The sequence below is a fragment of the Solanum lycopersicum genome, chromosome 7, assembly GCF_036512215.1.
Source record: "Solanum lycopersicum chromosome 7, SLM_r2.1".
In the NCBI taxonomy this organism is placed as follows: domain Eukaryota; kingdom Viridiplantae; phylum Streptophyta; class Magnoliopsida; order Solanales; family Solanaceae; genus Solanum; species Solanum lycopersicum.
The window spans coordinates 1,904,148-2,048,326 of record NC_090806.1 but is presented as its reverse complement, the minus strand read 5'-3'; the positions used below and the strand labels follow the sequence as shown (position 1 = coordinate 2,048,326).

Below are 144,179 nucleotides of genomic sequence, written 5' to 3'. Positions count from 1 at the left end.
TAGACAAGGTCTTGACGGACGTCCACGAAGAATTTTGGCATTTTTGACGTCGGAATCCGGATCACCCAAAAATGGTGTGCTATAGCACAAGAAAATCGTCGAAATGAGGCGCATGCTCGCTTCGGGGCTCGTTTGACCCCCCAAATGTGTCGGACAAGCCGTGATGTCCAACCGTATGCATAGACAAGGTCTTGACGGACGTCCACGAAAAAAATTTGCATTTTTGACGTCGGACTCCGGATCACCCAAAAAATGGTGTGCTATAGCACACCAAAATCGTCGAAATGAGGCGTATGCTCGTTTGACCCTGCAAATGGGTCGGACAAGCCGTGATGGCCAACCGTATGCATAGACAAGGTCTTGACGGACGTCCACAAAAAATTTGGCATTTTTGACGTCGGAATCCGGATCACCCAAAAAATAGTGTGCCATAGCACACGAAAAATCATCGAAATGAGGCGTATGCTCGCTTCGGGGCTCGTTTGACCATCCAAATGGGTCGGATAAGCCGTGATGGCCAACCGTATGCATAGACAAGGTCTTGACGGACGTCCACAAAAAATTTGGCATTTTTGACGTCGTAATCTGGATCACCCAAAAAATGGTGTGCTATAGCACACAAAAATCGTCGAAATGAGGCGTATGCTGGCTTCGGGGCTCGTTTGACCCTCCAAATGGGTTGGACAAGCCGTGATGGTCAACTGTATGCATAGACAATGTATTGACGGACGTCCACGAAAAAATTTGGCATTTTTGACGTCGGAATTCGTATCACCCAAAAAAAAGTGTGCCATAGCATATGAAAATCGTCGAAATGAGGCGTATGCTCGCTTCGGAGCTCGTTTGACCCTCCAAATGGGCAGGACAAGCCGTGATGGCCAACCGTATGCATAGACAAGGTATTTACGGACGTCCATGAAAAAATTTGGCATTTTTGATATCGGAATCCGGATCACCCAAAAAATGGTGTGCTATAGAATACGAAAATCGTCGAAATGAGGCGTATGCTCGCTTCGGGGCTCGTTTGACCCTCCAAATGGACCGGACAAGCCGTGATGGACAACCATATGCATAGACAAGGTATTGACGGACGTCCACGAAAATATTTGGCATTTTTGACGTTGAAATCCGGATCACCCAAAAAATGGTGTGCTATAGCACACGAAAATCGTCGAAATGAGGCGTATGCTCGCTTCGGGGCTCGTTTGACCCTACAAATGGGTCGGACAAGCCGTGATGGACAACCGTATGCATAGACAAGGTCTTGACAGACGTCCACCAAAAATTTGGCATTTTTGACGTCGGAATCCGGATCACCCAAAAAATGGTGTGCTATAGCACACGAAAAATCATCGAAATGAGGCGTATGCTCGCTTCGGGGCTCGTTTGACCCTCCAAATGGTTCAGACAAGCCATGATGGCCAACCGTATGCATAGACAAGGTCTTGACGGAGGTCCACGAAAAATTTTGGCTTTTTTGACGTCTTAATCCGGATCACCCAAAATATGGTGTGCTATAGCACACCAAAATCGTCGAAATGAGGCGTATGCTCGCTTCGGGGCTTGTTTGACCCTCCAAATTGGTCGGACAAGCCGTGACGGCCAACCGTATGCATAGACAAGGTCTTGACGGACGTCCACGAAAAAATATGGCATTTTTGACGTCGGAATCCGGATCACCCAAAAAATGGTGTGCTATAGCACACGAAAATCGTCAAAATGAGGCGTATGCTCGCTTCGGGGCTCGTTTGACCCTCCAAATGGGCCGTACAAGCCGTGATGGCCAACCGTATGCATATACAAGGTCTTGACGGACGTCCACAAAAAATTTGGCATTTTTGACGTCGGACTCCGGATCACCCAAAAAATGGTGTGCTACAGCACACCAAAATCGTCGAAATGAGGCGTATGCTCGTTTGACCCTACAAATGGGTCGGACAAGCCGTGATGGCCAACCGTATGCATAGACAAGGTCTTGACGGACGTCCACAAAAAATTTGGCATTTTTGACGTCGGAATCCGGATCACCCAAAAAATAGTGTGCCATAGCACACGAAAATCGTCGAAATGAGGCGTATGCTCGCTTCGGGGCTCGTTTGACCCTCCAAATGGGTCGGACAAGCCATTATGGCCAATTGTATGCATAGAAAAGGTCTTGACGGATGTCCACGAAAAAGTTTGGCATTTTTGACGTCGGAATCCGGATCACCCAAAAAATGGTGTGCTATAGCACACGAAAATCGTCGAAATGAGGCATATGCTCGCTTCGGGGCTCGTTTGACCCTCCAAATGGGCTGGACAAGCCGTGATGGCCAACCGTATGCATAGACAAGGTCTTGACGGATGTCCATGAAAAAATTTGGCATTTTTGACATCGGAATCTGGATCACCCAAAAAATAGTGTGCTATAGCACACGAAAATCGTCGAAATGAGGCGTATGCTTGCTTCGGGGCTCGTTTGACCCTCCAAATGGGCCGGACAAGCCGTGATGGCCAACCGTATACAAAGACAAGGTCTTGACGAAAGTCCACGAAAAAATTTGGCATTTTTGACGTTGGAATCCGGATCACCCAAAAAATGGTGTGTTATAGCACACGAAAATCGTCGAAATGAGGCGTATGCTCACTTCGAGGCTCGTTTGACCCTTCAAATGGGCCGGACAAGCCGTGATGGCCAACCGTATGCATAGACAAGGTCTTGACGGACGTCCACGAAAAAATTTGGCATTTTTGACGTCGGAATCCGGATCACCCAAAAAATGGTGTGCTATAGCACACAAAAATCGTCGAAATGAGGCGTATGCTCGCTTCGGGGCTCGTTTGACCCTCCAAATGGGCCGGACAAGCCATGATGGCCAACCGTATACATAGACAAGGTCTTGACGGACGTCCACGAAAAAATTTGGCATTTTTGACGTTGGAATCCGGATCACCCAAAAAATGGTGTGTTATAGCACACGAAAATCGTCGAAATGAGGCGTATGCTCGCTTCGGGGCTCGTTTGACCCTCCAAATGAGTCGGACAAGCCGTGATGGCCAACCGTATGCATAGACAAGGTCTTCACGGACGTCCACGAAAAAATTTGGCATTTTTGACGTTGGAATCTGGATCACCCAAAAAATGGTGTGCTATAGCATACGAAAATCGTCGAAATGAGGCGTATGCTCGCTTCGGAGCTCGTTTGACCCTCCAAATGGGCCGGATAAGCCGTGTTGGCCAACCGTATGTATAGACAAGGTCTTGACGGACGTCCACGAAAAAATTTTGCATTTTTGACGTCGGAATCCGGATCACCCGAAAAATGGTGTGCTATACACACGAAAATCGTCGAAATGAGGCGTATGCTCGCTTCGGGGCTCGTTTGACCCTCCAAATGGGTCAGACAAGCTGTGATTGCCAACCGTATGCATATACAAGGTCTTGACGGATGTCCACGAAAAAATTTGGCATTTTTGACGTCGGAATCCAGATCACCCAAAAAATGGTGTGCTATAGCACACGAAAATCGTCGAAATGAGGCGTATGCTCGCTTCGGGGCTCGTTTGACCCTACAAATGGGCTGGACAAGCCGTGATGGCCAACAGTATGCATAGACAAAGTCTTGACGGACGTCCACGAAAAAATTTGGCATTTTTGACGTCGGAATCTGGATCACCCAAAAAATGGTGTGCTATAGCACACGAAAATCGTCGAAATGAGGCGTATGCTCGCTTCGGGGCTCGTTTGACCCTTCAAATGGGCCAGACAAGCCGTGATGGCAAACCGTATGCATAGACAAGGTCTTGACGGACGTCCACAAAAAAGTTTTGCATTTTTGACGTCGGAATCCAGATCACCCAAATAATGGTGTGCTATAGCACACGAAAATCGTTGAAATGAGGCGTATGCTCGCTTCGGAGCTCGTTTGACCCTCCAAATGGGCCGAACAAGCTGTGATGGACAACCGTATGCATAGACAAGGTCATCACGGATGTCCATGAAAAAATATGGCATTTTTGACGTCGGAATCTGGATCACCCAAAAAATGGTGTGCTATAGCACACGAAAATCGTCGAAATGAGGCATATGCTCGCTTCGGGGCTCGTTTGAGCCTCCAAATGGGCTGGACAAGCCGTGATGGCCAACCGTATACATAGACAAGGTCTTGACGGATGTCCATGAAAAAATTTGGCTTTTTTGACATCGGAATCCGGATCACCCAAAAAATGGTGTGCCATAGCACACGAAAATCGTCGAAATGAGGCGTATGCTCGCTTCGGGGCTCGTTTGACCCTCCAAATGGGTCGTACAAGCCGTGATGGCCATCCGTATGCATAGACAAGGTCTTGACGGACTTCCACGAAAAAATTTTGCATTTTTGACGTTGGAATCCGGATCACCCAAAAATGGTGTGCTACAGCACACGAAAATCGTCGAAATGAGGCGTATGCTCGCTTCGGGGCTCGTTTGACCCTCCAAATGGGTCAGACAAGCTGTGATTGCCAACTGTATGCATATACAAGGTCTTGACGGATGTCCACGAAAAAAATTGGCATTTTTGACGTTGGAATCCGGATCACCCAAAAAATGGTGTGTTATAGGACACGAAAATCGTCAAAATGAGGCGTATGCTTGCTTCGGGGCTCGTTTGACCCTCCAAATGAGTCGGACAAGCCGTGATGGCCAACCGTATGCATAGACAAGGTCTTGACGAACGTCCACGAAAAAATTTGGCATTTTTGACGTCGGAATCAGGATCACCCAAAAAATGGTGTTCTATAGCACACGAAAATCGTCAAAATGAGGCGTATGCTCGCTTCGGGGCTCGTTTTACCCTCCAAATGGGTCGTACAAGCCGTGATGGCCAACCGTATGCATAGAAAAGGTCTTGACGGACGTCCACAAAAAAATTTGGCATTTTTGACGTTGGAATCCGGATAACCCAAAAAATGGTGTGCTATAGCACACGAAAATCGTCGAAATGAGGCGTATGCTCGCTTCGGGGCTTGTTTGACCCTCAAAATGGGCCGGACAAGCCGTGATGGCCAACAGTATGCATAGACAAAGTCTTGACGGACGTCCACGAAAAAATTTGGCATTTTTGACGTCGGAATCAGGATCACCCAAAAAATGGTGTTCTATAGCACATGAAAATCGTCAAAATGAGGCGTATGCTCGCTTCGGGGCTCGTTTTACCCTCCAAATGGGTCGTACAAGCCGTGATGGCCAACCGTATGCATAGAAAAGGTCTTGACGGACGTCCACAAAAAAATTTGGCATTTTTGACGTTGGAATCCGGATCACCCAAAAAATGGTGTGCTATAGCACACGAAAATCGTCGAAATGAGGCGTATGCTCGCTTCGGGGCTTGTTTGACCCTCAAAATGGGCCGGACAAGCCGTGATGGCCAACCGTATGCATAGAAAAGGTCTTGACGGACGTCCACGAAAAAATTTGGACTTTTTGACGTCGGAATCCGGATCACCTAAAAAATGGTGTGCTATAGCACACGAAAATCGTCGAAATGAGGCGTATGCTCGCTTCGGGGCTCGTTTGACCCTCCAAATGGGTCGTACAAGCCGTGATGGCCATCCGTATGCATAGACAAGGTCTTGACGGACTTCCACGAAAAAATTTTGCATTTTTGACGTTGGAATCCGGATCACCCAAAAATGGTGTGCTACAACACACGAAAATCGTCGAAATGAGGCGTATGCTCGCTTTGGGGCTCGTTTGACCCTCCAAATGGGTCAGACAAGCCGTGATGGCCAACCGTATGCATAGACAAGGTCTTGACGGACGTCCACGAAAAAATTTGGCATTTTTGACGTCGTAATCCGGATCACCCAAAAAATGATGTGCTATAGAATACGAAAATCGTCGAAATGAGGCGTATGCTCGCTTCGGGGCTCGTTTGACCCTCCAAATGGACCGGACAAGCCGTGATGGACAACCATATGCATAGACAAGGTATTGACGGACGTCCACGAAAAAATTTGGCATTTTTGACGTTGAAATCCGGATCACCCAAAAAATGGTGTGCTATAGAATACGAAAATCGTCGAAATGAGGCGTATGCTCGCTTCGGGGCTCGTTTGACCCTCCAAATGGACCGGACAAGCCGTGATGGACAACCATATGCATAGACAAGGTATTGACGGACGTCCACGAAAAAATTTGGCATTTTTGACGTTGAAATCCGGATCACCCAAAAAATGGTGTGCTATAGCACACGAAAATCGTCGAAATGAGGCGTATGCTCGCTTCGGGGCTCGTTTGACCCTACAAATGGGTCGTACAAGCCGTGATGGCCATCCGTATGCATAGACAAGGTCTTGACGGACGTCCACGAAAAAATTTGGCATTTTTGACGTCCGAATCCGGATCACCCAAAAGATGGTGTGCTATAGCACACGAAATGACGCGTATGCTCGCTTCGGGGCGCGTTTGACCCTCCTAATGGTCCGGACAAGCCGTGATGGCCAACCGTATGCATAGACAAGGTCATTACGGACATCCACGAAAAAATTTGGCATTTTTGACGTCGGAATCCGGATCATTCAAAAAATGGTGTGCTAGAGCACACGAAAATCGTCGAAATGAGGTGTATGCTCGCTTCGGGGCTCGTTTGACCCTCTAAATGGGTCGGACAAGCCAAGATGGCCAACCGTATGCATAGACATGGTCTTGACGGACGTCCACGAAAAAATTGGCATTTTTGACGTCGGAATCCGGATCACCCAAAAATTGGTGTGCTATAGCACACGAAAATCGTCGAAATGAGGCGTATGCTCGCTTCGGAGCTCGTTTGACACTCAAAATGGGCCAGAAAAGCCGTGATGGCCAACTGTATGCATAGACAAGGTCTTGACGGACGTCCACGAAAAAATTTGGCATTTTTGACGTCGGAATCCGGATCACCCAAAAAATGTTGTGCTATAGCACACGAAAATCGTCGAAATGAGGCGTAATCTCGCTTCAGCGCTCGTTTGACCCTCCAAATGGGTCGGACAAGCCGTGATGGCCAACCGTATGCATAGACAAGGTCTTGACGGACGTCCACGAAAAAATTTGGAATTTTTGACGTCGGAATCCGGATCACCCAAAAAATGGTGTGCTATAGCACACAAAAATCGTCGAAATGAGGCGTATGCTCGCTTCGGGGCTCGTTTGACCCTCCAAATGGGCCGGACAAGCCGCGATGGCCAACCGTATACATAAACAAGGTCTTGAGGGACGTCCACGAAAAAATTTGGCATTTTTGACGTCGGAATCCGGATCACCCAAAAAATGGTGTGCTATAGCACACGAAAATCGTCGAAATGAGGCGTATGCTCGCTTCGGGGCTCGTTTGACCCTCCAAATGGGCCGGACAAGCCGTGATGGCCAACCGTATGCAAAGACAAGGTCTTGACGGACGTCAACAAAAAAATTTGGCATTTTTGACGTCGGAATCCGGATCACCCAAAAAATGGTGTGCTATAGCACACGAAAATCGTCGAAATGAGGCATATGCTCGCTTCAGGGCTCGTTTAACCCTCCAAATGGGCCGGACAAGCCGTGATGGCAAACCGTATGCGTAGACAAGGTATTGACGGACGTCCACGAAAAAATTTTGCATTTTTGACGTCGGAATCCGGATCACCCAAAAAATGGTGTGCTATAGCACACGAAAATCGTCGAAATGAGGCGTATGCTCGCTTCAGGGCTCGTTTGACCCTCCAATGGGCTGGACAAGCCGTGATGGCCAACCGTATGCATAGACAAAGTCTTGACGGACGTCCACAAAAAAATAAGGCATTTTTGACGTCGGAATCCGGATCACCCAAAAAATGTTGTTCTATAGCACACGAAAATCATCGAAATGAGGCGTATGCTCGCTTCGGAGCTCGTTTGACCCTCCAAATGGGCCGGACAAGCCGTGATGGCCAACCGTATGCATAGACAAGGTCTTGACAGACGTCAACGAAAAAATTTGGCATTTTGACGTCGGAATCCGGATCACCCAAAAAATGGTGTGCTATAGCACACGAAAATCATCGAAATGAGGCGTATGCTCGCTTCGGGGCTCGTTTGACCCTCCAAATGGGTTGGGCAAGCCGTGATGGCCAACCGTATGCATTGACAAGGTCTTGACGGACATACACGAAAAAAATTTGGCATTTTTGACGTAGGAATCCGGATCACCCAAAAAATGGTGTGCTATAGCACACGAAAATCGTCGAAATGAGGCGTATGCTCGCTTCGGAGCTCGTTTGACCCTCCAAATGGGCCGGACAAGTCGTGATGGCCAACCGTATGTATAGACAAGGTCTTGACGGACGTCCACGGAAAAATTTGGCATTTTTGACGTCGGAATTCGGATCACCCAAAAAATGGTTTGCTATAGCACACGAAAATCATCGAAATGAGCCGTATGCTCGCTTCGGGGCTCGTTTGACCCTCCAAATGGGTCGGACAAGCCCTGATGTCAAACCGTATGCATAGACAAGGTCTTGATGGACGTCCACGAAAAAATTTGGCATATTTGACGTCGGAATCTGGATCTCCCAAAAAATGGTGTTCTATAGCACACGAAAATCGTTGAAATGAGGCGTATGCTCGCTTCGGGGCTCGTTTGACCCTCCAAATGGGCCGGACTAGCCGTGATGGCCAACCGTATGCATAGACAAGGTCTTGACGGACGTCCACGAAAAAATTTGGCATTTTTGACGTCGTAATCTGGATCACCCAAAAAATGGTGTGCTATAGCACACGAAAATCGTCGAAATGAGGCGTATGCTCGCTTCGGGGCTCGTTTGACCCTCCAAATGGGCCGGACAAGCCGTGATGGCCAACCGTATGCATAGACAAGGTCTTGACGGACGTCCACGAAAAAATTTGGCATTTTTGACGTCGGAATCCGGATCACCCAAAAAATGGTGTGCTATAGCACACGAAAATCGTCGAAATGAGGCGTATGCTCGCTTCGGGGCTCGTTTGACCCTCCAAATGGGTCGGACAAGCCGTGATGGCCAGCCGTATGCATAGACAAGGTCTTGACGGACGTCCACGAAAATATTTGGCATTTTTTACGTCGGAATCTGGATCACCCAAAAAATGGTGTTCTATAGCACACGAAAATCGTCAAAATGAGGTGTATGCTCACTTCGGGGCACGTTTGAAAGTCCAAATGGGACGGACAAGCCGTGATGGCCAACCGTATGCATAAACAAGGTCTTGACGGACGTCCACGAAAAAATTTGGCATTTTTGACGTCGGAATTCGGATCACCCAAAAAATGGTGTACTATAGCACACGAAAATCGTTGAAATGAGGCGTATGCTCGCTTCGGGGCTCGTTTTACCCTCCAAATGGGTCGAACAAGCCGTGATGGCCAACCGTATGCATAGAAAAGGTCTTGACGGACGTCCACGAAAAAATTTGGCATTTTTGACGTCGGAATCCAGATCACCAAAAAAATGGTGTGCTATAGCACACGAAAATCGTCGAAATGAGGCGTATGCTCGCTTCGGGGCTCGTTTGACCCTCCAAATGGGTCGGACAAGCCGTGATGGCCATCCGTATGCATAGACAAGGTCTTGACGGACTTCCACGAAAAAGTTTTGCATTTTTGACGTTGGAATCCGGATCACCCAAAAATGGTGTGCTATAGCACACGAAAATAGTCGAAATAAGGCGTATGCTCGCTTCGGGGCTCGTTTGACCCTCCAAATGGGTCGGACAAGCCGTGATGGCCAACCGTATGCATAGAAAAGGTCTTGACGGACGTCCACGAAAAAATTTGGCATTTTTGGCGTCGGAATTCGGATCACCCAAAAAATGGTGTGCTATAGCACACTAAAATCATCGAAATGAGGCGTATGCTCGCTTCGGGGCTCGTTTGACCCTCCAAATGGGCCGGACAAGCCGTGATGGCCAACCGTATGCATAGAAAAGGTCTTAACGGATGTCCACGAAAAAATTTGGCATTTTTGACGTCGGAATCCGGATCACCCAAAAAATGGTGTGCTATAGCACACGAAATGACGCGTATGCTCGCTTCGGGGCGCGTTTGACCCTCCAAATGGTCCGGACAAGCCGTGATGGCCAACCGTATGCATAGACAAGGTCTTTACGGACGTCCACGAAAAATTTTTGCATTTTTGACGTCGGAATCCGGATCATTCAAAAAATGGTGTGCTAGAGCACACGAAAATCGTCGAAATGAGGTGTATGCTCGCTTCGGGGCTCGTTTGACCCTCTAAATGGGTCGGACAAGCCAAGATGGCCAACCGTATGCATAGACATGGTCTTGACGGACGTCCACGAAAAAATTTGGCATTTTTGACGTCGGAATCCGGATCACCCAAAAAATGGTGTGCTATAGCACACGAAAATCGTCGATATGAGGCGTATGCTCGCTTCGGGGATCGTTTGACCCTCCAAATGGGCTGGACAAGCCGTGATGGCCAACCGTATGCATAGACAAAGTCTTGACGGACGTCCACAAAAAAATTAGGCATTTTTGACGTCGGAATCCGGATCACCCAAAAAATAGTGTGCTATAGCACACGAAAATCATCGAAATGAGGCGGATGCTCGCTTCGGGGCTCGTTTGACCCTCCAAATGGGACGGACAAGCCGTGATGGCCAACTGTATGCATAGACAAGGTCTTGACGGACGTCCACGAAAAAATTTTGCATTTTTGACGTCGAAATCCGGATCACCCAAAAAATGGTGTGCTATAGCACACGAAAATCGTCGAAATGAGGCGTATGCTCGTTTCGGGGCTCGTTTGACCCTCCAAAAGGGACGGACAAGCCGCGATGGCCAACCGTATACATAAACAAGATCTTGACGGACGTCCACGAAAAGATTTGACATTTTTGACGTCGGAATCCGGATCACCCAAAAAATGGTGTGCTATAGCACACGAAAATCGTCGAAATGAGGCGTATGCTCGCTTCGGGCTCGTTTGACCCTCCAAATGGGCCGGACAAGCCGTGATGGCCAACCGTATGCATAGACAAGGTCTTGACGGACGTCCACAAAAAAATTTGGCATTTTTGACGTCGGAATCCGGATCACCCAAAAAATGGTGTGCTATAGCACACGAAAATCGTCGAAATGAGGCGTATGCTCGCTTCAGGGCTTGTTTGACCCTCCAAATGGGCCGGACAAGCCGTGATGGCAAACCGTATTCATAGACAAGGTATTGACGGACGTCCACGAAAAAATTTGGCATTTTTGACGTCGGAATCCGGATCACCCAAAAAATGGTGTGCTATAGCACACGAAAATCGTCGAAATGAGGCGTATGCTCGCTTCAGGGCTCGTTTGACCCTCCAATGGGCTGGACAAGCCGTGATGGCCAACCGTATGCATAGACAAAGTCTTGACGGACGTCCACAAAAAAATAAGGCATTTTTGACATCGGAATCCGGATCACCCAAAAAATGGTGTGCTATAGCACCCGAAAATCGTTGAAATGAGGTGTATGCTCGCTTCAGGGCTTGTTTGACCCTCCAAATGGGTCGGAAAAGCCGTGATGGCCAACCGTATGCATATACAAGGTCTTGACGGACGTCCACGAAAAAATTTGGCATTTTTGACGTCGGAATCCGGATCACCCAAAAAATGGTGTGCAATAGCACCTGAAAATCGTTGAAATGAGGTGTATGCTCGCTTCAGGGCTCGTTTGACCCTCCAAATGGGTCGGAAAAGCCGTGATGGCCAACCGTATGCTTATACAAGGTCTTGACGGACGTCCACGAAAAAATTTGGCATTTTTGACGTCGGAATCCGGATCACCCAAAAAATGGTGTGCTATAGCACACGAAAATCGTAGAAATGAGGCGTATGCTCGCTTCGGGGCTCGTTTGACCTTCCAAATGGGCCGGACAAGCCGTGAATGCCAACCGTATGCATAGACAAGGTCTTGACGGACGTCCACGAAAAATTTTGGCATTTTTGACGTCGGAATCCGGATCACCCAAAAAATGGTGTGCTATAGCACACGAAAATCGTCGAAATGAGGCGTATGCTCACTTCGGGGCTCGTTTGTCCCTCCAAATGGGCCGGACAAGCCGTGATGGCCAACCGTATGCATAGACAAGGTCTTGACTGACGTCCACAAAAAAATTTGGCATTTTTGACGTCGGAATCCGGATCACCCAAAAAATGGTGTGCAATAGCACACGAAAATCGTCGAAATGAGGCGTATGCTCGCTTCGGGGCTCGTTTGACCCTCCAAATGGGCCAGACAAGCCGTGATGGCCAACCGTATGCATAAACAAGGTCTTGACGGACGTCTATGAAAATATTTGAAATTTTTGACGTCGGAATTCGGATCACCCAAAAAATGGTGTGCTATATATAGCACACTAAAATCGTCGAAATGAGGCGTATGCTCGCTTCGGGGCTCGTTTGACCCTCCAAATGGGCCAGACAAGCCGTGATGGCCAACTGTATGCATAGACAAGGTCTTGACGGACGTCCACGAAAAAATTTGGAATTTTTGACGTCGGAATGCGGGATCACCCAAAAAATGGTGTGCTATAGCACACGAAAATCGTCGAAATGAGGCGTATGCTCGCTTCGGGGCTCGTTTGACCCTCCAAATGGGTCGGACAAGCCGTGATGGCCAGCCGTATGCATAGACAGAATCTTGACGGACGTCCACGAAAAAATTTGACATTTTTGACGTCGGAATCTGGATCACCCAAAAAATGGTGTGCTATAGCACACGAAAATCGTCAAAATGAGGCGTATGCTCGCTTCGGGGCACGTTTGACAGTCCAAATGGGACGGACAAGCCGTGATGGCCAACCTTATGCATAGACAAGGTCTTGACGTACGTCCACGAAAAAATTTGGCATTTTTGACGTCGGAATCCGGATCACCCAAAAAATGGTGTGCTATAGCACACGAAAATCGTCGAAATGAGGCGTATGCTCGCTTCGGGGCTCGTTTGACACTCCAAATGGGTCGGACAAGCCGTGATGGCCAACCATATGCATAGACAAGGTCTTGACGGACGTCCACGAAAAAATTTAGCATTTTTGACGTCGGAATCCGGATCACCCAAAAAATGGTGTGCTATAGCACACGAAAATCGTCGAAATGAGGCGTATGCTCGCTTCGGGGCTCGTTTGACCCTCCAAATGGGCCGGACAAGCCGTGATGGCCAACCGTATGCATAGACAAGGTCTTGACGGACGTCCACGAAAATATTTGGAATTTTTGACGTCGGAATTCAAATCACCCAAAAAATGGTGTGCTATAGCACACGAAAATCGTCGAAATGAGGCGTATGCTCGCTTCAGGGCTCGTTTGACCATCCAAATGGGTCGGACAAGACGTGATGGCCAACCGTATGTATAGACAAGGTCTTGACGAATGTCCACGAAAAAATTTGGCATTTTTGACGTCGGAATCCGGATCACCCAAAAAATGGTGCGCTATAGCACACGAAAATCATCGAAATGAGGAGTATGCTCGCTTCGGGGCTTGTTTGACCCTCCAAATGGGTCGGACAAGCCGTGATGGCCAACCGTATGTATAGACAAGGTCTTGACGGACGTACACGAAAAAATTTGGCATTTTTGACGTCAGAATCCGGATCACCCAAAAAATGGTGTGCTATAGCACACGAAAATCGTCGAACTTTGGCGTATGATTGCTTCGGAGCTCGTTTGACCCTCCAAATGGGCCGGAAAATCCGTGATGGCCAACCGTATGCATAGACAAGGTCTTGACGGACGTCCACAAAAATATTTGTAATTTTTGACGTCGGAATTCGGATCACCCAAAAAATGGTGTACTATAGCACACGAAAATCGTCGAAATGAGGCGTATGCTCGCTTCGGGGCTTGTTTGACCCTCCAAATGGGTCGGACAAGCCGTGATGGCCAACCGTATACATAGCCAAGGTCTTGACGGACGTACACGAAAAAATTTGGCATTTTTGACGTCGGAATCCGGATCACCCAAAAAATGGTGTGCTATAGCACACGAAAATCGTCGAAATGAGGCGTATGCTCGCTTCGGAGCTCGTTTGACCCTCCAAATGGGCCGGACAAGTTGTGATGGCCAACCGTATGTATAGACAAGGTCTTGACGGACGTCCACGAAAAAATTTGCCATGTTTGACGTCGAAATCCGGATCACCCAAAAAATGGTGTGCTATAGCACACGAAAATCATCGAAATAAGGCATATGCTCGCTTCGGGGCTCGTTTGACCCTCCAAATGGGTCGGACAAGCCTTAATGTCCAACCGTAGGCATAGACAAGGTCTTGACGGACGTCCACAAAAAAATTTGGCATTTTTGACGTCGGATTCCGGATCATCCAAAAAATGATGTGCTATAGCACACGAAAATCGTCGAAATGAGGCGTATGCTCGCTTCAGGGCTCGTTTGACCCTCCAAATGGGCCGGACAAGCCGTGATGGCCAACCGTATGCATAGACAAGGTCTTGACGGACGTCCACAAAAAAAATTGGAATTTTTGACGTCTGAATTCGGATCACCCAAAAAATGGTGTGCTATAGCACACGAAAATCGTCGAAATGAGGCGTATGCTCGCTTCGGGGCTCGTTTGACCCTCCAAATGGGCTGGACAAGCCGTGATGGCCAACCGTATGCATAGACAAGGTCTTGACGGACGTCCACGATAAAATTTGGCATTTTTGACGTCGGAATCCGGATCACCCAAAAAATGGTGTGCTATAGCACACGAAAATCGTTGAAATAAGGCGTATGCTCGCTTCAGGGCTCGTTTGACCCTCCAAATGGGCCGGACAAGTCGTGATGGCCAACCGTATGCATAGACAAGGTCTTGACGGACGTACACGAAAACATTTGGCATTTTTGACGTCGGATTCCGGATCACCCAAAAAATGGTGTGCTATAGCACACGAAAATCGTCGAAATGAGGCGTATGCTCGCTTCGGAGCTCGTTTGACCCTACAAATGGGCCGGACAAGTTGTGATGGTCAACCGTATGTATATAAAAGGTCTTGACGGATGTCCACGAATAAATTTGGCATTTTTGACGTCGGAATCCGGATCACCCAAAAAATGGTGTGCTATAGCACACGAAAATCATCGAAAAAAGGCGTATGCTCGCTTCGGGGCTCGTTTGACCCTCCAAATGGGTCGGACAAGCCGTGATGGCCAATCGTATGCATAGACAAGGTCTTGACGGACGTACACGAAAAAATTTGGCATTTTTGACATAAGAATCCGGATCACCCAAAAAATGGTGTGCTATAGCACACGAAAATCGTCGATATTTGGCGTATGCTCACTTCGGAGCTCGTTTGACCCTCCAAATGGGCCGGAAAATCCGTGATGACCAACCGTATGCATAGACAAGGTCTTGACGGACGTCCACAAAAAAATTTGGAATTTTTGACGTTGGAATTTGGATCACCCAAAAAATGGTGTACTATAGCACACGAAAATCGTTGAAATGAGGCGTATGGTCGCTTCGGGGCTCGTTTGACCCTCCAAATGGGTTGGACAAGCCGTGATTGCCAACCGTATGCATAGACAAGGTCTTGACGGACGTCCACAAAAAAATTTGGCATTTTTGACGTCGGAATCTGGATCTCCCAAAAAATGGTGTGCTATTGCACACGAAAATCGTTGAAATGAGGCGTATGCTCACTTCGGGGCTCGTTTGACCCTCCAAATAGATCGGACAAGCCGTGATGGCCAACCGTATGCATAGACAAGGTCTTGACGGACGACCACAAAAAAATTTGGCATTTTTGACGTCGGAATCCGGATCACCCAAAAAATGGTGTGCCATAGCACACGAAAATCGTCGAAATGAGGCGTATGCTCGCTTCGGGGCTCGTTTGACCCTTAAAATAGGTCGGACAAGCCGTGATGGCCAACCGTATGCATTGACAAGGTCTTGAAGGACGTCCACGAAAAAATTTGGCATTTTTGACGTCGGAATCCGGATCACCCAAAAAATGGTGTGCTATAGCACACGAAAATCGTCGAAATGAGGCGTATGCTCGCTTCGGGGCTCGTTTGACCCTCCAAATGGGCTGGACAAGCCGTGATGGCCAACCGTATGCATAGACAAAGTCTTGACGGACGTCCACAAAAAAATTAGGCATTTTTGACGTCGGAATCCGGATCACCCAAAAAATGGTGTGCTATAGCACACGAAAATCATCGAAATGAGGCGTATGCTCGCTTCGGAGCTCGTTTGACCCTCCAAATGGGACGAACAAGCCGTGATGGCTAACCGTATGCATAGACAAGGTCTTTACGGACGTCCACGAAAAAATTTGACATTTTTGACGTCGGAATCCGGATCACCCAAAAAATGGTGTGCTATAGCACACGAAAATCGTCGAAATGAGGCGTATGCTCGCTTCGGGGCTCGTTTGACCCTCCAAATTGGTCGGACAAGCCGTGATGGCCAACCGTATGCATAGACAAGGTCTTGACGGACGTCCACGAAAAAATTTGGCATTTTTGACGTCGGAATCTTGATCACCCAAAAAATGGTGTGCTATAGCACACGAAAATCGTCGAAATGAGGCGTATGCTCGCTTCGGGGCTCCTTTGACCCTCCGAATGGGCCGGACAAGCCGTGATGGCCAACCGTATGCATAGACAAGGTCTTGACGGACGTCCACGAAAATTTTTGGCATTTTTTACGTCGGAATTCGGATCACCCAAAAAATGGTGTGCTATAGCACACGAAAATCGTCGAAATGAGGCGTATGCTCACTTCGGGGCTCGTTTGTCCCTCAAAATGGGCCGGACAAGCCGTGATGGCCAACCGTATGCATAGACAAGGTCTGGACGGACGTCCACGAAAAAATTTGGCATTTTTGACGTCGGAATTCGGATCACCCAAAAAATGGTGTGCTATAGCACACGAAAATCATAGAAATGAAGCGTATGCTCGCTTCGGGGCTTGTTTGACCCTCCAAATGGGCCGGACAAGCCGTGATGGCCAACCGTATGCATAGACAAGGTCTTGACGGACATCCACGAAAATATTTGGCATTTTTTACGTCGTAATTCGGATCACCCAAAAAATGGTGTGCTCTAGCACACGAAAATCGTCGAAATGAGGCGTATGCTCGCTTCGGGGCTCGTTTGACCCTCCAAATGGGCTGGACAAGCCGTGATGGCCAACCGTATGCATAGACAAAGTCTTGACGGACGTCCACAAAAAAATTAGGCATTTTTGACGTCGGAATCCGGATCACCCAAAAAATGGTGTGCTATAGCACACGAAAATCATCGAAATGAGGCGTATGCTCGCTTCGGGGCTCGTTTGACCCTCCAAATGGGACGAACAAGCCGTGATGGCCAACCGTATGCATAGACAAGGTCTTGACGGACGTCCACGAAAAAATTTGACATTTTTGACGTCGGAATCCGGATCACCCAAAAAATGGTGTGCTATAGCACACGAAAATCGTCGAAATGAGTCATATGCTCGCTTCGGGGCTCGTTTGACCCTCCAAATGGGCCGGACAAGCCGTGATGGCCAACCGTATGCATAGACAAGGTCTTGACGGACGTCCACGAAAAAATTTGGCATTTTTGACGTCGGAATCCGGATCACCCAAAAAATGGTGTGCTATAGCACACGAAAATCGTCGAAATGAGGCGTATGCTCGCTTCGGGGCTCCTCTGACCCTCCAAATGGGCCGGACAAGCCGTGATGGCCAACCGTATGCATAGACAAGGTCTTGACGGACGTCCACGAAAATTTTTGGCATTTTTGACGTCGGAATTCGGATCACCCAAAAAATGGTGTGCTATAGCACACGAAAATCGTCGAAATGAGGCGTATGCTCACTTCGGGGCTCGTTTGTCCCTCCAAATGGGCCGGACAAGCCGTGATGGCCAACCGTATGCATAGACAAGGTCTGGACGGACGTCCACGAAAAAATTTGACATTTTTGACATCGGAATTCGGATCACCCAAAAAATGTGTGCTATAGCACACGAAAATCATCGAAATGAAGCGTATGCTCGCTTCGGGGCTTGTTTGACCCTCCAAATGGGCGGGACAAGCCGTGATGGCCAACCGTATGCATAGACAAGGTCTTGACGGACGTCCACGAAAATATTTGGCATTTTTTACGTCGAAATTCGGATCACCCAAAAAATGGTGTGCTTTAGCACACGAAAATCGTCGAAATGAGGCGTATGCTCGCTTCGGGGCTCGTTTGACCCTCCAAATGGGCCATACAAGCCGTGATGGCCAACCGTATGCATAGACAAGGTCTTGATGGACGTCCACGAAAAAATTTGGCATTTTTGACATCGGAATCCGGATCACCCAAAAAATGGTGTGCCATAGCACACGAAAATCGTCGAAATGAGGCGTATGCTCGCTTCGGGGCTCGTTTGACCCTTAAAATAGGTCGGACAAGCCGTGATGGCCAACCGTATGCATTGACAAGGTCTTGAAGGACGTCCACGAAAAAATTTGGCATTTTTGACATCGGAATCCGGATCACCCAAAAAATGGTGTGCTATAGCACACGAAAATCATCGAAATGAAGCGTATGCTCGCTTCGGGGCTTGTTTGACCCTCCAAATGGGCGGGACAAGCCGTGATGGCCAACCGTATGCATAGACAAGGTCTTGACGGACGTCCACGAAAATATTTGGCATTTTTTACGTCGAAATTCGGATCACCCAAAAAATGGTGTGCTTTAGCACACGAAAATCGTCGAAATGAGGCGTATGCTCGCTTCGGGGCTCGTTTGACCCTCCAAATGGGCCATACAAGCCGTGATGGCCAACCGTATGCATAGACAAGGTCTTGATGGACGTCCACGAAAAAATTTGGCATTTTTGACATCGGAATCCGACCCATTTAGAAGGTCAAACGAGCCCCGAAGCGAGCATACCCCTCATTCCGATGATTTTCGTGTGCTATAGCACACCATTTTTTGGGTGATCGGGATTCCGACGTCAAAAATGCCAAATTTTTTCGTGGACGTCCGTCAAGACCTTGTCTATGCATACGGTTGGCAATCACGGCTTGTCCGACCCATTTGGAAGGTCAAACGAGCCCTGAATAGAGCATACCCCTCATTTCGACGATTTTCGTGTGCTATAGTACACCATTTTTTGGGTGATCCGGATTCCGACATCAAAAATGCCAAATTTTTTCATGGACGTCCGTCAAGACCTTGCCTATATATACGGTTGGCCATCACGGCTTGTCCGACCCATTTGGAAGGTCAAACGAGCCCCGAAGCGAGCATACCCCTCATTTCGACGATTTTCGTGTGCTATAGCACACCATTTTTTGGGTGATATGGATTCCGACGTCAAAAATGCCAAATATTTTTGTGAACGTCCTTCAAGACCTTGTCTATGCATACGGTTGGCCATCACGGCTTGTCCGACCCATTTGGAAGGTCAAACGAGCCCCGAAGCGAGCATACCCCTCATTTCAATGATTTTCGTGTGCATAGCACACCATTTTTTGGGTGATCCGGATTCCGACGTCAAAAATACCAAATTTTTCGTGGACGTCCGTCAAGACCTTTTCTATGCATACGGTTGGCCATCACGGCTTGTCCGACCCATTTGGAAGGTCAAACGAGCCCCGAAGCGAGCATACCCCTCATTTCGATGATTTTCGTGTGCTATAGCACACCATTTTTAGGGTGATCCAAATTTCGACGTCAAAAATGCCAAATTTTTTCATGGACGTCCATAAAGACTTTGTCTATGCATACGGTTGGCAATCATGGCTTGTCCGACCCATTTGGAAGGTCAAACGAGCCCCGAAGCGAGCATACCCCTCATTTCGACGATTTTCGTGTGCTATAGCACACCATTTTTTGGGTGATCCGGATTCCGATGTCAAAAATGCAAAAAAAATTTGTGGATGTCCGTCAAGACCTTGTCTATGCATACGGTTGTCCATCACGGCTTGTCCGACCCATTTGGAAGGTCAAACGAGCCCCGAAGCGAGCATACCCCTCATTTCGATGATTTTCGTTTGCTATAGCACACCATTTTTTGGGTGATCCGAATTCCGACGTCAAAAATGCCAATTTTTTTCGTGGACGTCCGTCAAGACCCTGTCTATGCATACGGTTGGCCATCACGGCTTGTCCGACCCATTTTGAAGGTCAAACGAGCCCCGAAGCGAGCATACCCCTCATTTCGACGATTTTCGTGTGCTATAGCACACCATTTTTTGGGTGATCCGGATTTCGACGTCAAAAATGCCAAATTTTTTCGTGGACGTCCGTCAAGACCTTGTCTATGCATACAATTGGCCATCACGGCTTGTCCGACCCATTTGGAAGGTCAAACGAGCCCCGAATCGAGCATACCCCTCAAAACATGAAAATGCACAATTTTTCCCCACGGGATGAATATGTTCTATTTCTAAGGTCCTAATGGACGTCCAGTAAAGATTTCGGCCATTTTGTTTCAGAATTTTTGGAATAAAAAAATCGTGTGCTATAGCACACGATAATTAGTAAAATCTGTCTTTTCCTGCTTTGAGACTCGTTTGAACTTTGAAATGAACTATTTTTCCCCATGGAATGAATTTGTTCTATTTATAAGGTTTTAACGGACGTCCATGAAAATTTTAGGTCATTTTGTTTCGGGATTTTAGGATTTAAAAAATACATAGGCTATAGCGCATAAAAATTAGTAAAATTTGTCTTTGTTTGCTGTAAGCTCATTTGAACTTGAAAATGCACAATTTTTCTCTGCGGGACGAACTGCTTCTATTTCTAAGGTCTTAACGGACTTCCATGAAAAACTTCAGCCATTTTATTTTTGAATTTTTGATTCTAGAAAAATCCATATAATACATGAAAATTTGTAAAATGTGTATTTGCCTACTTTAGAGCTCGTTTAAACATGAAAATTTACCATTTTTCTCCACGGGTAAATTGATCTGGTCTTAATGGACATTCATAAAAAATTAGGTCATTTTATTTGAAATTTCCATATCAAAAAGAGTTCATGAGCTATAGCACACAAATACCGATAAAATGTGTCTTTGCCTGCTTTGACTCGTTTGAACTTGAAAATGCACAAGTTTTCCCCACAAAACGAATTGGTTCTATTTCTAAGGTATTAAAGGACGTCCATGAATAATTTCTTCCTTTTGGTTTCAAAATTTTCAGATTAAAAAAAATTCATGGGCTGTAATACGCGAAAATCGATTAAATCTGCTTTAGCCTGCTTTGACGCTCGTTTAAACATGAAAATGCACAATTTTCCATACTGGACAAAATTATTTCATTTCTAAAGTCTTTATGGTCGTCCATAAAAAAAAATTCGGTCATACTGTTTTAGGATTTCTGAATAAAAAAAATTCATGAGCTATAGCACATGAAAATCGATAAAATCTCTCTTTGCCTGCTTTGGAGCTCATTTGAACTTGAAAATGCACCATTTTTCCCCGTACATTGAACTATTTTCATTTTACGGTCTTAACGGACGTCCGTGGATAATTTAGGGCATTTTGTTTCGAGATTTTCGGATAAAAAAAATCATGGGCTATAGCACATGAAAGTTGGAAAAATCTGCTTTTGCCTACTTTGGGGTTCATCTGAACATGAAAATGCACCATTTATTCACGCGGGATGAACATGTTCTATTTCTAAGGTCCTAATGGATGTCCAGTAAAGATTTCGGCCATTTTGTTTCAGAATTTTTGGAATAAAAAAAACGTGTGCTATAGCACACGAAAATTAGCAAAATCTGTCTTTTTCTGCTTTGGGACTCGTTTGAACTTTGAAATGAACTATTTTTCCCTATGGAATGAATTTTTTCTATTTATAAGGTCTTAATAGACGTCAATGAAAATTTAGGTCATTTTATTTCGGGATTTTAGAATTTAAAAAATACATAGGCTATAGCGCTTAAAAATCAGTAAAATTTGTCTTTGTCTGCTGTGAGCTAATTTGAACTTAAAAATTCACAATGTTTCCCTGCGAGACGAACTGTTCCTATTTCTAAGGTCTTACCGGACGTCCATGAAAAACTTCGGCCATTTTGTTTTTGGATTATCGATTCTAAAAAATCCATGGACTATAACACATGAAAATTGGTAAAATGTGTCTTTGCCTACTTTAGAGCTCGTTTAAACATGAAAATGTACCATTTTTCTCCACGGGTAAATTGATCCAGGTCTTAATGGACTTTCATAAAAATTTAAGCCATTTTATTTTAAATTTCCATATCAAAAAGAATTCATGAGCTATAGCACACAAATACCGATAAAATGTGTCTTTGCCTGCTTTGACTCGTTTGAACTTGAAAATGCAAAAGTTTTTCCCACAAAACGAATTGGTTTCATTTCTAAGGTATTAAGGGACGTCCATGAATAATTTCTTCCTTTTGGTTTCAAAATTTTCAGATTAAAAAAAAATTCATGGGCTGTAACACGCGAAAATCGATTAAATCTGCTTTAGCCTGCTTTGACGCTCGTTTAAACATGAAAATGCACAATTTTTTCTTACTGGACAAAATTATTTCATTTCTAAGGTCCTTATGGTTGTCCATAAAAAAAATTCGGTCATACTGTTTTAGGATTTCTAAATGAAAAAATCCATGAGCTATAGCACACTAAAATCGATAAAATCTCTCTTTGCCTGCTTTGGGGCTCATTTGAACTTGAAAATGCACCATTTTTTCCCGTACGTTGAACTATTTTCATTTTACGGTCTTAACGGACGTCCGTGGAAAATTTTGGGCATTTTGTTTCAAGATTTTCGGATAAAAAAATTCATGGGCTATAGCACACAAAAGTTGGAAAAATCTGCTTTTGCCTACTTTGGGGCTCATCTGAACATGAAAATGCACAATTTTTCCACGCGGGACGAACATGTTCTATTTATAAGGTCCTAATGGATGTCCAGTAAAGATTTCGGCCATTTTGTTTCAGAATTTTTGGAATAAAAAAATTGTGTGCTATAGCACACGAAAATTAGTAAAATCTATCTTTTCCTGCTTTGGGACACGGTTGAACTTTGAAATGAACCATTTTTCCCTATGGAATGAATTTGTTCTATTTATAAGGTCTTAACAGACGTCAATGAAAATTTAGGTCATTTTATTTCGGGATTTTAGGATTTAAAAAATACATAGGCTATAGCGCATAAAAATCACTAAAATTTTTCTCTGTCTATTGTGAGCTAATTTGAACTTGAAAATTCACAATTTTTTCCTACAGGACGAACTGCTTCTATTTCTAAGGTCTTACCGGACGTCCATGAAAAACTTCGACCATTATATTTTTTGATTTTCGATTCTAAAAAAATCCATGGGCTATAACACATGAAAATTGGTAAAATGTGTCTTTGCCTACTTTAGAGCTCGTTTAAACATGAAAATGTACCATTTTCTCCACGGGTAAATTGATCCAGGTCTTAATGGACGTTCATAAAAATTTAGGCCATTTTATTTGAAATTTCCATATCAAAAAGAATTCATGAGCTATAGTACACAAATACCGATAAAATGTGTCTTTGCCTGCTTTGACTCATTTGAACTTGAAAATGCACAAATTTTTCCCACAAAACGAATTGGTTCCATTTCTATGGTATTAAGGGACGTTCATGAATAATTTCTTCCTTTTGGTTTCAAAATTTTCAGTTTAAAAAAAATGCATTGGCTACAACACGCGAAAATCGGTTAAATCTGCTTTAGCCTGCTTTGACGCTCGTTTAAACATGAAAATGCACAAATTTCCTAACTGGACAAAATTATTTCATTTCTAAGGTCCTTATGGTTGTCCATAAAAAAAATTCGGTCATACTGTTTTAGGATTTCTGAATGAAAAAATCCATGAGCTATAGCACACTAAAATCGATAAAACCTCTCATTGCCTGCTTTGGGGCTCATTTGAACTTGAAAATGCACCATTTTTTCCCGTACGTTGAACTATTTTCATTTTACGGTCTTAACGGACATCCGTGGAAAATTTTGGCTATTTTGTTTCAAGATTTTCGGATAAAAAAATTCATGGGCTATAGCACACGAAAGTTGGAAAAATCTGCATTTGCCTACTTTGGGGCTCATCTGAACATGAAAATGCACAATTTTTCCACGCGAGATGAACATGTTCTATTTCTAAGGTCCTAATGGACGTCCAGTAAAGATTTCGGCCATTTTGTTTTAGAATTTTTGAAATAAAAAAATTCTGTGCTATGCACACGAAAATTAGTAAAATCATTCTTTTCCTGCTTTGGGACTCGTTTGAACTTTGAAATGAACCATTTTCCCTACGGAATGAATTAGTTCTATTTATAAGGTCTTAACAAACGTCCATTCAAAATTTCAAACACTTTGTTTTGGGATTTTAGGATAAAACAAAATCATGAGCTATAGCATACGAAAATTAATAAAAAAAAATATTGTTGCCTGCTTTGGCAATCATTTGAATTCGAAAAAGCACCATTTTTCCCCACGGGATGAGCTGGTTCCATTTCTTAGGTCTTAACGAACGTCCACGAAAATTTTTGATCATTTTGTTTCAAAATTTTCGAATTTAAAAAATCAATAGGGTATAGCACACGAAAATTAGTAAAATCTAACTTTGTCTGCTTTAGGGCTCTTTCAAACTTGAAAATGCACCATTTTTTTCTGCGGAATGAACTGTTCCATTTCTAAGGTCTTAACAGACGTTTATTAAATTTTTTAGTCATTTTATATCGTTAATTTCGGATAAAAAAATTCATGTGCTATAGCACATCAAAATTGATAAAATGTGTCTTTGCCTGCTTTAGAGCTCGTTTGAACATAAAATGCACCATTCTTCCACGCGGAATGAATTGTTTTCATTTCTAAGGTCTTAACAGATATCTATGAAAATTTTTGCCCATTTTATTTTGGGATTTCCGGATAAAAAAAATTAATGGGTTATAACACATAAAAATCTATAAAAAAAAATATGCTTATGCCTGCTTCGGGGCTAGTTTGAAACTTGAAGATTCACCAGTATACCACGCAGGACGAACTGGTCCAAACCAAGGTCTTAATGGACGTCCATGAAAAATTTCGGCTATTTTATTTTGGGATTTGAAAATAGGTCATTTTGGTCGTCAGGGCCAACTGGCTCCATAGCTACTAACATCTTAATAAACGTCTATAAAAATTTGGATAAAAAAGACATCAAAATTTCAAATCACCATAAATTCATGGACTATAGCACACAAAAATTGTTTAAATGGGGTATACCTGCTTAGGAGCTCGTTCGACCTTTAAATTGGTTCGTTTTGACCGTCAGGACCAACTAGCTTCGTAACTAACATCTTAACAGATGTCCACGAAAAATTTGGGCAAACGAGACGTCAGAATTTCGAATCACCAAAAACCATGGACTATAGTACACGAAAGTCGATAAAATAGGAGATTTACTTGCTTCGAGGCTCGTTTGACCTTTAAAATGGCCCGTTTTGACCGTCAGCGCCAACTGGCTTCATAACTAACATCATAATGGACGTCTCCAAAAAATTTAGGCAAAAAACGTCGAAATTCTGGATCACTAAAAAATATAGTGAACTATAACACATGAAAATTGGCAAAATAAGAAATTTACCTGCTCCGGGGTTCGTTTGAGCTTCAAAATGGTCCATTTTGACCGTCAGGGCCAACTGACTCTATAGATAACGTCTTCACAGACGTCCACGAAAAATTTGAGAAAAAAGGATGTCGAAATTCTGAATTACCAAAAATCCAAGGATTATAGTACACATTAATTGGTAAAACGGGATATATCTGCTTCGAAGCTCGTGTGACCTTGAATATGAGATCGTTTTGGCTATGAGGGACATCTGACTCCATAATTAATGTCTTAACGAACATCCACAAAAAATTTGAGCAAAAAATACGTCGAAATAGCATATCATTAAAAATCTATGGACAATAGCACACGATAATCGATAAAATGAGGGGTTTAGGTTCTTTGAGGCTCGTTTGGCCTTCAAAATGGGTCATTTTAGCCATCAGGATAAATTAACTCCATAGTTAACGTCTTATCGGACGTCCACGAGAAATTTGACGGAAAAAGACATTGAAATTCTGGATCACCAAAGATTCATGGACTATAACACACGAAAATTGACAATATGGGGAGTATACCTGTTTTGGAGCTTGTTTGACCTTGAAAATGAGCCGTTTTGACCGTTAGGGCCAACTATCCCCCTAGCTAATATCTAAACGAAGGTCTATGAAAAATTTTGACAAAAAAGATGACGCAATTTCGTATCACCATAAATCCATAAACTATAGAACAAGAAAATCGACAAAATGGTGTATACCTGCTTCGGAACTCGTTTGACCTTGAAAATGAACCATTTTGACCGTCAGGATCAACTGGCTCCATAGCTAACGTCTTAACGGACGTCACAAAAAAATTGGACAAAGAAGACGTCTAAATTCTGGATCACCAAAATAGCCCATTTTCAAGGTCAAATGAGCCCCAGAGCAAGTAAACCTTCCATTTTGCCAAATTTTCGTGTGCTCCATGGATATTGATCATCTGAAATTTTGACGTCATTTTGCCTAAATTTTTCGTGAAAATCCCTTAAGAACTTAGCTATGGAGCCAATTGGTCACCACGGATAAAACATCTCATTTTCAAGGTCAAACGAGCCCAGAGCAAGTTAACTCCCTTCCCCCATTAGCTATGGAGCCAGTTGGTCACCACAGATAAAACATCTCATTTTTAAGGTCAAACGAGCCCAGAGCAAGTTAGCTCCCTTCCCCGATTTTGCCGTTTTTTGTGTGCTATAATTCATCGATTTTTAGTGATCCAAATTTTCGACGTCTATATATATATATATATATATATATATATATATATATATATATATATATATATATATATATATATATATAACTCACTTCCCCCATTTTGCCGTTTTTTGTGTGCTATAATTCATCGATTTCTGGTGATCCAAATTTTCAACGTCTATATATATATATATATATATATATATATATATATATATATAACTCACTTCCCCCATTTTGCCGTTTTTTGTGTGCTATAATTCATCGATTTCTGGTGATCCAAATTTTCGACGTCTATATATATATATAAAAGAATATTTATAATTGACAAATACTATAGGTTGATAAAAACTTTTCAATTCTGACACTAATTTTTTGTATATATAAATAAATAGCTGTGAATAAGAAGTGTTGAAATCAATAATAAGCAATTTACTTATGTTTAAAAAAAACTAACTAGAAAATATAATAAGGATAATATGGAAGTTTCTTTCTTTTCAAAGTTGACTTGAATTTACTAGCATCACATTTCCATATTCTTTCACAAAAAAATAGAATAATATGTCATTATTTGAATTGGATATAGCACTTAAGCTGGCAAAAAAAGAAAAGAATACTAAATTGAAGATGTTTACTGAAATTTGCTAAGTTTCAAGTCATATTTTAGCTCATTTTAATTGATTCAAATGATTAATTTTAATACTTAAATTTTTTTAAAGTGAGACCTTAATTAGTTAGTAGGAATTTCATATCATATAATACGCAAGTACTTATTTGATTTTACCTATCACATGTATACAAAACTTGAAAAAAAGTACAACAAATATTTTAAACTTCAAAAATTCTCAATCACTAAATAAATTAGCCTGCAATTGTCCTGTGAGTGATTTGGCTGTGTCAATATGTTCTGCCGTTCATGCATAAAATTAATTTTAGAATTCAATAAAAAAAATTATAAATGAAAGTTTATAAAATTAAAATCCTAACTTTGCCCCTGAGATAGCCAGAGTTGGGGCATATAATAAGATTCATGTTTGCTGGCCAGATAATTAAGTTAGAGGGAAACATGTACAGGATTAATTAGATAGTATAATCTCCATATTATAAGGCATAGTATTAGTAAAATAATCATATTGTAGCTTGATGATCTCATAATTGATTAAAATAATTAGATACTCCATTAAAGATCTGGACATACAAGATTTGTTTTTTAGAGAGCAAGAAAGAGGTGGTCTTTAAATATTTTTTTCCCCTCAAATATGATGATCTTATTACTCTTATCTATCACCTGATTTTTGAAGCTATAAGTTTAGAGAACTTATGCCCAAACTCCCGTATAAGCCTCAATTGTCAAGTAAGCACTCCAAATTTGAGAGAACAGGTCAATCTATACACTACTTGATCTCATATGACAACTGAACAACTCCAACTTCCATTGAGTATTGCGAACATCCAACAATGACATGGCACATAAATTTCAAAAGTATATAGATGATCATTTCATAAGTAGGAGAGTTCAACGAACACAATGGAGATAAATTGATGTGTTTAGATATGCATACTTCCAAGTTACTTGACAAGTAAACACACCAACTTTAAGAGTGCAAATCTAGACACTTCAACTTGGTCACAACTAACAACTAGACAACTCCAACTTATCCCATTGTGTCTCATAGACACTCACACTGATGTGACATATAAATTTTGAAAGTGTCTAAATGATCATTTTGTAAGTTGGAATGTTTAACTTGACACAATAAAGATAAGTTGAGGTGTCTACATGCATACACAAAGTGAAAAGTTTATACTTGTCAGCTAAGGCCTATTCGAGTGTATATGTCTATGCATTATGGCTTATATGTATGTTCTCCATTTGAGGTGTCTAAAAATGCATACACAAAATTTACCTTTTGTTGAAAGTCCATTTAACCTGATACAGTAAAGATACTTGCAACATCAATGCACAGAACAAAAAACTCAGATGAACAGTTCTAGTAGAGTCCTATACAATTGAGTAATGGCACAAAAGGCAACCTTCTGATGTAAATGACAATTGAGAAGAGCCTGCTGCCAATTCCAACAAAAGAGGACAAAGCCGATGTTCACCTTTTAACTCTAATGGATCTTTTCTTCTACTTCTTTTTTTTTAATTTTGGGATGAAGTCCGAAAAGATAGATCAGTCAGTTGACTGATACAAATATCATCCAGGCATAAGAGAGTATACAGAACCAGGTAAAAATCCTTAAGCCTGAATGAAACTGCTCATGATGTGACCAAGTTCTGCAAATGAGGGTATAGCAGCATTTCAGGTGAAAATGACGAAGGTAAAAAAAGTGTTAATTGATATTAACTATGTTGCTCGGACTCTTCAAAAACGTTGACGGGTGCAAGCCGGATCCTCTACCAATGGTGCATTTAGAGAGGATCTGACAGGGGTGCGGAAACATTTTTGGGGAGTCCGAGCAACATAGGATATTGAGTCATCTGAATGTCGTATTTGAGAACTGCTTAATTGGCAGTAGAACAATTCAATTTAGTCCCAGGCAAAATCAGAACATCCAACACGGAGAACCAAAACAATGTAGTCGAGAAAATTTAAAACAAATGATATATTGGCATCACATGAACGAGAGCGGAAAAAAAAAAAAAAGACCACTATAAGCTTCTCATCTTTTCTCCCCCTTTCCTCCCAAAAGAATGGGAGGGGGGGGGGGGGGGGGGGACTGCATTTCCAGTTAGTTTTTTCAACAAAAAAAGAGAGTTGATAAAAATATATGTAGAAACGCGATGTTGTCAAGAAAAGTATTTGCATAAAATATAGGACAGAAGCTCAATTATAGGAGGACAAATAGATATGAAAGCATACCTGTATGCACATATTCCCTGAATCCCAACTTGCGATGCTTAAGTGGAAAAGATAAACGAGAAAGTACATGTTGAACAACTCCCTCAGCCTTGATGAATGAGCACATCCTTTATCACATTCCTGGCTTCGCTACACAGCACATCTGAATCATTACCTTTCAAAGGCTTGTGGATGACAACTTTAACTGATCCTGGATATACTCTACCCTCCATCCCTGCTGGCATTATCCTGCCTGTTCCACTAATAGAAATTGGAACCACAGGCACTCCGGTTTTGGCAGCAACACTAAAGGCACCTTTCTGCACCACCAGCAAGAAAAAAAAAGGGCTAAACAGAAGACCAGTACACCTTTTACTAGGTTTATTTGCAATAAATTCATGTAATGAATGACCTGAAAAAAGGATTACCAGAATATGGTACCATGAGTAGATTATGGTCTTATGCTTAACAGCTAAGGCAAAAATTACTTGCGACATTAACTACAGGTCTATACTTGGTTGTATTCAAAAAATTTATTCGCCCACTATTACTTCTTGCAGTCTTCAAGTTGAAATTCCAACACGAACACACCAGAGGAAAAGGCATATCTGAAGATGATATTTCTATTCAAACAAGAAGCTACCTAGTGAATTGGAAACTTTCTGAAAGCTTATGCTGTTTTCTTCTATTTTAGGGGGTGGAGAATGGGGTTGAGGTTGGGATGTGGGAGTAGATGGATGAGAGAGGGGGAACATAAGTTGTTTGGACATAGACCTTACCTTGAAAGGGCCTAACTTTCCATCTTTACTCCGAGTACCCTCGGGGAAGAAAAAGACAGATGCCCCCTTCTTGACTAAATCCATGCAACGCTTGAGACATTCCTGAAATCATAAAAGCTAATAAGAAAATAGAAATATCAAACCTTGCAATCAGATCCAAACCCATTTAAAAAATGATTGAATAGTTGACATACAATTGTATAACTTAAGGATTCAGTATAGCTATGAGGATATTTGTCATTAATCACATCAAATAAAGAATACCAATTGACTTCTGCTGTCCATGCGCCTTAACGGAATTAGACCCATCAGATACATGGCCCATCCAATAATAGGAATTAGGAAAATTGCAGTCTTGCTGATGAACTTGAAGTTTCTCCCAAGAGTAAGTAATGTATATATGTCCAGAAAGCTCTGATGGTTGGACACATATACTGCAGGAGTATCTGGAGAAGGAAGATTCTCCAAGCCCTCAAACTCGACTCTATAAAATGGTGTAATGGTCAAGGTTGCCCATGTCCTGGCAACAAGATGGTGAGCCTTCCTATGGTATCGATCAAATAACAGTACAAAAGGATGTTGCACAAGCATGATCACGAACAAAAAGATGGCAGAGAAAGCACTGACAGCGTAAAAGCAAATTGCTCTTACTTTTGACCTCAACTCTAGTTCTGTAAAAGAGAAGATGTATCTCTGTAAAAGCGCGTCCAAGTGAAAAAAAGAGATGGAAAAACAATTTTGAAATGCACCTGACAGTGGATAAGCAGCACCGGCTGAGCTGGTATTAGCAAGTTCGGACCTTGCAATAATGTCTCTCAATGATCTATATTGTCTATAAAAGCTGTTATTTCCAAAAGCGCTATTATACTTCTTTTGTTGGGGGGAAGAGGGAAGGGAGACACATGCTTCCCTAATTGTGCCAAAAGTTGTACTGCCTGGAACGGCATCTGCAGGAACAATCAAAATCAATTAAGAGATCACTAGTTGTTCAACCTCCAGCTTGACTGATACAGATTAGCAAATAAAAACAAGGATAACTATCAAACATCAGATACAAAAATAGAAAAAAGAGTATGTGGAAAATCAGAAATCATTTAGAAAACCAATCAAGACGACAAAATCAGAGTCAGTTACTTCCAATGGTCTGAAAATAGAAGCGACCAAGCAAAAGAAAATTGATATCTGACCGACTATGTAACCCCAAATACTAGAACCAACTTTACTCTTCTTCTTTTTTCTGATTAATAACCATCCTTTTCTTCTCAAACCAAATAAGACAAAATATAGAGGTGTTATTTGTTTCTGTTACGTGAAATACTAAGTTTGGATTTCTTTCCAGTTTTTGCAAATACTATTTATCTGATGGATTTTTGCAAAAACAGGCAACCAAGTTTGGAAATCTACACACTCAGTTTCTTAAATCTTGGAAAATGTTCTGCAAATCTGAGTTTGGAAACTTCCAATATAATTTACCTATTATTGCAAAAACTCTCTCAAACAAATAAGTTTTGTAAAAAACGCTGAGAAAAGATAATTCCAAACCCAATAGATCCCTCTTTCCGAGCTTATAGAAAAAAAAAAGAAGCTGCTTTTTTGTCAGGATGACCAAGACATCCCCAAGGGCCAGTGACGCAAGGTTTGAAACTTGGCTGGTAACACCTCTACCTTTCTCCACTTAACTGCCAGGCTATTACCTACCTCATTCACTATGAACTCTTTTCTTCAATAGTATATAAAATTCTCCAGCATGTGTGGTTGAAGGGTTGGAACTGGCAGGACAGTCCAAGCTGTGGATGCAAGTACAGATCAGCAAATTCACATCAAAATGCAGATTATTAGTGAATCTGGTAGTTCATCCTTTTGGCTTGGCCGATCTCGTTTCCGTAAGATGACTCAGAGATCTCAAATTATTTCTGAACATCTTTTTTAATTAGCAGGGTCAGAAGCTTATCTGGGACCACTCTCCGTGAACTACAGAGTACAGAAGTTAGCTTCTTTTCTATGACATAAATACCAAAAGCAGGAGGGAACAATCTCAAATAAGACCCAATCAGGCATAGTAGTTCTAGCATTCCTAGGGGATGGAACATATATGAACCAAGAAATTCAATTATGAATCTTCACAAAGGGACTAGATGCTTCGTCTCGGAGTCACATAAAATGATGAGGGCACCAACTAGATCAAGTGGCCAAAAATAGCTTGCACGGTACTTATCTATTATGCACTTCTATTTGTTCATGCTGTAAAGTTACAATTTGAGATTCACTCTATCGGAAAACAATATCTGACTAAAAGATACTTACAAAATTTTGTATTTCTCCAAACTGATTGCCTTAAAGACGAGCAACAGGAGTAGTTTCCATGGCTAGAAGTCAATTGCTGAAATGAATTGTGTATAACAAATTCAATTAGAGCAGTAGAATAATATTCTCTAGATCATTTATAAAGTTGTACACCTATCTTGTACTGGCACATACAAATAAAACATGAGACTGAAGTTACGCACAGAAAAGATTTATCTAGCTTTTGAATGAAAACCAATTTTCAGTGACACTGTCAACTAGTGCAGTCATAGTAATTTTGGTCAATTGATTAATCCCTTCCCCTTTACAGAATCTACCCAGCTTTCTGAAGAGATGGCAGCTATGATCTCTTAGGCAGCTTTATCATTACATCACTGCACATGAGTGATGCAGTAAAATAAAAATGAGTAGCTAATATCACTGCACTCTCTCTTGTTTCACAAAGAATAAAAATCATTTGCAGAAAATGATTGGATCCACCATAAACAAATTATAGCCAGGGACAACAACAATGTGTATGCTAAACTTGGATATGAACACAAAGACATGACTTTCTCCTGAAACCACAGTTTCACACCTACTGGTGACGGGCATTGAACATATTTTCCCTCTATTCGAAATTAGCTTCTCTAGATTCCTTTTTTGTGTTGCCAAGTATCATCCCCTTGTTCATAATTAGATACATTTCAAACATGTTATTACCTAAAAAAAATAGAAGAACTAGAATGACACACTTCTACAAATAAATAAATTCTTCAAGAAGCTTCTCATAAGAAAAGTATGTGTATGCTTAACATACTGATTGCTGATCAGCAAAGAATGCAGCCATGCAGAACAAAATCATAATAGCATCACTTTGCTAGTAAGTGAAGCTTCGTTCAAGAAAGAGAATGAAATTCTAGTTTCCAACAGTTCCAATAGCATCCAAGAGAGCTATCATGGATTTGGGATCTTGCCAACATCCTTCAAGAGATTAAGGAACCTTAACACTTTGTTTGGATCATTGTTACCCATTGTTTCATAATGTATTGTATTGTATTGTACTCTATTGTATTGTATTGTATGGTAGATACAATGTTTGGCTAGATTGTATTGTTTGTTGTTGTTTAGTAACATTTTAATTGTTTGATTTGATTGTATCGTACTGTATTATAATTTATAAATTTAATTAAATTTCCTTAATTATTCTAGGGTAGGAGGTTTGACTAGATTTAAATAATTAAGGTAAAGGATAAAATAGTATTTTAAAATATTATGTAAAAATATAATTGAAAAAAGAAATTAAGTAACAATGGGAACACACCAAATTGGTTGTTCCATAAAATAGGGGTTTCCATTGTTACGTAACAACGAAATTTAACAATACAATACAATACATTTTAAGTAACAATCAAAACAAACATTTTAGGTATAGTAACAATACAATACATTTTCACTTAAGTGGAGTTGCAAAAGGAGGGGACCAAAGTCCTCACTAAGTGACTAAGAACAAGAAATAGTGAAGGCACAGACCTACTTTATTTGCATTTTCAGGCTAGAGTAAACTTTAAGGCTTCAGCTGATGATAAGTAAAATGACTCTTCTTTGATGTTCTACCAGCGGAGTTCCATGTATACTTCGTCAACCACTATTCAACTCCCCATACATAGTCCAATTGGCTGCTTAACATTCTGACCTTTTTCATCAATATAGTACTAGCTATCATCATGCCACTTTCTAGACCATGCTCATTTTACTTCCTTTTCACTGTAAACAATTCTTCCATCACAACAATTCCTATCAATATTGTGTGTGTCCCTAACCTCTACATTTATGATTTATCCAATGCGGGCTTGCCCAAGTGGCAACACTAAGCTGATTGTCCTTGAGGCATTAGGTCCTATGCTTTCGAAGTCTTTTATCCCTATTAGAGATTCATATGCAAGTAGACAATATGAAGAACTTCAAGTAGCCGACACAACTTGTTTGCGACTGAAGCGTTATTATTGTTGTATAAATTCTTTCCTTCCATGCATAACATTGCTAAAACATATATATTCATTGATTGAACCTTAGCATATATATTCATTGATTGAACCCATCGTCTATCTTCTCTCTCACACAAACACAGTCCTTTTCATGTATTTGGCTTACTTACCGAGTACCAATTCAACCTAGAACAGTGAAGAATCCAAATCGCCAACAGCAACACAGTTCAAAAATTCAAAAAAATATTAAACAAATTAAACTGATATCGGCAACACAACAGATGTTCGCAACCCTAAAGCAATGTTTTGTTCTTATTAATAATTCATTCAAAAGTCAAAACAACAGAATTTCAAAAACTAACTAAATTCACAAAATTATAAACAGAGAACACTGTCAAAAAGTAAGTCATTGCTCTATCAATAAGCTCAAACAAAAATTTAGACGGAATTAGAAATTTACTGGATGCAGAGATGGCGACAGCGACTGCGATAACTTTCCTTTCTTCTTCCCTAAAAAAAAGAATCAAAACACAATATGGATCAGAAGATGCTTCACATAATTTTACAACGCATTTACGCATCACACGAGCTATTATGAGTACGAAAAAACGGACAAATATAGGAAAAACATAAAAATAGATAGATAATTACAGAAATGGAGCGGAGGTGATTGAAAAAAGTGAAAATTGTTGAATTTTGAGTGATAACAGACTTCCATAGTATTCGTCGGAATCCTCGTCGGAGTTAAACGTCGAGCATCGGAGGAGCTACTAATTGAGAATCGGAAAATGGACGGTGGTTGTTATAGAGAAAACACCTCGGGGATAGTGATTTTGGACATAAGCGATCGAATTGCTATTATGCGATTGAGGATTAGTATATTCTAATTAATTGTTCGTTCTAAAATAAGAGTCACTTTTTATAAAAATGATGTATATTAAAAAAAAATATATAATAAAATATTATCAAGAGCTAGGATAAAATATATAGCTCTTCTTTTTATTTTATGAGTCATTTGGAACGTTATTAAAGAAAGAATAAAAAAATTAAATTTATAATTTAAAATATTTTTTAAATACATAGGTAGCAGTAACTTATTTTATTAAAAATAAAATAAGAATTTTTAAATTAAGTTTTAATTTGTTAAATATCACTCTTTTGAAATGAACTTAAAAAAAATCATGTAAAATAAAATAGAGGAAATATTAATTTTTATTTTGAATAACTAAGGTGACACTTATCTTATGCTAACAATGATACAACCACCAAAGACTAATTAGAGTAGTATTTTATGTGCATTTTCAAGTTATCTTTAACATAATAAATATAGTAAATTCAGTCTCATGATCATGTCGACATATTTTTTAATATCTTCATGCTCTTTTCATCAAATTATTAGTCCGGTATCATTGTCATGCTTTGCAGTTTAAAAATATTTTTAATATTATCATATTGTTTATCTTGTACTAAACGCGCTTATTTTTCCCTAAGGTCATTAAAGAGTCCATCTATTACAATTTAATTCTTGCTTTTTTAGGATTATATATATATATATACTATGACCAAATTTTTTTCCTAACATTACACATATTCTTAATTTAAAATAAAATATTTAACCAAACTTTTTGCCTAACATCATTCAATTTGTTGTCTCTGCCATTAATAGCATTTAAATTAAAGAAAATCAAAATTGCAAGTCAAATTCTAATGGTAAATACCATTTATTTTTTTTAGTATATACTACATACACTATTATAAATCGTGACATATGCACGATACACCAAGCAATTATATATTGCCTTGTACTAAAAAAAAAAGAGTTAACATGCACGTAACTAATCAAAAAAAGAATTACAACATAAAAGTAAAAACGATTAAATACTTAACATCAATGAAATCACGTATCAACGAACCTAATTTATAATTATATTGTTAGTATATATAATTAGTTACGAGGACGGGTGTGTTCTGGATTAGAAGTTCCTGTGACGACTCTAGCAACATCCATGGCACTCGCCTCAGGCTTTTTCTTGGAATATAAGGTGAAATACGCGATCGACATTACTATGGCAAGGCCGCCAACGGCGGCTCTAGCCGGGCAAAACGGCATCTTACGTGTTTGGTTGAGCACTTCTGTTTTCATGTTACCTGGTGAAGGTAATTTTGGTGACGTTTGGTTTCCTGTGGCCGCGGCTGTCGCGGCCATGGAAACCTGTTGCCCCATTGACGGTGGTGGTGCTGCCATACCAGGCGCCCTAATGGAGGTGTGGGGCTGCCCGGGTGGTGGCGCCGCCCTTACTCCGACTGACTTCATGTTTTCTTGTCCAACCATATTTTTTTTTTCCAATAAGTTTTCTAAGTAATTATTTTTTATTGTTGAAATTAAAAGTGATTTTTTTTAATGACTTTTGGATGTGTTTTTTTAGGAGTATAAATAGTGGAAATGTGAAAAGTTTTAACAAATGTTTAATGGATTAAATTTGTTAGGTTGAATTCCTTTGTGAGAGCATTAAAATAGGATTTGTTGAAGACTTTTGGTTTAACCTTTTTCATAGTACTCTCAAGTGGTTTTCAATAAAGCAAGACTCCTCAAAAATAGAAAGAAAATGAGAGGCCAACTAAAATATAATGTAACAATATATATATATATATATATATATATATATATATATATATATATATATATATATATATTGTATAGTTATGAAAGTTGTATACTTATATAATTAGTACTATAGTTATTATAAAAACTAACTTCATTAATTAGTTATTGCTATAAAAATCAAAGTTGTGTTTGGAGTTTAGACATTGAGAAAAAAAAAGTCAAAAAACTAATTCTAATTGCGAGAGAGACAGATATATACGAATCCAATTGGATATATAGTGTATGTGAACAACTTACATTTAACTTTGACCACTTACATACGAGTATTTATACATGTATCTGAAAATCTAGCATCAATAATAATTTCAACAACTCACGAAACGTAATTAGACCGTAAACGAACGGCGATTTTGTGTTGTTTACCCTTAAGCCAAACAGCCCAAAAGCTTGACCCTTAAACAGGCCCATTAATTTCAGGCCCATTAAAAGACGAGAACGTTATCCAGTGATACTGGTTTGTACTCTTCTTCTTCGTGGAGTTCCAAAGCTTCACAAAATTTTTGGCTCCAATTTGAGCTTTGCCTATTCCTATGAAATATTCATCCCAAGTGATTTAAGGTGACATACAAAACTTCCCATGATGCTATTTCAATTTTTTTTTTCATTTTTGTTGTATTTTATTTTCGTTTAGCACGATTTTTTGGAGCTATAAGTTGATTGGGATATGAATTTTTTTGGGTGATTTTGTAGCATTTGGATAAATTTATCTCGTGGGGTTCTGTTTTCTTGATTGAAATTCAGTTTGATATGAAAAAAAGTAATCTTGAAGAGGGAAAGTTCATTTTGTGTATGAAAATGTATAGATTTCTGTTGTTCCCTTTTCCTATCTGAGCTATCACCATCTACTTTACTAGGTGTGTTATAATACATAGATGGATGTGAAACTCGCGAAAAAAGTGATAGTTCTGTGTGATTTGACCATTATCTCTATTATTATAATTAGTTCTCTCTATCAGCTACCTATTCCATGGTTTGTTAGGGAGTTATGAGTTATCTATAATTGAGTAGTTTGCTATTTTAATTTGCCCTGAGTTGTTGAAGCTGTATTCTGCTTTAAGGGGGAGCATTATCACTTAGCTCATGTGTGTTTAGGGGGCTAGATTTTATTTTATTCAATCTCTTTCTTTTACAAATTAAATTGTGGCTAGCTCGAGTTGGTTCAAGTTTAATTCAGACAAATTTTGAGGATTTGCATTCTGTAATCGTAAGCTATACTGGGATTAAAAGTTAGACGTGAATTTGAAGGGGGAGTTATGAGTTATCTATAATTGAGTAGTTTGCTATTTTAATTTGCCCTGAGTTGTTGAAGCTGTATTCTGCTTTAAGGGGGAGCATTATCACTTAGCTCATGTGTGTTTAGGGGGCTAGATTTTATTTTATTCAATCTCTTTCTTTTACAAATTAAATTGTGGCTAGCTCGAGTTGGTTCAAGTTTAATTCAGACAAATTTTGAGGATTTGCATTCTGTAATCGTAAGCTATACTGGGATTAAAAGTTAGACGTGAATGTTAATATGTCAAAGTACATAAGCTATGGCTGTGTAAACTTCTATAGTTATCCAAGTCAAGTTTATTGTATGAACCGAAATGGTATGACACAAACGCAAAACATGTTATCTCCAAAAGCAAGTGTGATTTGTCTCTATGCCTGCAACCTAACAAGAATTTGATGCGAGCCTAACTAGCTTTCTGGTTGCAGAATGGATTGCGGCTGTCTACACTCTCAACTTACTACCACAGTTTTGGTGCATAGCAAAGGGAGAAGTCAACCACCTAAATTCAGAATTTTGAGATGCAATCCCCAGCTGAATTTAAGCTCACTTGATTCTATGAAGGTTTGCTAATTCTAACTTGCATTATATTGCTTAGTAATAAACAATTATTTCACATTATTAGAACTGAATAGATAGTGAGGATTCATGTAACCGACCCCAACTAGCTTGGGATTGAGGCGGAGTTGGGTTTAAAGAACTGTTTGTTTTTCTAGTGGCAATGTTGTAATTTGGAATTTTCTTGTAATGTAATGTCCCGGAAAACAGTGTGAGTACATTGTTTTGTCTGAAAGACTACTCACCCCGCTACATCCTTTTATCTTAAATAAGTCTTATCCTAGTACATACTTTGAAGTGGCTAATTTCTTACTAGCCGCCCCAACCTATTCTGAAGGGGAAGGGTCAATAAAAAGGTCCTTCCATGATCTAGGGTGTGTAGATGTAATAAAATAGGATGATACACCTTTCTTTAATAGGCAAATATAAAATGAAGTTGTAGTGCTAATTGAGGCAATTGGGTTGTGCAGTTCAGCTTTGTAGTGATGTTAAATTCAGTATATTTGAGAGATTACCACATTGTCCTTATCTATAAATTGATTTGTACTCTGATAGGTGATAGCACCCTATTTAATCCCATTATGTTTTAGATTGCTTTTTATCAGTGAAATGTATCTATTAGTGCTCGTGAATTGCTTCTAATTCTCATATCATATTCTTTTGGTTCAAGATTGTTCGAGCTAGAAATTTAAGTTTGTTATTAGAAACAATTTTCTTTTTACTTCAGAACAGCCATTGTAATATCTCCTAATGTTCATAGCTTTGTGGTTTGAAAGTTATGAGTCAACCGTAACAGGTACAGTGTGGTGACCAAAAGATTACTTTGGTTATAAATCCATAAACGATTGATAGTGCTTTGACTATTATTTGTGTTCCTATCCGTGCAATTACTTTGGTTATGAATCCATAATGATGTATAGTGCTTTAGCTATTATTTGTGTTCCTATCCGTGCTTTTGCTATCATGTAACTCTAGGGGCCAGGGGGTAATATTGATTATAGTTTATCGACCCTTCACTTGGATCTTTTTTCCTTTTCTTTCATAAAACTAACCTGTTGGTGTACCATTGGCTTAGGTCAAACCATGAGTATTTTCTTCTGCAATTATTGGGGTGAAAGGATTCGCTTATGAGTTAAATTATCTATTTATCTTTTTCTTATTTTTGAAATAAAACTCCTGTCTGAACCTGTTTGCAGCAAACTTGCAGTGGAGTGGCACTTGAATTGAAGCTTAGAAGGCCATCAGAGAAGTTATGTCCTGTCCAAACAGTTGGTATTAGATGTGATCATCCACAAAATGCAGATTTGCCTCGTTACTATTCAAGAAAGGAAAAGAAGCCCTTCCCAATACCTATTGTGGAGCTACGGAGAGCTGCCAGGGATAGAATGAAAAATCGACTACCTAAAAGACGTGTACCTCCACCAAAGATCGGATTGGTTATCAAAAGCCTAGTTCCTGCTGCGTACAATGTGTTCAATGCACGAATGACAGTGATTAACAATCTGAAGCGGCTCTTGAAAGTGGTAACTGTTAATGGCTGCAAGTAATTCTCTTCCTGATCTTGACTTATTAGTAAATGATAAGTGTTTCAAAAGGCACTACGCTTGAATGCAATTCTTTCCAGTGCCTTAAGCTTTATATTAGCAAACTACGAATCGACATTCTTAAATCTGTATGAAATGCTTCCAGAAGTTCTAGTTCATATTCAATGATAATTCAAAGAAGCGTGATTTTTACTTGTATGAGAAAGTCTACTGCACAGTCACGACTGCTTCAAAATCTTTACTATTTTGACGTTACATGTTGTGCCAATTTTGCAGGTGGTGTAATGAAATTCATGTTGGACCTGTTGGGCATCCGTTCAAGTCATGTAGAGGATCACAAGCTTCACAACGTAAAGGACATCACGAGTGGGGAAAGGCAGTTCTTGAAGACATAATGGTGCCACTTGAATGCTACCATCTATACGATCGCCTAGGGAAACGTATTACACACGAGGAGAGATTTTCTATCCCTCGAATCCCTGCGATAGTGGAGCTTTGTATCCAAGCAGGCGTTGATTTACCTGAATATCCTACAAAAAGGAGGAGAAAGCCAATCATATGGACCGGAAAAAATGAATTTGTTGATGCAGATGAAAGTGAATTGCCTGATCCCGAACCAGAATCTCCAAAACCACCAGTTCTAGCCGAGATACCTGATCCAGAGGTAGAACCACCGTCAAGCACTGAAGAAACGCTATTGCTAGCTGAAGAAACACTGGTAGCGTGGGAAAAAATGAGGGCTGGAGCCAATAAGCTGATAAAGATGTATCCAGTAAGAGTTTGTGGATACTGTCCAGAAGTGCATGTTGGTCCAAGTGGACACAAAGCACAAAACTGTGGAGCTCACAAGCACCAACAACGAAACGGGCAACATGGTTGGCAGACAGCAGTGCTAGACGACTTAATACCACCAAGATACGTGTGGCATGTACCCGATGTAACTCAACCATTGCAACGAGAGCTTCGAAGCTTCTATGGACAAGCTCCTGCAGTGGTAGAAATATGTGTACAGGCTGGTGCTGAAGTCCCTGAGCAATATAAGCCAACTATGAGATTTGATGTGGGGATTCCTAACAGTATCAAAGAAGCAGAAATGGTTGTTTGATTGTGTAGTGGTTGGAATGTATAATAGCATTTATGTGTTTATCCTAAAGATTGAAAACCAACCATATGAAGGAAAATGGCAAGTTCCAAATTCTGTCTCCCTCCTTCAAGGCGTGATTAATGCGCCTTAAACCTCTCTCTTGAAAAAGAGCATTTTTTAGTGAAGCCTTAGCACGTGAACCCGTAGGAACAGGGCCCTTCTTCTTTGCAAAAAAGCTTCTGAATTATCATCACATCAGTAGGCGCAGAAAGAAAATCTTGGTATTGACTTATTGAAATGTATTTCTATTACTATAGTGACCAAAAAAAAACTACTATAGTGACCAAAAAAAAACATTCCGTTGCCGGGACTTGAACCCGGGTCTCTCGGGTGAGAGCCGAGTATCCTAACCAACTAGACTACAACGGATTTTCGTTCTTGTATTAACCTAAAACTAATTTAGTAAATAATATGTTCAAACAAAAAATTGAGTGCAAAAAAATAACGGGATAAATGTCACATTTTACCCTTTTACTATCGGAAATAGTTTAAATAAAACAACCGTGATACTTTCAATCTAAATATACCCTCCTATTATATAAACCTCCCAATATAGTACAAACAAATTTCTCTCTTAATTTTGATGGAAGGACATATGACAAATTTAAAATCGATGACCTTTTTTTAATTTTTAAGTACTCGATTTATTCATAAACTCGCAATGTTGTAATGAAAGGTTCAGACAAATTAATTTAAAAAATTATAAGGTAACTAAGTATAAATTGTCTAAAAGCATTCAATATCAATCAACGTTCAAAATATTAAGACGGTGAATATGAAATATCATCAAACAAACCATCAATTTGTAGCCTAAGGCTTGTCAATTAAATACTTTTGTCGCAGTAATATATATATATATATATATACATATATATATATATATATAAAAGGTAAATAATGTAAACATTTTCTTTTTTACATATAATCTTGAATGTCTACTAAAATTTTTAGTTTTGCAAAGACATCTCTTTTGTTTTTTCCATCGTGTTGAGGGGATTAAAAAATTTAGTATACATACATAAATAAATTACTTTTACCTAAAATACATATTAAAAGAATTTCAATAAACGGCTTCAAATGAAACTTAGCTCTACAACTATTTTCTCCCTCGACAAATACAAATATCATCAGATAACTTCATTTACCGAAGCTTTAAATCATAAGAAGTTGTCTAAAGGAATATTTGGATTCCTCCCTTTGAACTTAGCTCTACAACTATTATCCACTTTAACTAACACAAATACTAGGTAACTTTATCTACCGAAGCTTGAAATCATAAGAAGTTGTCTAAAGGAACATTTTCTTTGCCTAAGATCTATTGGACTTGGACCATTTAAGCCTAATTTCTAAGTACAACAACATATACAATATAATCACACTGTTTTCTTTGCCTAAGATCTATTGGACTTGGACCATTTAAGCTTAATTTCTAAGATCTATTGGACTTGGACCATTTAAGCTTAATTTCTAAGTACAACAACATAAACAATATAATCACACTGTGCGCTGACCGATAGACCCTCTGATTAAAAAAACAAGCTTAATTTCTTAGCGCAACAACAACATACATATCGTAGTCCTACAAAGTGAAGTCTGAGGAGGGTAAAGTATCCGTAAACCTTAGCCCTATCTCAGTAGAGAAGTGCCACAGCTCAAATAAACAAGCCTTATTTCTTAATGAGAAATAATAAACAATCCAAAGAAAGAGATATGATGCAGGTTATGCAAAACAACCAGCAGTATTTTACCCAAAAAAAAAAGAAGAAAAAAGAGTAGAATTTTCACATAGTTCAACTGTGCTGTCAAAAGCTCAAAGCCAATACTTTCTCTAGCCATAACAGCAGTTTTCTTTCTTTTGTTTTCAACAGTGCAAATAACACAGTTTATAATATAGTGATATTAAAGTACCACATTAGGATATGATAATGTCTTAAAGCTTTGGCAGTGATTATATGCTGCCATGACATAACTAATTCTTGGTACCAACATCCTTAACGGCGTTAATCTGCTCTTCGCCCATCGCAGACATTACAGACACCACAAGGTCCTTTCCTTCCTGGAACCCATCTTTAACCTACATAACATAAAACAAAAAAGCTCAGCCATTGGGAGTGCCTTTGGTACGACATAAGTCATTTTTTCGGTCATTATATTACATAAAAATACTTTCTTAAAAGTTGGTTTCAGTATTTGGTTGGTGAGTGAAAATTATTTTCCACAAAATATATGTATTCGAAGTTGATAATATTAGCAGATCCAAATAGTGTGAGGAAGTAAGAAAAACGACTTCCGCATATAAGTGCATGGGAAGTCATTATACCATTTGATACTGTATGAAAAGATATTAGAAGGCATGTTCTGTGCCGTTTTGTCCAGAGTTTATACCTGCTTCAGCAGATTTTCATCGGTGGGAAGCCTGAGGTCATCCTTGGTGTTTCCACTTTCAGTAAGAAGGGAGACCTAAAACAACAAAATGAACAAATTGCCACGAGAAAGAATCAGCCAAAGAAACCTCTAGCTTTGGAAACAGAACTTCAGGGGATAGAAACATGGCAAAATCGCCTCACTTTGATAAGTTATTTTCCAATATCACTTCCCTACCATTAATCAAATTGATCTTACTAACACCTAAAAAGGTATCATTTCGTTATTTCTTCTGTGCAACCAGACATAATGTGACATCAATCAGTTTAACCATACCATTTTGAGCTTAAGAAAATGATAACGACAGAAGTTTTCATGGTGAAAAAAATGATTAACCAAAAGGCTAACCAAATGAATACCTATGTTGCTCGGACTTCCAATAGTAGTGCAGCAATATTTTTGGAGAGTCCGAGCAACATAGATGAAGCCTATAAAGTACTTTTGACGTACTACAATAGATGTTATAGAAACTTAGTTTAGGTCTCTGTTTATTTTGCTGACATAATTCGCAATAAATATTAATTGGTGGCTTTCAAGAAAACAAAGCATTTGTGTGTCTATGCATATGAGTGTGTGTGTATTGCAAGGAAGAAAGGAATAGAACCCACCATAGCCACATCATTTGGATTATGCTCAAAATAAAAACTGAACCTATGCTAAAACAAGTGGATAAAAAACTGAAGAAATCTCAGTCGTCGATAGTCATCTAAACCGGTCTGCCATAAAATCTCAGTCATAAAAAACAATGTGGTTATGTTTAGTTTTTTTTTTAGCTCCAGGTAGAGTAGAGTGACTGTTCCACTTCACATAAGTGGTAAAAGAAAACTTACAAAACCATCTTCAGAGATATCAATCAGCTGATAGTCGGTACGGTTGACATGTGGCACCTGAGAAAAACATGTACAAACCAGAAAAAATGAAACTTCCATTGCTAGTAAACCAAATATACAACAGTAGAAACAAAAAGACGGGAAAGAAACACTTCATTACATCACAATTGTGGGAGGACGGAACGATATCTTCCAGTTTCTTTCCATTGAAAATGTCAATTGCCACAAAGTGACATTTAGCATGTCCGTGCTTTCCAGTTTTTGAAGTGGAGACCTCAACAACCTGCTCAAGATTATCATAAATATAACTCAAGAACCTTCTTTGAAGAGCCATGTATCCAAAACGAGACCAGTAAATGAATACACAAGGTTGCAACGAAAAGTATAAAAACAAAATTACAAATAACTCAAGACTTGTTAATATCTGCTATACTATCTTGTTAGTCTTTTTTGAAGTCGGCCTATTTATTTAACAAGGCTTGCACAATCTATTTGAATTAGCACCTGAATAGCACTTGAAAAATGAAATCTATGACAAGGATGGATTTTAATTGATGAACTTCTTTTTTTTTCATAAAGGATGTTAATAGATGAACTTTAAACCCCGAATATCTTTCAGTAGTTGGACTATTCAGCTTGCATATTGCCGGAAGCTCCATTGTTGCCTAGGAGCATGTGAAATATTGAGATATTATACCGTCTTTGATAACCTTCTTCAGACAATGTGAGGCAGCTCCAAGTTCAGGCAAAGCCATGATTAATTATTAGGACAGTATTTGAATGAATAAATGATATATATACATCACAAAGAGTCATCGGACAGAGAAAGTTTATTAGCTTAGCAGATAATTAATATGAGTTCTGATCCACTGCCTTGCTCCACCTTGGCTATATCAAGCCCTGGGAATGCCAAGACTCCCTTGAATTGTCCCTTTTTCTTAAAAAAGTATTTAATCTAATCAATCAGCTTAAAGACACCCTTTTTCTTCTATCAGCAAATAGATCTAACAATCAACTAAAGGGAGATCCAGAGGAAATTCTGGCCAATCAGATTCTGAAAACACCACACGCTGACAGATGCAGATGCAGGTACCTTACCAGGTTCATCTGAACCAGTACTTCCATTGTGATGATAAATTTTGGTGGAAAAATCTATGAAATTTGCAACAAATTGTTGATATGAATCCATAACTAAGAATCTTTGAGGTTGAACTCATAAAATTTAAATCATGAATCCACCTATTCACAGGCACAAAACAAATATATGAAGTAGCAGGGGGCAAAAGGGTTCATCAAAATCTGATTTTTACAGACACAATTCATAGAATCCCATAAAGATTCATAACATATGAACTACAAGCAAAATGAATTTTTTATTACAAAAACCAAAAAAATACTGGCAAAAGGCAGTCAAGATCTGATTTCAACACACACCCAATTCATAAAAACACATAAAGAGATTTATAAAACATGAACTGCTAGCATGGTAAAAGATTTTAGAAAACAAAAAAAGACAGGCAAAAGGGATCATCAAGATCTGTTTTTACACATCCAATTCGTAAAACCCCATAAAAATGCATACAATACGAACCACTAGCAAGGTGACATTATAAAACCAAAAAAAAACTTGCAGAGACGGCTTTTGATTTTCTAAACTGGACAAGTAAAAGTGGACATCTATTTTTTAGTAGAGTAAACAAGTAAAAGTAGACGGATTATTAGGAGTTTATTTCACTAAAATATACGGCCAAACAGGAGCAAACTCCATAAACTTCATGCTCAATCAAAGTAATAAAACTAATCAATCACTACAAGTTCAGATTTTGCAGCTTAATAAACACACCATTTTTCTTCAATCAGCAATTACATCTAAGAAGATCAAATAAAACAAGATCCAGAATGAAAATCTGACCAATCAAATTCCGAAAAAAACAGGCAAAAGGGTTCATCAAGATCTGACTTTTACACACAACCATTTATATAATATGAACTACTAGCAAGGTGAAACTTCTTAACAAACAAAAACAGATAAAAGGGTTCATCAAGATCTGATTTTTACACACACCCAATTCATGATAAACACATTAGAGAATCATAAAATATGAACTAATAGCAAAGTGAAACTTTTTAATACAACAAAACAAACAAAAGGGTTCATCAAGATCTGATTTTTACACACACACAATTCATAAAAAAAGTCATAAACATGAACTACTAGCAATTAAAAAAAAAAAAACAGACCTTGCAGGGACGGCCTTTTATAACGATGTAACCATTCTTACGGATGGTTCCAGCTTGCTGTGGGAAAGTTTTTGAGGCACCAGCATCTGCCTTTGACTCAAAATGGTGTTCTTCGTCCGACATGCTTCTCTCTCTAGGATTCCCTTTCTCTCTCTAGGATTCTTTTGCTATTTGGGGGAAAGAGCAAAAAAGGACTAACACAAAATTTGAGGACCAAACACCAACAGAGGTGAAGCTTGTTTTATTCAGAGAAAAATAACAAAAATGGTCCCTTGTTTTTTATATGATGTTCAATATAGTCTATAATTATTATTTGTATACGAGTAATTTTGATTCTTAAAATCTTTGATCATCAATAATAACAATAGCATATTCAACCTAATCTCACGTGTAATATATTCATCGATTTACACATTTTCTTGAATTAAAGGCCCATATACTTATCAAACCATGATTGTTAAGTTTAATCGTAATTATAAAAAATACCAACGCAAACTCATATTTCAAAGTATAATTTTATAGTTTATACTATCTTTTAATCTATTTCGGCATCTAATACAATTTCTGTTAAGTATATTCAATATAATCTTTTATATTGCATTTTCATAATTTCTAACCAAAAATCTATTATTTATACTTATTTTTTTAACTAGTTCTAATTAAGTATAACAATAAAAATTACTATTAAACATTTACATATCATGAATTAGTTGAAAATTAATTAGATGACACAAAAATTACTCTTTAAGTCATAATTTTTCGATATTTCATGGACTAAAAGTGCTAATTTCCCTAAAAATCAATGTTTTGAACAACAAAGAGTCCCATTAAAAAGGGGGAATATGACTTTATGACCAAATTCTTGTTGAAAGGTACATATGAATATTTTAATGTTTTGTACAGTTACATTTAATTTATATCTTTGACTTTCTCTAGCCAATAATTACTTTATTTGTCTTTGAAAAATGATATAATTATTTTATCGATTTATTTTACTTGATTTATGTTGCTTAAATATGATTCTCAATAAGTTTTATCGAAAATGTATTTTATTAAATTAATTTTATTAATAATATTTTAGAATACTAAATTTGATTACTATTTTATGTAGTTAATTTTAAAAGATTGTTTGACACGTGAGATAAGATAAGTTTATGTTATTTATTAATGAATTAAGATAGTTTATTAAATTAGTTCAACCATTATTTTTGTACAAAGGATGAAAAAATAATTACAAAACTATAGCTAATATTTTATATATCCAAATGGTGGACATCTTTCACTAACTTTTGTTTTGATAATTGAAAACAAGAGAGTAAAGCATCTTGAAATTGACAACATTTATTTAATTATTTTTTAATTTTATTTTTATGATTAATGGAGAAGGAATGAGATGCCTCTAATGAATGGACAGAACTAGTCCACATACTGATGCTTACATATTAAATAATGGACTCGAGATGTGGTATAGTGGTGAATCTGCTTTACGCTTAATTAGTATTTTCAAATTCGATTTTTAAGAATGAAGAAAATTTCATTGGGAGCATTACCTTGAATAGTCTTGGCTTGCGATCTAAATTTTACTGAAACTCTACCAAATATAAAATTTACTTTTAAGTTTCGATGACACATTCTTGTTATACAACACTTCATAATTAAATATCCATATCATTTAACCGCTTCAATTCAACTTTATTTCCTTAAATTATAAACTCTAAATACATAAAATCTTATCAAATTCTCAAATACGCAATAAAAAATTGTGTGAAATTCCTACAAAGCTATTAAAAAAAACAGAAATTATATTAAAAAATTTACATAAAACTCCATTAACAGAAAGTACAAAATTCGAACCACTAAATGTTTGTTTCTGCTAATTTTCTTTATGCTATTGTGCCCCTCAAATCTAATATATAATCTTCAATAAATATTTGACATAGACTAACAAGTCTATTCTTAATTATAAAATTTTCATATATTTTAATAATTTATAATATTTTTTACGTAAATCACAAATATATGATTTTTATTTTTAAAAATTTAAAAATTTCATACATAAATCTCAAATCAAATTAAAAAATTCAATTCTTGAAAAACGAAAAAATATCATATAAATTTAAACAGTATTTTTTGACAAACTTAAAAAGTTAGGTACTAATTTGAATCTGTCTTCAAACATAAGGGACCATTTTTATAATTTTCTCAAGAATACAAGGTCTAAACTGAAATTTCCTCAAAACTTTTGTCCACCAGAAAATTCAGTCGCCTACCACTGAAACCGAAAAAGAAAAAAAGCTTCAATTTTTCAGGCGATTATGGCGATAAGCCTACCATGGCATCCCTTAAACCCTACTAAAACCCTAAGTTTTGCTAACCGAACAGTAAAAGTAAACCTACCTATTCGGCAAGTTAGTTATGTACATGCTTTCAGGCGGAGTGATTTTGATGGATTCGCTAAACGAGTTAGATCCGGTGAAGCATGGAAAGATGTGTGGAGGAATGCTAATGATGGTTTTGAGCAGTTTTTATATGAATCTAAGAAGACTGCGGAACGTATTGATAGGAGATATGATGTGTCAAGGAAAGTATCGGATGTTGCACAGTCTGCTGCTGATCGTGCTAGAGAAATTGATCGTGATTTTGAGATTACTCGAAAGTGGCGTACTTTTTCTCTTGATTTTAGATCAAATTTGCCTAGGGTTTGTTTGCTTATCCTATTGCTCCTTTATATTACTGATTAGTTTGATTCTGTTGTATGCTGATAATAGAACTCACTCTGTGTGCTCAATTTGACTAATATTTGAAGCTTAATTGGATTAGATTGCTATGATTTTATTGCATGGAATAACACTTTGAGTCCACGTCGGTTAAATGGGTTGGGAGCTGGGGATTATAATATAGCCTTAGGCCCTCTCAGTTACTAGTTTGTTCTCCTGAGGTTATATTAATGGTGTTAGAGTCACCCACCACCCTCTATGCTCGCCGTGCCTTGGATGGTGAGGCCGGTATGGTAGTCTTCGGCTGGGGCTAGCTATGTACGCGTGGTGGTTTGTTATGAGAACATCCCAAGGCGGTTAAATGGGGAACTGATGTGGTGGGGCTTATATTTCCTTAGGTTCTCTTACCTCAGTAGCTAGTTTTTGGGGTGTGGTTTGTCCTAAGGTTGTATCAAGATCAACTCCAATTTTTTACGATGAAAATTTAGATACTAAAAAAACTATACGAAAATACAACATGTCTCATGTCGATTTGATGAAAAAATACATTTAAAAGTGTTGGTGAAAGTTCAAATTGTTTGTTTCTCGAGTCTCGAGAAACGAAACTTTACAACTAATTTGGGACGGAAGGAGTAATAAATAGAAGGTTGTGCAAGGATGAGATGCCCAAATCTAGAAATGGTGTAGAAGGTTATTTTTTTGGGAAGACCGCATCTATTATTAGGGTTTGTTTGGTTCTTGGGGTAAGACATAAGAATCGTGGGGTACAATATGGGGTTACTTTATCCCACATTTGATCTGTGGGTGAAAGGATAACAATCCCATGGAATTTACTAAAAAAGTGGATTTGCTATCCCAGCTATCCCATATAGAAAGTGTGATAGCTAATCCCGTGGGATATGCCATCTCATCCTTATATAACCCTTCGGACATAGATTTCCTTTAGTTTACTCCCCAATGAGTCGTGGGTTTTTTCAAAAAGCTTTTAGTACTGAAACAATGGGACAGAGAGTAAAAGCTTTAGCTGGATTTCCAACATGTTATAGATATAATATAGTACTAATATCTTTCCCATTAGTTAATTGATTTAGTGCCATAAAGTATGTTCTGGATCTTTACTTCCATGCCGGACTCTTCTTCATGCCAGTCAGGTTTATGGTTTCAGTGATTAGTTAATTGATTCGTACAGTTCATTATGGATTTTGGGTTTGATGCACTTGAGCCGAGAGTCTTTTGGAAACAACCTCTCTATCTCCACAAGGTAGTGCTAAGGTGTGTGAACACAATACCCTCCCCATACCCTACTTATTGGGATTTCACTGGGTATGTTGTTGTTGTATTATGGATTCTTATCCATCCCATGAGTTAGTTTCATATGAATTAGGCGAAATCGTTTTTTCTATTTCGGCTAAAACGTGTTCCACCATTAGTTAATTGATTTAAATTGGTGTTTCCTAGTTTGTCATGGGATTCCTTTTGCTCCTGCCAGTGAGCGTCGTGCTAATTGTTTTTTCTGTTGCTGCTGCAGTATAGGAAGCAGTTGAATGATTTTATGGATACCCCGCTGGGAAGAAGTGCTGTTGTAAGTGTTATTTGCTTTTCGAAGACACATGTCATGTAAACTTATAGCACAGTTCTTAAATACCTTAGAACACATGTCATTGATTTCTTATGAGAATTTAGATACATTGCAAGTTGCGCTGGGAAATTGATGAGCTGAATTCCGTTTGTTCTATCATAAAAGTGTTCAGTATATGGGATTCGTTTAATTTTCTTCTATTGACGTGAAACTAGGAACAACACTTCTTGTCATAGAAATTTCATTACTCTAGTAGTAAAGTTGGTATAAAGCTCGATATTCGGGTTTCATATAATGTAAGTTATTCTCAATATGCTGTGGCTGCTTGATCATTGTAGTATATTTCAGCCTTTTCATGACTTTTGAGTCATTGCAAATGCAGTTGCTAGTTCGGAGTACAGTTCCGAATGCCACAATTGTATTGTAAAAGACATTAGAAAAATTGCTATGAGTTGGTATCTAATTGCATTTCTGTTCATACTAGATAGTCATACATCGTTCTCCAATTTTTCTATCTTGAGTACCTCTAGAGATCTTATCATCGTGAACTTGGATATTGTCTATTCTATATTTGAAGGTAGTTATATGTATTCAAAGCTTCTAGGAGCTTTTTTTCAACATATCGTAATATCCCCGAAGTTACCTTGTTCTAAATCCAAGTCTTTTATCATGCTCAAAATCTGAGTCTTATGTGTTGTTTGCAGACAATATTCTTTCTGTGGTTTGCTTTATCGGGTTGGCTGTTCCGAATTCTGATAATTGCAACATGGGTTCTACCATTTGCTGGACCTCTTCTTATTGGGGTTGTTGCCAACAATCTAGTCATCAAGGTAACTTTATATCTCAATACCCTCGTGCTTAGAAGTAATTATGTATGAATAAAACTGTTGTTTTGACTGAGTTTACTGAGCAACTCCTCAATTAATAAATGAAACATCAATTATTTAGTGTCTCCTCTTCAGGTTTACGTTCATTAGCAAGGGAAAGTATGCCATATAGCCTTGATGACGACACTGAAGCGCTCAAAATGTTTTGTGCCTCTCTTTGGGGCTTAAATGCTCCTTCGATAACTCTGTTACATACGGATAATTGACACATTCTTGAGTCTTAACTCTGCTTATGAGCTACATTGTGAGAAAATGCTGTGTTGCTACGATGACTAGTTTGCAGCTTTCAGCCCATTGTCACACGTCTTGTTTTATCCGTGCAGGGTCAGTGCCCATCTTGTAGGAGACAATTTATCGGAAACAAGAATTCAACAGTTCGCTGTGCCAACTGTGGAAATGTTGTGTGGCAGCCGAAAGGAGGTGACTTCTTTTCTAGAGGCAGTCGAGGAGGTACCACTTCAAAATCCCAACCAGATATTATTGATGTCGAGTTTGAAGAAAAATAGGTGTACACTGGTAAGCATACGAAAGAGTAGAATGTTGTTTGATGACAGGTAAAACTCGAAGGCTATTCCCATCCCTGTCGCCGGTGATGCCAGTCAGCTGTCCTTTCTATGAACACACAAACAGTAGAATGTTGTATAATGCTATCATTTTATTTTTCACTTCTTCTCCCCCTTTCAATGTATTTATTTTTTTGCTCTTTCCCTTTTAGTGATCACAACTTTGGTTAGTTTGTGAAACTTTAATATATACATTTGGAATGGAAACTAAAATAGCTGCATTCTACTAATGATATTGTATGATTTTGCAGACCATCAACTCATTATGTTTGATGAGAAAAAGTATAATGGGGACCTTAATGGCGCAAAAATAGACATTTAAATTTGTATTAAGTCGAAGACATGCATTTTTTGTATTTTTTTAAAAAAGATCAACCTTTAAGAAACAATTGTAGCTAAACTTGAAATGGTTTGCTGATGTTAGATATGGGATTTTAAATAGCAGTCCAAAAAGTGGTTACTGGTGAACTTATATTAAATACTACAACCCATAATTATAGCAAAAAAAAAGGGCCAAATATTAAATACTACAACCCATATCTCCTGCAGCTGGCTTGGACATTCAATACCTTTTTTGCCCTAGATCGGAACTGGTTCACTCTTAACTAGTAGTCTCAAGTTCGAGCCCTAATTAGAGACAAAATCTAGCTGAAAACGTCATTTTTGAATAGGCTCCACGATTCAGATTTAGTAGATAAAAAATATTGTTATTTCTTGATTTATTGAAATGGACAAATAGGGATAGAGAATATTTACTTAAGAGAGATGTAAATAAAAATACGCGATAAATATTTTGAGACGGAGTAAGTAGTACAGAGTACTGATAGGTGTCAGTGTTTTCCATCCTTCAGTACATTGAGTTAGAAATTCTTCAGACATGCTCCAAAACCAAACCAATGAAATACTAACAATTATAATAAATTAGTACCCAACAGTGACCAAGCTGTCATGTATGTCTTCAAAATATTGAATTATTATCATACTCCATTAATGTAACCAACATTTGTGACAGGTAACTTTTTTAAGATTCCAAGAACATGACATTATTGATTATGTTGGTTGTGACTTTACTATGTTGTAAGCACACATCTTGCTAGTATCTAGTGCTCACACATTTTGTTTGTTTTCTCTTGTTGAAATCATATTATCAAAAACTCAATTCGTACTCGTGATGTCTGAATCAGTTTGTTTATAAATTATTTCAATAAAGACTAATTACTTGTAACATATCATTAGTTTATCGTCACTAGATGCTCGTTGCTAGCTTATGCGTATCTCAACCATATCATTATAGAATACATGTTACTTGTACGGACAAGCTTGTTTTATCTCGACCATTTTACCGTTGGATATATGAATACTTATACGAGCAAGCTTGTTCGTACAAGTACCTTGTATATTTCATCATCGGATTATTTGTTACGACTTTCACTAGTACTATTTCACCGTTCGATACATGTTACTTTATATGAATCAATATATTTGTATCTGAACTATCAAGATTCACCAAAATACATATTACTTCTCATCAATATAAATTTCAAAAAAATAAATACTAATATTTTTTATATATATAATTTTCACTCACTTCTTCATTCACCGTTCCGCTAACCTAAGAGGGTTGAGCACATCTTAATGATTGAACATAAGCAATAAGAAAAAAATTAGTCAAAAAGTGATTAATTAAATTAATGTTAGAGGAATTAGAATACATTAAACTTCTTGTCTTATATACACAATGACACATACTTCATGAAAAGGACCACTAGAAACAGTGGTCCTTTATGGTTTTTCTGCAATTACTATTTCCAAGAATTGAATGGAGCCCCATAAATTAACACCAAACAGGTCCATCAGAATATATAATGAAAAAAAAAATCTGCCTTTATAATTATGTTGTTGAGATTTTATAAAAATTTTACGAAATTATGTTGTTTAGATTCTTTAAAACTATAAGTATGTATCGAATTCTTTGAAACCTATTTATTCAATAGAATCTCACATGAGAGTGACAACATTTTTTAAAGAATCACACTCTTAAGAAAATTATTAGTGTGTCAAACGTTGAATCATTCTGAACTTGTGTATTTTTAGAGGATTCGATAAGGATGTATTAATACTTTCGGAGATTATGATACCATGATAAGGATGTAAAAGCATTTGACATGTTTGTTGCCCCGGCTCTTAAAGATACTGTGTTAGATCCTTCAAAATCTATGTTTATTTTAAAAAGTCGAATATGAGTGCAGCAATATTTTTGAAGGTCTCAACTACTACTGCAACACTTGTATAAGAGTAAAATCTGCACAATGCACTAAACTTTCACAATGAACTCTTTAACAGATAGATTTTACAACATCATGAACCAAGCACAAAAGTTTGACAATACAAAAAAGGTCATTTCTTGTTTAAACGGACTAAAAAGAAAAGTAACACAAATGAATTGAAACAGAGAGAGTAACTCGTAAAGATTTCAAAGAATTGAAAGACAAATGACAATGAGTGGAAAATTTGTTCTTCATCAAGGGTCAAGCAAAAAGCCTATTTTGTACTACAACTTAAAAACTTTTCCAGTGGAAAATGAGATAACATTGCGTAAAGCAGCAAACAAAAATATTGGACTACTGTACAATTCCCCTTGTGCTAGGTAACAACACAAAAGAGAACTCAAAATCCTCATAGTTGCCAATGCCTTTGTGTCCTTTTTATCTTCATTGTTGTGAAGGCTCAATATCCTTGAGCAGTCCAACTACTTGATGCATACTTGGTCGTTTCGCGGGAACTTCAGCTGTGCATAGATAACCGATTTTCAAGGCTTCTAGTATTTGTGTCTGTGATGCAGTTCCACGAATTTTTGGATCGATAACTATTGATCCCTCGTTGTTCCTTACTAATCCTCTAACCCAACTAACCAAATTACCATCATTGTGTTGTGGATAATCATCTTCAACTGGTTTTTTCCCGGTAATCAGCTCGAAAAGGATGACTCCAAATCCATAGACATCTGACTTTGGTGTAGGATATTTAGGTGAGCTGCTCTCTGGATGAAGAAATTCTGGGGGAATGTATCCAGGTGAACCGCGAGTGATCTCATCCTCGGGTCCTGTGCCAAAGATTTTGGCCAATCCAAAATCGGATAGTCTAGGCTCCAAGTTCATATCAAGATAAACACTGCTAGCTTTGACATCTCTATGTATAATGGGAGGTGAACAACCATGGTGTAGAAATGCAAGTGCTCTAGCAGTGCCAAGCGCGATTTTGTGCCTAAATCTCCAAGTGGTTAACAATCCTTCAGAACCAACATTCTGAATACTGTTAATATCATCCTCCTCTTCCCACGTGTCCGTGCTCCAGTCTTCAGTAGTAGTTCGAACCCCGAGTGGCAAGTCATGAAGCAAGTTCTGCAAATTCCCGTTCTCCATGTAATCATAAATGGCAATTCTTTGCTCACCAGCCAAGCAGTATCCTGTCAATGGAACAAGATTAGGATGTTTTATCCGGCCAAGATACTCGAGCTCTCTAGCAGCTTCATGGTCTGTCATAGTGGAACCATGAACAAGAACTTTCACTGCTACATGAATGCCACCTGGTAAAAAGCCTCTATAAACAGGACCAAACCTCCCTTCAGCTAACAATGTGCCTCGATCGAAATTAGAAGTTGCAGATAAGAGATCTGCAAATGTGAAATTCAATAGTGGCTTCTCGAAAATCACAACAGGCACTGAGTTTGCTTGCTTAACATCAGCAACCCAAGTTGTTGAATCAGTCTGGAAAGAAAAGGGACCAGAAATAGTCTGTTCTTCCTTGTAAGAATTCTGTTTAACCGCCCATATCGTGGTTTTCCTTCGACAACCAAACGCCAAGAACAGTAAACCAAGAAGCAGAAAGACCATAGAGAAAGTTAATGCCAAAGCAAGTTTAAGTCCTCTGTGTTTCGGAGCTTTCTTGTGGAAGAGAGCTGGGTTGGCAGCAATAGGACATCCATTTGATGACCCCATAAACGCCGAAAGGAGTGTTTTAGAGGAGAATTCAGTAGCACAAAGAGTTAGATTGTTGTAAGAAAAATTGAACCTTTCCATCCTTGGGAGTATCTCTACAAGTGGCAATGGGATATCACCAGTCAAATTGTTGTATGAGACATCAAGAACCAAAAGATTTCTATTGCTCAGAGGAGGAATGCGTTTACTAAGATGGTTTTTGGATATATCAAGGATTTTCAAGTGACTCAACGACGAGAGCTCTTGAGGAATTTGGCCAATCAAACTAGTTCCAGACAAATTCAGATACTCTAAGCTAGATAACATATCAGTTTGTGGAAATTCTTGATGTGAAAATCTATTATCTGCAAGATTAAGGTATAGGAGATTTCGAGCATTCTTTAATTCATTAATGATCTCTCCACTAAGGTGATTCTCAGATAAATCAAGATAAACCAAATGAGACCAATCAAAGCTGGAACTGAAGTTTACCTGAGAAATGTGACCATCAAACTGGTTTCTACTCAAATCAATCACTTCCAATGGCCCCTCAAAAAGACCAACAACAGAACCCTTAAACAGATTGCCTGAAATATTGATATGAGTGATTGAATCCATTCTTGAAAAATCTGAATCTTTACCAAGAATCTCATTTTCTGCAAGATTCAAGAACTTGAGCTTGTGAAATGTAGAACCAAAATCATTAGGAAAACCAGTGAGTCTGTTTTCTGAAAGATCAAGGGATTCCAATGAATGACAGCCCGAAATTCCCGAAGGGATTTCTGAATCAAACAAGTTCTTACTAAGATTAAGAGAATGCAAACTTGAAAGGGAGCTAATGGCATCTGGGATTTTCCCAGAGAAATTGTTGACAGAAAAGTCCATGATTTCAAGAACACCAAAATTGCCTATGTTACTTGAAAGGTCACCAGAGATATGGTTATGTGAGAGGTTAAGGTACTTTAGTGAACCTAAACTCCATATATCAGAAGGCAAACCAGTGAGTTTATTGTTGCTCAGATCCAAATACTTAAGCTTTGTGAGTTTACCAATGGTGTTATCAGGAACAACACCAGATAAACCAAAACTTTTAGCTGTCAAATTAACAACATTTTCATCCTTGGAATCACATCCAACCCCTTGCCAAGAACAAAAGTGAGCTGAAAAGTTGTGAACTTTAGTAACCCCCATCTTTTGAAGAAAATCAGACACAAAAAATCCATCAGTATTTGGCTGTTGACAAAGCAAAGGCCTAAAGAACACAGTCAAAAGCAGAAAAGAACCAAGAATGCCTATTCCCATTTGTAGAGAAGGCTTCAACTATAAACTCAAGAGTGTAATAAAAGAAAGAAGCAAACCCCTCCAAAAATCTACCTTTTTCTGAACTCCAACACCATTTATACCACAACCCCACAAAGCCAAAAGTTCAAGAAGAGTACACTACTGACTAAAAATACATAAAAATCAAATCTTTCTGTGAGAAATGAGAAAGATAAGACCTCAACTGTAAAACTCAGAGAGAAAAAGAAAGAAGCAAAAAAATCCCTCCAAAAACCTCCCTTTTTTCAGAACTTCAACACCATTTTTGACACATAAAAGTTGTTCTACTTTCCAAGAATAACCAAAACATACAGTTTCAGCACAACCCCACAAAGCCAAAAGTTCAAGAAGTACACACAATAGGCTCAAAATGCATAAAAATCCAATCTTTCTTTAGAAAAATGAAAAACAGCAGCTCAGAAGTTAATGGAATTTCAGAGGACAACTAAGATTTTTGGGGTTTCTGGAAGAAAGAATGAATCATGTGCACTTACCTTGTCTGACCTCTGCATGAAAAAAGCCAACAAAGAAAACAAACACCAAAACATAAATGCTTTGTCTCTGTGTTTTCAACTAGACAAAAGAAAGTTCAAATCTTTTTTCATAAAAAAATGAAAAAACAACAACCAGGAGAGCCTAATGAAGCTAGTAAAAAATCAAGAAACTTTATGGTAAAAATTGATAGTGTATATGTGTTATGGTCAAAAATATTTGGGGGTTCATAAATGATAAATTTTTGGGTTGGTGAAGTTTTGGAGTAAAGGTGTTGGATGAGAATTCAATGATTCTGCATTATGTTCATTCATGAATATCATCATTTTACTTCATAGCAAGTGGAAATACATACTTATTATCCTCTTGAGTCTTAATTATTATTAATATAACTATACTCTAAAACAAAATAAAGTAATTACTTTAGGCTACTTTAAATCAATAATTATTTCATTGAAAATTATATGTAATTACCTTATAGGTGATATGAGTATTTATTTATTTGAAAACGATAGAAAAGGCGTAAAGCTTATCATTAGCGTAAAGGTAAAAAGATTCATTTTAAAGTACTCTAAATTCAAGTAGAAGGAAAAAAAGAATAAAATAGCGTGATAATGAAATTCACAATAAATAACTAACATTGCTATACATCAAAAATAAAAACTACAATTATATAATAAAATGTAATTATTAAAATATTTAAAATCATGAAAAGAGTATTATAAGTTATAACTTTTTTTTATATCTACATGCTGAAATGTATTTTATAATATTGATCAAAATTTACTTAATTTTAATTTGAAAGGGAGAATAATTTTTATACACTATTTTCTATTATATAAAACTTTTAAACTCTAAATTAAATAGTAAATAATGGAAAATAAAATTTTAATTAAATGGTCTTATCACTTTATGAACCTTTTGTCATAGTGTAAAAAGAAAATAACAACAAAAAATTATGCAAGACTTTCTAATATTAAAAGATTTGCTCTTTTTACCTAAACTTATTTATGGCTATTTAACAAGGAGAGATTTTCAATATTTCTTTACTATTTTTGGTCTTATATTCTCTCTAACCTTTTTTTTTTTAATTTTGTACAAATCTATAAAGAGCAATAATTGTGGAAATTTAATTATTATTATCTTTTTCATGTGGATATTTAATATTTTGGTATTTGATGTAATTTGTAACAATTCCTTGAATAATTCCTTAAATTTTGCTTCTTTACCTTTAATAGTGGAGTAGCTTATTATTAAATTATACTTTACTTCCATTTTTTTTTTAAATATATACTTTATTTGTTTAATATCATATATTTGTAATTATATTTTATTTTGTTTAAACTACTCCATCCATTCAAATTATTTATTGTTATTTTCATACAATATTTGATTATTTCTCTCATTTTATTTTTAATGTTAATTATTGTGAAAACTTAAAACTATAAGCATCTTATTAGAGTAATACTTAATAATAATAAGGATAAATTATATATTCTGATATAAATAAGAGAAAATCAATCAAAAATCTATATCTAATTCATTTTTAAAAAATACATAATAAAATACGATACATAATTTAAAACAGACGATTAATATTATATGAGTCATGGCCTCATGGGATACGTATGATATGTAAACCAACTACATCACTAAATGCATTTTCATGTATATTTTTATTTTATTTTGTCATTTTATTCAAATGTGTCTCAAAGGCCTATATGATTAAAATAATACAATTAATTTTTATTTTATAAAATTATATATATAAAAAAAGAAATTAACCATTTTTTATTGGATTGGCAACTTACAGCTTTAAATAAATTTAAAATTTCGACTTATAAATTAGGTTATAAATTAGGACGTTCAATTGAAATAAATCGATAAAATTATAGTTTTACTTTTGCTTTTTTCGCGACCCTTTCATTATTTGGATTTGAAAGATTATATCATAAGATTGAGATATAATAATAATAATTGTTATTAATAATATGGTGCTATTAATTATCTTTATTATAGAAAATAGTAGGAATTAGTTAAAGTAATTTTTACTATTGATGACCAAAACTACACCTACTTCAAAAAAAATTGTTTGATATAATAACTTAATTTAAAATGGTAACTTTGACAATTAATTAAAGTAATCTCTTCCTTTGTATCTTTAATCAAACTATAATGTAATTGATATCTAATTACCATATATTTCTTAATAATTAATTACTTCTCCCACAAGTTTAGTCCATGCAATTAGTAAATGAAATCATTTATCTTGATTTTCCTTTTTCCCTGTACTTCACATTTTCATTTAATCAATTAAGATATTCTGTGTCTTTCCTTCTTGTAATAATCCATTTTTTTAAAAAATAATAATAATAATAATCTAGTGAAATGCATTATAACACAAATTTTACTTATTTTCTAAAAATGTTTTAGTTAAAATCTATGTCCAAACACATAGTAAGAAAGAAAGTGAAAATTCCACGAGGTATCAGTAATACTTTGCATAATTGTTCATTTTGAAACTTCAGATAAGTTTATATATTTTTTTATTTACTATAAATATAACTCAATAGTAATCTCAAAATCAAATATATTTACTTTATATTTATATCGAAAAGTCTAAATCTTTTTCTAATAAAGATAACTTCGTATTTAAAAAGGTTTGAATCATAAACCTGTAATTAAGAACGAAGGAATAGTTATCAGATCGAAAAACACATTTAACTAATTATTAAATTAAGAGAAGGAAACTATAACTTAAACTCATAATTTGGCTGTTTTTGTACCCAACCCACTGACTATATATGACACTGTTTTGGTCTACAAAATATTCTCTGAATTTTGACTGACACATAAATAAAAACTAGTTTTAATTCCTGTTTGTTTGAAAAAATTAACTCAAATCAATACTATAAAAAAAATATTAGTTGAGTGTAAAATGAATTAATATTGAATTATACCTAAAACGCGTACTATATATAGTATCTAATTATCTATAATATGATTAATAACTTTTTTTTATGCCAACTATTTTTTTTTTGGGAGGAATATTAGACAGATTATATTTGGAATATAACTACTGGAATAAGTTGCTAAATAACATGCTGTCTAAATATATTATGTAAAACAAAAAAACAAAAAAAAAAAAGCAAAGAAATATAATGTTGAATATCAAGTTGTCAAATTTATACCTTAAGACTTATTTTTTAAAAATAAAAACATTATTACGACGTACTCACTAATTTCATAAGTAAAGTCTGAGAAAAATATTTGTATATTTTATTTTTATTTTATAAAGATAGATAATTTGTTTTCAATAAATTCTCTCATTTACTTTGTAGTACGAACCTCATACAAAATCGTGATCCTCTTAAGTAAAACATATCAAAATTACTATAAAAAAAATAGAGCAATAAAAAAGTCGCATTAAAAACAATAGAAAAATAATATAATAATTTAAAACAAAAGAAAATAACATGAAATTGGCTTACTTTTTATTATTCTATTTTATAAAATTCAAGGTTCAACTTGTAGAATGTTCATACATGTGAATAATAATTTGAATTTGATGTGATGGATTTATCATCAATGTGAGTTTTTAGAATTGATTTATTACAAGGATTTATATTTTCTAAATTAATATAAAAAAAAAAACAGCTCAATAAATACTCCTTATAGTATGAACACACAAAGTAATTTTTCTTCTATGTAATTTTATATTTATTTTTGTTGTTATAAAATGAATGGTGGAAAAGGACTTTACTTTTTTTCCCTTTAAAAAAGACAATAAAGATATAAAATGGGTGAGAATCGTACTTTTATTGACTTTAGTTTTTTTTTAAAATATCTCCCTAACTCTAGTTAGGATATCGTTAGTGACGTAGCGAGAAATTTTAATAAATAGCTTATCAATATTTAATTAACTGCAACTTTTTTAAATAAATTCACAAACTTAATGTTATAGCTTCGCTTTCAATCATGATAAAGACTAAATTTTAATTGAATTCTTCGTATTCGTATAAATTTCAATGGATAAAATTACTCGATATTTATATTAATCGGAAAAGTCTCCCAACTTTCTAATGGTGCTCTCTTTTTACACCTCAAATTCAATATATGATAAGGACTTAGCCAAATTGTGGGCTAAAAAGGGACCACTTATTATAAAAGTCATAAATTTTGTGGGCCAAATTAAACAAAAGAGCAAGTTTTGTGGTAATATTTGTCACATCATTAAGTTAGGGATTGTGATTTGTAAGTAATGTTTGTTTTTAAAACATCATAGGTTTAATTTCATTATCAACAATTATGGACTTTTATTTTGTTCTCTAATCTATTTAGTTTTTGATTTATTTAAGTTGTTTTGGACCCCACAAGACTAATCATTCCACAAATCTCTTTTTTCTAAATCTTGACTATTGGTTTCATAATTGGTAGTTTAGTCTAATAAAAATGTCTTTTTATAATAATTAGTGGACATTAGTCACATTCTACAAAAATAAAAAATTAATTTGTAGTATGAGGAGAGTTAAGAGTACTACTTACCTACGATTCTATTTTTAGTAAAATTATTAGAATTTAATTAAAGAAAATATATTAGCATTTCAATATCTTTTCGTAAGCTTGAGGTGATTTATTAGGATAAAATATAAATCAATATTTTGATGATTCTAAGCTCGAATTGATTTTATTAAATTTAAAAAGATTAAATAACTCAACTAATCAAGACGAGGCACATTAGACCGAACCAAGCTTCATTGAGCCCAATATTAGATCGGTTCACAATAATCAAGTAAATTTAACGATTGAATTGAGTTGACTCCACTAAATTCGTATTGGTTTTATCGTTTTGAAAAGACTAAACGACTCGATTAAGCTTAGACACATGTTGAGATTGAGTAAACCGAGTTAAACCAACATAATCAGATTGATTTATTTCGATTTTACTCGACTATCAAGTACATATAACAACAACACACGTATAAACCATGAATTATATCAAATTCACGATGAATTCTTCTCTGGTCAACAAAAAAAATCACTTTTATTTTACAAAATAAAATCTCATTCACGCTCGGTGTTTACACCAAATCAGCAATAAATGACAAAAAATATGTTACATATTTCGATTTCTTTCTTAACCATTAACATATAACATATATTCTCAATTTAAAATTTACTTGCTCAAATTATATTATTTGATCGTATATAAATATCGAGTGCGGATAAATATTTACGACCCCCACCCCACCCTTCCAAAGGAGGTGGGTGGGTGAATTTGATCAAATGGGAGCACGCCAACACCGACAAGAGGAAAAACTAGTGGGGAGTTTAATGATTTGCATTGATTAAGGGGGACGAGATGAGTAAAAAGAAATCAATCTAACACCTTTTCAAAAAAATTATTATTTGCTTTTCTAGTCCCCACTAACATGAATAATTACAATTTCTATCTTTAATTATTAACTTTTTTTTTTATTATATAGTTTCAATTCATACATTATGTCACATGATATTGTTAGCCTAACGTATTCTTCACACCACCGCTTGTCTATTTCCTTTACATGCAATTTTCATCAATACCTATTAATTAATTTTTTATTTAGTATTTGATACTCGTATTTATTAGAAAATTTATATACTGAATTTGAGTTCAAGACTTGCGATTAAGAATAAAAGAATGTAATATACTCTACCAAAAACTATTCAATACAAAGCAATTGTTGTTATTTTTTTTTTATCTTCTATTTGATATTTGATATTTCTATAAAGGTTTAATTTGAATCTGCGTCATAAAATTTCTAATTGAGAGTAACACCTCTTAATAAAAGATGATCATATATTTTGAATTTGAATACGTGAACTATAATTATGTATGAAGGAGTGCACTTCATCACAACTTATTGACCATATTAGAAGTTCGTTCTTGTTATTGTTATGAATTCAGTATTCATATTCAGATTTAATTATATCTAAATTCGAGTGCAAAATCTTCCCAACAAAACAAAAGTAACTGTCTAAGTCCGAATACAAAATCTATAACTAAAGATGAAAAGATATACTCCACTACAACTTATTGGTATAAAATATGTTTTTATAATTTTTTTTAAAATTTAATATTCAATATTTATATTAAATACTTATAACAAAAATAATATTATAATCTGTATTTAAATCAAAGGAAGCCACTCGATCACAACATGTTGGTATATATGAAGCAATTAATTTGGTTTGTAGGGTAACAATAATGTACACCAACATATTATTTTCCATTACTTTTTGTACACAAACATTAAATATGTTTTTGACCTATTGTTATACTGTCTGTTACTCCTATTAAGTGTGTATATATATATATATATATATATATACTATTGTTAGTTGTTCTATGAAATAAATCTTGTAAGTTATGTTTAGCAACTAAGAAAATTAATTTGGGCAATTAATGTTGTGATATGTCTCATAGCCTTATCCCTCAAAATTAATAATAATAATAATTGGCTTTAAAGAACAAATAAATAGATAAAATTGCAATTGAAATTTTCTGTATGAATTAAAAGAGAGAGAGAGAGAGTTATATTTTAATTAGAGAATGACTTTTGGGATTCTAAAAGGGAAAATAGGAAAAGGTGAGGATATAAATTGACAAGTGTAAAGTCTTGGGTGTAAATATTTTTTCATTAATAAATATTTAATTATAATAAATTTCTACTTTTGTAATAAAATCAACAATTTAGATAAGAAAAGGCCAAAATAGGAGAAAAAGATAAATAAGAATAGACCACATATATAGAGGTGTTACATTATCTTTTCTATATTTCTCATATATATATATACACACACGTATTCGCACTTTACTCTGATGATATTAAAATATTATTTCTAAACATTTTAAATCGAAGTGTCTTATTCTGACCTATTAAATTATAGGTATAATACATAAATATGATATTTAACTTGATTTCAAATCACATCTATGTTCTTCGACTTTGGATGTGCACAAATCGACACTTAAACTTGTATAAAAGTTGAACAAACACATATCATTAATGGACAAAGAGAAAGTGAAACAAACATTTTTCAAACACAAATGTTATTCATTTGATGAGTCATATGATCTAATGTCCACAAACATTACATCTTTCTCAAGACCTCACAAAGCCAAAACTGAGGCAAACCACTTGCTACAAAAAAGAATACACATTACCTGCTCAAGCCTTCAATGGTAGGCTTAAAAATAAGCTTAGCAGCCAAAGCTAAAACTGGACCAAGCTGGGGATGCAGATCGTTACCATCTCGGTGACACTAATGTGGAATTCATTGGGTCGTGTTCCTCGATAGGTCAAGTCAAAATATGTTTCCGCAGGTTCATTATAATATCCTGAAAGGCTGGTTTGCAGAGCTAGAGCGCTCAAGCCTCGCTTTCTTAACCTTTGTCTTTTTGCTTGCAAAATCTTGGAAAAGGTTTGGTCCACCAAATTCAATTTTGGAGCTCCTAATCTTCCTCCTCTTACCTGTGTCATATTCCTCATCCCTAAAAATAAACATGTTGTCAAAAGTTGTACTTGAAACATAACACACAACAACATACTCAATGTAGTCCCACGATGGGTCTAGAGAGGCAGGATGTATGGAACCTTACCCCCCCCCCCCCCATCCAAAAGAATATCCACATCAAGAAAAAAGATCAAACAGCATTCTTAGAGCATACGTTTTATGATCTTTAAACACAAGAATGCCCATGATTGACAGAGAAACTCACCACTCATCCCCAATGTACCCAATGGTGACACAATTTCCGTTCTGTGATTCTACACCTTTCAAGGAACGAACTTCAACGTCGTCCCAACGAGCAACTGTGAACAAATAGGAAGCAGATATGTTTCAGCTAACAAAGGCAATAATAAAATCATAAAGGCACATGTAGTCGCAAAAAAATACTTACCGCTGGACTCCAACCCTCTGGTAAGCATATCCAACAGACCTTTCCGTGTTGCAACTACTTTAGTCTCTTTAGAATCAGTAGACTGTCTATTGTCAACACCTTGACTTCCTACTGGTGCAAAGCTAGAGCTTTTTTGTGGTTGTTTGTCATTTGCTAATACAGTGCCATTGTTCACAACTCTTTCGTCATTAACTGTATTCCTCAGCAGATCCCCATTGTGCCCAGCAGTACTGGAAACTTTCTCTTTGGAACCAAGTTTTGACTTCTTTCTTTGAGACTGCATTGGAGAAGATATCAAAGTATGGGATAATTTGGATGTAGATGGCCCAAGATCAGAATTGCTCTCATCGATGGAACTGGGATTGCTACGCTTTCTCTTTCCAATTCTATGATTCATTCGTTTTTTCTTCCTATTCAGTCCCAAAGCTGGATCTAAGATCATAAAACTGAGATGCAACTTGGTGACACGACTCTTGAACGACTTCTTTTTGGCTTTCAAGCATGCCTTGTCAATAGCTACCTTTTCTGCCGAGCTAGTCATAGTTGGTTGGCTCAGTACTCCAGCGGATTCAGCACCTGCTTTTCTCTGTCCAACATCATTGTTAACTTCAACAGCTGAACCACCTAAACTGCCATTGGAGATGCCTTTTACCTGAAAGAAAATTTATCAATAAACATAAGACAAAGAAAACCACTGCTTCTTATCCTAGTTTGGTTAGCTGTATCAGAAAAGCACTGCTTCTTTTCCTAGCTTGGTTAGTAGTATACAGAATCCAGCATAAAAGAAATAAGGTACGACATAAGGAGGAGCGTAGCACAAAATCAATAAGAAATATATATATTACCACTTGAATGTTGGTGTCTGCCTTGCTGCATTCCACTTGTTTGTTCAACAGTTTGGCAGGAGTGCTTGGATCTTTCTCACTATTTACGCTGCTAAAGTGAAATGGTATTGCAGCAGAGCAAGTCAACTCTTTGATGGTTACATTGCCATTAGGTATTGGGTTAGAGTCTCCACATCTTGTGTCCCCCTTGTTATCAAGTCTATGAGTTCCATTGCAGACTGGAACAGCAGGATTAGCTTTAAGTAAGGATGGTCCATCCTCTGCGTCTACAACAGAAGGGTCCTTTACGCTGTCACCTGTTTCTTGTACTTTCAGCAAATTTTCTGGCTGTATAGCCCCTCCGTGAGAAGAGAACCCATTAACTACTGCACCATTAACCTTTGGAGGTGTCAGATCCTTTGTTGAAGTTCCCTTTGAAACTTCGGCACTTAATGTCTCCCTTTGATCTTTTGTACAAGATAAGGATCCCTCATTCTTCACATGAAATCCATTTTGAGCAGTATCCTTAAATCTCTGGCTGTGATTAGAAGATATTTTATTTCCTATGCCATTAGTAATCACAATATCATTGCGGGCAACATCTACGGACTTCTTAGGCACAGGAGATTTCTTATCCCGGACATAGAATAACATGTATGCCTTCTGCTCTAACACCTTTCTCTCACTCACTTGAACAACCTACAAGTACATAGAAGAGAGAAATATTCAAAAGCTATTCTTACGACAGTAAAACTACATTTACCATAAACCATTTGCTTAAGTTTTTTTTTAAGAAAATAATAATTCCCGAAACACTGAAACATTTAAAAGCCAAACAATAGAAAGCAAAATGTATATACCTGATTGTCATCCAGGGAGTACCAATTTCCACTTGAAGTGCGAACAAAGCAATAATAATGACCAGAATGGGTGCTCCAACCTGCATGAACCAGCACACCATAGAGTGTGTACTTCAATTCACCACTCTGCAAAATAAAGTGGAAATCCCATGAATTTCCAAAAATAGAGGAATTCAAAATATAAAGGAAATACCAAGAAGTATCACAGAAGTATCAAAGCAGGATAATAGCAAGTAAAGCAACCACAAATATTGCATGTATTTGAGCCTATACAAATTGTTTCCACTATTTGTTATGTAAGGTTGGTACATCATTGGTGAAATCTAAAACTATTACACAAGAATATCAGCAGAATTGATTGAAAAAAATATCTTCTCAACTACTTGACATCAATGCAATGAACTTTCCAGAACATTCACGTCAATTCATCATCCATTTAATAGGCTGCTAATTTTCTTATTTGGAGATTAGTCAAACATAAAATAAGAGCAGGTTCACATGACAAATATTAGATGAAACAAGGTAAAAGAGTTCTCGACTGCAAGGAGGAAAACTTTTCTTACATAGGTATCAGATACAAAATGTTTCAAGTCTAAAGTAGGCCCGTAATGAATCTTTTTATCGATCTTTTGCCCAGGGACATGTGAACCAAATCGCTTCAAGTGGACAGTTAGGACATGAGGTGCCCGGTCAATTGTTAGCCGTTTAGTAGCCTTCACTTTCTGTTTGCACTGCTGACATTGGTACTGCCTCTGACCACCATCTAAGAGTTCTCTGGCAGTAAAATGGTCAAGTGCTTTGAGTAGTGAATCTGCCCTCAAAATTTCTAGACTTAGATCCAGAAATGGATCAAACTTGTCAGAGCAAAATTTACACTGCATGCACTGCACCTGCAGATCATTTGGAAAGATGCAGATGGCGAGGAGTCAAAGAACTGTTAGAAAAGGAACCAAGGAAATATTCCCCACCACAACTGACACACAGTGAAAAAACGCTTCTCTCACTTTTTTTCTTTTTCTGGGGGGGGGGGGGGGGGGGATCAAGTCACAGCAAGTAAAATTTTTCTGAACCCCCAAAAGTTACTAGATTTACCACACTGACAGAAGAGCAACTGAAATGTACCTGACTGCGAAGACGCCCACCAAATATCTTATGAACCAAACTTTTCTCATAAGCACTGGGGGATTCACTAGGCACTCCTGAAGGTAAGCAACATTTATGCATCGACTCGAGCAGATTCACCATGTATTCATGTGCATCCTCCTGTCTAGCATTTCGAAAATTCCGCGATATGCCTAAAGACATAATTAAGGATTAACTCTGATATTCAAATGTCTAAAAGCCTTTAAATATGGAATAATAAGAAAAATAATAGGCATATTCTGAAGCAGTATACTCGGTGTAAATCTCAAGGCAGGAGGAGCAACAATTTTGTTGTCAGCCTTCTAAAAATTTTTTATCATACCCTTATTTAAACCGCGACTTGATAGAGACGGAGGCATAGTTGCTGTTATCATACCCTTAATTAAGTTTCTGACTAAGCAAAACTTTGCATGGAAATAAAACAAAACAAAAAAAGTAGAGCCATCAGATACTGAAAAATATTGGACATCAGACTTGCATGTTAACTCAGAATATCCTAACAAAAAGAAAAAGCTTACGAACATGACTGAAATTGCACTACTCTTGTTGGGGAAAAAGGACACTAAGATCAAGTGAGAAAGGGGTAAATCACTCATCGGAAGAAAAGAAAATAATTACCAGAAAAACAACTTAATTGTAGTTAATAGCAGAAGTCACAAATTCAAAATAAATACACTACAGGGAATAGGAAGATTACATCGTAAGTTTGACACAAGATCCTTGGGCGCCAGTATTTTCCCAGTTGCCTGCAAAGCACGACTCACGTGTTTTTGGATGGCGCATAAAGCACAAAAACCAGCCATACGACCTTCAATAAAACAATGAAACACAAGTTAACAAACAAATATGCTCTGGCAAAATTAAGGATTCAAGTCCAGAAACGACATAGTATCTATAAGTTTAGTTTATGTGGACAGCTCAAATAGTCCACTCAAATATTCATTTGAAAAAGACCAAAGTAGTTCATATCTTTCATATGAATTTAGACGGACAGACTTAGCATGAACATGTTTATAAGCGTGCAATATAGTTAAAAGAAAAATGCATGAATGTGGAATATATTCCACGTAAGCTGAGGCTCTATGCATCTCCAAGAGTACATGTGTATTAAATCATTCAACAGCTCCACTCCTACTATAGCTTAAACTTCTTTTCATGCAGTACACCATTAAACTTTGTATGTTATCCAGTTTCTATCAAATTTTTACAGTACTGGGGTCAGAAAGGTAGGGTAAGAAACAAATCCAGTTTGACTTGTTTTAAGTGCATTTGGTACCATTTCTTCTAGTGAAAGAGAAATCTCTGAAGCAGTAAACTGAATAATATAATGACATTTATCAAGTCAAATCCAATTGATTTCAGTAATTGGTCCAAAGATCTAAGAAGAGGTCCAGACAGCACATTAGCATTTCTCCAGCAAACTTCTTCCGGTCAAGGTAGATGAAATGCTGGAATATAAATTAATATAACCCCCTCCTCTAAGGAGGTCAGAAAATTTAAAGACTGCTGAAGACAAACATGCATACGCAGGAGAGAGAGACTCACAGGAACTTTGATGTTTCCCACTTTCCAAGTATGCTGCTAATGGCTCAGTGTATGTCAGACACTGTAATACTGAATTGAGGAAGCAGGTGTTCCCAAGATTTTGCAAGCCAGCTCCCTGTAACATATACAACCGGTCCCATAATTAAGCAATGTGGAGACTTCCATAAAATACAATAGATCCTCCAAGTGTAAATAAAATGGACTTAGTAGGGCTCGTTGATTCATCTGGTGATTCTTGTCCAACAATATTCTTGAACTCATACGTTAAACGAGAACAAGGTAAAGCATAAAGTAGTTCAATTTGCCCGCAATAGATCAAGATCAAATTCCATAACCCACTAACGAGTCCTCACTCATCAGAGGACCAAGAGGAAGAAACTATAAGTTCCAAAACATTCCAGCAGGTACAATCTTAGAGCTACTTGAAATAGAAAAACATGACTTAACAACACATCAATTAGTTCACAATAGTAGGACACACATCTACTAATTTTTTTGGTAAAAGCACTCAACAAGGAAAGTGTGCCAATTTAAGGAAAAGAAGACAAAAGAAAAAGATTCACATGCAGTCTAGTGCATATTTGATTGTGACATTGTACAACCAAAAGTTATCTCCAATAACCTGCGACAGGATAATGGGCCTCCAATCAAAACCTTTAAAAGAACGGTAGAGCAGCACAAGATGCATATGAACTCTTTTCATCCCTTGCCCACTTCGTGAGGGACAAGACAATATAATCACAAAATAAACCACTTTTATCTTGTCAAATCAGCGCTTTTAACTCCTAGAGCCTTTGGTATCTTATCACATCTCTCTCATCTTACTTCATAAAAAAAAAAAGACCCTCCCTTCCTTTACACCGGAATTTCTTTTGGGTTACAACATGTAGACTTTGAAGCAAAAACCAAAAATTGCCAGAATAAGCTTACAAAAAGTTGATTATCATAAAATATGAAAGTTGTTGTATCCTACCTAAAAATTTTAAGGCAACCGACAAGCTTTATAAACCATATTACAATCCTTAAACAACTATACAGCCTACAAAAAATACACACCTCTATTAGAAGAAACGTATTAATGTAAATGGGGATTCACTTCTCTGACAAACAGATAATAGTGGTATTGTACCGTTACATAAAGGTATAAGATTCTTTCAGAGGGAGACACAGATTGGCCATCAGCCCCATGCAAAATTAAACAAGGAAGCTCTTAGCTTGCTTGTATATAAGTTTTGAACATAGCACCCCTTTTTTATATAAAAGATATTCTTCCTAGTATAAAGGAGCAAACAGACTATAAATGCAACCAAATTACATACAAATTAAGTGAAAATAGTCATCTCAAAGTACTTGAAGTACTGAAATGAAAACAAATATAACAAAGAGAAAGAGAAGAAAAAAGAAGAGAAGAACAAATCGCTTTTGAAAGCCAACTCAACATTAAGTTACTAAAGAAGTAGGGCGAATCAAATCAAATTACCCCAGTACTATCCGAAATTGAGAAACTTCGCCCTCCGTTGGACATTTGGGCTAATACTATCATCGACATCAGGTAAAAGCCTCATTTTGCCCATGACCCCGGATGGAGCTCCAATATAAGGGTTATTTCAAACCATAGACGAGAATTCCAGGTTAAATCTTGACTTCCTTATCTCGTAGAATTCGGACACATAGAATCCACCCATTTCATATACGAGTCTGTTACTTGGTCATTGCAAGGATACAGATGGACCAACAAGTGTAACAGAGAGCAGAATTTAGCGACTAAGAGAAATTTGACAAGTAAATTCATAGGACTACTAATGCTAAACATACTCAGAGCTAGTAGAATCACAACAGGCAACAGGAAGAGACTTTGGAAGCTAAACATCAAAATAAAATTCTATCGAATATAAACAAAACACAAATATCAAAAGCAAAGAAATTCTAAACTATCCATATAACAATTAGCGAGGCAAATATAGAAAAATGAAAACAAAAGCTTCAGTTGACATAAATAACAGGTGCAAGAAGACATAAATTTATCAGCTAAAAAATTCCGAAAGAAGGCAAAGAACCCTCTTAGAGACACTCACAATTCTCATAATTTTTCTGAAAGCAATTCCAAAGCTCACTTCTGGATCCATCCCATTACTTTCCATCACCACATCACCGCCACCCTTTTTTCCGGCGCCGACAAGTGACCCATTTTCTTTACGGGTCTCCGAACTCGGGTTCAGTGTTTCCAGCTGAAACCCACCATTATTTTTCCCACTGATAAACCCATTAAACGGTTTCCTCGCCAAATGAAACTCAATCTTCCGATGAAACACCGACGACGACGTATCCAAACCCGGATCCGACCCAATTAACCCAGATATTTCTTGACCCAAATTTTCCTCCATTTTATCAATTGTAGCTTCACCCGTTAAACCCCTCTTCTTCTTTCCACATAAAAGTATCAAAATCAAGCCTTTTTCAAGAATACTGAGCTATTTCTGCTCGTTTTCCTTTATTTTTCACTCGTTTTTCAGCCTAAAACTATGAACGAATTGGGCTTTTCACCATAAATTCACTGAACAATTGTGAAAAAAAAGAAAAGGGGTTTGAGTATTTCGGCTCTTGAAAGAGTCGAAGTAAAGAGAAGCTTAAAACCCTACTACACAAAACAAATATAGTAAGGTGTTACGCTGTTCCGCGATACACTAGAATAGTAGAACAAGGGGTAATTTTGGCATTTTGAAAATATATTGTTTTGTGGTGTTGAAAAAGTCAAGTGTTAAATAAGTAGAGGTAGAAATTGAATCTTATAAAAAATATAGAATTTTTAATGTTAAAATTACTACTAATTATCTTACCTTGTTAAAAATAATTAAATGAACTAACCTAAAAAATTATTTTATGATTGTATATATAACGTTTTGAAAATCTATAAACACGATAAAAAGTAGAAGGGATGAAAAATTATAATTATATATATATATTATTTTAAAAGTTCGTAAATACAAAAAGTTATATTACCTTCGTTTAAAAAAATAACTCTATTTCCTTTTTAGTCTGTTTAAAAAAGAACGATCCCTTTCCTTTTTTGGCAACACTATAACCTTAACTTTTCACGTGACATGTTTAAGACCACAAGTTACATTTGACATAACTTTAATTTAGAACCACAAGATTAAAAAAAATAAAATTCTTAAACTCCGTTTCAAGTCAAATTATGTCAATTTTTTTTTAAAACGAAAAGATTATTATTTTGTAGCCTTCCAATTTTTGCTTTTAAGACTTGGTCTAGCAAATGAAATTAAATGGACCTTAGCTTAGAAATTGGGCCTAAGCTTTTGAAATTAAAATGGACCAAAAACGTAAATTCATTCTTAAAATCATATTTTGTTTTATTAAGCAAACTATTTTTATTTAAAAATTATAATCTAGTTAAATATTGTGTAGCTTGATTATTATTTTTTAGGTGTACTCAATCATCATAAAAGAATTACTTACTATCCAAAATTTAAATACTACATATAAAAAATTTGACTATGAATATATCCATGAAGAAAGTTCACGTATATATTTAAATCGTTAATAGAAAAATATAAGTAAAATCATATTAAATCACGCTTTTTAAATGTGTGCCTAACAAAAGTTTAGTACATTGTACATATTTTTTTATATCAAGTCTTAAGGAAATTGATTTTGTTTATTACTTATTTTTTGAGGTGTCAAATTAGTCGAGAAAAACATAAGTTTGAATGACATATGTTCATTGATTAATTTAACTAATTTCAATCCATAAAAAAATGGGTTGATACATATCTAATGAGTATTTTTGTCTATATTCAATAAAGATAATTTTTTTTATTTAATATGTTTAATATATATATATAGTATGAATAAAGAAATGAAGTTTTATTAGATACCAAAAATTGTAAAGTACAAACAAAATGATTAAAATGTAGTAAGAATTAATCGAGTTGAATTATAATCGATATTTTAGTTCAATTAATTTTACCTTGTATAATTATTAAACAGATCAATAACTCACTCATTTACTAATAATGCTTGGTATAGTCTTTCATTCTGATCATCGCAAACGTATTGGAAAATTAGATTAGAATGTAATTGTAAATGTACAAATACTTAATTGTTGCCCTTTGTATATATTATATGTCATTCAATCTTAAATGTATATACGTAAAAATTTAAATATTTATAAAATTGAACAAATAGATACATGCATTCTACATGACACAAATGGCCAAACAAGATAACACATAAGACATATATGTTTACTTGTTTAATTCAGGTATAATAAATAAATAATATGTTCTTTAATATGGCTTCGTCTAAGATTTACGTCCTTTACTACTCAAGCTAGTAAATATCGAATATCAAATAAGTATTAGAAAATAAAACCTATTAAACGCCAGACACTAGTTGCAATTAAGTTAATGGGCTTGTATTAATTTGGACCATAGAGAATGAGCTCTGACCAGTAATACTTAACATAACTTTGGGCTTTGTCCCACACTTAATTTGTGGTTGTGTATTAGAAGGCTGTATATCAAATTGGAATCATTTGGAGTTAATTAAGATAAATTTTGAAGCAAAAAAAAAAAAATTGTGTAGGTAAATTTTTTACACAATGAGTTTTGATGATCCATCAAAGATTTGTGATATTAGAGTATCTTACTAGATTTTGATTCGTTCAGATACATATATCTTAGAATTTTGGGGTCAAAATTATGTGTAATTTATTTCAGATACAATGTATCCAAGTTGATTCACATATGTATCTGAATACATTAACAAATCTTGTTCGTCTCTCTCCTATGGATTTGGTTTCGAGATACATGTGAATCACACTAGATATGTACATAGTGTGATACATATATCTAGTGTGATTCTCGTTTATCTGGATTGCATAAGATACATGTAACAAAAATACATATATCTGAGTGTATCTTTCTCAATATATGATAGAAAAAATCTTAATGAATGATAAGATACGTAATATTTTAAAAGTATAGATAATTTTATTATATATGATGGTGAAATATATCTAAGTTTCTCCATGAAATAATATGGCAATTTGATGAAATAACCTCAAACTATATATAGTGACATGTTATTCATAAGTAGAATACAAACTTAAGGTAGAAATTTTCTTTAGTTATAATTAACTACCAAGATTAGAAAGACGTATTGATATATCAAAATCCTAAAACTACTGAAATTTTCTTTAATTATAATTAATTAGCCTGATTAGAAAGTCATATTGTTTGAATCAAAATCTTAAAACTATTGGGCTTCAAAATCTCAAAACTATTGGGATTCTTTTCTTTAACGGGGAAAAATTCAACCTACATTTCTTTAAGGTAAACTCATTAATTAGCAACTTAATAATGAGTTATTCCTAAATTGTCAACAAATTTGATAAATAAACAAATTAGATAAATAATATAGTATTAAGATTTTTTGGGTTATATTTTTTTGAGTTCATAGTGTGTTTCTAAACAATGGTATTGTTTGATTTCAAGGACTTGAAACGCTCAATTAATATTATTCTATCATCGTGGAGTAGAAACAATTATCTCAATATATAAATATTGGTTCTTGTTAAGTCTTATATTGATTAATATAGATGAACATATTTACTTGTTGATTAATGTAAACAAACATTATCGTGCCATCAGATTTTGCACCAAAATACTTAATCTTTACTATTATTCATGGAAAAGTAAATTCATTACACTTTTATGAGTGATTTAATTTGTGTGTGACTCCCCCAAGAATCATTACGTTGCGGTTATGCTATACGTACTATCACAACTTAATAAATGATATTGAATTCATTACAATTGCTAGTCTTAAAGACAAAGAATAGACGCTACTCAAATTTCCTGCGAAGATGATATTAATGTGATATAATATATTTCAATCCCATCTCTTAAAAGTTCTTCCTATGTATCCAATCCTAGAGCCTTAAAACGTAGTTGATTACGAGTTTTTAAAAAATGCCTTTGCATAAGTCATTTTTATTAAAGTAAATTTTATTTCTCAATTTTAAACACATTAGGATTTTGCTACTTAATTAATGTGTTGGTCACGAATTTATTTTCTAAGTTTGTTTAACGAGGTGAAAACTTAAACCTTGACGATGAATAAATAAAAATATCACATAAATTCTTAATAATTAGTTAGGGTAAATGCAAGTTGCAACAAAACATTGATTAATATACTTTTAGTTGGAGAAACTAATAATATATCAACTAATTATAATAATTAGACCAATGATTATATTGTGTTTAATATTCAGCCTATGGCGTTGAAATTCCAAATAACATTATTTTTTATAAATAAAATGTTTTTAATATTGTGCAAAAATATTAAAAAATAAATTCTAGGAGTCCTAGATTCTCAGACTTTAATTTAATTAGTATATATTCAATTAAATTTATCCTAACGTGCAGACTAGTTTCTATGGAGGGAATTATTATACGTTAAACATGCATGCATGACTTTTGCTTACAATAATTTTCACGGACTTTGGATATAAACGGATCGAGAATTTGAAGTATATAATTTTTTTCAATTATTTCAAATTTATGAATATTTAATGATTTTTTTAACATATAAAAAAGATAACGTGAAAATTAGTGAATTCTATAATTATCACTAATATTGAGGAGAGTTTGAAGACTTGTATTTTTAGTAATACATTTTCACGAAGTATTATGCTTTATCCAAAATGTACATTTTTTTTTCTCTATCAATGAATTTAAATAAATATAAATATCATAAAAGAAAAGAAAAAAAAATCCATGCTAGTTGACAAGAATTGCTTAATAAATAATTCATTTCTTTTTTTGATTAATGTTTATATTTTTGTTTAGGAAGGTCATTTCCACTTTAATAAACCTATCATATTTTTTTAACATAACTATTAATCACTTAAGCTCGACATATTTTAGATAACGATTTTTTAGCTAACATATAGAAGTTCCTACCCACAAAATAAAAGTAAATTAAGGGAAAAAAACACATAAAAAAAAGATAGTAATTTAACATCAATTTTTATATTAAGTGATGAAAAAGTCCATAAATAAAAAAGATTTGCACATTAAGGTCATCACTAAGATTAACATTAAGACCATAAAACACCAAATAAAGGTCTCGAAAACAACTCTATTAAAATTGGTCGCAAATTTAAATTTTATCAGATTTTAATACGAAAAAATTAGTTATTTTTCATGCATTTTAAGTGAATGGACTTTTTTTGCATTAGAACATTGAAATTAAAAAGTCTAGGAGGACCAAATTGCACGTAAAATGACAGTAAGGTCTACCACGATCTTTCTATGTTTTTTCATCACTTTATTTCTAACTAGTCAACTTTTATATATATATATATATATATAATTAATTAATTAATTAATTAATTGTTGATAATTAAATGATAATATATGATTCTTTGTAATTACTATGAATCGAGGGTCTACAAAAAAATAATCTCATTACCTCATATAAGGTGATTAGGTGAAAAAACTCATGTACGTTCTGCATTTGTGAAATTACACGAAATATGTTATGATATTCAGGTTCTTATAGAGTTATATTTACTACCTCTGTTATACAATAAAATTATATGAAAACACTAATTTTTAATATGATTTAAACATAAATTGCCATTGACCAAGTAAAAATTGGAAGTCTTTCTTATCTTTCTATCTTCATCTTCTTAAAATAAATTTTTTTATATATCTGCATTAAAAATCGATTAATTTAATTTTACGCCACGTATATTTCATTTCGATGAAGTTTTTCCCTTTAAAAAACAAAAGAAAATTATATTTTCAAAATTTATGATTAATTAAGAAAGAAGTAGCCAGACGCTGTATCTTTTTTGTTCTTTCTATCTTCCTTTTATAAATAAAGTTTCATTATTTTATTTTGTTTTGAATTTTAGCACAATTAATCATTGTTTTCCAACTTGAATTTTAATTAAATGACTTAATTCCAAATGGAAATTTCATAACCTGACCCTACTTTAACCAGAAAAGCAGCCATAAAACTTGAAAACAAGGAGGTAGGGTGCAAAAAAAGTTTGGCCAAAACAACTCATATTTATTAATAATTTATTTATTTATTTATCATATCTTAATGAGTAATTTAATGGTGCAAATTTTGACTCTTTAATAATCTTTTTTTTTAATCTTATGATTTGGATGATGATTTGTGTTTATCTAATAAATACAGTGCATTTTTTTTTTTTGTTTTTACTTTGACTAGAAACACCAAAATGGACTTGGAAAACAATGTGAAAATTGACATGCACTATAAATTAAAAATCAACCTTTAGAGAGTCATCTAAACCCCACAAATATTCAATTTATTACTTTTAGCAAAATAATGAAAATGAAGAGAATTATTAAATTCAAATAAAGAACATTATAGTGATTTCCTTTCCAAAGTCTAAATTTTGATAAATAGAGTTACAAATAAAATGCATAAATGTGACACCTTACAGGACAATCAAGACAATAGTAAATTTTTATCATTTATCTAAGTTTAAATTGATAAAACTATCAAAGATTCGATAAAATAATCAAGCCGCATATAAATCGAAAAGTAATCAAACAATGCATAGTAAAAACAAAAAAAATTAGCTTATGGCCATCATGATAATTAGTAACTTTAGTGGTTAAGGGCATGATAATGAAATAATTAAGTTTCATAGATCTAACAAATATTGCAATCAAATATGAATGAAGCTATCAAATCAAATAAGATTAATTATTGAAACATCTTTTTTGGATTCAAGTTTAAGCAAACCATAATTGTAACTACAATTGTAAATTCTAGTTTAAGCTTCTTTTGCTACCAATTCTTCAATTATAATCCATAACAACTCTCATTAGTAACTATCACATATTATTAATTAAAAAAAAATTATGAGATGAGATATAAAAGTTGCAGCTACCAAATTCCATTTTATTTATTTAAAAACTATATTAATCATCTTTGATAGTTATTGTGAAATCCAAAGGTATGTAGTTCTAAAAATCATTTTTCAAAATTATTATTATTATTATTAATTGTTGTCCCATTTTAAGTGTCCATATAGTCCAAAAAGTATTTCAAAATAACTATTGTTTTATAAAATCAAGAAAAAAATGATTATTTTTTCAATTTTATCCTTGCTATTAGAAAAAGTGTAGTTTTCATATTTCAATATAGAACACTTCTCAATTTAGTAAATTATACTTTATACTTAATGTTTGTTTTGTTAATGAAAATTTTAAAATCTTTAAAAGCACTTAAAATGAAATGAAAGAAGTAAAACAATATAGTTGCTTCTTGAAAAGACAAAAAAAACAAAGACCATATCCTAAAATAATAATAATAATAATTAAAAAAAAAGGATAATAAAGGGATGCAATGGATATATAACACAAAAGAAATAATAAAGTTGCAACAAATCCCAAATATAACTCTACCAAAAACTTAAAAATTAATTAAAAAAAAACCCAAATGTTACTTTCCAGCACTTTAAAGTGAAAAGGGTGTGAGAGAAATTAAGAGGATAAAAGTTAAAGATATCTTATCTATATCGCGGTGTATAAAATATTTCGTATTTATTTAAATTAATTTCAGAAAATAATCATTATTTAAAAGATATAACATGGATGATTTATCATAGTATAAACATTATAGTGGCTGACAATTTAAATCCACAATAAATCATAAGAATGAATGCAAAAAAGAAATATTTCATATTTTATACAAAATTTAAAAAAGGTTCGTAACTTAAAAAAGAAATATTTATACTAATAGTTAACTTCACGATTTAAAATTTACAACACGTAGATCATAACGTGCACAAAAATAACTTTATTCACGAATATTATGTATTTATTAAAATTCAATAAAAAAATCACACACAATAAATATTATATAATTAAATAAATTAAACTCTAATACGAACATCAAAATTTTATCGCATCTCTTTATATCTTTTATTTCAAAGACCAATAAAAAATATAATATAAAATAACTTTGAAGAGGTCTTTTTTTAAGTCTGTTAAAAGTAGCCAAATAGAGAAAAAAATATTCGAGGTTTGCGTCCTGTTGAAGCTTTCTAATATTCTCCGTTTATATTTATTAAAATAATAATTAATAGCACATTTTATTATAATATATATAAAAAAATAATCTAGAAAATCAATAATTATATTTAATGTAACGTTGATAATATAATTAAAAAACTTACATTTATAAGTAAAGAATTTAATTGATTTATAAATATGACAAATTTAGTTTTGTACATGAATTAATTTTATATTACTATTATATGTTTTCTCTGTCCCCTTCAAGTGTTTGTTATGATTTTTTTTTTTGTTTATATTGATTTGTAGTTAGTTATTGTGCTTTTTAATATTCATTTCCCCTTTTCTATCGAATTCATAATTTTAATATAATTTAACCAAGTCAAATAATTTTTTTTTAAAAAAAAACTATAGAAAGAAGAGTTCTTGACCTACAATTTTTAAATAGACTCACCTACCCTCTGATATTTTTCTAAACGTATATTAATATATGATTATATGTGGATTTTAGATTAGAATTTATTTGAATTTGAAGATGTTAGTAAAGTTAAATTTTTATAATTAACTCGATATAAAAATAAATGATTCTGAAAGCTGTTAAATTTGTTAAAACGATAAGTCAAAAAGTTATTTCTACTCCACTATAGTAGAGAACGATAAGAAATCTTACAAAAGTGTCAAAACTGAATAACTTTGTCATCCGTTAAACTTTTGATTTAATGTTAATACTATGCTATTCCTACTAAAACTTCTAATGAGCCGTAATTTTAATCTATAATAATAAAAAGTTAAAAAAACTAAATTTAAACATGAGCAAATACAATACGATTTACTAATAATATGAAAATAGATAAAAATAAATGATCAAGATAGAAATAAATTTGGACATTTTCCCACTAACTAATAATAAAAACTCTTTATTTTTAACAACCTCAAAAAGAAAATAGTAACATAAAAGAAAAAGGAAACTTATCTTAAACTTCAAAACAACAAAAAACAAAACAACAAAAAAGGATCAGAATGAGATGAAAAAGGAAGGATGCGAATGATGACTCAATTGGTGATCTTGTTTTAATAAACAAATATAGAGAGTTTATGGTCGTAAATATATCTAAAATATCTCGATTTTTAAATTCATATTAAAAGTATTAAGTGTGCGATTTTGTATTTGAATCTTTATCAACTGTTTATCAAGATATATTTTATTTTCACTTCATAAAAATAAAAAATTTATTTCTGAAAAATTCCCGACTCACGTATATATAATATATATATATATATATATATAATTGAACAGTCTCCAAGACATAATAATTGGTCACAATCTCCAATTTTTTCATGACAACTTCTTAAAGTTTCTATTGACATAAAATAATTAAACATTGGGAAAAATAAAGAAACACATAACGCACAAGACACGCTCTCTTCTTCTTGTCTCTACCAAAAGATAAGCTGACTTTTTCTTTCTTTAAAGAAGAAGAATGTAGACTTAAATAACCAACAAACAAATAAATAAATGGATATTATTATTTTTAATCCCTCAAATATCATCAAATTTTAATTTTAATCTTTGTGAAACTTCACTAAGCATTAGATTTTTTTTTAATCATTGTATTGTCCGGATCAGTTTGTATATATTTTAATTAATTTTAACAAATATTTGTTATTTTAGTATAGGTATTCGATAATTTAATTCACAAAAAAAAAAAAAAATATCACCAAAAGTATAATCATCAACTTACTTGTATTAAATTTATATTGTTACGCCACAATTGAAAGTAAATTAGTTTTAAAAGACATATCTTAGTTAAGTACGATTCATACACATATCTTTTAATTTGACTCCATTACGTGTATATCCTTCCAATTTTTGGTGTATATAATTAAACATTTAGATTTGTATAAAAATAAGCAAGTAGACACACACATCTTACTTGGTATTCTACGTAACATTTCACGTTCTACACTCTTTTTATGTGATGTCCTACATGTATTATGTTACATCGAATTTGCGTGTCTACTTATTTTACTTTATACAGTTTAAGTGACTATTTATGTATACCAAAAGTTAGTGAGACATTTTTTTTAATCCTCTCGAGAAGGAGCTCCCACTCCTTCTGCTCTCATAACGACTCGAACTAACAACCCTCGAATTGAAAGTAAAGCGTGCTTACCATCCGAATAACTCTCTCGTCCAGAGGGACATGTATTATGTCAATGATTAAATATGTTTGTCCAAATACTAAAAGGATCAAAACCATAATTCACTACTAATTAAGGGACCAAAAGTGCAATCTTCCCTAAACAAATAAATGAAACCCCATTTAGCCATTTTTTTAGAAATTACAACACAACTACCAAATTATTCTTGACCATTTGATAAAAAATCCATATAAATCCCATGGCCAATTATAAAAGTAGCTAAAATGGGACCCACATAAGACAATGAATTTATAAAAAGCTCATATAGCTTGTGTTCAGACTTAAGCAAGACCTCAAAAAAAAAAAAAAAAGAGAAGTAATAAAAGAGTAGAAAAAAGAAAAATCAAAGAAACAATACAACAAGATTCAATATTTTTGAAACCCAATACCCTCCAAAGTCCAAATCCAACCAAAATTCTCTCAAGAAAATTCAAAACCCATCTCTCAAATCCTTTAATCTTCAATACCCATATCATAAATTTTGTCAAAATTGAATCTTTTCTTCTTTTTCCACCATTTTCCCACTGTTTTTTAACTTCCTTTTGGTCATAATCATGATAGGTGTCTTGTTAGGACCATTAAAAATCTGTTCTTTTCCATATTGGTCCTTGTAAGAAGTCTTGAATTCAAAGTTTTCTGTAAAATATATAGCTGATTTCTTGTTAAAAATTCCTTTTTTTTTTTGATTTCTCTGTTTGTATCATCTTGTTTTTGTTTTTTCTGAAGTTGGGTGTTTTTTCAGTTCTTGATTCCCTGTTTATCAGATTACTGCAAATTTAAGTTATGGGGATTCAGAAAGACAGAGTGAAATTTAATGTTGGTGGTAGAATTTTCGAAACTACAGCAACAACCTTAGCTAATGCTGGTCGGAATTCTCTATTTGGAGCTATGTTTGATGATGAATGGAACTTGAATTCTGATGCCACAATCATTGAACATTTCATTGATAGGAACCCTAATTGTTTCTCAGTCCTTCTTGATTTGCTTAGAACAGGGGAGCTTTATTTACCTCAAAATCTTCCTGAAAAGTTGTTGTATAGGGAGGCTTTGTTTTATGGTCTTTTAGATCATGTCAGGTCAGCTAAATGGGGTCCATTTGATGGAAACAGGCTCCGTCTGGCCCGTTCAGTAACGGGCCAGGCTCCTGGTGATGGAACTGCCATCCGGGCTGGCCCGGATGGTGGGTGTTGTGTAGCTCATGGTAGTATGGTTCATGTGTATGATTGGATGATGGAGGAGCATCCTCCTATTAATCTTGATTATCAAAGGGTGAATGATGCTGGTTGGATTGATTCTGAGAGTATTGTGTTGAGTGCTTGTGAAAGATTAGGTAAAGGAGATGGGGGAATGGGGTTGTTTAGTGCATCAACTGGGGAGCTAAGGTATAAATTTAATGTCAAACATGAAAATCAAGTCAAGAGTTATACTGCTGGCGCGCTTAGTTTTAGTTCAGATTATAAGTTGTTTTCTAGTTGTAAAGGTAGAAGTAATGAGTATGGTATTGGTGTATGGGATCAAGTAACTGGGAAACAGATTGATTTTTTCTACGAACCGCCCGGTTGGTCACTTGGTGATGCTGATAAGTTACAATGGCTACATGGTACAAACTGTTTGTTAGTTGCTACTTTGTTTCCACGGAAGGATAATTGTTACATTAGTTTGTTGGATTTTAGGGATAAAAGTATGGTTTGGTCATGGTCTGATATTGGCACGCCTATAACTGACGAGAGGAGAGTTAGGGACGCGATAGCAATGGAGGAAACGAGTTCAATATGTGTCGTGAACGAGTATGAAGATTTGGGGTTCATGGATTTGAGGAGGAATGCTGGAAGTGTAAGGTGGAGTTCAAGAAGCAGGCTGATGAAGGGGAAAATGCCAGATGAGCCATGTTATCCTAAACTGGCATTGCATGAGGGGCAGTTGTTCTCATCGATGAACGACTGCATCTCTGTGTTCTGTGGCCCTGATTGGGTACTTACATCAAGGCTTCGACGAAGCTATGGTGGTTCCATTTGTGATTTCTCTATTGGTGGTGACCGTCTTTTCGCTCTTCATAGCGAGGAAAATGTGTTTGATATATGGGAGACATCACCTCCACCAATTATATGATTTTTATGTAGTTTAGAAGGGGTTTAAGTGAGTGATTTTGTTATCTTTTTCTTCAGATTGTTAAAGAGTGACTAATGTAGATGTTTTTAGGATTAGAGAAACTGAATAGAATCAGTGTTTGTAATACTTTGTAGATTTTTGGAGTTTGAGTATACATATGAAAAACTGACATGTTAAAGTTAAAAGGAAAATGATTGCTTAGCAATCAATATATTTCAAATTTTACCTTTGCCTTGCTTCTAATAGATGCATTCTTAATATCTAAGTACATCATTGGTACTAGACTAAATCAAGATTCGCATCGGAAGGTTAAGTTGGTACTAAAAAAAGACTCGAAGTCGAAACATCTGATTAAGGATAAAACAGTGATCGCTCTATTGGACCACCTTTACTACAACTCTAGTAGATTCATTGGACCACCTAATGATAAAGCAAGTACTAACAAGTCTCTTTTGAACAAACCCCATACAACAACTTTTCTTTTGACCTAAGCTTTAACAAAGATTATTCCTCTTTATGTAGTTGTACAATCCAATGTAACTAAAAGTTCCCGAGTGACAATAAGTATTTTTTCATTCTTAACTAGAGATCTCGAGTTCAAATTCCTAGGTATGAAGTCATCTTTGTTAAAAAGCATTTCATCCCCCACTCCAACCCCTTAATGTGGGATTTACCGATACGAATCTTGATTGACTCAATACAAATATCAAACACCATGTAAAAATCGAAAAAAGAAGAAGTTGAAGGGGTGAGGGTTGGATGGTAGATACCATTTGCATGTGAGCAGTTGTAACTACCCAGCAGTCTCCAGATTATTTATTAGAGAAAAAGGAGGTAAAGTTTTGCTTTATTTTTCCATTTCAGTAAGGTATTCCATTTCCTTCAAAATTGTTTTTTAAGGTCGAGTCCAGATCAGCTCGTACACATCTCAACAATTACCTGCTACATCCCACTAGCACACTAACAATTATTTGCTACATCACACTAGCACACTAGCGATTATCTGCTACATCCCACAAGCACACTGGTACCAAGTGACTTATCCAGATGGAAACGATTTAACATTTTTTGTTACTACCAAGAACTGAATCGTAATCTCTCAAGATTTTATTCAGTTAATCGACCAGTAGGCCACACCCCTGAGTGCTAGGTGCATTGTTTTCATCTTTTGCAGTCAAAACAGAATAGTTGGCAACTGTAAAAATCAACATACTCATAGTATATGATATCAACAAAAACAAATGCTTACTCTTGTCTTTTAGACTGCCATTCATAAAATCTGGAGCCAGCAGTATTAGTTTAATGACACCACTAATCACTTCATTATAATTAATAATAATATTCATCGAATGGCGCGACGCCTAATAACAGGACAAAATTTCAAAATTATCATAATGCAGATCATTAAAATAAGTTCAAACTTCTGTAATTGGGAGCAAATCCCCAGTTAAGAAACCCCACAAACAACATAAAAATATATGCACCCTTTTGACTTTCGCCGGCATATTTCAAAGTTTCAAAAACAACCCAGAAAAAGACATTATCTCAAAACAAAGATCATTAAACAAAGCAACTACAACAACATATACCCCGTGGATAGGATATACGCAGATCCTACCTACCCTCTACCTTTTGGGGGGAGAGAGGTTGTTTTCGATAAACAAAGCAACAAGTGTAACCAAAACTATGATTCCACCTGTTCAAAACAATACTTTAATGTAAGTGCATCAGGTTTTACAATCTGTTATCATGTGGTTTCAAATTTCAAATGCAAAATGACAATGGACAGATGAGTAATGAAGGTAAATTACTGTCAACCATCTACATTTACATGTGTAAAACAAGATTTGAGGATACTGGCATAACATAAGTCTTGGCAGATTATATTGAGTCGACTGTAGGTTGAAGATCATAACGAGGCTTTGGTATTTAATAAGCAACATGTTATTCATGGATACTTCTAAAAAAAGAAGACAAATCGCAAGAAAGTTAAATTATTGTATACTACACTAACACTACCAAGAAACTTTTTGAGAAGATATTTCTCTCTTTAATGTGTTAAATCAAGTCTTACAATATTTGTGAGAACTTGACATTTGGGAAAGGATATCTTCCCAGAAGAATGAAGCAAGTGAAAATTGACCTTTTGAGGTGCACGCTAATCAAGCGTAGTCAGGCATTACTTTTTTAAGGAATGTGATTGGCTTGGCTTCTTCGGGGACAATTTCATCAAATGGAACATAATTCCGCTCCTTATCATAGACATGACATACTGTCAGTATTGTCTTCATTAGACGCCAGTTCCATGAAGCCTCGTTAAGGTACTGTTAGGTGTCAAGAACAAAACACAATGTTGTCAATAGCAATGGAAGACAATTTTGGAGATCAAGATGAAGTTTTTCTAATCATTTTTTTCCTCACTCCTGCGTTTTCTGTTTCCCCCACCAATCAGAAAAAATGATACCCCCATTCAAATATCATCAAAAAGAAATGAACAGTATCAGAGAAAATGTCAAGTCACGATACCTTTCCCCAGTTCTCTTGGAGAGATTGATGAGCTGCCCGTAAATTATAACTTGGTATTCTGGGGGATATGTGGTGGGGAATATGAACATTGATATCATGACAAAGAACCTCAATCCTGTCGAAAAGATAGAGCAAAGATCAGAAAATTAAAATATGAGACAAAAAAATGAATACTTGTCTAGTCTTTTTTTTTTTTTTGGAAAATTACTTGTCTAGTCTTTTTACTTCTATTACTCCGGTAATTTGTCCTTCTATGGTGTCCTCTTCCATCTCTGGCTAAAAGGGAATTGCCAAGGTTGCCACAAACAATGGAATAGCCAACCCAGGATCACAAAAACGGAAAGACTTGATCATAATCTAATAGATAATACAAATCCATCTTTCTTCCAGGATATGAATCGTGGAAACGGAGATGTGGGCAGGTGTGCCTGACTCTTCACTTTTGATGCCACGCCCGTGCCAGGTTCTCCAAAAATACACTACTTTTGGAGTATCTGACACACACCCGTTGACATTGTTGAAGAGTCCAAGCAGAAATTCCTACTTCTGTTCTTCATGAAATTTCAATTAAGATCACTTTGAAAAATTAAGATTTCCATAAATATAATTCTTGTGATCAATTTTCATTTCTCCACTTTCTGAAACAGATATAGTGGGTCAGCTTTAATAGTTTAATTCATACTCCCTCCATTTCAATTTATCTGCCTTAGTTTGACCGTGCACGGAGTTAAAGAAAATAAAGAAGATTATAGAATCTTGTGGTCTTAAGCTAAAGATATGTATAACGTACCAAAATGTCCTTTAATATTGTGATCTTAAACATGCTGCGTAAGATGTTGAAATAAATAGTAGCCAAATTATGAAAGATGCATTCTTTTTTAAACAGACTAAAACGGAAAGTAAAGACAAATAAATTGAAATCAAGGGAGAACAAGATTAGCCAACAACTTCACGAAAGAGGATAAGAGAGATCAATTACCAACTAGGATAGTCACAGTGAACTGTGCCATTCAGCTGGGCCTGAGCAGCATTCCACTCATCAGAAGTTTTGAAGGGTATGTGGGGAGCCGTATGATGAACCATCGTAAAAGTACTCATCTGATCATTTGCATAGAATAAAAACTTATTAGTACAGGAAGTTTTCTATAGCAAAATTTCAAGAACGAGGTACCAAGAGTTAATCACAGGAAATTGTTGTTACCCAAAAATGATAACCCAACCATGGCATTAACCAGAACTTGATCCATCCAATAATCCCTGTTTTCCAGATTATCAGTGGCCAGCCGATTGCCATAAAAGCGAAGACGCAACCCAAACTTATTTTCACTCTGTCAATTTCATTTGGTCTGAACTTACTCAAATTGAAATGACAGAGCCACCTAAATCAAGATCCAAAATAGTAGATAAGAATCAAGAAGTTATGGAAAAAAAAAGGCCATACAAATTAGAAAATATGACTATTTTCACAGCAAAATGATTATTTATAATGGCATACCAGTGAGCTACAGACATCCAAGGTCGAATAGGGCCGTAACCTAATATTATTGCCTTCCTCAGAGCAGGGACTGAATCGAACTCCTCCTTCCAAACAGGCTGCCAAGCTGTGTCTTCGTGCAACCTGGAATAGAGAAAAGTGAAAGTTACAGTTTTTACATATCGATGGATAATGAGTATAAAGTGTCGCAGTCTAATATACTAAACAATTGCAAGGGAGGCTTCATTGATGGAATAAGATTTCTTCAAGTGGTTACTTTTTTAATTATCATTACTCGAAAGAGATGGCATACTACATTAATATACAAGCTGCGACGGCAACTACATTTTTACTGGTTTTGGACATAAAGAGCAAATTTGAACATCGACCAAAAGCTGACTTCCTTAATTAAAATGGATCTCGTTTTCCTATATAGGCAAGCCATTAAAGGAACAAGGCAAAATTAAATCTAAACACAATGTCAAATTCCTGTCTAACCAGTGGAATTAGCCTTGAAATTTCTAGTTGAACAGTTAAATATAGTAGATTAGGTCGTTGACATTTCACAGGTCATGCCAAAAACAAAGATGTAATTAACTTGAAGCAAAATAAATGGACAAGGGTCATTTGACTAACATGTTTGTTTTTGCGTGATGCCGATCATGCTTGAACCTCCATGGCTCATAGGGATATATCAATGGCAAAAAGGCTAGTGTTCCAACAATATCTTCCAATAATTTGTTCTTTGAGAAGGATTTGTGAGCGCAATCATGTCCTATTACAAAAAACTTCACAAATAAAACCAAACAAAGAAATCGACTTTGAGTTTTCTGGTTAAGAAAAGGATATAAATAATAAATAAATGAGGTAATAAACAGGCTAAATTTCGATTTGGAGATGGGCCCAAAAAAGTTAAGTAAGTTGATCTGTGCTGTCTTTAACATGATTTCCTTTCCCTGCTGCATTAGAGATCACATAAAAATAGAAATAACAGCAAGAAAAAATAAAATAAATACCAGAAAAAAAAAGAAATACAGGACTCACCCCTGTAACTGCTGTTCCTGTCCAAGCCCAGGCCAGGGGAAGTAGATACCATGGAGCTTTGGCAATCATGAAGAGCCCCAGTGTGTATGAAGTTACTGAGATCAAAACTGACTTCAATGCCTTCCCATCGTCAATCTCGAATACCTAGCGCAGTAAAACACAATCTTAAAATCAAAGTTGAACCATGGATAGCAAGTTACTGACCAATGGAAACAAAATATTATTTCTATTTTGGTCACTATATGAGTCCATTTTTGTCCTTCATTGTAACAATGGAGACTGACTTGAAGACATTTCACAAAAGGGACTGGATACTCATTTTTGTAGTTCTTTATACAAACAGTACATCTCATTCGGAAGAAGTGTGACTGTGTGAGTAACTAATGTACCAATGTCATTTACCAGATTCTAAAGGAAATAGATTTTCAAAAACCTTTGTCAAAGGAAATAATAATACCTTCTTTGGTAGTGACTCAGTAATATCTCTCATTGTAACGTTATCAGGTAGTGGTTCTCCAATTTGTCTAAAACCATATTTTTCACTTAATCGATTCCTTTCCTCTGCTGAGTCTAAGGGTGCAGGTGCTATCGGAACGGCAACAGCTTGTATAACATTTTTCTTTCTCGAGTAAATTAAGCAGCCTTTCTGTTTCGAGCTTATCTGAGGTAGACTTTCCCACTTTAAACAACATGTTCCTGTTTATATATTCAAACAAAAGATTTCACAAAGCTGGTAAGACACAATGCAAATCCAATCCAAAACATCAAAGAGATTCAGCTATTGTTACAGTTTTCAGCTTAGTTATCAAGCTTGGCCAAACACTGTGCAATGCATACTAATCTTAGTATTCACATCTTAAATGCAAAATTGCTTTAAAGCTCTCCAGGAATATCACGGTGAACCAATATATCAATATGAATATGTTTGTTAATAATTAACATTAGCATTTGTCTGATAATACTGTTGCGTCTTATTCCGTTTCACTAAACAATAATTTAGTTAAGACATTTATCACAAAAGAGAAAGTCGAGAGATTTTTAGATTAGAAAATGGTCTTTAGTTTAGCAGCTCAATTTTCTTGGAATAATATGCGCATGATCCAAAATTCGCGAGGAATGACTAATTCCAAGTTACTTTAAGCTATTCCAAATTTTGTATCCAAAATTCAGGGAGAAACAAAAAGAACAACAATTCAAGAAAGGAAAATTTATACAGATGAAAATCCATTTAATTTAGCCACTAATTTTCAGTAATCTACACAACTAAACCTTCACAGAAGTAACATGCAATTACCATTCATAGAAGCTACATTTAAGTGTTCTATTAACAATCAAGAAATTTCACCTTCAATACAAGAACGGAAAAGGGACAAAAATGGCCTTGAAATATTGTATATAGAACAAAATTGCCCTCCATTTGGCTGTAGGTCCAAAAATGTCCCTGAACTATTATAAGTTGAGCAAACATGCCTTTGCGGTGGAAAACTGGCTCAATTGTGCGCCTATCATGTTAATCGAAACCTGTATCCCCTTTTAAACTTTTATATCTTTGCTAAAGACATTAAAATAAGTGGCATTACTTAATTATAGTTTCTTTCATTCTTTTGTCCAAAATAATTGTTGCCCTGTGTTTAAAGTAATAGATTTTGAGTTTCTTCATAGGCGCTTTTCTTGGCTAAAGCCCACACTTTAATCGTGCTTTGCACTAAACACTTCATCAGACTTTGACATTTTTCGCTTTTGAATACTCTGAGCCACTAATTTTCAGTAATTTACACAGCTAAATACTCACAGAATTAACCAGCAAATTATCATTCAAAAAGCTACATTTAGGTGTCCTCAACTCAAGAAACAGAAAAGCAAAATCAACGATAAACCCCCACCACCACAACAACTACAACACACTGACACACACAATTAACTCAGTTCAAGCAAAGATGCAGATAAAACCTACATGTCCAGCTACTAATTTTCAGTAATCAATTACATAGCCAAATCCTTACAGAACTAATCTGCAATTTACCAGTCAAAGAAGCTACTTTTAGGTGTTACATAATCAAGAACACAAAAACTAGACCCCCACCAACCTAACACACACACACACACAAAAAAAAAATCAACCTTGTTCAAGCAACAATGCAGTACACAACAAAAGGCTAGCAATTTTTCTGTACAGACCTGAAGAAGCAATTTGCCCAATTCTAGTGCTATGAACTAGTCCTTTCTTGGAAGCCTATACATTAGAAACCAAAAAACAACAACATAAGCTTACAACCAAAATTCATCAATACAAGAATGGTGGAAGCAACAAAAAAAAAGGGATTTTACCAAGACCAGGAAACCAGAGTCTGCAACACTGCAAGCCATTATAGAGAGAAATTTGCAGAACAAGAGCTTACAAAGAAACAACACCCCACTTAGATTTTATGGTTCTTTACCCTTCTCTTCTCACCCTTCACCTCTTCTTTAACCAATAAAAATTAGTTCTTTAATGTAAAAATTGATTCTTTATCATAAAAATTGGTTCTTTATTGAAGATAAAGGGTGAAAGGAGGAGAAAGGCCCAAAAAAAACTTATTTGCCGAAATAAGGGCCTATGGGGGGTTAAGCAATTCACATGGGGCTATATATAGCACTTCGAATTTGAGGTATATAACACATCAACAATGGCTATTTGGACCAAATGTGGATAGAAATTTGTGTTGGGATTTTGAGGGACCCCTTTGAGCTATACTAGCATACTTTTTGTGGTCAATTTGTCATTTGTCAATTTCTTTGGTTCATTAGAGTTCACGAATTTAATCGTTATTAAAATTGGAATTTTCATTATTACGTAACAATAAATTTAAAGATGTGACACAAATTTTGTATTAAACAGTTGAACAGGTAAGAATCATCCAAACAAGTTGTTAATGTTTAATTGCTTCAAAATTAACTTTGTGTTAGACAAAAGTTGAAAATCAAGATCTAGATTTACAAACTTCAAACATACGAGTCGGGAGTTGGCTTGTCAAAGCTCAACTTCATACCTATAAGCTATAAGTATAAATTAATTTATTACTTAGTATAATTCACTCTTCATACATTTAAGCTTGATAATTCCTAACTCTAGATCTATATATCTAAAGAATGAACTACCAATGTAAGTTTAGACCTAAATGAGTAAAGTTGAAATTAGTACAGGTTTAAAATTAGCATACTCTAGCCTCGTATTGATATTTAATCGCAAAGATGCAAAAAAATACTATGCGTTTGACACAAATTTTAATCGTTAATGGTATCTTGGTTGAAGTAAACGTTACTATTAGAATTGTGATTCACTATGAAGCCATTCGACAGATTAATTAAAATCATTTCATCTTTAGTAAGAAACTCACAAGTTTAAAACTTGAAAATATAAAATCTATTGTTAAGATATAAATTCACTTACACTGTTACACAATATATAATCACACTCTTTATGTATAGCTTTGAAGAGCGTTTATATTGCTTGTAGTGCGCATGTTGAAAACGAGTCTTTGACTATCTTTGATTAAGCAATTGCTACATTTCTCGAACAATCATAATTTACATAGCTTTTCTATCTCCTTTTTTTTTAAATAAATCTCAAACCGTTAGTTTTTACTTTTTAATTTTCTAAATACATAAATTTACATAGCATGAATTTAAATTTATTAATTAAGTAAATCTCAAATTAAATATCTTAAAAAATAATAATCATGATTTAAACACTTTTCATGTGCTCAACACATGTATAAAAAGTTTTCCACCATTAAAACTATGAAATCATAAAGTCCATTAATGTTAGGTTCTTTATTTGTGGTCTTGTGGACGGTGTACAAGTGACCCATTGATAAAAGTGTCACTGTACAACTAACGGCTCATGTCAATTAGTTTTAATGGATTTCGATAATTATTGGTCGGAATATAAAAAATGTCTTAATCTCGAATTAACAAAATATTGAATTTTGAGTTTTAAAATAAAATGTTATAATATTATTTACTTACATTTACGATATATAACTTAACTTTTATCATAAACTTTACTTTAATTCTTCTTTTGTATATAGTAATTGTGTATCACACTCCCTTCTTGGTAAAAATGACGTTTATTTCAAATTAATAAAAACATCACATATATTATGTGTTTACACCTAAATTAGATTTAGTGTTTAATTTTAATTAATTTAATATATAATTGTATCTTAGTAAATAAGTTAATTATAATGAATTTATATGGTAAAAAGGTCAATATCATTTTTGCAATAGGTAAGAATGAAGTTAAGTTGAAGCATCATAATTCATAGCTAATATTTATAAGTTCCCATATAACTAAGAATTTTAGGAGTACATCTTAAAAAATAAATAAAAATATTAGTTTTTTTTTTCAAAATTTGATTAGTTTTTAATTTCTAAAAATTGATCCAAAGGCCTTAGATTCAAATCTTGGATATGAAAAAAAGTTCACATTAGAAAGAACTTTACTCTTAAATGAATTTTACACGACGTGAATTTAATTTAATTGAATCTCAATATAAATATCGAATATCAAATGAAAAATAAATAAAATCATTTTTGTTTCATTCCTAATTATAAAAAGATGATATTGCAAACATTAGAACTTTACGTGAAGTAATTAAAAAAAGATTGTACTTCCTTTAATCGATATGCAAGCACATGAAAAGCTCATTAGGAAAGGAAACTAGAAAGAAATGACAATTTTGTGTACATTTCCTACCATAACAAGTCTTACGAGGTATGATCGAGTGATTAATAAAGTTCGAAGAAAATTATGAGAGAAGTATATATTATTAATTCTTACGGTATTAATGTTATTATTGTATTAGTGATTTTTGTATATAGTTGCTTTTAAATCATGTAATTTTATTTCATAAAAATTTAATTTAATATCAATTGAATGAAACATTACTCGTCACCATCCGATATAAATTTATATGCAAACAAAATTGTTTCACATCGATTTACAAGGAAACAAATGTTAAAAGAGTACGTATCGAATTTGATAGTGGTTCTTTCCTCATAAAGTATGCTTTATTTTGGAATTATTTTATATTGATTTGTTTAATTTATTATATTGAAAATAACGTGCATTGATACAGTCTTAAAATGAAATTGTTTACTTGTAAAAAATGCCTAGTATCTAATTATTATTGATAAAAATAAAAAATAAAATATAAAATTAAACTCTAAGTCTAGAACTTTATCAATAAATGATATAAATATAATTATTTAATTCTCAATATGTTATCGGTTAATCTAAAAAAAATCTCAAACCATTAAGAATTATGATAAAAAAAATGAAAATCATTATCGAAAATGTTAAACGAATAACTATTATCGAAAATTTAATAACTTTTTCGATTCAAGTAATCTGTTTTGAACAACCTTAATAAAAAATACTATAAATTATATTATTTTTTATTTTTTTCATATCAAGATAGCAAATATATACTTTTAAATATTTAATTATAAATAATTTTCAAAAAAGAAATTATGACAACTAAAAAGAAACGTGAATTTTTTTTTTTCCCTAGGAAGGGTAGTTTCCCATTAAATGACAAAATTTTCAATATGAGATATATATTGAAGTAACATATAAATAAAATAAAATTTCCTTTTCGAAAGTCTACGTTGCCTTGCTTAAATGCCTTCCACGTCGTCGTTTTTCTTACAAAAATCCATTCTTTTTCTTCTTCTTCTTCTTCCTCTTTATTCGTTAAGCGATCTCTCAAAGCTTCAACAAAAATTCTCCATTTTCAAAATATATATATATAGATATATATATGTATATTGTATAGATACACATATATTGTATATATGAATAAATATATTTGTATGTATAGATAGTTTTTTTTTTTTTGAAATTTGAAAGGAAGAAGGTGTTTTTTTTTTTTTTTGAATTATTAAGCGGAAATGGCACTGTTACGGAAATTGTTCTATAGGAAACCACCTGATGGACTGTTAGAGATCTGCGAGAGAGTTTATGGTATGTTTCTGTTTTTTTAAATTAATGGAGGTTTTGTAATTGTGGATTTTTGTTGTTTTTATTTGAGATCGAGCTGGAGTAAATAGAAAAGTTTTGATTTTTTTGAGTTTTTTTTTCTTTTTGGTATATACTTTATGTTTCAATGTGTGAAATATGTAATTATAATGGGGAAATGGAAACGTGAAGAAGTGATTATTCTATGTATTTAAGAGGGTGGTTTAGTGGTTAAAGAAGTGGGTTGAGCAATATGAGGTCTCAGCTGCAGAGACAAAAATATTTACTTTTAGTCTATTTTTAGCGTTGGTGGATAGAGTCACATGGTACATATTGTTGGTGGGAGTCGACTAGTATCACGTAGAAGGGCACCATGGTTATCATGGTGGTAAGTGGTAGGTGGTAGGTATTCCGTATAATTAGTTGAGGTGCGCTTAAGTTTTGTCCACCTGGTACATGTTGCTGAAAGAAGGTGGCACGTATGACGTAGAGTTAGTTGAGGTGTGCACGAGTTGGCTCGGGCACCATGTTTATCATGGTGGGAGATGGTAGGTATTCCATGGAATTAGTTAAAGTGGGTATAAAATTTATCCACCTTGTACATGTTGTTGGTGGGAGGTGGCACATATATCGTAGAGTTGTTTGAGGTGTGCACGAGTTGGCTCGGGCACCATGTTTATCTTGGTGGGAGGTGACAGGTATCCCATGAAATTAGTCAAAGTGCGCACAAGTTTTGTCCACGTGGTACATGCTGGTGGTCGGAGATAGCAGGTTTGCTATCGAGTTAATCAAGGTGCGCACAAGTTGGCTCGGGCACCATAGTTATCATGGTGGGAGGTGACAAGTATCGCTGGAATTATTCAAAGTGTGTGCAAGTTAACCTGGGTGTCACGGTAACACAAAAAAGAAGAAGTGATTATTCTCTGTTAAGACATAGAAAATTGAAAAAAAGAAATCATTTTTGTTGCTACTTTGAGGCCAGTGGAGATATATTTCCTTGTTCGGATTCGGAAAGGAGCTTTATTATTATTGAAATTGAAGAGGAATGTATTTAGGCCTTCAATACAAATTAAGACTAGACTTTAGCTACTTTTGGATAATTTGAAGTACATATTTTGAACTGTATGCCAGCTGGCCCTCAGTGATTTCTTGATTATAAGAAAATATCGTAATATGGTATGTTAAGTTGGAATTGTGAGCGGAAGCAAAATGCAAGTTATTTGCAATGAAGAAACTGCCATACAAACTGCCTAGCTGAGCTGCGCCGAGTCGAGGCATAAGCTGCTTAATGGGCAGAGGATTCAGCTTGTCTTTTTCACGCAAAATACTCTAGTGTAATACTTGGGAATAGTATAATTAAAAGCCTGCTTGTGCTTTGTTTAGTATATTTAATGAAATTTCTTAGTTTCTGCCACCAACTTAATCTAAAATAGTGCTTTTTCAAAGTATGGGTCATTTAGCTCGAAGGTTGGTTGTGCTAGACTCTAATGCATAATGGCAGCACAAATGTTCAATTGGACTATTATAAATGAATAAGGCCTTCAATATTATAAATGTATTTAGGCCTGAAGTGGAAGACTCAGGCACTTAAGAGGCAGAGGATTGAACTGATTCTTTAGGCTAAGACATGTTCTCTATTAGGGTTAGATGAAAGGAAAACCATGTCACCCGGCAGAAAAGGTTAGCTTTGCAGCAGTTGTGAGTTGAACATTTTTGATCAGTCATACTTCGATGTGTAGAACAAAAAGGCAAAAATACTTGAGGAAGTGATGCTTTAGATAATCTTCAATCAGTAGTTTTTTCAATTTTATCAAGTTTTGAGTACATGTAAATTAGGTAACTTACTCTTACGTGGCCCAGAAAAAGGTGGTAGGAATGGAGAAAATGCTGAATCTAATAAAGACAACAACTCAAAAATGTGATGTTATTCAATCAATGCCTTTAAAACTAAAAGGGACACTGTCAAGAAACACCTTGGCATGCTTCCTTGAAGTGTTTCAATCAGTACTCTGACAATAGAATCCAAATTTCCTCTCTTTGAAAACGGACAAAAAACACGGAACAGTAATGTGGCAGAGAAAATGCTTCTCACTGTTAATTTCTTTTTCAAAATATTTATGTTTAGAGTTCGACATATTGCAGGAGGCCGAGATTATTACAGCTTAGTCATGTCATCTCTGTTTATCAACACAAAAGTATTTTGTGACTTGAAAATGTTAATGCCTGGTGGTACAACAGTTTTGCTAATAATTTCTTCTGTTTTTTAAATGTAGTATTTGATTGCTGTTTCACCACTGATGTTTGGGAGGAAGAAAATTACAAAGGCTATGCAGGAGGCGTGATTAGTCAACTTCGGGATCATTACCCTGACGCATCAATATTAGTTTTTAATTTTCGTGAGGGTGTGTCGCAGAGCCTGATGGCAAATATTCTGTCTGAGTATGATCTGACAATAATGGACTACCCTCGGCACTATGAGGGTTGTCCCTTGCTTTCAATGGAGGTGATGCACCATTTTCTAAGATCCGGTGAAAGTTGGCTCTCACTTGGGCAACAAAATGTGCTTTTAATGCACTGTGAACGGGGTGGTTGGCCAGTTTTGGCATTTATGTTGGCTGCATTATTGATATACAGGAAACATTACACTGGAGAGCAGAAGACCTTAGACATGATTTATAAGCAGGCTCCTCGTGAGCTTTTGTACTTGCTGCAGCCACTAAATCCAATTCCTTCTCAGCTAAGATACTTACAGTATGTAGCCAGGAGGAATGTGAACATGCAGTGGCCCCCATTGGATAGAGCACTCACATTGGATTGCATCATTATTAGGGCTATACCTAATTTTGATGGCGAGGGTGGTTGCCGGCCAATATTTCGTATCTATGGACAGGACCCTTTTCTAGTTTCTGATCGAGCGCCAAAAATTTTGTTCTCAACTCCAAAGAGGAATAAAGTCGTCAGGCATTACAAGCAGGTAATATGTTTTTTTCCTCTACTAAAATCATGTGTTACTTCCAAAGTGCACAACAAAAGCTTTTTTTTAAAAGGAGAAACAAATTGTTTGCTAGTGAGATTCAAACACACGAGCACTAGCTCATTCAAGGGGTCCGAAACTCATTAAGGGGTCTGAAACCATTGGGCTACAACAACCTATTTTGGCAAGGCTGTCCAAAATACATTATCTAATCACTTTGTGTGTCATTTTACTTGTATATACGGTATTTTTTCCTGACGAAACCCTGAAATGCACGTGGCTCCGCCCCTGCTTGTTTCTAGGACTGACATATAGCCTTAACAGATTCATTTATCGTTGAAAAAACACTTATGAATAGTGTCTCGAAATAGACCAAGGAACATATGGGGAACTTTTTTTATGATAGTACAACTTATGGTATTTCAATGAGATCAATATGTTTAACTTAGAGTGGATCAACTACCTAATGTTTAATTTTCTACAGTTCTCTCGCTTCTTTCATCTTCCCAAAGAAGCAATTTTACGATTTTTCCTCCTCTATGACCTTGTTAATTCGTCAAGTGGTGGTCCTTTGTTGGGATTGAGATGTTTGATTTAGAGTGAATTGGACTATTTAACAAGTTGTTCTACTTGAACCTTATGACATTTTGTTCTAATGCCATTATTCTTATGATTTTGCTCAAGTGGAGTTCAGTTGATAGGTTGTTAATTTCACATGCTTGAAAATGCATGTACCTGTTATATCTTGGTCTTTGTCCCTCGCCCCATCTTTCCCATTCTTGTTATGCATGCCCTCTTAGGACCCAACTGACTAGTATTGATTCAACATTCCTTATAATATTTCAGGCCGAATGTGAATTGGTTAAGATTGATATCAACTGCCATATTCAAGGCGATGTTGTTTTGGAATGTATTTGCTTGCACGATGATTTGGAGCGGGAACAGATGATGTTTAGGACCATGTTTAACACAGCTTTTATTAGGTCAAACATTTTGATTCTTAATCGTGATGAACTTGACACTTTATGGGATGCTAAAGATCAATTTCCAAAAGATTTCAGAGCAGAGGTATTATTGTTAGTATAAAATGCATTTTTTTTGTTGATACTCTCCAGCTAGAAGCATGTTGTAATTTATGAAAGTTGTGCTCTGGATGAAGGTTCTTTTCTCAGAGATGGACACTGCTGCTTCTGTTCTTCCTGTAGATTTGTCCTGTTTTGAGGAGAAGGACGGCCTACCAGTGGAGGCATTTGCCAAAGTTCAGGAAATCTTTAGCTCTGTGGATTGGATAAGTCCAAATGCTGGTGCTGCTCGTAATGTGCTCCAACAAATAACCACGTCAGGTTTAATTCAGGAAAATTTGGAATCCGTTCCTCCCCTGTCTACAGACACTAGCTTGCTCCTCGATCAAGTGAATTTGGAGACTCCTGGAGAGAGGAAGGGACCTGCACCAGTGGACAATGATGCAAAGGGCTCATCACCATTTATATTGGAGCAGCAGTCTATGTCATCCATCAAATCATCCTCCAAAGTACAACAAAGTGACCAACAGAAAGCTGAAGCTCAATTTGTTGGGACCAAAAGTGAGATGAAGGTGTCAAAACTGCAGCCGTCAATTCCTCTTTCAAAACCTTCTCCTGCTGACCTTAGTACAGAATCTAGTGCGTCTTCTGTGTCATCACAACCGTCCCTGTACATTCTTCCAACGTCGGAACATCCCCCACTTGTAAAGAAGTTGGATCCTCATGTACAAGAATATGGTAAGCTGAATGACCTTCCTTCCTTACCTGAGATCAGGACTCCACCCTTTAAGACCAGCATTCCAACTTCACCTTCATCCTCATCCATACCTGGGAAGGATCAGGGTATTGGTATTGGACTAGTTCTATCTCCTACACCAGTGACACCAGCACCGCTCACTCCTCCTATGAAGGATAAATTAGTCACTGGAACTGTACCTTATGCATCTCCTGCTACTCCACCCAAAACCCAAGGTCCTCCAATTGCATCCTTGAAGGATGAAAAACCTACTTCGTCTCAACCTGTACCTTATGCATCTCCTGCTACTCCACCCAAAACCCAAGGTCCTCCAATTGCATCCTTGAAGGATGAAAAACCTACTTTGTCTCAACCTGATACATATCTGCTTCCTCTTGCAGCACAGAAGCCAGATCATAAAGGAGAACCTGCTTCATCTCCTCATCTTACTGGGTTGTCTCTATCTCCATCCCCCTTGGCACCATCACCACACACTCCTCCCGTGAAGGATAAACTAGTCACTGGAACTATATCTTCTGCATCTCAGGCTACTCCACCCAGAACACAATGTTCTCCAATTGTTTCCTTGAAGGATGATAGACCTGCTATGTCTCAATCTGATGCACCTCTACTTCCTCGGACACTGCAGCAGCCAGCTTATGAAGGGGAGTCTACTTCACCTCCTCGGACAGCGCAGCAGCTAGGTGATGAAGCTGCTAAAAAGGAACCTACTCGACCTCTTCATCCTTCTAAAAGTTGTCCTCCATCCCTAGCTCCTCCTAATTCCTCTTCTCCAGCAGCTGCCATTCCCTTTATCAAACCTTTAGAACAACAGTTCGTCCAGAGTAGTAATTTTTCACCACCACCACCGCCACCACCGCCACCACCACCACCTTCACAACATCCAATCCCTCTATTGAACGAGAATGCTGGTTCTGTTGGTGGATCACCTCAATCACCTGCTCCTCCCACCCCACCTTTGAAGGAACATTCAGTTTTCAGAGGGGTGCCATCACTTCCACCACCTCCGCTTCCACCTCCACCTCCTCGAGACTCATACCCATTATCTACACCCCCAGTATTGAGCAAGAATTCTGTCTGTACTAGTGAACCACTTGGACCAGTCCCAACTTTGAAGGAAAGTTCAGCTTTTAGAGATAAGTCACCGCCACTACCACCACCTCCTCCTCCACCTCCATGCCAGTTAAATACAACCCAAATATTGAGCCCAAATTCTGCCTCTATTAGTGAACCGCCTCCACCTCCACCTCCACCTACTCCACCTTTGAAGGAAAAAGTTGTTCCCCTAACTAGGGAGCCACCACCTCCACCCCTGCCTCCACCTCTTCCTGTGCAATCTATGAAGGAGAACTCCTCGTTCAATGGTGGACCCGCTCCACCTCCACCCCCTCCTTTGCCTGCTTCTCAAGCTTCTAAGCCTGCAAATGTATCTGTAATGCCACCACCTCCTCCGCCTCCTGCGTTGGGTTCTAGACAAAGTGTCCCTTCTGCTCCCCCTCCTCCTGCGTTGGGTTCTCGACAAAGTGTCCCTTCTGCTCCCCCTCCTCCAGTCCCTTCTCTTAAGCCGGATCTAAAAGCAGGTTCTGGTATGATACAGTCAGCATCCAAAGGTAGTAATCTCCCTACTTCTCCATCTCCACCCCCACCTTCTGCTCCTCCACCTGGCTTAAAGGGACGAGGACCATTGTCTCGTACCATGAATTCAAGAAGTCAGTCATCAAAGAAACTGAAGCCTTTGCATTGGTTAAAAATATCTAGAGCAGTCTCAGGAAGCTTGTGGGCCGAGGCTCAAAAATGTAGTGATGCTCCCAAGTAGGTGCTAACTATGAGTGTGAAAGTAGCTATTAGTCAATCTTCTTAAAATTCTTTCCAGATATCACTTCTGATGTCCCCTCCAATTTCTATTTGATAGGGCACCAGAGATTGATATATCAGAGCTTGAATCCCTCTTTTCAGCTGCAGTTCCAACTTCAGGACAAGGCAGTTCAGGAGGGAAAAGGAATTCGGGGACCTCAATGGGGCAGAAGCCGGAGAAAGTGCAACTGGTAATTGCTTATATGACTATATGACATCTGAGGTTCCTTGTAGATTTTCATAAAAAATTTCCCTAAATCATTTTATCTTTATAAAGTCATTTGCAATGTTCCTGGTGCAGAGGTGTTCCATGGTTTGACATAAACCTCAGAATCTTAAATATTATGAACAGTCTAATTCTAACGTACACTTTCTGATCATGGTCTTGTACTTAATTACTTCCTTTAATGCAGCTTGTTCCCCATTCCCTCTTTCTTGACACGATTCTGTGTTTTCACGTGGTTCCTTTTTGGATCAGCTAGTTTTCAGCTTAAAAAATTTTGTTTTCAGAAGGGTTTCTGGAATGAAATTCTTTGGCTGAAATTCCTGAAAACCTGAGTGTGTAAAGAGAGAGGCACAGTGCTGATATGTTGTAGTCATCATTGCTCTCAGTGATCTTTGTTTTTCTTTTTAATGTAATATCACTTGATGTATAGCATGTTTAGATAGGAGGTCGCGCTGATTACTTAGAAATCATACTTAAATTTACATATAAATATTAATTCCAGAATGGACCGTGGTTGGATTGTCAAGAATGTCAAATCTGAAAGCTGTCAAATGTGCATGGTGTTATTCATTCAGAAATCAGAACCGTCCCTTGATTTCTGAATAACATAAAATTAAAGACACTAGGAACAATAGTTTCACTATTGAGGATGCCAAACCTTATGGCAGTTGGTCCTTTTCTTTAAAAGAAAGTTGTTGGAAAAAAGGAACTGCATAAGTCAGTGCACTGTACTGAGGCAGCCATGTAATTGGATTTTAATCTTTATTCACATTCTTTGAATCTAGGGTCAACAGAGATATTATACTCATGATTGAAGTCGGCCCTTTCCCCGACTTTGCGTGAACGCAGGATTGGATGTTTTGTGCACCAGTCTGCCTTTTTGTTTAATTGAGGGTCAGTAAAATATAAGCTATTGCTTTACCTTGTCAAAAATAAATAAATATCAGCTATTGCTGCACCCAAGAGTGTAACCTAGTGGTCGATGAAATTGGGGGAGAACCATGAGGTCTCAGGTTCAAAATTCACACTAGGTGATTTCTTCCAATATTTCTAAGCTTTGGTAGAAAACATCACCTGGTATCTGTGCTTGTGGGAGGTAGCAGATATCCGGTAGTCGAGGTGCGCAAGTTGGCCAGACATCACGTCATAAAGAAATTATTGCTTTTATTCTTAGAATATTTACATTGTTCTGTATTTTAAAAAATCTAATTAATAAATTCTGTCTCTTAGGCCTGTGAATAGGGATCTTTTACAGTTATATAATACCATGGTGGTTGGACAGACAAAATCTTTTACTTCTGCTTCCCGAGTTTGTTTCCACAGATTATCTAAGCTTCTTTGTCACGGATTCACTGAAAACCTATTCATGAGTAACATCTGATAGAATCCATTTCCACCTGATACTCATATAGCTCTGTGGAAGACACTGCCTGTTCTCTCCTCGCATATAGCTGCAGAGAAAAGATGGAAGTGTGGCACTATTTCAGCTCTTTCATGTTCTAAGAGAGCATTTACCTGAACTCTATTTTGGCAGGTTGATCACAGACGAGCTTATAATTGTGAAATCATGCTTTCTAAGGTGAAAATACCACTGCATGAAATGCTGGTAAGCTGTGTACATATACAATTGGCTTTCTTTTTGGATAATATGGTTATTCTAGAATATATATATCTGACATGCAGCTGATTGTACCAATTGTTTGTATTCATCTGTGTCATATATCTTGGGTAATCATATATTCACTCCTGTATACCTGCAGTAGGGTAGTGCTGTAATCACAATGATTCATTTGACATTCAAGTTCAAATAGTTAAAGCATGTTATGTGTCCCATATTTTATAGCTTCCAGTGTTCGATTGATTTTTGTGTTCTTAATAAGCAATTATTCTGAACTGTGTGCCATTGTTCTTAGACTGCTTATCTATATAGTTCACTCCCTTTCTGTTTTCTCACTTTTGTACTAAACTTCCTCTCAGAAATATGAATAACAATCACATTGTAGACCTTGTTAGAGGTTGTTTGCAAGATGTTCAGTTTTCAAATAATGCTTAAATGGGAACTTACTATTGATTTGGACTCTGTCTGCTTAATTGTATCGGTAAAAAACTTATGTCTTTTAGTATCTTAAGACTCTACTTTATTGTATAACCAATGTACATATCCCTGCTGATTTAAGTATAATCTGTTATTTAAAGAAAGCAAAGCCATTCAAGTGTCACCTATCCCGGGACAGGGTGTTTGTACGTGTTGAATCTTGTAATCACAAACTTTAGTCCTGGTTGTGCACTTTCTGCATGCTAGATGTTCTCATTGTTAACATTCTCCACCTCTTCCTGTCATCTCTCTTTGTGATGGTCCGTGGACAATAATCCTGCATATAGTTGAGTTACATTGAAATGTGATTATTTCCAAGAATGATGTACACACGTCCCTACACCCAAACACATCTTTAGATTAATTATATATTAGTGGTAGATGGGTAATTGTTCTCCTTATATGGTTTTGGACAATCCTTACCGCATGAGCTAGCTTTTGGGGTTGAGGTAGGCCCAAGGTTCATGAATATAACGTCAATTGTGTGGATTATTTTCTGTTAAAAGTTGGATTCTGCTTCTAATTGTTAGCTACCACTTTTTAACAATTTCAACAGAGCTCGGTGCTTGCACTGGAAGATTCTGCACTAGATGTGGATCAGGTGGAGAATCTGATCAAGTTTTGCCCAACTAAGGAGGAGATGGAAACTCTTAAGGTGAAAGATCTGATTGAATAGAATTAAGGAAAATTAATAATTAAATGTACATAGGAACACAGTGAATAACCTTGTTTAGTTGCATTTCTGCTTCAGGGTTATAAAGGAGAGAAGGAGAAGTTGGGTCGATGTGAACAGGTTTGTTCATTGTGAACTAACCTTTTTTTCCTTAATTTTGCTTACTAACCCACTTTATCCTTGTATGGAATTGATTGGACCATTTATATAGTAACATCTAATTGTAAGATCTCTTCGCTGTTGCAGTTTATGTTAGAGTTGATGCAAGTACCACGAACAGAGTCCAAGCTGAGAGTTTTTTCGTTTAAGATTCAGTTTGAATCTCAGGTGAGAAGATGGCTGATGCCAACCTCCTCGTCTTATTCTTTTACTGATTGAGCTGCAATATTTCTATGCTAATAGGTTCCACTTTGCCTGGTTCTGCTGCCTTTTTGTTGCACTGGGAATGTTTCGCTTACTGACAGCGTATTTGTTCTCTTTCAATTTCAGGTTTCTGAGCTAAGGAAGAGTCTGAATATTGTAAATTCGGCAGCTGATCAGGCACATTTCTTTTGTTTATTCTTTCCAACTTTAATGCTTTACCACTTTTAGATGAGACAAGAGGTTTCTTTCTTGATGCTGTCCTTGAATATCATCTTCTCTTTGATGTTGTAATCAGATTAAAGGTTCATCAAAATTGAAAAGGATTATGCAAACAATTCTCTCTCTGGGAAATGCTTTGAACCAGGGAACTGCTAGAGGTGGGTAAACATCTCTTTTATTTTCAAGCGTATCTGCTATTGATTTCTTAATTATGGCGTCTTATTTTTCTCTGTGGGAGTGAGTTGAAGTGTTCCCCTACCCAAAAGAAAAGGAGTGACCTGTTTGACAAATGACAAAAGAAATTACACAATCTATGGGGTGTGTGGAATTGAGAAATTAAATGCACATGCAACACTTAAACCTATTAGCTTAGGCCATTCACCTATGCTGGAGCACTTACCACAAAAATAATCAGGTCCAGATCTGTATAGAAGATTAACTGATATTGTTCCTGCTAAGGACCATCTAAACTTGCTTTTTAAAAATCCCTGTAGGGTGGAAACCACAGCCTGCATATCTGTTATTGAATAGGTCTAATTCTTATGGAGATTTACCCAATTACGTTTCATGAAATTTTTCGAAAATTGATCCCACCAAAAGATTTCCAAGTTGAGAACTTCAGCAATAGAAATTTAAACTCTAGATAAGGAAAACATGTCAAATAAATCAACTGGGTATGGCTCAAAGATTTTCTGATGAAATGGTATATCTCTGCAATTGTCATCTCCTTTGGCTTTTCTGGTCTTGAAATTATTGAAAAATCCCTGCTTCATTTAGATGATAAATGCATTTCTTACCAAAAAAGTGATCTTTGAGAAATTATCTTCGACTCATCTAATAATTTCTTGATGATTTCTGTAGGTTCTGCTGTTGGATTCAGGTTAGATAGCCTCCTAAAACTAACAGAGACACGTGCACGGAACAATAAGATGACTCTCATGCATTATCTTTGCAAGGTACAGTCTTTGATCGACACTCTTCTTGATGAAAGCATGATGATATGGTTGACTAATATTTTGGGGCTGGTGTTTTCTATTACACATATATTTCCTCCTATCTTGAACAGAATGCAGGATAAAATTTGTTCACTCCGTCCCCAATTTCTTGGCAGATCTGATCGTCTTCTGAAATAAATGAGTCATAGCATTTCTTAAATAATTTCTGACGCAAAAATCTGTGGTGCTTGTCAGTGATTAGTAATATGCACATTAAGCTAAAGCCAGCTTTCAAGGACATTTGCTCGTTTGGAAGGGATCATCTATGTTGAGCATGAGTTAAATTTTCTCTTATCTGTGACCTGAATTTGCATAATCAGATCAGTTGATTACACCTTCTCATCTCAGGTCCTTTTCAATTGTGTCCCAGGATCATCTGTAAAAGAAATTTGTATTGGCTTTTATCTAGCTAAAAGTGTCTATATCTGAAGTTAGTAAAGACAAGTTATAAACTCAACCCTAACTGGTCAGGTTGATAAAAAGGAATTAGTGTCTGAAGTTCGTTGGATAAATCAGGGATTGTCTCTTACTTGGGTTTCTGAATCTGTATATAAGTTGATTATAAGAAGCTTAGCTGAAAGGAAGAATAGAAGTCTTAATTTTAAAATAAAAAACAAAATAAACAATGACTGATGCACACGAATGGATCTTTTCTCACGACATGAGATCAAATCACAAAACTTGGCTTTTACGTTGTTATCAGCTTCCTTACATTTATCAAATCAATCTATATAATTATCTCTATCCTATAAGTTGCATGGCGCTTGTGGTACTTCCAGATTTCTTATCCTATTGATGTTAAATTATCCTCTAGCACGTAGGCGCTGACCGGTATAAACCTTTTCTTTATAGAGTGTTACCATAACAACTACGTATCTTTATATTCACTATTTTCTCCTCGTTGCGCTGGTATTTTGCTACTTGTAACTTAAGATTTTCACTTGGGAAAATGATTTGAATTTGAGTATACCTTATGTCAGCAACCAGCATATTTTACAAGATGCTTAAAGAAATTCTCTGCCAGGTACTTGCTGACAAATTGCCCGAACTGCTAGATTTTTCTAATGATCTTTCTAGCTTGGAACCGTGCGCAAAGGTAACATTATCTGGTCCAAGTAATTCAAAATTCACTATAGAAATATGACTGACAATGGTCTAATTAAAAATTTTCTGTAGATACAACTGAAATTTCTTGCAGAGGAGATGCAAGCTATTAGCAAAGGACTGGAGAAAGTTGTACAAGAACTGTCCATGTCTGAGAACGACGGAGCTGTGTCTGAGAATTTCCGTAAGGTAAGTCATGACTACAGAATAATGCTGATTTCTGTGTACCGTCAGATTCTGTCTCTTCCTCTTTCTGGGCGACTCTACCCACTCAATCAAAAATGAAAATAAATAAGCGTGATTTTGGCAACCACTGAGAAGCGCCTAAGTAGTGATCACATTAGATGATAGCGCATTTCAAGTATGGGAGTTCTGTTTCTTTTTCACTTCATCTCTTGTCATCCTTAAGCTTGGTTACTTCATTATCCTTTTTGATCATTCTTAATTAAGACGAGGAGGAAAAAAGCACTCATGTATCCTTGTCACTGGAATGGGATTCCTCTTATTAACTTTTTTCTTATTCCTTATTCTTTTTTTTTTTACTTGGGATAGCCGATGGAATCAACAAAGAGATTGAAACATTTTATTTGCACATGTTGTGCTGGTAGAACAAGAGAGATCAGTAAGTAGATTATGAATATTCTCATTGATTAGTATAATTGCCGTTTGCCAGGCTTTGAAGGAGTTTCTCTGTTATGCTGAAGGTGAAGTGAGGTCCTTGGCTCAACTTTATTCTGGTGTGGTAGGTCTTGTTCCTAACAGAATTTTTCGTGGTCATTTGGAGTCTTACGACATTGAGATGCTCCTAACGGTATATTTTTCTTCTTTATTTTCCAACAGGGTAGAAATGTTGACACATTGATTCTATACTTTGGAGAAGATCCAGCTCGTTGCCCATTTGAACAAGGTAATGTTTGATAAGTGATCATCCAATAAAATGTGCTTCAGATTTTCTATGTGCCTTGCCTTTGTGGTAGCGTTTGTTCATATCACTAAATCTTTTGAGTTTACTATTCTACACGGGTACAAATTAAACAAAGCATTTTGTATGATCATTTTCGAAACTAGTAACAAGGCATTTTGTATAATCATATGTGCACAGTTAGACCTGTAGCTATAAATGAGGTGCCCAGCTTGACATCATTCCTCTTTTTCCCCTAGTTATCACAACGTTACTAAACTTCCGAAGGATGTTCAATCAAGCCCTAGAGGAAAACCGGAAGCAGGTGGAGTTTGAGAGAAAGAAAGCAGAGAAGGAAGCAATGGAGAAGCAGAAGATGAGTCATTCGGAGAAAACTTGACACCGTCTGAAACAATGTATTATATGAAAAGAGCATGAGCATGTCTTCATTGAAAACATGAAAGCAACTTTTCTTTGTCATGGCAAAGCTTCATTGAGATTGAAGATTCATGGGGAGCGAGAAATCCGTTATCTGACTGATTTAAAGAACGATGCACATATCTCTGCAGAAAAACTGGATACCGTTGGTTTAGGTTCAATGCCACCCACAGAGTACTTCTATCCTTGTTTATGAGAGGTAATCCCAGAACTGCATGCTGTTGCCGCCTATGTTGCTCAGACTCTAAAAAAACGTGCCCCTGATGCATGTCGGATACTTCAAAACTAATGCTTTTTTGAAGAATAACACGGGTGCAAACAACTTTTTTACGAGTCCGAGCAACATAGTCACTTGCTGCTCCTTTTCTGTTTACTGATCCTTTCTAAAACTCTTTGTTTTTCTTGTTTATTTCATTTCAACTTTCTTGCAGAATCTTAAAGAGTATGCAGATGGAATTACTTTGGGGCGGTAGGCTTATCGTACATATTTTTTTAAGGAGAAAGAATGTAGAAATTCTTTGAGAAGTTTTTTTTTTATTATTTTTTTTTAAAAAAAATGATAACATAGAAATTTGTTGTCCATTTTGTTAAATCTTTCAGTTAGTGTCATTTTTTATTCCCTGTATTATTTCATGGTTATTATCCCAGTTCATTCATAGTTTTGTTGTTGAATTTGCATTTGCTTTAATAACTAAAACAATCATTCCTTCGATTCGTTTCATTTTTACGTGACGTTGTTTAACTCGATAAAAAAAAAATTAGTCAAAATTTGAATTAAATAACTTTTTATGTTTATGTAACAGAGATTTTGCAATATCACGTGCCGTCAACGCACAGCATGTGGAGCAAAGTTCAAAAAGTCACCAAGAAACTAATATATTTTTTTTTAGTGGAAGCAAATAAAATAATAAACTTCTTATATTTAACTTAAAAATTATAAAGCCAAACAGTTCTTCACACTCTTCCAAGTCTCCATTCTATATAATATAAAATAAGAAAATAATTATAATAATAATGGAAGTCTCGAGCCAACAACATAAATAAAGAATGTGTATAAATTTTCTCTCTCAATTATGTTAGTTAAGTAGTATATGTGTGATCTTACCTTTGAATTTCTTCTTTTTTTTACTAACTTCGAGTTCGATAATAGTAGTTTCTTCCTCTCGTATAACAATTCGAGAACTCAAAGTAGGACGTAATAAGTACTAGATAGCATTAACTTCTATACACTATATAATTCTCTGATAAAAAGTATACATCAGTCAGTAAAAGTCAAAATTTTTATTAAAGCTCGATTATGAAATATCTGATTATATATAACTATGAAATTGACATCAAACCACTCATCTTTACTCTGCTAATAACTCAAAGAAGGGTCATGTGGGGATAAAGAGAAAAATAATTAATTGAATGTGAAGCAATTGCAAACAACCATAAAGCAAAACAAAATAATAGGAAGATGCCTTTAATTACACATGTTGGTGAAACATAACATATCAACAACATTGCTTTTTTCTTCTTCTTTTTTTTTTGGTCACAATCCAAATGCAGCCTTATCCACCTATGCTTTAACTTCACATGCTTAAAAATAAAAAATAAAAAAGTTAAAAAATATATTTATTTATAAAAAAAAAAAACTCCTTTCTCCATTCATCCCAACATTCTTTCACTTTTTTTCTTCCATTTAAAATGGAGTTATGAATAGTGTTTGGGAAAATATAACGATAAATAATAGTATCTCTCTTAATTTATGTGATATTATCTTAACATGAGAAATAAATGATTAATTATTTGTTTTTAAAACATCAAAAAATTTCTTTGAAATGCATATCTTTTCTTGAATTCTTCATTTTGATGCAATTCATGAATTGGATAATGAAAACATGATGTTTCATGTGTAGGTTAGTTACAATATTAATAATATAAACAATTTATCAAATACTACACATGGAATTTTAATATGATGGTAAAAATAATATTTATACTACATCATTGAAGTTAAAACTCTTATAAGAAACATGAGATGATTGAGAATTTTAGAAAATATGCCATGAGTTTTAAATATAAGATATTATAATTTAATTTATTAATAATTATAATCATGCATAATAATAATTAAGCCATGTAGGAGCCAATAATGCACAAATTCATGGACTACTTTTCACCCTAAACATTATCATTTGCCCCCCAATGCAATTGTTTTTCACCCTAAAATTCATCATTATTATAACTTTTTTTTGTTTAACCATTAGGGTAAAAATTCCTTATGTAAACTACGGTTATTTTCATATGGTGACTCAATTAATAGTGCAGATATGATATAGTGATTTCGTAAATAATGGTGAAGTTATTTCTAGAGTAAAACAAAAACTCATATTGTGCATGTATAATGCTAAAATTATATCGCATAAACTAACTTGAGAGTCTTGAAAAAAAGATATAGAATCAATATCAAAATTAAATAGTGAAAATTAGTCATTACTATATGCATTATGTCTTTTTGAAGTACATTTTGATTTGACATAAAATTTAAGAAAATAATTTAACTTTTTACGTTTTATATATATAATATAATAAAATATCCTTTAATTTTATAATCTCAAAACATAGCATGTAAAGAAAATTTAATTTTTTTAAAAATATTTTTTTAAAACATTTTTAAGTAGGAAAAAGTACAAAAGGGCATGGCATGTGAGGAGGTAGACTTTAGTTTAGTCTTGGTTAAAGAGAGAGTCAGAGAGATCCAATTTTGACATAAAAGTGAGTGTCTAAATTTACCAAAGCATCTCATATTACCTACTAATCATTACTCCCCACATTACATTTTATTTTATTTTTACCCTTTTCCAAATTATTCTTTAATAAAAAAAGGAATTTACTCTAATATGATCAATGGAAAAAAATTATATTAAAATCAGTAAGTAAAACAGATCTTTATAGAGTAATTTCTACCACTTAGACGTAATTGGTCATACGAGATCATTTTCTCATACTAAAGAGTTATATATTAAGTTAGTTTAAAGTCTTTTTTTTTTAAAAAAAAAAGTTATTTTCAATTGATATTATATTTTTTTATTTGAATCCTATTAAATTTAACTTTACATCGAGGAGTTTCATATTAAAGATAAAACACTTTCGGAAGGCTGATGAATTATCCTTATTACTTATAAATGTTAGTAGTTTTTAAATGCTTGTTAGGTGGTTAAATTTTATACAATACACTAATATTCTTGTGTTTTAAATTTTTGTGAAAAGATTATATATAGTCTTAAATCCTGAAAAATAATTTGTAAAATGATAATTGATGTTAATAGTGACTATAAAAATGAACAAAAAACATAATTATATGCTAAAAAAACATAATTATATGCTAAAAAAACTAGTAGTACTATTAACAAGTTGAATTGAATGGCTTCTTCTTGATGTTGTGACAAATTTTGATATACAACACTTATTTATGAAACAACAAAATAAGTAAAAGAGAAAGAAAATAAAGATAAATGAAATCACCAAATAAAAGAAGATCCAAAAGAAAGGCAAAAATGAATAGAAACTCTTCTCTTCTCTCTCTTTCTGGTATTATGGGATCCCAATGTACTAATTCATAACTTTCATCACACCCCTCTTCATCTTTTGAGCTACATTAATACATAACCCCACCCCCCCACCCCCCACCACACACACACACCCCAATAGACACACAAAAAATGGAAGTTGTTAGCAAGAAAAGGGGAAAAAATTCAAGAAATGGTGTTGTTGTGGCAAGTTGTGTGTGGGAAAATAGAATGAGATTTGATGAATTCAAAGGTGGAATGAATGTGTATAGTGAAAAAGAAGAAACCCCACAAGTTGAAAATGATGAGATGAAAACAAATGAAGTTGAAGAAGAAAAAAAGTTGGAAATGGGGTCAAAAACTAATCTTGGTGTTGGTTGTTTTGTTATGAGTGGAAAGAGAAAAAATTGGAAATCTGAGAGTAATTTTGAAGGGAACCCAATTGAGATATCAACAAAAAGATCTCAACTTTGTAAAGAATTGAGTGTTAGTGCAATGAAGAAAAGTCCAATTCAGAGCAAGAAGAAAAGGGAAGGAAATGAGAAAATGTGTGAGTTAAAGAAGGTGAAAAATGTGTCTCCTAATGGGAATTTGAGGAATTCACTTCAACCAATGAAAGCAAAATCAGAGAAATGTCAAGAGATTGTTCTAATTGAGGAAAATAAGGTTGTTGGTGTTTCAAAAAGGAATCTTGAAAGGGTATTTAGTGGATCAAGTGATGGAAATGAAGAAAATAAAGTTGTTGTTGATGAGTCAAAAATGAATCTTGAAAGGGTATTTGTTGAATCAAGTGATGGAAATGAAGAAAATAAGGTTGTTGATGTTTGTGATGAGTCAAAAAGGAATCTTGAAAGGGTATTTAGTGAATCAAGTGATGAAAATGAGGTTGTTGTTAATGAGTCAAAGAAGAATCTTGAAATGGTATTTGTTGAATCAAGTGATGAAAATGAGGTTGTTGATGTTCTTGATGAGTCAAAGAAGAATCTTGAAATGGTATTTGTTGAAGAAAATAAGGTTGTTGATGTTCTTGATGAGTCAATGAAGAATCTTGAAATGGTATTTGTTGAATCAAGTGATGAAAATGAAGAAAATAAGGTTGTTGATGAGTTAAAGAAGAATGTTAATGGTAATGAGTGGAATCAAATTCAACTAAGGAAAGTGAAATCAGAGGCAAATAAGGCACAAAATATGGATGGAAAAAATTGTGATTTAAGGAAAGTGAAATCTATGTGTCTTAATGGGAACTTGAAGAATTCACTTCAAGTTGTGAAAACAAAAACAGAGAAATGTAACAAGAGTTTTGAGAAAAATAAGGTTCTTGAGGAAAATTGTGAAGAAAAATTGAATCTTGAAAATGAAAATTTCAAGATTTTGGAAGAAGAAGTTGAAAAGGAAAATAGTTTAGCAAAAGAGATTAAAACTAAAAAGATTGTAATTGTTGAAGAGAAAAAAGTTCATACAAGTAACAATGAGAAAAAACAAATGTCCATTTCTCCAATTATCAAGAAACAGTCTATTCCTTCATTTTCAGGCCAATCAAGAACTCTTCATCATCATTCAAATCCATCAAGAACTAAACCAGGCAAATCCATTTTCTTGAATGCTTCTTTTTTCTGTTTTGTTTATCGTTCGATGTCTGGTATTCATGTGTTGCTCGTACTTTTTGAAAATATCGATGGGGGCGTGTCAGATTCCTCACAAGTAATGCATTGTTGGAAAATCTGACACGGATATAACAATATGTTTGGAGAGTCTGAACAACATAATGAGTATCTTAATTAGATTTGGATAACAAAGACAACTTTATATCGAGAGCTCGATTGATTCCCTAACAATCTTATGCTGCATTTTCAGTTCCAGTATCAGATGAATATCAGAGAAATATTCCAAGACAACATAGCAAACTAGCAAGCTTGGGTAATTTTCTTGTCCTTTAGAATTCAATGTCAAAAAAACGTAACTGGTAAAATCACTGTCACGTGAATTAAGTTATGAAAATAGCTTCTTGCAGAAATGCATGATAAAATTACATATAATATGTTATTGTGATTCATACAATATAACGAGAGCTTTAGTATAACGAACTGTCCTTTCTAAATTCAATATCATTCTACAAATGTTGATTCTAATTTTCTCTTCTTTTTTTTGGTTTTGTAATTTTTTGATTTTCAGTTGATTTGGTCATGTGGACAGATACATCAAAATCAGCATTAATCTTTGGAATTGGAACATTTTTCATTATTTCCTCTTCATATACTAAAGATCTCAATATCAGGTAATATGATAATTACACTTGGTAAAAAAATATTTCTTTATTGATTCTTGAAATAGCAATAACAATAACAATAATAATAATATTAATAATAATAATAATAATAATAATAATAATAATACTAATACTAATAATGTCAAAAGTAAAATTAATGATTTTTTTTCTTTTTTTTTACAGCTTCATTTCTGTGATTTCCTATTTGGGGCTGGTTTACCTTGCTACGATATTTCTATTTAGATCCCTTAGGTAAAAAAATTCAGTCTCAGTTTACGTGATATATTTTTCATCATTCAATTTATCACGCAACGAAAGAGATATTAACTTTACTGTTATGATATGTAAAACGATTATTTTTTTTTTGATCTATTTTTTTTTAGGGGTGCAAATGATATAGGTGAATCAAGTGAATATGTATTAGGGGAAGAAGAAGCAATGTGGATATTGAAATTAATATTGCCTTATATAAATGAATTTCTCATGAAAATTAGAGCTCTTTTTTCTGGGGATCCTGCTACTACAATGAAGGTAAAAAAAAACAAATTCATTTTTGTATTTTATTTATTTTTAAATATTAAATAATTGACATTTAATATTTTTTAAATATTCAATAGAAAGTTGACAAAATTTTGCCTCTACAGATGGCAGTTCTACTGTTTATTTTTGCAAGATGTGGCAGTTCCATAACTATTTGGAAGATGTCAAAATTGGGTGAGTTTTTTTTTTTTTTTGGGAAGAATTAAAAATAAATAAATAAAAAAGAGAAATGAACTTTTTAAATATTTTTTGGGTATTAGCAAAAAGAGTTTTAAGAGGTAATTATTAAACACCATTCGTCGAAAAATTTATAAAGTTAACATTTTAAAAATTTGTGAATTATTTAATGAAATTTCTAATTTCGTCGGTCCATTTTTTGTAATTCTTCCTACTAATGTTCTTGATTTTTTTTTCCTACTTTGATATCTTTGTTAATAAGCTTAGATATACCAAAAAAAAAACATATTTCATGAAATGAACTTTTTAAATGGGTGATTTTATTTAATTAGAAAACTATGAGCTAATGTCTATAAGAAGCAATATCTTTATACGAAAATAACATTTATTTATATTTTTTTTTATATATTTCATTTATGAGATTACACCAAATTTGTATTATTATTTTTTATTTGGTATATATTTTTAAGGAAAAGAAAGTACATATTTTTTCAGTAAATCAAGCAGAAACAAATAACTGAAACATTCTATTTTCACCTTTTTTTCACTTAACATAATTGTTGCTGACACTTTATTTTTGTCTGTTTTTATAGGTTTTTTTGGAGTTTTCATAGTACCAAAAGTCTGTTCTTCTTATTCCACACAGTTAACTGCCTATGGTAAAATTTATATTCACCATGCTCTTTTTATTTTATTTCTTTTTTAGCATATTTTTTTTTACCGATATCTACTTTGAAACTCGATTAAATTTAGGTATATATTGAAAATTCTATATTAAATGGTAAAATGGTTTAACAAAAAAGTTACTTGTTATAATGGATTAAAATACATTATGTCTCTCTTAATTTCTTTATACGATATTATTTTGTATGTAAATTTATTTTAGGATTTGAATAAATTTAAAATAGTGCTGAAAAGTTTTGCTTCATTTATCATTAAATTTCATGATTTGAATATAAAACTTTTGATTTAGAATCGAGCGATATTTAATATTTCGTCGTAACTTTTTTTTTTTTAAAAGTATGTATCTCTAAAGACAGTTTTTAAAATGTAGACATAATAGTAGAAATTAAGATTTAACAAATATTTATTTATAATAATCATAATTTTTTTACCAATTTTTTTTTTAATTCTTAATATATATTTAATAAATTGTAGTAGACATCTTTGGATGAACTATATAACGTCTATTTTTATGAATTAAATGTCAACTAAATGGTTGTTATAAATGGGGTCACGATAATATTATTTTTGTTGCATTAATGAATGCAAATAAATAAATATATTTTTTTATTTTCATACACAAAAGTGGTCCATTTCAATCTTTATATACTATTACCCTCAACATTTTTAGTATTCTCAATTCTCATTGAAAATATTTACACTTTAAGGTAAGTCAATTTTCATGATTTTGAATACGAAAATTTTGATTAACGACGTTGAAATACTTATCACCATATCGTAATATCGTTTGATGATTTTAATATGAAAGGTACATTTTGGATTAGACGTTTTCGAGATGCTTGGGAAAGTTGTACTCACAAGAAAGCAGTTGCATTTGCAATATTCACACTTATATGGAATTTATCTTCAATTTCTGCTAGAATTTGGGCAGGTAAATTCACTTATTTTTAATTTATCTAGAAAATATTTTTGTTCGTATCAAAATATCGGATTATAATTTATTTTTTTTTTTGCAGTTTTTATGTTATATGTGGGATTTAGGTATTACCAACAAAAAATGATGAAAGAAGGATGGATAGATGAAGAAGAAATTACAAAATCAGAGGATTATTGGCAAGAAAGACAAAAGAGAATTGAGAGAAAAAAGCAAAAGAAAACAATTTAAAAAGGAAAAAAAAAAGAGAGAGTTAATTAATATTTTAAAGATAGAATTACAAATCTTAATTTCTTATTATTGTGTATATAGTTGTTTGTCTTGGTAAATAAAATTGTTGGAGTTTTGTGGCTTTTATTGCCTAATAAAATCTTTTATAATTCATTTTCATGTGTAATGTTGTTATATTGATCATTTTTAGGTTTTGAGTATTCCATTGTGTAGAAATTTGTCAAAATATGGTAAAGAAATTCAAATCATATATTATTATGTGGGGAGTTTTCATGAGGAAATATTTTGATTTGAATTTGAATTTAATTGGGACCAGGGTCGACATATATTTATCAGATATGTAAGAAAAAAATTATGTTAAATTAAATACCTTTTTGAATTTCGTCCAAACAAATAATTTACCTTTTGTCTATCTTTTTAATTTCTTTTCTTTTTTAAAAACAAGGTTTAGTTATATATTGAATTGAGTTTTCCATTTTCTTTTTTAAAGATGAATTTCAAATGCATTTTTTTTCATACTCAATTTTTTCAATTTGTTATTTTCAAGTTTAACACATGCTCAACTACAATTTGATTTCCACATGGAAATCAAGATTGAGTAATAGTATCCACTTTGATATTTATAATAGGAAACTTTCGTATATAGTCACTTAAAAATAGCCTAATTACTCTTTATAACTATAATTTGATAATTACAATTCGTAGCTACGTGTTCTATGGAGGAGAGAGGCGAGCAAGAACGAGAGATAGAGAGAGGAGAGTGGCGAGCAAGACTGGGAGAGAGAGGAGAGAGGAGAGAGAGAGAGAGAGGGAAAGAGTGGGAGAAAGGTAAATTGAATATGTATATCAGTTAGATAATTATATATTATACATATGTATTTGTATATATGGAAAGCGAGATTGGGAGAGAGATAAGAGATACGATCAAGATTGGGAGAGGGAGGATAGAGATGATCGAGATTGGGAGAGGGAGGAGAGAGGCGAGCGAGGGGGTCAGAGAGGTGAATTTTGTATGTATATAATTGTATATTATTCATATACATAAGACAAGTGAAATTGGGAGAGGAGGAGAGAGGCGAGTGAGAGAGCGGGAGAGAGGTGAATTGTATATATATATATATATATATATATATATATATATATATATATATATGTTAAATAATTGTATATTTTACATATGTATTTATATAATCTAGCGAATTATAAATATACAAACGTGACTAATTATACAAACTCGAAGTCAATCAACGTAATTAATATATAATATTAGTCGCGAATGATAATTATAACAAACTATAACTATAATGAATAATCAAATAGTATAAGTTTATTTTCTTTCGAAATGTAATCTATTAAAATTGACTTTAAATCTAAATTAAAAAATTGGGCCACATAAAGCCCGAAAGGTTATTCAAAATACCCATTGGATCTTGAAGAGATGAAAAAAATAAAAATGTGGGTAACTGCATACTGGAAAGCAGACGCAAAAAAAAAAAAGGGCAACTGCCATTGTAATTCATCTTGCTCCGATACAAAATTTAGGGTTTTGAGCACACCGAGATTTGGAAGCTGAAGCTTCTTCAACTGATTAGCTTCGAGTTTGCTTCAGGTTAATGCGTTATCCTTTTTTTTTTTTTTCTTTTTCCCAGTGGATTTTGCTGAAATTTGATCGATTCTTCGATTAGGATGTTTCTAATAGCATTACTGCATCAATAAGTCGAAGAAAATTTGTTGATTTGAGTTGTTGTTGTTGTGTATAGTTATTGTTCTGTTAGAAAGCTATTGCATCAATCAGCAACAACAGAGTCCATTTGATCTCTTACGCCTACTATATGGTAAGTTCTTCTAATTAATCTGGAGTTTTACTAATTAGATTAACACTTTTAGCTTTACTAAATAGTAACTGAATCTTTTAATTGACGAGAAACTCATTCTATTAAAAAAATTATTGGTAGCTTTTGTTTGAGTGGATTTTCAGAACACTGGGGGATTTAAAGGGTGGAAAAGTATCTATCTCAAAAGTCAAGATTATTGATCTGGTGTATCTTTGTGTTTCCTTTAGTATCTTATTGCAGCATATGCTTGGGGAAAATGGTATTAATTTGCGAAATTTGCTTAGTATTGCTGATTGACACTTTTAGGTGCTCTCCCGTATTGTGTGATGAATACAATTTATGTTATATCCCTATTGGTAGATTAGTCATATCCCACAGCTTTTGTGTTTTAGCCTTCTCTTTGTTGTTGCTGATCAATACTTTTTATACGCATATTGTCGCCTGCTGATTTATCTACCATGTATAACAAAATAATTTAAGTTTTTTTTATGTTGGGCTCTATCCCCACTAGTTTGTTAATAGTGAATTTGAAAATGGTGAATTTTAAATTTGTGCACGCCCCACACCTGCTTCGAAGTTACTGAACCCAAACCCACACAAAATTAAACCCACCTCGTTGCCATAGTAGCAGCGGATCACACTCTTATTAACTGTCTGAAATCAAAACATATAGTGGTGCTTAGGTTTACTAATTTTTTCACTATGAAATCTTTACACATAGATATATGATTGGCCATTCATATCTATAGTAAAATTTTCAGATTGAGTTAGTTACTTAGTTATAGAATATTTGGTCAAATTGACTTGTTGGTTATTGTTTGTGTTTTTTGAACTAGTAGTAAAGTAGCTGTTAGTGTATCTTATGATGTATTAGCATAATACTAACATAATTCATGGTTGACATGCCAGATGAGTCTGATGGCAGATTCTCCCGTCCACTCATCAAGCAGCGATGATTTTGCAGCATTTCTCGATGCAGAGTTGGACTCTGCTTCTGATGTATCACCTGAGCTAGACGAAGTAGAAAATGGAGAAGCAGAGGTAGAGGTAGAGTTGGAAGATGAGAAAGGGAAAGATGAAGACAACGACACTGGTGATGGTGATGATGGCAACATAGATTCGAGAAGGTATTATAAGATTCTCTATGAATGCTGGATTTGTTAGTTCATCTAAACTAATATTTTGAGTTAGAAATGCAAAAGAGTGCAGATAGAAGGAAGGAATTAAAGACGGGTTGTACTAATTGTCACCAACTATCGTTAGTTCTTCTGAATTTGGAAAATTCTTCTATAGCCAAATTTACTACTTACTTTTTGAAGTTTAACATTGCAATTGAATGTTTCTGTTTACACTACCCGCTCCATTTCCTCATTGATCGCATACTGATATCACAGGTCAAAGAAGCGTAAAATTGAGTTGATTGAAGCTGCAGTTGATCCACAGAGTTTAGTGTCTCGTGGAGAATCAGCAGAAACTTCAGGTGAGGCTGTAGAACAGTGATTCAATCTTCTGTCAAGTTGTTAAGCATTTTATGTCCTTGTAAAAAGAAAAGTTTTAAAAGCATTTTATCAAGACCGATGTTTAGGTGTTGTTATAGAGATATGATAACACCATACAATAGTGTTTATGGGTTCTTTGACTGTTTCCTTTACAGTCTCATCGATGCACTTCCTGCTCCCCTCCCTCTTTTACATCTTTAAGTACTTGTCTGGATATGTATGATAAATCTGACATGGCCCCATGTGCAGGAGCATCTTTGGCGCTGGATGTATGCACTCATCCCGGTGTCATGGGAGGGATGTGTATACGGTGTGGGCAGAAGGTGGAAGATGAATCTGGTGTTGCTTTTGGATACATACACAAGGTTATTCTCCATGATTCAGTATTCACTAAAATACACTTGTATATACATATATTCTTTTCTGGTGGTTGGGTGGGGAAATGTTGAGAGCTATGCCTCGGACTCTTCCAAAATGCCGCCAATGCCTGTCAGACCCTCGAGAAGTAGTGCTTTTTGGGATGATCAGACATGGGCGGCAACATTTTTGGAGAGGCTAAGCAACATAGGTTGAGAGGAACCGGGAGGAACTATATGACGTGCTGGGAACAGCTATATCTATTAAACTTTGTACACCTATTCACTGGATTCTATCCATAATTTTGCAGAATTTGAGGCTTGCAGATGATGAAGTTGCTAGATTACGTGACAAGGACCTGAAGAATTTACTACGGCACAAAAAGCTGATCTTGGTTCTAGATTTAGACCACACACTTTTGAACTCAACTAGACTTGCAGATATTTCTGCAGAGGAATCATATTTGAAGGACCAACGAGAAGTACTGCCTGGTATGCTACTCTTACTGGTTATATGCTGTTGGCTTTATATTTTGGGGCTTATATCTTGCTCCTGAAAATGGTGAAAATCTGTTTTACTTGCACATGGAAGCTAGAGAAGCCAGAATAAGGAAATGCCGCCCAACAAGTTCTATGTACTGCCTGGGGCTCTTCGCCGTGGCTTGAGATCTTCTGGAGATATTGGAAGGTGGAGCAATTGCCTGTGGTGAGGTGAAGTACTAGGATCTCTTCGATGTACGAATGGGATATTGTGATATATGTTACGCGATAAGTTAATGAATTAGATAGGGAAGGATCCTATAAAAGATATATGAGGAAACATAAACAAGATAGTTAGGAATAGTACATGAAGAATAAGACTGTCTCATCGGGTTAGTTTAAACTTTAGTTGTCCCTCTAATCATTACTGCACTGATTTATGTCACCTACTCAATCTACTACTTGCCTCTTATTCCCTTAATTAGATTTCCAGGGTTTGAAGGGGATCCGAGTTTGATAGCAAGTATGCATCACTGTTACTACATTATTCTTTGATTCATTTGAATAATGCCAGAGCAGATGTGATTTTAAAAAAAAGGAAGGCCAATGAAGAAATTAGGTCATGTGGTTTATATATATGATTGAAGATCTATTTGGTTTAGGGAAGGGTCTACTGTGTAAGTTTAAATGGATGGCGTTGGCCATGGGTTTAAGTCTGTTTGTCGAAGGAAGTTGGAAGTGGCAACATCTGGACCTTAATGTTCTTTTGTGTTTGTTCTTTCTTTTTTGAGTCGAAACTAAAGACAATAAAAAGTGGACCTTACTTTCCACTTGTCAAGTTTTTGTAGGTCTTAATTGTAATTTTCTTTTATATTTTTGTGTGTTTTGAGATTTTCATGCATTTTACACGGGTAAAATAGTCAGTTAAGGGATATTATTTCCTCTTTGAACCAAAATTATGGGGGTAAGAGGTTGCCCACAAGTTGAGGTGTGTCAATGGATTTTATTGAACAAGATTGGGAGGCAACTTGTATTTTCCCAAAAAGGACTTGGGAGGTAGTAGGTCCACCGTGGAATTAGTTGAGGTGTGCGCAAGCTGATCGAACAACATAGTTATTAAAAAAAGGATTTCCTTAAAAGGATCTATGGCATTTTTCTCTGGTGGAGAAAATTCAGCTCTAATATGTGAGACTATTTATGTAATTTCCAGAAAAATTGGAGTTCTAATTGCAGTTGGTCATTGTTGATCCTTCCATGAGGAAGATACTTGTGAACAGTGGATAAACGTTTTAGTAATTATTGGTCAACAAAATGCTTAATGTTATCTTAGAGAATCAGAATTTGAGTTGCCTACTAAATTGATGTAGCACCTTAATGGGAAGAAGGGTGAAAAGGCTGGAGAAAGAATGAAAAAAATGAGAAAGAGAGGAATAAGAGATAATAGAGATAGATTAAGACAGAAATAGAGAGAAGAATAAGAGTAAGTAGACAGTCATTTATGTTGGTTGGTACCGTTGTGTAAGAACAGGTGAAGGTGTAGGTGACTTCTCCTTTATCATGGGGTTACTTCGAGGTTATGGTGAGAATTTTGAGATTGTTTGGGATCTGTTAAGTTGATGCCACACAAGGTTAAAAGGTTAATGTTCAACTAGTGTTGCGGGAGGAGGAGATTGGAGAGGGCGCAAGAATTAGGTGTTCCCCACTTGCACTTATGTTGGTTTTTGGAGAGAAATAAAGAAGTGAGAATGTGAGGGGGATAGAGAGGTGTAAAACCGGAAAAGAGGGAGGGATATTAATGCCTAATCAACTCACAATCATTGCTCATGCCTATCAAACAGTAAATTAGTACATGAGTCATATTTATAGAAGATCGGATCAAATATAACATAGTTTTATCTTTATCGTCCTTTTTCCAATAAAAGAGGTCATCTTTATTGCTCCTTAAATTAAAAATATAAAGTATGATAGATAAAGATAAAGTATGCAAGCATCCTCATGGTCTGAATGATGTGGCTGGGGCCTTACTCTTAGCCTTCTTAGACCTTTCTTCTTTGTTTAGCTCAATCTGTTTGTCATATCTAAATCTCTCCTCTCGTTTATTGTTTTAATACATTGACCTTGTATCTTTGAAGAAAAATGCTGTCCAACAAGTTATATGTACTGCCTAGGGCTCTTTGCCGTGGCTTGAAATCTGTTGGAGATATTGGTACAGGAGAGCAATTGGAAGTGGTGAAGTGAAGTACTAGGATCTCTTCGATGTTTGAATGGGATATTGTGGTATATGTTACGCGACTACTAAGTTAATGAATTAGATAGGGAAGGAATCCATAGAAAATATACGAGGTAACGTAAACTAGATTGTAATAGTAAATGAAGAATAAGACTGTCGTTGATGATTGGAGTTAGTTTAGTTGTCCCTCTAATCATTATGCACTGATTTCTTTCACCTACTCTATCAGCTACTAGCCTCTTATCCCCTTAATTTGATCTCCAGGGTTTGAAGGGGATCCAAGTCTGATAGCAAGTATGTGTCACCATTGCTACATTATTCTTTAATTCATTCGAATAATGCCCGAGCAGATTTGATTAATTAATGTCCCCTTTAGTGGGTTACTATTAGAAAGATTAATATGTTTTTAATGGCTGCTTCAGCGCTCTTGGGTTTACCCCCCTGAAAGATGACCATGAGAAATTAGCTCATGTCGTTGATATCTATGGTTGAGGTGAAGGGTCTACTGTGTAGGGGAGGATGTTCACATGGTTGCCGTTGGCTATGGGTTTAAGTCTATTTGTCGAAGGAAGTGGCAACATCTGAACCTTAATTTTCTTTTGCCTTTGTTCTAATGTCTTTTTTTGAGTCAAAGTTTGCTGAACAATGTTCTTTGTATAGTAGGATATGTTTCTATTGAGTTAATGTTTACTCGTCTTGTAATGATGTGGAATTGTGGATGCCTGGACTAGGTTAAGAATGTTTAGAAGGCACTCTTTGTTAGAAAGTAAAATGCCTATATCATGCGGCGATTGCAAGATATGTGCCCTTTAGTTGAACTTCTGACATCTGGGCAATCTAAATTATACTGTTTGATAATCTGGCCTTTTTACTCTACAGCTTTGTAAGCTCTTCACTTTAATAATTCTTTCTGGTCATCTTTGTTGTTAAGTGCATTCAAGTTATTTTTCTTCTATTAATGCTACTTTATTAGACCTCAGATATGGTTAGGATTTCTTTTGCTTTAAAGTCTTGTTGTTTGTCTGTGATAGTTATTTTGCAGGTCTTTGTTGTGCAGTGTTTTATGATTTTTTCCCAAATTGCTATCTACAGATGCTTTAAGAAGCAACCTTTTCAAATTGGACTGGATACACATGATGACAAAGCTGAGGCCATTTGTCCACACCTTCCTGAAAGAAGCCAGTAGTTTGTTCGAGATGTACATTTATACAATGGGCGAACGTCCTTATGCGTTGGAAATGGCAAAGTTACTTGACCCTGGAGGTATCTACTTCCATTCTAGAGTGATTGCTCAATCAGACTCCACTCGGAGACATCAAAAGGGTCTCGATGTCGTTTTGGGCCAAGAAAGTGCTGTTCTGATCCTTGATGATACTGAAGTGGTAAGTATGTGAACATTTCTTTAGGACTATATGATCTCTCCGACGAGAATGAGAGAATTTATTTAGTGGCAAAGAGAATGCTATCCTACCGAACGCTTATTATTAGTACAAAGGGAGGGAAATTTAGTCTGATTAGATTTAAGTTCCTACCAGCATTCCATGACAGTTTTTGATTTTCCATGTTTGCTATTCTGACAGTTCAGATTTGTGTTGGAGTTTAACTCATCTTCTGCATGGAATTTTTCTGAACCTTATTGTTATTTAAGGCACTTTCTCAGTGTTTGTGTCATGCACTCATGTTCGTAGTTAGATAGATGAGATGAGTTGTTTTGATGGAATTGAACCTTTCTATGTACTGTTTCAGGTATGGGGGAAGCACAGGGAAAATCTTATACTGATGGACAGATATCATTTCTTTACCTCAAGTTGTCGACAATTCGGTTTGAAATGTAAATCACTTTCTGAACAGAAAAGTGATGAAAATGAAGCTGAGGGAGCGCTTGCCTCTATCCTAGAAGTACTGCAAAGGATCCACAGACTATTCTTCGACCCGGTATGTAGGCTATTCTTCCCAAATTAATTTCATAGTCTCTATTTGAGGTGCCTCAATATGGTATACAATTTAATTCAAAGGACACCCACATAATTCTGTAGTTTCTCAATATTTTAAGAAAGGATACTGCATTTGACTGTGACTTTTCTGCTAGAAAAAGTTCATATTTACACAAGTTAATTGCATCTACACTTTTGGACCCACTTCTAGATACAATATGACTTCACTATTGCTTGTGTTAGCGGAGGTGGTTATACTTGCAAATTTTGTTATGTTTAATTGTATTTGTCTTACATTGTTAGGGTTTCCTAATTCTCTTTAATGCTGTTTCTTTCAGGAACGTGGGGACAATATTATGGAGCGGGATGTTAGGCAGGTAAAATTCTCGACAAACAGTTTAATTTATCGATTCTCAAAACACTCTTCTGAATCATTCTTTTCCAAATTTTGTCTAATATCTGTCACTTGTAGTATTCACAGAGTTGATTAAATGAAATTTAGAAGAGTTGCGATAAGACACAGTATTCTGTCTGTGAAAGTGACTCTGACCTAATGTATTTGCTCACCCATGAAAAGAGTGATCAACTTTTGTCCATGAGTACAATAATTTTTGTCTTGTACTTTCTTGAATTACTTAATTTGGAAACAACCTCCGTACCCTCACAAGGTAGCGGTAAGGTTGCGTACAACAACACCTTCCAGATATGTCACTTTTGGGATTTCATTAGGTATGTTGCTGTTGTTGATGATCGATAACTTAATGCATAACGTAATGATTCCCGGAAACCATTATTATGCTGGTCCCGTTGTTTAGAATGTCAATAATTTTTGAGATAATAGAAAATATTATCTTCAAGTGCAATGATCACTTCTCATTGATATACCTGTAATTGAATAGATTTTGATCCTTGTCAAAGAGAGTGCAGCTTTGCTTTATATAGATTAAGAATATATTTATCGGTCATTATTACAGGTGCTGAAAACTGTTCGGAAGGAAATACTGAAGGGCTGTAAAATCGTCTTCACTGGTGTAATTCCCATACAATGCCAACCAGAAAACCACTACTACTGGAAATTGGCTGAGAAATTAGGAGCTACATTCTCCACAGAAGTTGATGAATCGGTGACACATGTGGTCTCCATGAATGACAAGACTGAAAAGTCACGTCAGGCAGTGCGGGAGAAGAAGTTTTTGGTCCATCCAAGATGGATTGAAGCTGCTAACTACTTGTGGCGAAAGCCTCCTGAAGAGAACTTCCCAGTCAGTTCATAACTATTTGCTAACCTAGATTTTGGGTAACTTAATTGTAAATTCTAGTAGAATGCTTACAGGTTTCATTCACCAACAGAAACTATCCGATGAGGAAAAATAGTTCGCGCCCGAGGGAATCAAACCAAACTCTGGCTATAGTCGTTTTCACAGATCTCTTGAATTTTGTCTAGACGTCAACCAAATTCATGTGATTGTGTGGCATTCTGGATACTGATTTTGCTAGTTATATTACAGTGCGTGACTTTCAGATAATTAAACTTGAAAGGAATTGCGCGATTTGCACTTATGATTGGTTCTAGCCATCTCCACCTTAATGAGTTTGGACTATGAAGGAGTTAACCTTACCTCCTCATAGCCTATTTATCTTTTTGAGACGTTAGGAATGGTGGTTGTGAAGGATTAACTTATTTACTCGTGGCAACCTTTTAGCCTCCAAACGATCTATAGCACTTGTATCTTGGTTCAACAACCTATACTACTAGTATCTTAGCTCTCTTTTTGCGAAGCTACTTCTTTTCCTTTCTTTTCTCTATGTAACATACACCGAACTGTCAGTATTGAGACCAGTTCAGAATGTTGATTGAGTGTAGTAACTTTGTATTTATCTCTCGAAAGAGAAGAGAAAAAGATACAACTCAAAGTAGAATATCACCTTGACATTAACTACAATAAAAGAAAATATCCAATTGTTTTACTAAAAGATTGGATAGACGTAAGATAATCACAAGGATAAAGTTGTTAAAAAGAAAAAATAGGAAAAAAGCATTCTAGTTAAGCTTAAGTTGTAATCTCACAAGAAATTAAAATTATTAAAAAATTGATGATAGGCCTATAATATTCGCCACTAAAAGTACTTTTAGTCGCAAAATTAGTCGCTAAAAATATGTTTTAATGGCAATATAGTCGGCCCTAATGCCTGTAATATTCGCCACTAAAATACATTAGTCACTGTAGCATGCAATATTAGGCGCCCTAATACTTATAAAAGTCGTCACTAAAAGTATGTTTTAGGGCAACATTATTTATCAGTTTAAAATCTATATATAAATATAAATGAGGATCATAGAGGAGGTGATGTGGCACCTCTCTATGACCTCCATTTATTTTTTCTTATTTTTCTTCTTTTACTTGATATTTTTTAATTATTTTTTTTTATAAATTTATACCTCTTTAATTATATAAATTATATTCTTAAATTAGTATTAATAATATTCATAACCTTCAAACCTTTCATATTCATAACCTCTTAAACCTTTCATATTCATAACTTCTAATTATTTAATGTGAAAGGTTAATATTAACACTATAAAATTACACTAAAATTGTGTGTTATTTGTAGTCATCTTTGGGTAGAGAATTAGTGGAAGGAATGTTACAATATTTGTAAGCTTTGAGGTGCATTGTTTTTTTAAATATTATTTCATATATTACTTTTAATTAGCAAGTAAGGCTAATATGTCATCATATTTTTATTTCTTCTAGATAAATTATTTTGTTTTGTTATCTTTGAGATTTATTTTATGACTAATAATTTATTTGTTATTATTTTTCTTGACTCTTGTATATAGGATGAAATGATAACATCAAGCAATGAAGATTAATGGATTTTGAGTTATATATATTGATTATTTGTCCAAAATGATTATGTAGCAGAATTTATGATTAAATGTAATTTTTTCTTATCCTTTATGAGATGTAATATTTTAATTTGTTAACTTTGATATTCATTTTAGGACTAATAATTTATTTGTTATTATTTTTTTTTGACTCTTATATAAAGGATGAAATGAAAACATTAAGAGATGGAGATTAATGGATTTTGAGCTATATAGTGATTATTCTTTATTTTTTAGGTCCTTAAGAAGTAATGTTTCTATTATATTATTTCTTTTTGAATTATTTATGTTTTGTCAAAAATGATTATATGTGTTTAAATGTAATTTTCTCCTTATTCTTTATCTTTTTTTTATTTTGGTAGATAATTTTTTAACTTATTTAATCAGATTTGCCGATTATAGAAGATATATCTATAATGAAAATGGTTAGACATTCTTGCATAATTTGAGTTTACAAGGAAAAATAATTTGATATGTCTAATATAATTACAGCTCTTTCTTTGTTGAATCATATATTAATATTATTTGTTTATGTTCATGAAGATAGAAATATGAGTTTTTTTAAAAAAAACATCTAATTTATTCTCCTTAGACCTCTATATGATTTATAGATAATTTAACTATATATAATGATAACACTCTTCAAAATAATTATTTGTTTAGGTAAATTCATCTCTCACTTTTTTTTATTGATGATATTAGTTTATTGTGTATGTGACTTATAATATTTTAAAACATAGAAGTAGAAATCGATATGCTACTTAAAAAAATATGTGAACATATACTTTCATAATCCGGTGAAACAATTTTTATTAATAAAAATGACAAATCATAAAAATGTAAAGTTAATTTATTATTTTTAAAATACACATGGTTTTATCAAAAATAAATTATTTATTAATATGTAAAATTACAATTCTTAAATTTTTCATTTTTGTTGTTTTTCTTAGAATATTTCAAGTTGTTTATTAATAAGTCTTTATATTTTCATGTTTGTTATTTTTCCGGAGTTCTAAAGTTATTTCAAAATTATGATTAACTTATAATTTTAAAAAAATTTAGTTGCTTTCCTACCTATCTATTTACTTATAATAAAATATTTGTCTCAATAACTCTAATTTGTTTGTTTTTCATTTTCTATAATTAATGTACTTTATTAGTGTAATAATGTACAAATATTGCTCTTATTATGTTACAAAAGTTCAAAGTCATATTACCTCTTAATTAATGTGACTTTTTATTTTTAGGAATTTATTATGTTAAATGTAATATTTATTTAAAATGTGAAAAATATTTTTTAATATTTTGTGTTTAGGCCAAATAAAATTAAAAGAAATAGGAATTGTGTATGTGTCATTTTTTTGAATCTTTTTTTCGTAGTTAATTCTCTCTTTTGTTCTCTTTTATGTTATTTTTAAATTTTATATTTTTTTCCAATATAAGTTGTCCCAAAAATAATTGGATATCTAAACCTAAGTATAATGATGATGATGATGATAATAATAATAATAATAAGTATGAAATTTAACTAATTAAGATTTTTAAACTTTTCTTTATTTAAAATTTAATTATTAAAAAGTCATTAATACAAATATTAAATTAATCTAATATTGTACAATAAAAATAATTAAAACATGTGATTATTGGGTCATGAGGAGGACAAGTACTAGTAATTGTGGATAATGATTTATAATAGTGTTGGCTAACTCTATAGTGATGAATACTAACTATTAATAGTAATCCGAGTTATACATTGCCGAAAAATTATACTAAGAATATAATTTATAAAATTACAAATAAGCATAAAAGAACGATTAGATGTAAAGTTTACATAAATATATATAAATTATACTAAGAAAATCTCAAATAAAAAGGAAAAAAATGATCACAAGTTTACATTTAAGTAGTTCTAATATCACCCAATTCTTATTACCTTCCCTTTTTCTCTATAAAATTTATTTTTAATATTTAACTTTTCGAAGTTCACATATATTGATTTCTTAATAAATTTCATATTTAATCTAAATATTTTTCATAGTTTCTCTTCTATAAAATTATGTGATTAAAAAAAATTCTTTTTATTAAAGTAATTATTGATATTAATATGTAATTTTATTTTAATCTTTTTCATAACCGCGCGAAGCGCGGCTAAGTACACTAGTATATATATAAATGAGGACCATAAAGGAGGTGATGTGGCACCTCTATATGGCCTTCATTTGCATTTAGCTTTTTCCATTTTTTTAAAAAAACAAAAAAAATATTATATATCATAAAAAATTACTTAAATTTATTATAAATAAATATTTTATTTATGGTGGGTCATTTATAACAAAAACTCTTCATATTTTTTATTTATTTATCTCACTTATAATTAAAAGAGAAACATAATTTATTTATTTTTGACTTTTTTTTAATTTAAATTAATTATTCTATTGTAAAAAGATATTACTTCATTTATAAAAATCTACAAATAAATACTTTATTAATGTATGAACATTTATATAAAAAAAACTCTCTATATTTTTTTTCTATTTGTTTATCTCACTTCTAATCATGAAATCACAGTATTAATTTTCTTACATTTTAAGTATTTTTATTTTTATTTTTGAATTTATTCACTAGGAGTTACAATCCATGACTTGCAGCTTTTTAATTTTTACTTTTAATAATATTCATGACTCTCATAATTTTTATATTCATAACCTCCAATTTAAATTTATAAGTTTACATGTCTTATGAAATTCCTTTATTTTGCCTATAAATTTATATTAGTTTCATGAAGATTTACATTCACAATTATTCTTTTTTTTTTCATCATATAAGTTTGATTTGTAACAAAAAAAGAAGTACATGAAGCTAAGACTACTTCATTGAAATTTTTATTTTTTATTTCCTCTATTTTTGTCTATATAAATTCGTATTTGATTTGTGAAGGAAACTAAAAGATAAATTATTAATCCTAAAATGAATTTCAAAGTTAACAAAATAAAATATTATATCTCATAAAGAATAAGGAAAAATTACATTTAATCATAAATTTTCCTACATAATCATTTTTGACAGATAATCAATATACATGTGCAGCTCAAAATTCAAAAATTATTATATATCATAAAAAATTACTTAAATTTATTACAAATAAATATTTTATTAATGGTGGGTCATTTATAACAAAAACTCTTCATATTTTTTATTTATTTATCTCACTTATAACAAAATAATCACTTATATTGTAAAAATATATTACTTCATTTATACAAATATACAAATAAATACTTTATTAATGTATGCACATTTATAAAAAAAAAAACTCTATATATTTTTTTCTATTTGTTTATCTCACTTCTAATCATGAAATCATAGTATTATTTTTCTTACATTTTAAGTATTTTTATTTTTATTTTTGAATTTATTCACTATGAATTACTACTCATGACTTGTCCCTCTTAAATTTTTACTTTTAATAATATTCATGACTCTCATAATTTTTATATTCATAACCTCCAATTTAAATTTATAAGTTTATATGTCTTATGAAATTCCTTTATTTTGCCTATAAATTTATATTAGTTACATTAAGATTTACATTCACAATCATTCTTTTTTTTTTCATCATATAAGTTTGATTTGTAACAAAAAAAGAAGTACATGAAGGTAAGAAATACTTCATTGAAATTTTTATTTTTTATTTTCTCTATTTTTGTCTATATAAATTCGTATTTGATTTGTGAAGGAAACTAACATGTAACAAAAAAAAAAGGTACATGAAGTTAATCAATATATCATTCTCAAGTCCTTATTTTTTCATTTCCTTTATTTTGTCTATATAGATTCATATTTATTTTCATGAAGATTCACATACAAAGTTATAATTTCTCTTCTCATAATACTTGTTTGTGAATTAGCTAACATGTAACAAAAAAAAGTATATGAAGGTAAGATATATTTCATTCTTAAGTCATTCTTTTTATTTTTATGTACTTAGACATGCTTTCTTAATATATATTTTTATGTTTGTATTATAATTTATCAAGTAAATATGATTAAAAAAAATCTCTTTAATTCTTAACAATGTTTTGTTCTTATGCAATTACTCTTTTTAATAGTTAGTTTTCCATATATAATATAGTTTGATTATAATATTTGTTAGATTTCAAGAAATAATTATTATTTAGTATTGTTATTACTATTGAAAAGATAATATATAAATAAATTGAATATGATTTATATATCATTCATTCTTTTGACATAATTATTTTTAATTCGTATATGCTTTTTTTTATTCAGTTGGTTACATATATGAAGAGTTTGACATATGAATCAAAACATGATGACGGATCTCTTTGCAAAGGAACATGGTACAAGGAAAAAAAATTAAGCATAATTAGAGATTATTTTTTCACTTTAAAATTTATTAGCAACTTAGTTACTTTTGCTAGAGTTTTTAAAATTTTTATTTATGTAAATAATTTAGCTAAATGTATTATATTGTCAATACTAATCATTTGATCCTTTAGTATTCTATTTTCTCTTTGTTATGAAAAAAATAAATATAATTATTTCATTTTAACAACAATAAAATTTATGATGATTAGTTTCACTTTTATTATAAATTATAAAAAGTAATTGAAAATATATTATTATTTTCATGATGTCATTTTTTGCGTATGTAATAATTTGTCGTCGTTCTTTTTGCTTTGAAAAGTATTTATAATTTTTATGTAGTCACCAATTATTATATTTTCTCTCTTCATTTTTTGTATTTTCACACCTTATTTTTATTTTTTATTTTACAAATAAAATCAATACATAATTAGTAATACATTTAATGGCTAATAAAATTATACATTTGAATTATTTATAACTCATCTCTTCATCTTACTTGTAAAGTTTAATACTAAATATGAATCATGACTTTCTATGTTTCATTTTTCGTAAATCTTATAAGTATTTAATTAATGTTAAAAAAATTATAATAAGCAAATGTAATAATAAAATAAAAGAAAACAATTTTGTTTTGACGAAATCAGAGTTTGGATTGTACATCACTACTCCTAGAAAAGATAGAGAAAATTAAAACATCTAAAATATTTTCAACCTAATACAATATATTGTTATTTCAACATGTTATTCGTTATTCCATTTATTTCACCACGGTAAATATTTTGTTCTAATATATACATATACAAAACAAATAAATATATTTTATATGTTTTTAAAAAGTATATCATATCGCAGACGAGAGAAATATAAATATTATCTATATATTCAATACTAACCTAAATATTATATATTTCATATGATTATCTTATAAATATTTTATATAATCGCGCGAAAGCGCGAATAGTTTCACTAGTATTTAAATATACTGAGAATTAAATTATTTACTTATTAAATAAAATCAAAGTTCGAAAAAAATTTAATTACTTTTACTTGCTAAAAATAGTCATGAAATAAATGTGTCAAAAAGAATAGCTCCGACAATAGCAAAAAATATTCGAAGGGTAACAAAAGAATAGCTCCGACAAATCTTAAAATCCCAAACCTATCCGAAAAAGGATTGTCCTCTCTTCTCTAAAAAGGTGTTAATTCTATATTCATTGTGTTAGATACATATTATTCGTATCTGGGTTTTTCTTGATTTGGATTCTTTTTTTGTTCGAATTGATGGGACGGTGGAGAAATTGAGTTTAAGGTATTATGCAGGCTGATCAGACGCTGTTATGTTTGAGACCAGGTGGTGGTAACAGAGGTGGTGGAAGCAGAGTGCTCGGCCCTCGTTTTGAACCTTCCTCGACTAACTCAGATCTCCCTTTGCGCCGTCCACATGGCGGTTCTTCATCTTTCAAGGTTGAATTTTTATACCCTTTTATTCAGATTTGAGTATTTTGGTTCTATTTGGGTGTTTGGCTTTGAATTGGGTGTTTTTAGCTGGTGTTTGTTGGTTTCGTTCAAATTGACTTGTTGGTTGTTGTTTTGAGTTTTTTTTTTTTTTTTTTTTTAAAAAAGTAGCTGTTAGTGTATCTTATGATGTATTAGCATAATACTTATATACTTCATGGTTGACATATCAGATGAGTCTGACGGCAGATTCTCCCGTCCACTCATCAAGCAGCGATGAGTTTGCAGCATTTCTTGATGCAGAGTTGGACTCTGCTTCTGATGTAGACGAAGTAGAAAGTGGAGAAGCGGAGGGAGAGGAAGAGGTGGAAGATGAAGACAACGACACTGGTGATGGTGATGGCAGCATAGATTCTAGCAGGTATGAATGCTGGATTTGTTAGTTCATCCTAAGTTAAGAGTTTGAGTTAGACATGCAAAAGAATGCAGATAGAAGAAAGGAATTATAGACGGGTTTGTAATAATTGTTAGTTCTTCTGAATTTTGAAATCATTCTGTAGCCAAATTTACTGCTTACTTTTTAAAGTTTAACATTGCAATTGAATGTTTCTGCTTACACTATCTTATCCATTTCCTCATTGATTGCTGTATTGATATCATAGGTCAAAGAAGCGTAAAATTGAGTTGATTGAAGGTGCAGTTGATCCACAGAGTTCAGTGTCTCGTGGAGAACCAGCAGAAACTTCAGGTGAGGCTGTAGAACAGTTATTCAATCTTATGTCAAGTTGTTAAGCGTTTTATGTCCTTGTAAAAAGAAAAGTCGTAAAAACATTTTATCAAGACCGATGTTTAGGTGTTGTTATAGAGATATTATAACACCATACAATAAGATTGTATTCATCTTTTGATTATTTGGTTAAAATGTCTTACATGGCATAAAAGAATTAAAAATGTTGGAAGGCGAGGAGAACTCTTAAGGAACAAATAATTTTGTATGCTAAATTCCTTATATGTCCATAGTTGGAGTGAGTGGTACTCTGAAGGAAATAAAACGCCTCTATGCAACTTTAAATAGTGCTTATAGGTTCTTTGACTGTTTCCTTTACAGTCTCATCGATGCACTTCCTGCTCCCCTCCCTCTTTTACATCTTTAAGTACTTGTCTGGATATGTATGATAAATCTGACATGTCCCCATGTGCAGGAGCATCTTTGGCGCTGGATGTATGCACTCATCCCGGTGTCATGGGAGGGATGTGTATACGGTGTGGGCAGAAGGTGGAAGATGAATCGGGTGTGGCTTTTGGATACATACACAAGGTTATTCTCCATGATTTGTTGTTCACTAAAATACACTTGTGTATACATATATTCTTTTCTGGTGGTTGGGTTGGTGGGGAAATGTTGAGAGCTATGCCTCGAACGCTTCCCAAAATGCCGCCAATGCCTGTCGGACCCTCGAAAAGTAGTGCTTTTTGGGATGATCAGACACGGGTGGCAACATTTTTGGAGAGGCTGAGGCGCTGAGCAACATAGGTTGAGAGGAAACGGAAGGAACTGTATGACGTGCTGGGAACAGCTGTCGCTATTAAACTTTGGACATCTATTCACTGGATTCTATCAATAATTTTGCAGAATTTGAGGCTTGCAGATGATGAAGTTGCTCGATTGCGTGAAAAGGACCTGAAAAATTTACTACGGCACAGAAAGCTGATCTTGGTTCTAGATTTAGACCACACACTTCTGAACTCAACTAGACTTGCAGATATTTCTGCAGAAGAATCATACTTGAAGGACCAACGAGAAGTACTGCCTGGTATGCTACTCTTACTGGTTATATGCTGTTAGCTTCATATTCTGGCTTGTATCTTGCTCCTGAAAGAGGTGAAAATCTGTTTTACTCGCACATGGAAGCTAGAGAAGCCAGAATAAGGAAATACTGCCCAACAAGTTATATGTACTGCCCAGGGCTTTTTGCCGTGGCTTGAAATCTGTTGGAGATATTCGTAGGTGGAGAGCAATTGCCTGTGGTGAGGTGAAGTACTAGGATCTCTTCGATGTAAGAATGCGACATTGTGCTATATGTTACGCGATAAGTTAATGAATTGGATAGAAAAGGAACCTATAAAAAATATACGAGGAAACGTAAACTAGATAGTTAGGAATAGTACATGAAGAATAAGACTGTCTCATTGGAGTTAGTTTAAACTTTAGTTGTCCCTCTAATCAGTACTGCGCTGATTTATGTCACCTACCCAGTCTGCTACAAGCCTCTTATTCCCTTTAATTTGATCTTCAGGGTTTGAAAGGGGATCCAAGTCAGATAGCAAGTATGCGTCACTGTTACTACATTATTCTTTGATTCATTGAATAATGCCTGAGCAGATGTGATTAAAAAACAAAAGACTGATGAAGAAATAAGGTCATGTGGTTGATATCTATGGTTGAAGATCTATTTGGTTTTAGGAAAGGGTCTACTGTGTAAGGGAGGATGTTTACATGGATGGCGTTTGCTATAGGTGTAAGTCTGTTTGTCGAAGTTAGTTGAAAGTGTAACATCTGGACCTTAATGTTCTTTTGCCTTCGTTCTTTTTCTTTTTTTTGAGTCAAAGTTAAAGAAAATAAAAAGTGGACCTTACTTTCCACTTGCCAAGTTTTAATACGTCTTAATTGTAATTTTCTTTCATATTTTTGTGTGTTTTGAGATTTTCATGGGTGAATAATACTTTCTCCGCCAAGTTGTCAGTTAAGGGGTATTATTTCCTCTTTGAACCAAAATTATGGGGGTAAGAGGTTGCCCGTATAGTTGAGGTGTGTCAACGGATGTTTCTGAACATGATTGGGAGGCAACTTGTACTTTCCCAAAAAGGACTTGGCAGGTAGTAGGTACCCCATGGAATTAGTTGAGGTGTGCGCAAGCTGACCGAACACCATGGTAGTTAAAAAAAAAGGTTTCCCAAAAAAGATCTCTGGCATTCTTCTCTGGTGGAGAAAGCACAGCACTAATATGTGAGACTATTTATGCAATTTCCAGAAAAAAATGAAGTTCTAATTGCAGTTGCTCATTGATGAACCTTCCATGAGGAAGGTACTTGTGAACAGTGGATAAACATATTGTAGTAATTAGTGGTCAACAAAATACTATTGTTATCTTGGAGTGCAGCATTCTGATGAATCAGAACTTGGCTTGGCTACTAAATTGATAAAGTACCTTAATGTGGAGAAGGGTGAAAAGGCTGGAGAAAGAATGAAAAAAAGGAGAAAGAGAGGAATAAGAGAGAAAAGAGATAGATCAAGACAGAAATGAAGAAGAATAAGAGGAAGTAGACGGTCATCTTTGTTGGTTGGTGCGGTATGTGTAAAAAACAGGTGGGTGTAGGTGACCTTCTCCTTTATTCTGGGGTTACTTCGAGGTTATGGTGGGAATTCTTGAGATTGTTTGGGATCTGTTAAGTTGATGCCACACAATGTTAAACGGTTAATGTTCAACTATTGTTGCTTGACGGGGGGAGACTGGAGAGGGCACAAGAATTAGGTGTTGCCCCACTTGCACTTGTGTTGGTCTTTGGAGAGAGATAAAGAAGTGAGAATGAGAGGGGGATAGAGAAGTGGGAAACCGGAAAAGAGGGAGGGATATTAATGCCTAATCCACTCACAATCATTACTCATGCCCATCAAACAGTAAATCAGTACATGAGTCATATTTATAGAAGATCGGATCAAATATAACATAAAGTAATCTCATTTTCAAAAAAATAAATATAACATAGGTTTATCTTTATCGGCCTTTTTCTAAAAGAAAAAGAAAAGGGTCATCTTTATTGGTCCTTAAACTAAAATAATAAATTATGATAGATAAAGATAAAGTGTGCAGCAACCTCATGGTCTAAATGATGTGGCTGGGGCCTTACTCTTAGGCTCAGTTTCTTAGACCTTTCTTCTTTAATTAAATTCAATTTGTTTGACATATCTAAATCTCTCCTCTAGTTTATTGTTTTAGTACATTGACCTTGTAACTTTGAAGAAAAATGCTGTCCAACAAGTTATATGTACTGCCTAGGGCTCTTTGCCGTGGCTTGAAATTTGGTGGAGATATCGGTAGGTGGAGAGCAATTGGCAGTGGTGTAGTGAAGTACTAGGATCTCTTTGATGTATGAATGGGATATTGTGGTATATGTTACGTGAAGACTAAGTTAATGAATTAGATAGGGAAGGAACCCATAGAAAATATCCGAGGTGACATAAACTAGATGGTTAGGAATAGTAAATGAAGAATAAAACTGTGTCATTGGAGTTAGTTTAGTTGTCCCTCTAATCAGTACTGCACTGATTTCTGTCACCTACTCAATCAGATACTAGCCTCTTATTCCCTTAATTTGATCTCCAAGGTTTGAAGGGGATCCAAGTCTGATTGCAAGTATGAGTCGATGTTACTACATTTTTCTTTGATTCATGCGAGAATGCCTGAGCAGATGTGATTAATTAAAGTCCTCTTTGGTGGGTTACTGTAAAGATTAGTACGTTTTTAATGGGTGCTTCAGTGCTCTTTGTTTGCCCCTCTAAAAGATGACCATGAAGAAATAAGGTCATGTCGTTGATATGTATGGTTGAAGAGCTATTTGGTTCAGGGGAAGGGTCTACTGTGTAGGGGAGGATGTTCACATGGTTGCTTTGGCTGTGGGTTTAAGTCTCTTTGTCGAACGAAGTGGCAACATCGAACCTTAATTTTCTTTTGCCTTTGTTCTTTTTTTTTTTTTTGGGTCAAAGTTAGCTGCACGGTGTTCTGTGTATGGTAGTATATGTTTCTATTGAGTTAATGTTTACTCGTCTTGTAATGATTTGGAATTGTGGATGCCTGGACTAGGTAAAGAATGTTTAGAAGGCACTCTTTGTTAGAAAGTAAAATGCCTATATCATGCGGCGATTGCAAGATATGTGCTCTTGAGTTGAACTTCTGACATCTGGGCAATCTAAATCATACTGTTTTATAATCTGGCCTTTTTACTCTAGAGCTTTGTAAGCTCTTCACTTTAGTAATTCTTTCTAGTCATCTTTGTCGTTAAGTGCATTCAAGTTATTTTTCTTCTATTAATGCTACTTTATTAGACCTCAGATATGGTTAGGATTTCTTTTGCTTTAAAGTCTTGTTGTTTGTCTGTGATAGTTATTTTGCAGGTCTTTGTTGTGCAGTGTTTTATGATTTTTTCCCAAATTGCTATCTACAGATGCTTTAAGAAGCAACCTTTTCAAATTGGACTGGATACACATGATGACAAAGCTGAGGCCATTTGTCCACACCTTCTTGAAAGAAGCCAGTAGTTTGTTTGAGATGTACATTTATACAATGGGCGAACGTCCTTATGCGTTGGAAATGGCAAATTTACTTGACCCTAAAGGTATCTACTTCCATTCTAGAGTGATTGCTCAATCAGACTCCACTCGGAGACATCAAAAGGGTCTCGATGTCGTTTTGGGCCAAGAAAGTGCTGTTCTGATCCTTGATGATACTGAAGTGGTAAGTATGTGAACATTTCTTTAGGACTATATGATCTCTCCGACGAGAATGAGAGAATTTATTTAGTGGCAAAGAGAATGCTAATCCCGCCGAACGCTTATTATTAGTACAAAGGGAGGGAAAGTTAGTCTGATAAGATTTAAGTTCCTACCACCATAATACCATGACAGCTTTTCATTTTCCATGTATTGCTATTCTGACAGTTCAGATTTGTTTTGGAGTTTAACTCATCTTCTGCATGGAATTTTTCTGAGCCTTATTGTTATTTAAGTCACTTCCTTAGTGTTTGTGCCATGCACTCATGTTCGTATTTAGATAGATGACATGAGTTGTTTTGGTGGAATTGAACCTTTCTATGTACTTATTTAGGTATGGGGGAAGCACAGGGAAAATCTTATACTGATGGACAGATATCATTTCTTTACCTCAAGTTGTCGACAATTCGGTTTGAAATGTAAATCACTTTCCGAACAGAAAAGTGATGAAAATGAAGCTGAGGGAGCGCTTGCCTCTGTCCTAGAAGTACTGCAAAGGATCCACAGACTATTCTTTGACCCGGTATGTAGGCTTTTCTTCCCAAATTAATTTCATCGTCTCTACTTGAGTTGTCTCTATATTGTATACAATTTAATTCAAAGGACACCCACATAATTCAGTAGTTTCTCAATATATTAAGAAAGAATACTGCGTTTGACTGTGACTTCTATGCTAGAAAAAGTTCATATTTACACAAGTTAATTGCATCTACACTTTTGGACCCAAATCTAGATACAATATGACTTCACTATTGCTTGTTTCAGCGGAGGTGGTTATACTTGCTAATTTTGTTATATTTAATTGTATTTGTCTTACATTGTTAGGGTTCCCTAATTCTCCTTAATGCTGCTTCTTTCAGGAACATGGGGACAATATTATGGAGCGGGATGTTAGGCAGGTAAAATTCTCGACAAACAGTTTAATTTATAGATTCTCAAAATACCCTTCAGAATCATTTTTTGCCAAATTTTTCTAATATCTGTCACTTAATAGTATTCACAGAGTTGATTAAATGAAATTTGAAGAGTTGCGACAAGACAAAGTATTCTGTCTGTGAAAGTGACTCTTGACCTAATATATTTGCTCACCCATGAAAAGGGTGATCAACTTTTGGCCATGAGTACAATATTTTGTCTATTGTACTTTCTTGAAATACTTTAATTCAGAAACCACCTCCCTACCCTCACAAGGTAGGGGTAAGGCTGCGTATACAACACCTTCCAGAGATGCCACTTGTGGGATTACATTAGGTATGTTGCTGTTGTTAATGTATGCTATGCCTGGAAACCATAATTATGCTGGTCCCGTTGTTTAGAATGTCTATAATTTTTGAGATAATAGAAAATATTATCTTCAAGTGCAATGATCACTTCTCATTGATATACCTGTAATTGAATAGATTTTGATCCTTGTCAAAGAGAGTGCAGCTTTGCTTTATATAGATTAAGAATATATTTATCTGTCATTACAGGTGCTGAAAACTGTTCGGAAGGAAATACTGAAGGGCTGTAAAATCGTCTTCACTGGTGTAATTCCCATACAATGCCAACCAGAAAACCACTACTACTGGAAATTGGCTGAGAAATTAGGAGCTACATTCTCCACAGAAGTCGATGAATCGGTGACACATGTGGTCTCCATGAATGACAAGACTGAAAAGTCACGTCAGGCAGTGCGGGAGAAGAAATTTTTGGTCCATCCAAGATGGATTGAAGCTGCTAACTACTTGTGGCGAAAGCCGCCTGAAGAGAACTTCCCAGTCAGTTCGTAACTATGCTAACTTGACTTATTTGTAAATTCTAGTAGAATGCTTCTGGTTTCATTAACCAACAGATGAAAAAAAATAGTTCGCGCCCGAGGGAATCAAACCAAACTCTGGCTAGCCGTTTTCACAGATCTCTTGAATTTTGTCAACAAAATTCATGTGATTGTGTGGCATTCTGGATGCTGATTTTGCTAGTTACTTGTGATTGGTTCTAAGCCATCCATCCCCATTTTAATGTGTTGGACTATGAAGGAGTTAGCAAGCCTCCTAATAGCCTATTTATTTTTTCGAGAAACAGCCATTCACGTCAGGAATGGAGGTTATGAAGGATTAACTTATTTACTCATGACAACCTTTTAGCCTCTCAATGACTTATAACTCTAGTATCTTGGCTCAACGATATCGAGACCAAAATGTTGATTGAGTGTAGTACCTTTGTATCTTTCTCTCCAAAGCGTAGCGAAATGATACAACTAACAGCAGAATATCACCTTGATGTGATCAAAGTCAACAGTTAAGTGAAGTCCTTTTTATAGGACATTGTTATGCTTATTCCTGTGGATATTTGTTTTTTCTACCCTACTAGTTAAAAGATAGGCAACTTTCACATATAATAAACAAAAAATTTATATTTGTATGTTATAATAAAATTTTCATGATTGCGCTTCATAGCAAGCATATAACTGTATAATTCGCCATAAATATAAAATTGTATAATTCGCTGGTCTAAAAATGTCGCTACTAAAAGAATGTTTTAGTGGCAACAAAAGTGGCTACTAGACCCTATAAAAGTCGCGGCAACAAAAGTGGCTTCTAAACCCTATAAAAGTTGCCACTAAGGAGTGTTTTAGTGGCAACGACTGTCGCCAAAGCCAAAAATATCGCCACTAAAAGTGTGTTTTAGTGGCAACAAAAGACGCCGCTAAAGCCTAAAAATGTCGCCACTAAAAGGGTGTTTTAGACAACAAATGTCGCCGCAAAGTGTGTTTTCGTGGCAACGGAAGTCGCCGCAAAAGCCTAAAAATGTCGCCACTAAAAGTTTGCTTTAGTGGCAACAGAAGTCGCCGGTAATTCCTGAATATGTCGCCACTACAAGTTAGCTTTAGTGGCAAGAATAGTCGCCGCAAAAGCCTAAAAATGTCGCCATGCTTAGTGGCAACTACAGTCGCCGCAAAAGCCTG

The 144,179-nt window shown here is 34.7% G+C and overlaps 12 protein-coding genes and 2 non-coding genes across 19 annotated transcripts; 7 read left to right on the top strand and 7 right to left on the bottom strand.

The window, feature by feature from the left end:
- Positions 1-28,646: 28,646 nt before the first annotated feature.
- On the bottom strand, positions 28,647-35,586 carry LOC101267419 (1-acyl-sn-glycerol-3-phosphate acyltransferase BAT2, chloroplastic). The gene is made up of 8 exons (XM_004242543.5): positions 35,292-35,586; positions 35,101-35,150; positions 32,674-32,749; positions 31,119-31,316; positions 30,634-31,040; positions 30,370-30,471; positions 29,612-29,910; positions 28,647-29,025 (listed from the first exon to the last, which is right to left on the bottom strand). The coding sequence occupies exons 1-7, from the start codon at positions 35,356-35,358 to the stop codon at positions 29,695-29,697; spliced, it is 1,116 nt and encodes a 371-aa protein (XP_004242591.2). The 5' UTR covers positions 35,359-35,586; the 3' UTR covers positions 28,647-29,025; positions 29,612-29,694.
- Positions 35,587-37,707: 2,121 nt separating this feature from the next.
- On the top strand, positions 37,708-41,872 carry LOC101267130 (APO protein 2, chloroplastic). The gene is made up of 4 exons (XM_004242542.5): positions 37,708-37,863; positions 39,004-39,139; positions 40,330-40,676; positions 40,954-41,872. Exons 2-4 carry the CDS (start codon positions 39,005-39,007, stop codon positions 41,780-41,782), a joined length of 1,311 nt encoding a protein of 436 aa, XP_004242590.2. The 5' UTR covers positions 37,708-37,863; position 39,004; the 3' UTR covers positions 41,783-41,872.
- Positions 39,945-47,531, bottom strand: eIF-5A2 (eukaryotic translation initiation factor 5A-2). Its single transcript, NM_001247574.2, is given in 6 exon segments — positions 39,945-39,954; positions 43,553-43,895; positions 44,207-44,281; positions 45,076-45,132; positions 45,236-45,358; positions 47,317-47,531. Coding segments are annotated over 5 exon segments (483 nt in total). The 5' UTR covers positions 47,440-47,531; the 3' UTR covers positions 39,945-39,954; positions 43,553-43,790.
- TRNAE-CUC (transfer RNA glutamic acid (anticodon CUC)) lies at positions 42,118-42,190 on the bottom strand. Its single transcript has one exon. It is a non-coding gene; the product is annotated as a tRNA-Glu (tRNA).
- Positions 47,532-49,489: 1,958 nt separating the features above from the next.
- LOC101266837 (uncharacterized) lies at positions 49,490-53,292 on the top strand. Its single transcript, XM_004242541.5, has 4 exons — positions 49,490-50,015; positions 51,562-51,615; positions 52,317-52,442; positions 52,823-53,292. Exons 1-4 carry the CDS (start codon positions 49,632-49,634, stop codon positions 53,003-53,005), a joined length of 747 nt encoding a protein of 248 aa, XP_004242589.1. The 5' UTR covers positions 49,490-49,631; the 3' UTR covers positions 53,006-53,292.
- On the bottom strand, positions 52,998-53,121 carry LOC112941965 (U6atac minor spliceosomal RNA). The gene has a single exon (XR_003247624.2). It is a non-coding gene; the product is annotated as a U6atac minor spliceosomal RNA (small nuclear RNA).
- A 2,269-nt stretch (positions 53,293-55,561) lies between the features above and the next one.
- LOC101266531 (probable LRR receptor-like serine/threonine-protein kinase At2g24230) lies at positions 55,562-59,314 on the bottom strand. Its single transcript, XM_004242540.5, has one exon. The coding sequence runs from the start codon at positions 58,339-58,341 to the stop codon at positions 55,774-55,776; it is 2,568 nt and encodes an 855-aa protein (XP_004242588.2). The 5' UTR covers positions 58,342-59,314; the 3' UTR covers positions 55,562-55,773.
- Positions 59,315-65,927: 6,613 nt separating this feature from the next.
- Positions 65,928-73,893, bottom strand: LOC101266236 (ubiquitin carboxyl-terminal hydrolase 23). The gene is made up of 10 exons (XM_004242539.5): positions 73,244-73,893; positions 71,169-71,283; positions 70,321-70,431; positions 69,603-69,775; positions 69,044-69,370; positions 68,481-68,606; positions 67,642-68,319; positions 66,797-67,448; positions 66,614-66,707; positions 65,928-66,385 (listed from the first exon to the last, which is right to left on the bottom strand). The coding sequence occupies exons 1-10, from the start codon at positions 73,550-73,552 to the stop codon at positions 66,223-66,225; spliced, it is 2,748 nt and encodes a 915-aa protein (XP_004242587.2). The 5' UTR covers positions 73,553-73,893; the 3' UTR covers positions 65,928-66,222.
- Positions 73,894-83,740: 9,847 nt separating this feature from the next.
- Positions 83,741-85,784, top strand: LOC101265936 (BTB/POZ domain-containing protein At2g24240). Its single transcript, XM_004242538.5, has one exon. It carries the CDS (start codon positions 84,239-84,241, stop codon positions 85,562-85,564), a length of 1,326 nt encoding a protein of 441 aa, XP_004242586.2. The 5' UTR covers positions 83,741-84,238; the 3' UTR covers positions 85,565-85,784.
- Positions 85,785-87,591: 1,807 nt separating this feature from the next.
- LOC101265653 (omega-6 fatty acid desaturase) lies at positions 87,592-93,224 on the bottom strand. Its single transcript, NM_001330720.1, is given in 10 exon segments — positions 87,592-87,888; positions 88,091-88,205; positions 89,070-89,188; positions 89,292-89,469; positions 89,586-89,708; positions 90,201-90,352; positions 90,609-90,752; positions 91,066-91,304; positions 92,787-92,841; positions 92,937-93,224. Coding segments are annotated over 10 exon segments (1,326 nt in total). The 5' UTR covers positions 92,976-93,224; the 3' UTR covers positions 87,592-87,726.
- A 3,012-nt stretch (positions 93,225-96,236) lies between these two features.
- On the top strand, positions 96,237-110,940 carry LOC101245267 (formin-like protein 18). 2 transcript variants are annotated; one of them, XM_004242935.5, is made up of 18 exons: positions 96,237-96,615; positions 98,883-99,583; positions 100,430-100,651; positions 100,743-103,174; positions 103,275-103,407; positions 104,977-105,048; positions 106,094-106,192; positions 106,289-106,330; positions 106,457-106,537; positions 106,700-106,750; positions 106,869-106,950; positions 107,654-107,748; positions 108,812-108,883; positions 108,964-109,080; positions 109,565-109,633; positions 109,732-109,798; positions 110,053-110,429; positions 110,662-110,940. In XM_004242935.5, the coding sequence occupies exons 1-17, from the start codon at positions 96,543-96,545 to the stop codon at positions 110,190-110,192; spliced, it is 4,548 nt and encodes a 1,515-aa protein (XP_004242983.2). In that variant the 5' UTR covers positions 96,237-96,542; the 3' UTR covers positions 110,193-110,429; positions 110,662-110,940. The 2 variants fall into 2 exon arrangements, with proteins under 2 accessions (XP_004242983.2, XP_019070438.2); XM_019214893.3 differs by lacking the exons at positions 108,964-109,080; positions 109,565-109,633; positions 109,732-109,798; positions 110,053-110,429; positions 110,662-110,940 and having other exon boundaries at positions 96,258-96,615; positions 100,743-101,343; positions 108,812-108,882.
- Positions 110,941-111,750: 810 nt separating this feature from the next.
- On the top strand, positions 111,751-118,769 carry LOC101265346 (reticulon-like protein B21). 2 transcript variants are annotated; one of them, XM_004242536.5, is made up of 9 exons: positions 111,751-115,366; positions 115,639-115,701; positions 115,957-116,059; positions 116,234-116,302; positions 116,434-116,581; positions 116,695-116,764; positions 117,361-117,426; positions 118,260-118,382; positions 118,468-118,769. In XM_004242536.5, the coding sequence occupies exons 1-9, from the start codon at positions 113,938-113,940 to the stop codon at positions 118,614-118,616; spliced, it is 2,220 nt and encodes a 739-aa protein (XP_004242584.2). In that variant the 5' UTR covers positions 111,751-113,937; the 3' UTR covers positions 118,617-118,769. The 2 variants fall into 2 exon arrangements, with proteins under 2 accessions (XP_004242584.2, XP_010323183.2); XM_010324881.4 differs by lacking the exon at positions 116,234-116,302.
- Positions 118,770-120,017: 1,248 nt separating this feature from the next.
- LOC138337219 (RNA polymerase II C-terminal domain phosphatase-like 4) lies at positions 120,018-128,510 on the top strand. The gene is made up of 10 exons (XM_069286887.1): positions 120,018-120,225; positions 120,377-120,451; positions 121,361-121,578; positions 121,846-121,931; positions 122,200-122,315; positions 122,618-122,798; positions 126,109-126,398; positions 126,763-126,951; positions 127,289-127,327; positions 127,925-128,510. The coding sequence occupies exons 2-10, from the start codon at positions 120,449-120,451 to the stop codon at positions 128,222-128,224; spliced, it is 1,422 nt and encodes a 473-aa protein (XP_069142988.1). The 5' UTR covers positions 120,018-120,225; positions 120,377-120,448; the 3' UTR covers positions 128,225-128,510.
- Positions 128,511-135,284: 6,774 nt separating this feature from the next.
- LOC101264737 (RNA polymerase II C-terminal domain phosphatase-like 4) lies at positions 135,285-143,632 on the top strand. 4 transcript variants are annotated; one of them, XM_069286885.1, is made up of 10 exons: positions 135,285-135,425; positions 135,550-135,693; positions 135,918-136,105; positions 136,347-136,432; positions 136,887-137,002; positions 137,318-137,498; positions 140,908-141,197; positions 141,567-141,755; positions 142,093-142,131; positions 142,705-143,632. In XM_069286885.1, the coding sequence occupies exons 3-10, from the start codon at positions 135,918-135,920 to the stop codon at positions 143,002-143,004; spliced, it is 1,389 nt and encodes a 462-aa protein (XP_069142986.1). In that variant the 5' UTR covers positions 135,285-135,425; positions 135,550-135,693; the 3' UTR covers positions 143,005-143,632. The 4 variants fall into 4 exon arrangements, with proteins under 4 accessions (XP_069142986.1, XP_069142985.1, XP_069142983.1 ...); XM_069286886.1 differs by having other exon boundaries at positions 135,295-135,425; positions 141,672-141,755; XM_069286884.1 differs by having other exon boundaries at positions 135,285-135,693; positions 141,672-141,755.
- Positions 143,633-144,179: the final 547 nt, after the last annotated feature.

Bases quoted from the DNA above. Each gene is read 5' to 3' on its own strand.
- LOC101267419 (XM_004242543.5), bottom strand. From the start codon at position 35,358: ATGGAAGTCTGTTATCACTCAAAATTCAACAATTTTCACTTTTTTCAA. The intron at 35,151-35,291 runs GTAATTATCTAT...TCTTTTTTTTAG, and splicing joins ATCACCTCCGCTCCATTTCT to GGAAGAAGAAAGGAAAGTTA. The intron at 29,911-30,369 runs GTAAGGTCTATG...CTGGTGGTGCAG, and splicing joins GAAAGTTAGGCCCTTTCAAG to AAAGGTGCCTTTAGTGTTGC.
- LOC101267130 (XM_004242542.5), top strand. From the start codon at position 39,005: ATGGATTGCGGCTGTCTACACTCTCAACTTACTACCACAGTTTTGGTG. The intron at 39,140-40,329 runs GTTTGCTAATTC...ACCTGTTTGCAG, and splicing joins GCTCACTTGATTCTATGAAG to CAAACTTGCAGTGGAGTGGC. The intron at 40,677-40,953 runs GTAATTCTCTTC...CCAATTTTGCAG, and splicing joins GTAACTGTTAATGGCTGCAA to GTGGTGTAATGAAATTCATG.
- LOC101266837 (XM_004242541.5), top strand. From the start codon at position 49,632: ATGGCGATAAGCCTACCATGGCATCCCTTAAACCCTACTAAAACCCTA. The intron at 50,016-51,561 runs GTTTGTTTGCTT...TTGCTGCTGCAG, and splicing joins TTAGATCAAATTTGCCTAGG to TATAGGAAGCAGTTGAATGA. The intron at 51,616-52,316 runs GTAAGTGTTATT...TGTTGTTTGCAG, and splicing joins CGCTGGGAAGAAGTGCTGTT to ACAATATTCTTTCTGTGGTT.
- LOC101266531 (XM_004242540.5), bottom strand. From the start codon at position 58,341: ATGGGAATAGGCATTCTTGGTTCTTTTCTGCTTTTGACTGTGTTCTTT.
- LOC101266236 (XM_004242539.5), bottom strand. From the start codon at position 73,552: ATGGAGGAAAATTTGGGTCAAGAAATATCTGGGTTAATTGGGTCGGAT. The intron at 71,284-73,243 runs GTGAGTGTCTCT...TATATGTTACAG, and splicing joins TCAGAAAAATTATGAGAATT to GGAGCTGGCTTGCAAAATCT. The intron at 69,776-70,320 runs GTAATCTTCCTA...TTATGTCTTTAG, and splicing joins TCTTGTGTCAAACTTACGAT to GCATATCGCGGAATTTTCGA.
- LOC101265936 (XM_004242538.5), top strand. From the start codon at position 84,239: ATGGGGATTCAGAAAGACAGAGTGAAATTTAATGTTGGTGGTAGAATT.
- LOC101245267 (XM_004242935.5), top strand. From the start codon at position 96,543: ATGGCACTGTTACGGAAATTGTTCTATAGGAAACCACCTGATGGACTG. The intron at 105,049-106,093 runs GTAAGCTGTGTA...CAATTTCAACAG, and splicing joins TACCACTGCATGAAATGCTG to AGCTCGGTGCTTGCACTGGA. The intron at 106,193-106,288 runs GTGAAAGATCTG...TTTCTGCTTCAG, and splicing joins AGGAGATGGAAACTCTTAAG to GGTTATAAAGGAGAGAAGGA.
- LOC101265346 (XM_004242536.5), top strand. From the start codon at position 113,938: ATGGAAGTTGTTAGCAAGAAAAGGGGAAAAAATTCAAGAAATGGTGTT. The intron at 116,303-116,433 runs GTAAAAAAATTC...ATTTTTTTTTAG, and splicing joins TTTCTATTTAGATCCCTTAG to GGGTGCAAATGATATAGGTG. The intron at 118,383-118,467 runs GTAAATTCACTT...TTTTTTTTGCAG, and splicing joins TTCTGCTAGAATTTGGGCAG to TTTTTATGTTATATGTGGGA.
- LOC138337219 (XM_069286887.1), top strand. The intron at 122,316-122,617 runs GTTATTCTCCAT...ATAATTTTGCAG, and splicing joins CTTTTGGATACATACACAAG to AATTTGAGGCTTGCAGATGA. The intron at 122,799-126,108 runs GTATGCTACTCT...TGCTATCTACAG, and splicing joins CCAACGAGAAGTACTGCCTG to ATGCTTTAAGAAGCAACCTT.
- LOC101264737 (XM_069286882.1), top strand. From the start codon at position 135,544: ATGCAGGCTGATCAGACGCTGTTATGTTTGAGACCAGGTGGTGGTAAC. The intron at 136,433-136,886 runs GTGAGGCTGTAG...CCCCATGTGCAG, and splicing joins AGAACCAGCAGAAACTTCAG to GAGCATCTTTGGCGCTGGAT. The intron at 141,198-141,566 runs GTAAGTATGTGA...GTACTTATTTAG, and splicing joins TCCTTGATGATACTGAAGTG to GTATGGGGGAAGCACAGGGA.